Below are 144,179 nucleotides of genomic sequence, written 5' to 3' on the forward strand. Positions count from 1 at the left end.
GTGTGTGTGTGTGTGTGTGTGTGTATGTATGTGTATGTATACAGCCCTTATATGTCCAGCTTTTGGTGTACTAGACAGTAACAATGGAAGTTGGAGATCAATGCCCCACCCAGCTATGCAATACCCATTGTACCCGTGTTACAGTACCCGTGCCACCCATCGCTCATGCCCATATGGAAATGTCTGTATCTGTCTCGCTGTGTCCTTTATTCCTATATGGAGTTCTGTGTCAGGCATGCCCAAATATGGAGTGTTGTGATGTCAGAACAGGCCAGCTCCATATATGGAGCAGGGGCAGGGGCCCTGTCCAGAGCCCGGGCAGAGGTATTTTGTGGTGGTTCTGGACAACCGTGGGTTCGACCGTCTCGATATCGTGGTGCCACACCCCCTGTGTGGGTGTGGAAGGTGCGTGTCGAATTTGAAGTCGGTGGGGTGAACGGTTCTCGAGTTACGTGGATTACAGTTTGTTGGATTACAGTATGAAAACCTGCAAAACCCGTCCGTCGCTCCGTCACTCACGCCTCCATATATGGTTGTCAGTCCATCACGCCTCGTCACGCCTCGTGACACGCTCCATATATGGCTGTCTCCAATTATGAAGATCACAACGCCTCGCAACACGCTCCTGAAGGTTGTCATTGTCAGTCCATCACGCCTCGTGACGCACTCCATATATGGCCGTCTCCATATGTGAAGATCATGACGATATCGATCTGACATCATCAAACCCTCTGCACTCAAGACACGCTATGGCTATTGGCTAGTATGTCATGTTGACATATAGATCTGCATATATAGAGCTGTCCAGCAATACATCTGACCTCACTGACTGTCAGATTTATACTCCTGCTTCTCAACTGTGCCGAATCTCTGTTGCTTGCCCTTTAGGGTCAAGTAAAGTAAAAAAATAAATACAAATAAAAATATAGCCTACTTATCAGACTCAGTACAGTAATTTAGTAAATGTTCGTGTGTGTGTGCGTGTGTGTGCGTGCGTGCGTGCGTGTGTGTGTGTGTGTGTGTGTGTGTGTGTGAGTGCGTGCGTGTGTGTGTGTGCGTGTGTGTGTGTGTGTTTTTTATTTTATTGTGTGTGATACATCTGCGCCCTCTGGTGGCGGGCACGACTACAGGACACAGGTGCTCGAATTTGTACATTTTATTGTGAAATTCGCACCCGGAAGCCGTATCTTTGTCTGCAATGCACTTGACAGCAGTAACTTTGGCGTGTACTCTCTCTCTCATATAGATATGTGTACTCACTACTCATGCACTCACTCATGTGCATGAGCGTGCCAAAGTACAGTCTGCCACAGCACTGCATCCCACAGAGCCTGTAGTAACAAAGCAAAACGATAAGGAAGTTGACAGCTGACTGCTGTTTAGCCGGTGAGTCCAGCACATTTTCTCCCGTTTTGCTGTCGTCTTCCTTGCTTGTGTGTTTTGTTACTTAAAGTGACTTTCTCAGGACAAGAAGATGGTTTCAGTGTCAGAATAATCTTTGCCAGCCTATAGGGTATACCAGGCCGACGATTTTTACGTTTGAATTGTTTTGTTAGCTCTGTGGTCATGGGCGTAGTTGGCATGCACCCTTTTAAACAATCCGTTGTTGTGGCTTTACCATACATTGCCACACACGCTTTTGATGATGCCACCTGTAGATCTTATAGAAGAGCATGGACATTATTCAATGTACCATTGCAGTTCAATTTGTCGGCTTTTTTCATTCTAACGTGACAATACTTGTGTTAAACTCCCTATATCTACTGATTTGGATAACTACTGTAGAATGTTTATTCATTCTGTAATGGAAAACAAACAAAACCGTACAGCTCGTTCCCATCGTCTCACTGTAGATGAACGGTCAGTGCAGTGGTCAAACAAGCGTACCTTGTTCCTGTCACTCAGTGTGCTGTCACAATTTGTTCTGAATCTATAGATGTTACTTTATAATGTAACTTTTTTGTGCCAATTCTGCACGCATGGTGGGGCTTAGCATTTTGTCTCTGTCATGTTCTCTTCTTTATGTGGACAGACAGACAGACAGACAGACAGACAGACTGACAGAGGTATCTTCTCCATGACTCACGTTTCACTCGGTCACAGTCATGCAGTCAGTGTGATTTATGGTTTACTTTACTCTAGTAGTGTCCTCTTTGAAGGTGTCAGAATGTCTGAACAGCTGTGACCTGGCTGGGCCTGGGGAACTTTGCATGGTTCTCATCAGAACAGGCCAGTAAGTTATATACATACAGAGTACTCTTTACCTTATAAACCCCATTATGGTTGACCCTGGAGTCCCCCAGGGCTCTGTACTGGTGTGTTTTTATCATTTTATGTTATTGTGGGGAAAGCTTTCGCTGAAAACAACGCATTGACAAGCTCTCAACACAAGTTCACAATGCATATTGATCTACTATTTTCTGTGAAACCTTTCCCTACAATGAGGTGTGTGTGTGTGTGTGTGTGTGCTGTCCATACATTTGTGACTTCAAGTCTGCATTCTCTGCAATGTGTGTTGCATTCTTTTTTGCTAGAGGCTTATGATGTGCGAGACAGTGAGACCATGTTCAAATTCCTGTACTGTAAAATTCCAGGTCAAAGTGGATTCTTCTCTACTTAGCTTACCACTGTGGCACTGTGGGGTAAGGTACCCCATGCAGGTGAAATGTCAACATTATTGAAAATAAAGTCAGAGCAATGTCAGAATCATTTATCTATTGTATACGTATAATGTATAAAGTAGTTGCATCTGTGGTGAGCTTGCATTTAGTTATCCATTCATCGCTTAATAGAAAGTAGTAAAGCTGGCATTCTTGCATAGATCACCAACACTGTACACACTTCAGACAGTATTTATGTGTTTTAACTTGATAACAATTGACAGTTACAATTAGCAATACAATAAGCTGTTGCTCTTACACAGAGCAGTCAGTCAGTGAGTGGAATCATCTTCAACACCATAAACAATAACAACCAACCAAGTGTAAGTTCACTGTCATAGGCTTCTTTTATCCAGAAAGATGTACAATGAGAAGAACACGGTACAATTGCAGTAGTTTGATTAGATTATTTTAGTACACTGACATCATCATTGTCTTGATGTTTTACACTTGGAGTAGGATGCTCTAATAAATTCCGCAATATGCCTGGTCAAGCAGAGTGGTAGGGTCCGTCTGTACTCTGTACCACATAGCTCGGATGCCTCCAGCTGGGCTGAGTGGACCATTTGCTGCATGTCACTCCCAACTATCTCATTGTTTCCCGTCTCTCTCTTCACTACTATCAGTAGTTGTAGTTGTCAGTACTTGTTACCTAGATGTTGTACTGTCCATGCAAGTCAGACAGTAGAAGTATATTGAATTATACATACGGTACATGATCTATAGGTTGAGAAACGCACTGACTTTGTTACCGTTTCCAGAGAGAACTCTTCTGTTATCTCCTTGTCTTGGATCAGGGATAGGTGTACAGTATGTGTATTCCTGCTCTATAGGTTATTATTGAATCTAATTATTAACAGGTTTGTTAATGATTTGGCCTCATGGCTCCTCTCAAACGGCTTACATGGCTTTAAGATAAGTATGTCAGACCATGCAATTCTAATGACCTTAGATAATTTCACAATAAATGGCAAGGTGCTATATAAGTGTTATACCATGCCATGACTTTAGCAACATGGTGGATAAATCACTGACTACGGTACTGTGCGTGCAGCACGTAACGGCTCATTTATGACGACATAACCCCAGTGTCTTCAATGACAGCCATCCTAATTAATTATATGATATACTACATTTATGATATACTACATTTAATACCCCTTTTTTTTTTAGCGGTTTTCATTTTTATTTCTTCACAGAATCAAAGGAGTTATGGCCATGATTCACCAGGATCCTGGGTGGCTTGATTCTAGACTTAGAATAATTGATACAAATTTATTTTGTAAATCTCTATGGGAAAAATAAATGGTCAATTTTTCAGTGGGTCTATAAAACCACGCCCCCCTATGCTCCATTGTGATTGTCGCTATAGACGACAGCGATCAGGATAGAGGCATAGTTATGCGTATCCCCAGCTCCTCCCTTTTGGCCAAATATGGTCACTGACTCACTGCCGTCTTCAGAAATCCATGATTCAGTACAGATGTGACCAATCATCCGATTAGGGTTTTGCAGATTGATTATTCAACAGTATAATAAATTATATAGATTTTCTTTTAAATTATTGTCTCCACCAGACTATTATTATCATTATTATTGTAGGTGGTAACAGTCCATTTGCTCAGTACAATATTTCGGGGGCATATTTAGAATGTGTGCAGGCTTGAGTATGTTGGATCTAGTTTGCAATTAATGAGGATTTAGTTGACACAATGAAATAAAATGGCGATAGTATGCAGTGTGGGACAGACGGCCTGTCACAGCCAGATTTGGGAGAGCAGCAGCTTTGTTGTTGCGAGGAAAGCGGTAAAATTAGACTTTCGTGGTTGTTTTCGTCTCCAATTTAGTCCGACGGAGTGTCACAGCATAACTCTATGGGGACACAAAAGTAGGACCCGGAAGTATCTCTGTAGGGGCGCTCACGTCACGGCTAAAATACTGAATAGGAGTTGCACCACTCAATAACTCACCAACCCAACTATCTGTTATAAAATGTTCGTAGATGCAATAGTTTGTGAATAACAATCTTACTCAGAGGCTGACTTACCATTGGGCTAGGGTGGGCTGCAGACCGGGGGGGGCCAAAAAACCCAAAATATGATAAATATGATTTAAAATTGTTAAGTATTGCAAACCAATTCAAGAGAAATTTATGTTTAGTTATATTATTATGGTTAAAACATTGAGAGCTTCTGCTCTGCTGTCTGCACTGCAGACATGAGTGACGCTGTGTTGTGGGGTAGCTGTGGAAAGCCCTGGCCTCAAGCCTGCCATGCATACACAACTGTCTGTCTGTCTGTCTGTCTGTCTCTTTTGGAGGGCTGTGTACCTCAAAATTACTGGGAACTGCATTAGTACACTATTAGTGGCTTTACTCTTTCTTTATTGCTCATCTCTCTTACTGTGATTTTATAGAGCACATTGTGAAATATTTTGCTGTAAAACTGCATTTAAGTGCACTACTAGCTACTAGTGGCTGCATCCATTCAGCGACTAGTCTGTCTGTCTGCCTGCCTGCCTGCCTGCCTGCCTCTCTCTTTTGGGGGGGCTGGGTACTCTAGCCCGGGGGCCCTTGAGAGGGTTAATCCGGCCCTGACCTTACTGTATATCGTTTCATAAACCACAGTATATTAGTTATTATGTAGTTTTGACTGGAAGCTGTTTCACGCATCGACACTAATGACCTTTATTGTCAATACAAAGTCCTTATTGCAGCCTTACTTTTGTTACTTTACTTCATCTTGTCCTGTTTCTGCATCTACAGATTAAGATTACACACCCTAATGGATAGGCATTAGGCAAACTACCGGTATCTTATCATTTTCACAGCGCTCCACAGCAGTTCTCTCTTTATCAGTGATGCAGTGATAGTGCGAAAAAGGGCTAATGACCTCTGTCATACACCCAGCAGACTTCCTGCAGCAGACAGACGGTCTCAAAGGTTAAAAGCCTTTTATCGGAGCTGTCGTGTTGATCTGTTTGGCTTGCATTTGTGACAGAGAGATGACTCATTGAGGGCCGATGACATCTGAGGGGATGTTTTCAATCAGCTTCCTTTCATGTTATTTTAGGCAGTTGAGGAACTCCTTGTTGCTTGTGGATTGTTTGTTTGTGTGTTCTTGTTCTACTTTGTTCCACAGCTCGTTTTACATTTTGGCTTCGCCAAACTGATTTATAATGACCACACCAGCAGAATATTGGCATAGTGTTGAGACCCATGTATACAATATAGTGACTAATTGACTATGTAGTGACTATTGAGTATTGACATAGATATACTGTACAAGTAAGCACATCATACATGTACACGAGTAGTGCAAGACCTATGGTGATCATTAAATTCTAATTGTCTTCATGTTCACCATTGATAATGTTTCTCCCCAACAATCGTCATGCTGAACATGCACCTACCTATCAGTACTTTGGACTGACATGCACAAGGACACTTTGTGCACCATTGGGTGCGTGGAGTGACACACACATTGTTTATTATCAATAAAGAGGTCAAGGTCAGTGGAGGGAGAAGATTCTGAAAATCATAACAGGCCAGTCATTCATCATGACACTGTAACTTCCCCTGACACATTCTGATCTTTTTTAAGTGGTGTTACCACTTCATTAAGGAGCTATATGTGTCTGTCCCTGGCTGGGTCCCTGGGTCCCTAGGTCCCTACTCCCATGGTCCCTAGATCCCTGGCTGGGTCAGAGACTCAGAGCACGAAAATAGCGTTTGTTTTCCCAACCAAGTGTCACTGTTGCGCAGCCTAACACACATATTAACTCAAACTGTATGTGATGATTTCTTGTGTGACAGTACAGTGACAGTACAGTACATTAGAGGGACCACCTGGGGACGCCCACACGGTAACTCTGTAATTTCTCAACCGTTTCGGATGCAGGGCGGCTCGTTGGAACCGGCCCGGCCCCCCTGGGGTCCTTGGGGTCTGGATGTACCGGGGCCCCGGGGGGTCCACACGGTAACTGTCTCAAACTGTGGGGTTGCCATGGCAATCAATTGGCTGAGGCAGAGGCTGGAAATTGCACAGGTGAGGGGACTTTGGCTCATTAGTCCACTGGCGGAGCCTGACAAGAGCCTTTTGTGGTCTTTCTGGACAACGGTGTATATGTCACAGACTCAAGGCTGTGCAATGCAGTCTTGTGGTGGTTTGGAACGCGTGTGTCGAATTTGAAGTCGGTGGGCCAAATGGTCCTCGAGTTATGTGCATTACAACCGAGCACACAGTGCCCCACACACACACACACACACACACACACACACACACACGCATACAGAGACGTGGCACATTTATAGTTAGACTAGAACTGTACGTGCCCGTCGGCCTACTTGGGAACGATACAATGTCCGTTGCTATAGCACCCATTTTAACTGTGTGTCTGTGTCCCACATGGAGATCTCTGTATCTGTCTGTCTGCCTGAATGGTGCAAACTGACTGTGAAAGGTGGACTGGTTAAGTAAACAATTGGCAGGTGTGGGGTTGCCATGGCAATCAATTGGCTGAGGCAGAGGCTGGAAATTGCACAGGTGAGGGGAGTTGGGCTCAATAGGTCCACTGGGAGAGCCTGACCAGAGCCTTTTGTGGTGTTTCTGGACAACGGTGCGTGCCACTGACTCGAGGTCGGGCACTGCACTCCCTGTGGGGGTGTGGAACGCGTGTGTCAAATTTGTCAGTGGGGTAGGGAGCGCTGTGCTGTGTTCATTTGGACCGCACACAAGTGGTTTTTCCTACTAGTACTAAGTTAACGATAGAGATATAAAGGTAGACACCCCTTTTCGGCTCTAGAGCGTATGTGCTCAAGGGAGGGCAACAAATTCCCGAGATTCCTTGCGAAGCCCCACGGAAGCACGAGTGTGCCTCACAGAGCGCATGTTCGGGTCTGATAAGTCCCGGAAAATATGCGCTGTGATTGGCCAGTAGTCACTTGAGTGGCAGCGTGACGTGTACCGCTCCAACGAACTGCATATACCATATCTGTGGTACTAACCCTATCTCTAACTCTAACCTAAACATAAACGCAAGCAGGTGAGCAATGCATCCCTCACCAACCTTAATCCAGTCTTTTTAATGCACCCCTCACCAACCCTTTTCTACGGTCATATTCGCTTAGACTTAGCTGTTAGCGCCTCGTCTCTCCTAATCCAGGGCGCTCTCCGTGGTTTTGATCTGATGGATATACTACCGCTTCATTTCTGCTCCTCATCCGCCTCTCGTTCAAAATATGAATGAGAAATGGCGTGGCGCATTCATAGTTAGATTGTCCTTGTGGAAATTAATTTTGTTCAGCCATCATCAGGATACAAAAAAGCACAACACATATACACAGTACATAGACAAATCACGCAATACATTGACTATAATACACAGCGCCTTTCTTGCAGAGAGGAAAACACATTTAGCATTTTATGCACATAACTGAGATGGGCGTTTGTTCAGAAGTCCTATACTTGTGGTGACAAAAGTGATCTTGAAGCCATTGTCTGCAACCAAGGTGCTGTACACTGTGTACTGTCGTCCTGACTCCTGATGGTAGAATATATAATTTTATGTATAATGGGTGCGTTCTATCCATAGCAATAGCTTTCTCCTTCCTGAGTCTCAGACATTGCTGTCGTACAACTCCAGTACCCCAGCTATTTTGCTGGATACAGGGTTGTTACTCGTTTCATAACTGTTTGTTTACAGGTTTGTTTATCGGTGTGTGTGATACTGGACGATCCCCCCAAGCACTGAGAGAGTAGCTTCCTCTGGGTTGAATGAGGTCTGTCAACACCTGCAGGGCTCAAAGCTGATGAGTTATCACTCATTGGGTCACTGTATCCCCAGCAAATGATACCTGACACTCCTCCAACCCCTAGTACCCTGGCTATGGCGTGTGCACACACACACACACACACACACACACACACACACACACACACTCTCTCTTAGGTTCACTGTGGGGGTACTGCCACACAGGGCTATTCTAGGTTCCAAGATTACGTGAGGCCACATGTGAGAATGAGAGTTAAGATCTTAAGTTGCCAAGAAAGTGTCTGTGTTAATGGAATACATCAAAGACTGCACTTTCAGCTGTCCTTCTGAGACTGCGTAATATCGTACGACTATATATTTGTTTTAAGTTGCCGGTATGGAATTTCTTATAGTTTTTAGTTACTCCCCCCCTGTCTTTAGTTTTATTTATGTGTAGACATTCATTTAAATTACTACAGTAGGTTATCTGTAGGCGTACTCAAGGTGAAACATGATATATAATATGAATTATTGGATGTGTGAAGTGACTTCTGAGTTTCGTTCAATCCCAAAAGCCCTTTATTTGTTGAATAGGATCAGTAATGATGATAACTAAACAATGATTGTTGTGTTCGTAGTAAAGCTTACATTTCATATCATACGTCTTATGCCATATACACTCCTTCACCTGCAAAGATTTAATAAATAATCCGTAGGTTTAAAGATGACACTGCACTATAATATTGGCTATTCTTCTTCATTGGGATACCATTCACCATCATGACATTTTCGTTGATTAAATTGCAGTAATAACTTCAACCTTTGTGCGGTATGCATCACATGACTGTGGTAATGTGGTTGTTTTCTCAGCGACACAATCTTTTCTCTCTCTTTTCCACAATTAACAGTACGAATAGAATATTGGCAATGATGAACAGAATTTATTTTATAATGTAGTCCATGGTGAACCTACAGTAAGACTGAAATAAAAAATCAAGACGAATGCATTTATATTTTTGTTCATTGTGGCTAATAATCAACATTAATATAATAAAGTTAATGATATCATTCTGGTTTTTGCATGTCCTCATGCACTCCTAGCCATGTATGTTCTGTGTATACCAGAAGCGTTGATCTCCTGCCAACTTGTTCATTTAATGCCAGTGACACATGAGCCTATACACTAGTATACAGTATCACGCTACTTACTGTATGTCATAGTGGGCGAGGCCGCCTTCCCACAGGCATTCAAACACTGTATGGTGTTTGCATAGGGCTTGTATAGGAATAAACATTCGGTCGTGTGTGTGTGTGTGTGTGTGTGTGTGTGTGTGTGTGTGTGTGTGTGTGTCATTGTTAACATATCACTGTGATTCCTTTTTACTTTTATGGTACATAAGAAAACACAGACAGGACTGAACGTTACCAAGGAAAACAACCACAACTACGAAAACACTAACACAGGCCTATTTAATCAAATTAGCTGTAATTTATGTGGTTGTGGTTGATGACAGCAAACACATTGATAAAACATTCCAAAAGGTTAACACAGTAATCTTTTTTTTTTCTTTTTCTGGTGACTGATATTGTCCTAATACGTTTTATTACTTTTCATTTATTTTTTATAATTGTTTTGGAAAATAACCTCCTCCAGGAGGAGGACGGAGGAGACAAAAACAAATCAAAAATAATTATTAAAAAATAAATCAAAACACAAGGTTTCAACTGAAGCACAGAGCCACCCAGAATGTTGCCATGTCCGCTGATTATAAGCACATTCAAGCTATTTTTTTCTGTAAAGTTGCTTGTAAATATTCGTAGTTGTACCGTACTTGTAGATCAGCTATTATCAAATAGCCAGTTTATATAGTGATGTTGCCTATAGTCAGTTTACTTTGGGCTTGTATTCATAGACCCGGTTGCTTATTTCTCTCGCAAAATCTGGCAAGACATGCCCCAGAGTTTTGTAGTTGTGAAGCACCTCACGGACGTCTCTGGGGGGACGTGCTGTATCATGTTTAATCTGCAAACACACAATGTTTTCATGTCTTTTGTTTGTTTCTAAGTGTTTCTGATGTGCATAGGTTATATACAGTAATGAAATTAAAAGCACAGCCACACGGGTACTACTGGACCTTTATTTATTATAGTACAATGGAGGACAGTAAAAACCTGGATGCTTTTTCATATATAGAAGTTATAAGTTTGATCTACTGAACCTAAGAAATTCTCAGTTTAATTTGCCATGATTCTTTTAGTTTTTTATTTGAGACATTTCCAATATGCTGTCTGTAATATCTGATTATTTACAAAATGTTCCAATGTCTCAGACATTTCCACATCTGAAGGACATTCTTAAGTTAACTCGTCTCAGTCCCCCCTAATGTTCAACCCCAATCTGTGCCCTTGACCTAGAGATTGGGGACAGAAACACTGGTGCAGGGCCAGGCGTGAGGGTTCCAAACTAAGGCACTAGTGGTGTGTGTATGACAGAACACGGTCCTGTATGTGACTGCAGGGACAGTGGCTGTGCCATCAGACGGTTCAGACCATCATCATCATGTCCTGATGGCTTGTAGGACTGTCATATGAGCTGTTTGGATCAAGGATCAGGACACACTGCTGTGTGTGTGTGTGTGTGTGTGTGTGTGTGTGTGTACTATATGTGTGTATGTGACAGAGAGATTTGTGTCTGTTCATATGAGGATGTGAGAGAGAACCCGGCTGTGTACGTACGTACTGTATATGCATATGCACGCACACAAGTATATAGGCTTAGGCTGTGTGTGCGGCTGTGCAGTGTGTATGGATCTACGGCATGTATTTACTGTGTGTGTGTGTGTGTGTGTGTGTGTGTGTGTGTGTGTGTGTGTGTGTGTGTGTTTGCGTGCACTTAACATGTCTGTCTGTGTGTTCAACTTATTTATTGTCACGTCACATGTTTACACGTGTAAGAGGATCCATTTGCAGTTTTGGGCAATGAGAAAACGAATGCTTACACGTGTGCAATGCATGGTTACAAGAAATGGAATGCAATGGAATGAGGCAGTTAAAATAGCAGGTATACTACAGTATGGCCATTGACCTTTGCACTGTAGTCTCACATGCAGGTTAGACGTCATTTATTTAGCAGCATACATCATACTGTATATGTCAGTGAGTGTAAACCAGTTTGAGTGTCAATACATCTTACTGTCGATGTGTGTCACGTCTCAGACTGCACATTAGTCTGTGTTCTTTCACATCCGTAATTCCGTATTGCTTTGCGTGTGTGTGTGTGTGTGTGTGTACAGTACGTGTATGTGTCAGATTGTGTGTGTCCATGCTCTTTCACGTCCATGTTCTTTCGCTTTCATTTGTACTATACGTGCTGTATGTATTGTGGCCATATTGCATTGGTACTTGGAAAACAAGTGCCCTCTGAGCACCCTGCTAAGCAGTACCATGAGATGAGATACAGTATACTTTATTAATCCCCGGAGGGAAATTGAGACGTTACGGCAGCATAATTTGACACATAAATAAAACTAAAGCTACTGGACAATCCATCCTTTTATTCCTCCTGCCAGGCCAGCAAGGCTATACTCAACTGTTGTGTTTAGATGTGGTTAAAGCCAATCAAATGCTGAATAAATTATGGACCTTGATATGAAAACCACTGTGCTAGTGAGTATCCTGTGCTTTGTCTGCAGCTTATTCAGTCCCTGTATTGCTGTGTGCTGTGGCCTGGTCTGAGGGGGAGCAACATTGTTAACAGTGATGCTTAGGCTGTGTGCTTTTGTGGAAGCAGACCAAATTCAAGATTGCATTTTATTTGTCACATGCTCACAAGTGTATGTGCACTGCAGGCACAATGACTGTGCTGTCCAACATAATAGTACACAGGATATAGGCTAAAACAGGGTATTGACTTTAGAATATCCCTTCTAATGGGGGGGGGGGGGGGGGGGTGTCAGTATGGAAGTGGTAGGTTTTTGCACATTTTTATATAACTGTACACTGACATTAGTGTGCAACACTCTTCAAAACAAAGCATTGCCTACTATAGAAGAGACACACACACACACACACACCCCTACCTTTCAGGCATATCGTAAACCACCAGACACACCCCCCAGTGTATTGTTAAAGGATGTAATTATGGACACAAAGGAACAAGAAAACAATAATATTCCAAAATGAAAGGGAGCCACAAGATCGTGAGAAAGTTTAGAAAATCAACAGTGATTGTTACCTTTAAACACTCAATGTTTTGAGTAAATGTTCTGCAGTTCAACACTGCTGTAAGTACTTTCAGATGGCTTAAATCTGTGGACAAGGAGGATAAAAGTGTTTTGTTGTTATTATACAGCAAAAAAAATGTTTTTGTCAAGATTTATCAGCTTGAGTCAGAACAGTGGTTCACTAAATAGTTTCATGTCAAACACCTCCACATTGATATGTATTCATTTAGGCAGCAGACCCATTTTTGAAAACCTGTGCCAGGACCCACAAAGAGAAGACCTTGTATTTGGATTGGAATAGTTTTAGAATTAGATAATTCTGCAACTGTCTATCTACACTACAGTATACTGTGTGTTTGGAGATAATATAGTGAAGCATGTGAAACCTATGAACTTCAAGCAGATGAAATCAATGGTGAAATTAAACTGTTCCTCATTTTGCAAACCACTGAGATGGGACAGAGTGAGGAAGGCGCATGAACGTGGGACGTCATGGATAGGTCATGGGTCATGTGATCATTACATTTTTCCGAATTGAGTGGATAAAAAAAGCTACTATACATTTCTATAAAGCGTTCATCATTAGATTATTATTAAAATAATTGTATCATTCATAATCATTCTAAGTACCCAATTCTGATAGGAAAGAGGGTAAAATATTGTTTTTATTATCCATTTTCTACAGCATTGCCTGTCGTGTATTTTATCGATAATTTGACAAAATCGATTAAATATATCTACTGTATGATAGTCTTGATCCAAGGCTAGTGGGGGGTTTATGCTGGCATAAATGCATCACATGTATAAACTGTACATTCCTGCTGCAGCTAATCAATGAATTGCTGTGGTACAGATTAGAACATGGAAGACGCAGATCTGGCTCTAATTGTGACATTCTGGCTATCTTCTTATGGCCTGTAATATTATGGCATATATATATACCGGTATATGTATATGTGTGTGTGTGTGTGTGTGTATATATATATATATATATAGCTGTCCTTGTTTGTTCCTTGTTCTACGAGTGCAAATTTTACCATAATGTACTATACTTTTCGGGCCAGTGGGCTTGGCCTTTGGGCAAGTAGAACATGACTTGTACTTGCCCGACGGGGCAAGTGCCTCTGTGACGTTGGTGTCAACCCCTGTATCTTACTTGCAATCACTTTACCCCTTTTATCAACTGAATTAAAACCCTTTTTCTTTCTTTTTCAGGGTCTACATACTTTCGGGACAGATCCTGGCTTTGATTCTCCCCTCCGCTTGGACCATGTTGGCCTGTAGGACTAGAGAAACCCTACTCTGATACTGACAACTACCTCAAAACACTCACTCACACACACTTTCTCTCTAGAGGGAGTGTGTGGTCATTGCTATTCTACCTCTCAGGACATTATCATTATGTTGTGATACCTTTAGCGTGCGCGTGCATACACATACATACACTCACTCACTCACTCACTCAAGTGTCTACCCCCAACAGTGTAACCAAACAGCCTGATTCAGTCAGCTTAATTACTCTCTCCACCCACCACGAGCAGCCAGCCAGCCTAGCAGCGTCCAGTCAGTCAGTAGGCCAGCCACCTGACCAGTTAAGTGGTCCCTGGAGTGCCACACCATAGAGAGACTAGTCTGTGTTCCTCTGCACCACCTTGTTGGGAGGAGCCTGTCTGCAGCAGCCATGTGCCTGAGTGCCTGGTGATGTCAGAGGCAGGCGGGACACAGAGGCGAAACCCGAGGGACCTTCCAAGGTTTGTGATTGGCAGTGAGGAGGATGACCATCACAAAGGACCAATGGAGGAAATCATGAAGAACGAGGTGTTTCGAGAAGACGATGACGACTATGTGGACGATGACGACGATGACTCGGTGAGGGTCAAGATTTAAGTTAATCGTTTGATGATGTATTTAATCGTTTTTGTACTCAAGGTATTTACCAAGTACATTTGCATATACCAATTTGCATTGTGTGCCCTTTCAACATTTTCAAAATAGTGACCCAGGGTGCCCAATGTTATTTTTGACATATATATATTTTTTTATAAAAATCACAAAAAATAAAAATAAAAAATCACAGACTTCCACAGACGTCCTGGGCACCGCATAGCGGTAATTCCCAGGACGTCTGTGGACGTCTTGGGCACACAAATTGTTAAGATCCATTAATGTGAAGACGGGTGAATGAAGACCTCTGAATTTGAATCTACTAGATAAACATTCAGCTGATCATCTGACTGGATGGAATGAAGAGACAGAAGTGAGAGTCGAAAAGAGTTGAAGTGGGCGAAAAACAATTAAGAGGAAGATCAAAACATGCACGGAATGAGGAAAGTTGCTAAAGCATCCCTTCTCTGGTTGGGTCACAGTGTCTGTGCAATAAGGAAGTCATGTTTGAGGTTACACTTAAAGCCTGAGGCTGTCTTCAGGGTTTGTCTACATACTAAAGGGATCAGAGACGTGCAGATATTTCAATATAGATATACTGTAGGTATTCATAAAAAAAATGTCAGGAATGCAGTAAATCCACAGGCTAACAGAGGGAAGTTGTTGGTATGATGGTATGTATGATAGATTTATACGGTTCTGTAGAGCTACTACAGTCTTCCACAGTTGAAAGGATTAACCTGGTGTCTGGTTTAGAGTTAGTCTGTTTTTGTCTGCATTTCTTGACATTCATTCATGCCAACCTGACTTTGAACTTGGTTCTTGGTGGGTTTCTTGTCTGTTCATGTCGTGTTTTCTTTTCCAGACTGAGGTTTAGGAGCTGGGAAAAGAAGAATTTGTGTTTTTACATTGTAGCACTTACACGTTTCTATTCCTACAAACGGTAGGATAGTAGAGAGGCAGTCTAGGACATATTTTTTATTTATTTATATATATATAATTAAAAACAAAATGTTTATCCTACTGTAGTTTAAATCATCAGAGTTATCTTATGTACTGTATTTTCTTTTGGAGATGTTGCTGCTGGTGTTCATCACAGCAGCATACTGATACATACTATACATACGTACAGTATGCATGAACAATATGGGATCCCACTTTCTGCTGGACACAATAGACAATAGTCTAGCCTCTATAGCCTTCATACAAGGCTTTATTCATATTCATAAATAACTTTATGACATAACAACATGTCTTCTCTCTGTCTTCCAGACTGCCACCATAGTGGGAGTCCATATCATGAACCTTTTTTATGCATGAATAATCTTAATCCGTTTAATTTACAGAATTACACTACATGTAACAATAGGAGACTTCCTGCGTGACATTATTGTGAATGTGAACAGTGTAAACTTTTATTTTTGCTAGTTCAGGTAGTTAGTAGTAGTTACCGGTAGGTACTTCTCTGGTCATTAACCAATTTCAGATGTAATTCCTGGGACATAATTTTATATTGTCTAAATCACTGTTTTCCAAACACTGGGTCGGGACCCATTTGTGGGTCGTGGACACATTTTTATGGGTCACACGAGTAAACATCTCTTTATTTTTTGTTTCCTACATTTAGTTTTTAATTATTATTGTAAAAATCGACTGCCTACCTCTACTATCCTACTGTTTGTAGGAATAGAAGGAAGGTGTAAATGCTACTGTACAACTGTACAACAGACCTCATCTACACTGCCAGCGATGTCATGTGTGCGAGCGAACGATGAAATCATAAAATGCATGTTTTTCAGTGAGACTGTCTTCATGTCTCTATTTGAGTCTCTATTTGAGGGAGGTTTCGCGGCCCCCCAAACACTGTTTTATTGGTTGAAATGTACACGCTGTAACCCGGTGTAACCATGTCTTAATGACTTCCCACCCTGCAGCCGGCAGAGCATCAGATCGTGGTGGGGATCTGCTGCATGATGAAGAAGTCCAAGTCCAAGCCCATGACTCAGATCCTGGAGCGTCTGTGTCGCTTTGACTACATCGATGTGGTGATCTTCCCTGAGGAGACGGTCCTGGAGGAACCCGTGGAGAACTGGCCTCTCTGCGACTGCCTCATCTCCTTCCACTCCAAAGGTACTGTACATGCAGCAACATCCAGACGAAGGAAAAAATCTATAAGCATTAGAATCGCTTAGCAGACAACAGAATTGCATTATAACTGTAGAATTGCAATTGAACAACGTTGAAACAGATGCCGTCATTTGTTTGAACTGTGTGTACTGAATACATTAAAACATTGATGGTTGTATTTCAGGCTTTCCTCTGGATAAAGCTGCAGAGTATGTCAAATTAAGAAACCCTTTGCTTATCAACGACATCAACATGCAGTACTTCATACAGGACAGGTACGCAAACACACCCACACGCACGCACACACACACACACACACACACACACACACACACACACACACACACACACACACAAATAAATGCAACCTGCTATGCACAATTCATACAAAGCCTTTACATTTGCTTCATTGTAGGACATTTCTGCACAATTAAACTGGTCTTGTGTGTGTGTGTGTGTGTGTGTGTGTGTGTGTGTTTTGTGTGTGGGGGGTGTGCACGTTTTCTTGTCAGGAGGGAAGTGTATCGTATCCTGAAGGAAGAGGGCATTGACCTACCTCGTTACGGCATTTTGAACAGAGACCCTGATAGACCTGAAGGTCAGTTCTTCTGTCCTACTGTCTCCCTCTCAGATGTCGTCCTGTCTGTCTCCTACATTGTCTCCCTCTCAGATGTCCTACTGTCTGTCTCTACACTGTCTACCTCTCAAATGTCCTGCTGTCTGTCTCCCATGTGTCTCCCCACTTCCCGACCTTATCCAATAGCTCTACAAACTAGAGACAAAGAGACAACCGGGTACTCATCGACGATGTAAACGTCAAATAATGTAAAATAATTAAAAAAAAAGGGACCAACATGTTTGGACCTATACCGGTCTTCATCAGGACTGCCCTGATGAAGACCGTTATAGGTCAAAACATGTTGGTTAAATAAAGTATCTTCTCTTCCTTTTTAACTTTTTATCTGAAGCTCACCAAACTAGTTTGGCTTTGTGCCGAGTCTGTGAAGACGACAGCTACAACAGGTGCAACGCAGCCATGGTGGTGATATAATGGTGGTTGATGGAGAAAACAATGGCCGTGGTATTTTATGGAAGTAAAGGGTGAGAGTTTTTTGGTAAATGAACGCAGGAGGAGTCCTGTGTACATTTTCTCTCTGCTTTCATGTGCCTGCAAACAAAACGAGCCCCCGAGTCGTCTTTGAGTCAACACACCGCTTTGTATTCAGACATCAGACGTCTCACCTAGAAGGAGCTCAGGTCTGTGTAGGAGAGCCGACTGGTTGGAGGAGAAAAGCACACATAACATTTGGTGTGCGTCTGTGTTCATGTGACAGCTTCACTGTAAGCTTCATGGCTGCGGCCTGGTAGCTGATGTTTGTTTAATTTGGGCTTCTCACACTACTGGTTAGTGTCTGTCTACTCTGTATTAAATGTTTAATGAGTTATGTTCAAGAAGTGGTTATTGTGGGGATCTGTATCAGAGAAATAATTAATTTTGGTGGATGGTGGAAGGATGTTTTATGTGTACATGCATATTCGAGTCACATCAGAGCTGATGCATGCAACTTTATTGCCTAGCACTAGCAAGACCTCACTCTATTCTGCATCTCCTACACTGTCTCCCTCTCAGATGTCACTGTCAGCTGTCACTGTCTCCCTCTCAGCGTTTCAGCAAGACAAATTTCAGTGTGAACTGACAAAGTACTATATCATATCATAATATGATGACTGGCTTACCATATACTTTCACCAGCAAAACAAAATATATAATTTAATAATGTAATATATCGGTATTGGCCGATATAACCCTGCAAATAATCGGAGATCGGATATAGGTCATAATTTCAATATTGTGCACCTCCAGTTCTTTATTGTCATTTTCTGTCTTTATTGTCATTTGTACAGACTATACTGAAATTCGTACTTGCATGTTTCCCACAAACAAAGCAAAAACTAATGATAATAAAGGAATTCATCAGCCATTGACGATTACACATAAGTGAATAGACAAGCAAGAGACTATTTCAGTTGATGGTAATGTGTGTTGTAAATGCCATGGACGTATTAAAAATAGAATTCAGGTCGATCGTATAATGGTAAATGATGAAAGAAGTGTTTCACTGGCTGTCCCTGCTGTCACTCAGACTGTAGTCTGGTGGAAGGGGAGGACCATGTTGAGGTGAACGGGGTGGTGTTTCCCAAGCCGTTTGTGGAGAAACCTGTGTGCGCTGAAGACCACAACGTGTACATCTACTACCCAACCTCCGCTGGAGGAGGCAGCCAGAGACTCTTCAGGAAGGTAGGGTTCCCAAACTCTAAAGGTCTTGTTGATTATTAACCCATTTAGACGTAGATGCTGTTCCATTGACCCCCGCCCAGAAGCAATGACTTGAGTTAAACATTTTCACGATAAAAAAAAAAATAGCAGATCTACAAGCTAAATAATAGGGGTCAAAATAATTGGCTACCCAAATCCATTTCCCAAACACATTTCTGCATATAAACGGTCTCTCTCTCTCGCTCTCTGTCTCCTCTCCATATTTTCTTCTGTCTCTGCTGTAGATAGGAAGTCGTAGCAGTGTCTATTCTCCAGAGACCAGCGTGAGGAAGACTGGATCCTACATCTATGAGGAGTTCATGCCTACAGACGGTACTGACGTCAAGGTACTGTGTTCAGTTTCTAGTTGTTTAGTGCTTGTCTTTTATTGTCTCTCTCTGCCAAGCCGAACGGCCAAAGCCCGGGGACTATGTTTTTGCCCCATTCAGTCTGTCTGTTTGTCTACTGTATGTGTCTGTAAATCCCCAACACATCACAGAATAAATTGGTGTGAAATTTTAACACACACTCCTAGTAGGCCAAGGAATAACCGGGCCGCTTCACATTTGACATATCTTGAATCGTAGGTCGTACAGACTCCTTGGCTCATTACATTGATGCAACTCCCCATAGAGGCCAATACCATTTACACCTGACAAGTTTTTCGTTTCGTTTTCTTCACAACATACTGCTACTACTCGAAATTGACCAAAAGTCTCAAAAAACGATAAACATTATCTTTGGAGTCAGACTCAGTCAACATGTATCAGTCATATTTTTCATATTCCATTCTGATCAGCTACGATTGACTTCAGGGTGGTGCCCCGTTTTTTTGCAAAAGAAATGCAGCAACTAATCCGATCTCCCCCAATTTTGAGGGGTGCATTGCGGGGCCTCTGTTAAATAATGTGTGTGTCTGGTGGTTGGTGTCGGGGCTCCAGGTGTACACGGTGGGTCCAGATTATGCCCACGCCGAGGCACGGAAGTCCCCGGCTCTGGACGGGAAGGTGGAGCGGGACAGCGAGGGGAAGGAGATCCGCTACCCCGTCATGCTCACAGCCATGGAGAAACTGGTCGCTCGCAAGGTCTGCCTGGCGTTTAAGGTAACTTTGACAAGCACCGTTTGAACAGACCAAAAGCTCAGCCAGGAAACGTCGTATTGAAAACGACTCCACTATTAAAGGACCACTTTTCAACCTATCTTCATATAATAGGTCCTCACTAATAATCATGAAATAATTGCAAAGAAAAATTCTACTCTGTCTGTGTCTCATAGGAGGGCTGTGGGCAGTTCAGAAACCGTCTTCCAGTGACATCATCGATGGGGAATACAAGCTAATAAAAACTGCAGGCTTTCTAGTCCTGAAAAGTTGCAATGCGAAAATGGAAGCCATTGTTCTCACGTTAAAGAAAATCGAAACATCTGCCTAATGATGATATCACTGGAAGACGGTTTCTAAACTTCCCACAGACCTCCTATGAGACACAGACTGAGTAGAAAAAAATCGTGCCATTTTATCATGATTATTAGTGAGGATCTATATGAAGATAGGTTGAAAAGTGGTGAAGTGGTCCTTTAATGAATCCTTTCATTCTTTTCATGAAGCATTGATTTACACTTAGGTAAATATCATGAAGCATTGATTAACACTTCTCGTCCTCCTGCAGCAAACGGTGTGCGGCTTTGACCTTCTCAGAGCTAATGGACACTCGTACGTCTGTGACGTCAATGGCTTCTCCTTTGTCAAAAACTCCATGAAATACTATGACGACTGTGCCAAAGTACTAGGGTGGGTGTTATGAGTTTCCTCATACTTCATTAAGGTACAAAATGATAAGCAAGGATGAAATAGGACTGAATACAATTGTTTGTTTGTTCTCAATTGGCGCCTATAATGTATCACCTGTACCACAGAGTAACTGAACCTTTACAGCCTCAGCTCTCAGTCTCTACACACAAATGCAAACCAAGTGAAAACTTATAGCTGTTCCTGTGCATGCAGTAATGTATACTAGTAATAAACTACTGCATGATGACTTGTTGATAACATGCATGTGTTTCAAAATATACCAAGCATGGCCAAAACACGAATTAGATTTTTATTAGCAATTTCCTTTTGGGTTTATTTCCCCACCCATTTCTACAGACGACATTACAAACCCTTGTGTGTAACCTCGTCCATTATCACTGCTAATGCCACTCACAGACACAGTGCCACTGTCGGTCTATGGACGGTGTAGACCAGTGGTTCCCACTTCCCACACCTTTTAGCTTGAGACCCAAAAGAGAATTTTGACGTTTGCCCGGTACCCAAACTAGTGAAAATAGTACAATAGTAAGTACAAGCTCACAATATGTTGCTTCGTGCCGCATTGTGAGCTTGTAGATCTGCTATTCTTTTCTAATTTATGGATTTATTTTATATACACTAACTACACGCCTCCTCTGATATACAGAGTCACCAGCTGCTTTTTTTCACCTGACAATTTTTCATCAGAAGAGAGTAAAGACATGCACACTATTGTTCCCAGATCCCCTCCCTTCTAAACCGTTTCCCCAAGCAACGAAAATGTTATGATCCCTCGCTCCCTGGTCAAGCCAGAGGCACTAATGCTGGGAATTGAACCTTTTCTTTTTACGCCTCCCAGACTCCTTATTTTTCAGTATTTGCCTACCCGTCCAGTGAATCTCTCAAAATTATTTAAAATAATCCAAGCTGGGTAGCATTCCTTTTTGACTGTTCTAGTTAAAGGATTGTATGTTCTTTACTCTCCTACCAGGAACATGGTGATGAGAGAACTGGCTCCTCAGTTCCATATCCCCTGGTCCATCCCCATGGAGGCTGAAGATATCCCCATTGTCCCCACAACCTCAGGAACCATGTAAGTTCAGTACCTTTCCATCAGGAATGAATGTGCTGAGGCTAGTTTAAGTTGGCATAATACCGCATTGTAATAAGTAACGGGGTACAAACAGTTGAGTGGCATCGACATAGCAGTGATAACATACATTGTGCACAGAGATGACAGAGCCAAGAGATTTAGTGTCCTGGGAGAGAAAAGGAGGGACCAAGAACGAATCCCTGAAACCTGGTAAATCCGGTCTGTCAGATTGTGCGTGTTAAGTTGTGTTACGTTACGTTACCTTGCGGGGTGTTACACTGTGGTATGTTAAGTTACATTATGTTATGTTACGCTGTGCTGCGTTGCGTTACATTATGTTATTTCCCTGTTTCAGGATGGAGCTGCGTTGTGTCATCGCCGTCATGCGTCATGGTGACCGCACACCCAAGCAGAAAATGAAAATGGAAGTCAGACATCCTTTGTATGTCCAATCCCTTGTTACACTTTACGAATGTATACTTTATTATTATTATTTTTTTTGTTAGCTGTTGTTAATTGTTATTGATCTGCTGTCTTGCTACCATCTCGTTTTTTATGGATCTTTCATCTCAGCATAACGGGTGGTTTCAAGGAGGTTGTTACAGAGGATTGTCCCTCCTCAACCATCTTAGCCCAATAAGTTTAGCCACCGAGTGGCGCACTACGAGCTTGTAGGTCTGCTATTTTTGAAAAATTCAGAAAATATTTATTTCAGAAAACGAGGATTTAGAAGATTTTTTTTTAAATTTCGAGGTCAGGCCTAAATGGGTTAATGAACCTTTATGTCTTTAGATCTGTCCTTTTGAATTCTTAACGCTGTTGTGTCTCTGTCATATGTCTGTGTGTGTGTGTGTGTGTGTGTGTGTGTGTGTGTGTCTCCAGATTCTTTGAGTTGTTTGAGAGGTGTGGAGGCTACAAGTCAGGAAAGCTAAAGCTCAAAAAACCGAAACAACTGCAGGTCTGTTTTTGTCCGTTTCTCTCAGTATGTGTTTTTCAGTTTCATCTTCACTTTCGAATCTAAGTGATCATAGACTGTATCTGTTTACACTGTATAGTAAAGGGATTTTGATTATCTTCCATTTTTGACCTTCTGCTCTCATTATTAAATAGCTGCAGTCTAGGATCGGAGATAGTTCTATTACCAAGTAAGAGATCCATACAAGACTTGACACAGGATCACAGACTGAGACTGTGCAGCAGACATAGACTCAACTTGTCAGAGACAGCTTAACCACTTTACATATAATACTGTACTTTGTCGTATGATGAATAGCAAACATAGCTGGTGTGATGCGTTGTGAGCTTGTAGAGCTGCTACTTTTTATTTTATTATTTTTAAAGATTTGTTTTTGGCTTTTGTGCCTTTATTGATAGTTACAGTGAAGAAAGGTAGAGACATGCAGCAAAGGTCGTCATGAACGGGACTCGAACACACGACGCGCTGTCAGGCCAGAGCCTACAGTATACGTGGCATGTGCCTATACCTCTAGGCCAGTGGGCGCCCCAGAGCTGCTATTTTTGACGACGTTTGACAATTTTCTCCTATAGACAAACATTTGAACATTTTATCCAAATGTTCCTCAATAATTGAGTCAATGTAATTGACATCTGTATTTTGTTCATGAATATTTTTCAAACTAACCCACAGTCTAAAATGTGTTAAAATGCAACGCTAATTTAAATATCCTCACTGACATTGAGTGTACCTATCAAGCAAGTTTCACATCTCTGCAAGTTAATCATAGTGAGCTGAATGGAATGTAACGGCTTCCTCAGTATTGTAACATGTATACCGTGAGTCATAGACAAAATGGACTAAACATGACAGTGTGGTCCTTCAACATTCAAATGATGGTACCATGAACCGCTACCAGCCGTAAATATACTAATAACATACTAGTGCCAGTTAGTGGTGCCATGAGAGTAGTGAGATGTTGCAAGTAGATGAACAAAGATGGACAAATACAGTGTAATTATTCTGCTCATGCAGTTGCATGGTAACTCTGTTTGTTTCAGGAAGTGCTGGACATTGCCCGTCTGTTATTGGTGGAGCTGGGTCAACACAACGACTGTGAGATTGAGGAGAAGAAATCTAAACTGGAACAACTCAAGACTGTCTTGGAGATGTAAGACTGCACACACACACACACACACACACACACACACACACACACACACACACACACACACACACACACACACACACACACACACACACACACACATTTAACATCTTTATTTGCATTCACATTTTACAAGAAATTCTTGAACACAAACAATAGTGGATGCGCAAACTTGGAAAACGCTTCAGGATACAGATCTGTGTGCTTCAGGATACAGATCACAGGTACAGAAAGCATCGCCTTCTCCATATATGGCGACTGCCAATTATTGCAGACACTGAACAGAATTTTGCTGATGCCTTATCTCTCGGCTTGGGCATGCCTGCAATCTGCAGGCCCCTCACGACTGATTTATGGACATTACAGAGGCTTCCAAATATGAACACAAGTAGTTTACGTTTGTAGCCAAGCTGTATAATAGCATCCTTAAGAAACTGGTACTTAAGCATCATGGTAAGGAATGCCTCTTCCAGACTGTGGTCAAATGTACATGCCACTTCCAAAATGGTGACTTCTCTACTGTCCTCATCAACAACAACAATATCTGGTGTATTAGCTGTGACATCTGAAAAGGCATCATTTTCATTATTGTGCATGAACATGGCAGTTGAAACACGTGAGTGCTTATATATTTTGGCAGATGATGAACATATGAACTTATGAACTTATGTCCTTAGCTAATAGGTCAACAATTCTGTCGTGCCTAGCAATGTACATTCCCTTATATACATAGCAGCCATTAAGAATATGTGACCGTGTTTCTGAGTGTGGTCATGGTGCAGACAATGAGGAGGAAACGTGTTAGGGTACCACGCACGCACGCATGCAAACACACACACACACACACACACACACACACACACACACACACACACACACACACACACACACACACACACACACACACTCACACACACACACAACACACTTAAAACGCTGCTTTTCTCCGGAGTCTAACTGTCTGTTTTCTTTTCTGTTTTCTCTGTCCCTCTTTTCCTATTTCTTCCTCTCCATTCCTCTATATGTTTCTCTCCATCACACCTCCTTTCCTCCTCTGACTCTCTCTCTCTCTCTCTCTCTCTCTCTCCTTCGTTTGTTGTCTGTTCCCTCACACGTCTCTTTTGGCTCCACTCACACTAACTTTCTCTTCTACCTTCATCCATCTCTTACTTATCTCTCTCTCTCTCCCTTCTACCTTCATCCATCCATCTCTCTCTCTCTCCCTTCTACTTTCATCCATCTCTCTCTCTTTCTCTCTCTCTCTCTCTCTCTCTCTCTCTCTCTCTCTCTCTCTCTCTCTCTCTCTCTCTCTCTCTCTCTCTCTCTCTCTCTTAAGGGAGTCCAGTGTAAATGACACTCAGTGAGTCAGTGACTCAGTCGGTCTGTGTATATAAATAATGCGGTTACTCTCTGTACCAGACATTAGGAACCTTTCACTCACTTGTGACGTATGAGTGAGCAGGATTGAGGTCACAGTGTCTTGCTCAAGGACACTGACAGGATTCAAAGACTAGGGTTCAGACTTGGGAATGTTTTCCTTTTACCGAGCAGCCTCAATAGCCAGTAGACCACTATGAAACAAAAAGACCAGGTGAGAAGCGTTCAGTCATGAGGGAGGTACTTTATAACGTTTAATATGTATTTCATCATTTATTTAATATAAATTAGGTATAGAAATAGGTACCTACATGCATACCTAAAATAGGCTTAATGCCTATTTTTAAGTCAGTTGAGACACTAATTAGACTTGCAACAAAGGAAGTCAATGTTAGTAAAGTGTTCCTACTGTTTAGTACACAGTGTATTAGTCCCATTAACAACAGTAGTCATTGACCTAGCTGTACACACAGGGGAAAATGACTACACGACTTATGTCTCTACTGCGTGCGTGCGTGTGCGTGGCTGTTTTTGCCACTTTATAGCCATGATTACTCTGCATGTCATTCTTACCACTCAGTAACTGACTCTTTCCCACCTTACCTCCCTCTGTTGTTGTATTCCGTTCCCTCCACCTGTTACTGTAAGAACCAATAGACCAGGGGTTCTCAACGTTTTTGGCCGGGGACCACCGGAAATGCTTTGGCAATGTCTCGGGACCCCTGCCCCACCCCCTCCTGACCCCCAATATATATTTACTGCTACAATAACCAACAAAATAAATGAAACCAGATATAATCATTAGGGAAGGTGTATGCATGTACTACTGTATGTGTACTATTATGTAAACTCTTCATTTCCACTTTACAGCCAACTTTTCAGTTGATTTTTTTTTCTTTATAATTTGGGGACCCCGGGTCGTGACCCACGGGTTGAGAACCCCTGCAATAGACTACGGAAGAAATATAAAGAAGTTAGGATTGACCATCATTCTGGCTATAACCTAGAGACACTAGTGAGTGTTGTTGCCATCTAACTAGCACAGGGGAATGTCCAATTCCCTCAATATGTAAGATGCTATATTTCTTGTGTCAGACTGTGTCATTCACAAGTCTGAATCCACTCGATAAGCACAGAAACAGGTGTGGAGGTTCCAGCAGTAAATGCTATCTGGACATCCATATTTTTGGTGTTATCTCACACTCTTTTGTGAACACCTCGGGCAGTTTTTAAGTTGCTCGATTCAGTAATTGGATATTTGATATTCAGTTGATCAGACACGCCTCCGCCCTATATCCTATACAAACACATTGTAACTTAAACTCCATTTTAACCATGTTAGATTCATCGAAAACACCCGTTCTTGGTTCTGGTGACTGATATTCTTACGTGAGGAGATTGTGTTTTTTCACTTATTCTTTTTATTGTTTTCAATACTGTTTTGGGGGGAAAAAATACAATAAAACCATTGAATTAATAATCTTTTTGTAAAATGGTAGTAGTATTAAACCAACACTTTTCCTAATACCACATAGTGTCATGTAGCCAGACTACTATACCAAAATCTCCTAATGCTATATAGAGTCTGGAACTACACCTCCTGAAGTAAAGAAGCTGGCATTTCCGTTCACAGAAATAGAATTTAAAATATCTTTATTATTTATTAAATTTCCGTTTTGGCTTAGCAGCAAGCTACTTACTTAGATGATTTCGATTTACTGTATATTAGGATACACTTTGAAGATGGAATGGAAGTGGGGAGGAGGCTTTATATTTGACTCATGTTCAGACCTTCCGTGTCCCAGCTGTAGGGTCATGAACAGATATCTGTTCTATTACAGAATGCTATTTGGTCATTAAACGGAGGCATGTGACACATAATTACCATAGGGCTCTCAAAAGGCCCTTAGTGTTGTGTGTGTGTGCGTGCGCTGTGTGTGTGCACTTTGTGACATACCGTTGATGTCGTAACCTACAAAGTAAAGGGCAAGCTCTTGAACAATGGGCATTAACACACGCACACGCACACGCACACGCACACGCACACACACAAAGTCACATACACACAAAGTCACATACACACAAAGTCACATACACACACAAACACACAGAAAGCATACTTTGTGAACACTTGTTAGTTAACATACTGTAACTGAATGACTCCTAGACAAACACCTGTTATCCTGCACTTCTTTGTGTGAAACCTGCGTGTGTAATATATCTAGTTCCATTCTGCATATTGTCATGGACACAGAATGGAACAGAAGTTTGATGGTGTTGTCATGTTTGATTAATTGTTAGAAGACAACGATGATACATGTCTGGTGTGTGCACGGTGCAGGTACGGTCACTTCTCAGGCATCAACAGGAAGGTCCAGATGATCTACCGTCCCAACGTACAACTGAAAGCCTCCAGTGAAGAGGAAGGTACACACACACACACACACACACACACGAACGTGCGCTCACACACACAGCAGTACACGTATTGTAGGGCAAGGGTTTGCAACCAGGCACTCCAAAATAATCATATTTGAACTGGGGACCCCCCCTCCCCCCACCCTGACAGAGTTGAGGCATTACATTTAATTTGACTGGATCTTGTAGATTCAAATATGTTGCCTCTTTCGTATTTCACAATTTGACCAATGTTTGATCAGTGTTTAAAGTATTATAGTTTGATTAGTTTTGATGCAGTAATGGTCATATTTTCATTACATTTAATTCTTTCTCTTTTATTTAGTCTTAAAGGTCCTTAAATTAAAGGTCCTTAAGCGAGAGAGATCCGCCCAAACACTTTGGTCTCAAACAAGATCTCTCAAACACTACTGGATGGATTGCCATGAAACTTGCACTACACTAAAGCCATGGATTGGGATCAGATTAAACACGTTAATCGCCCGGGGTATTTAGGACCATTAAATCAGAACGCCCAGTGATTTACAGCAACGGAGCACATTTAGCGAAGCACCATGTTGCCCAACAGACGCTCCCAGGCTGTGGAATAAATCTCCGTCCTTTTATTAATCTCCGCCCTGAGCGCTGGACGGAGAACTGCGTTTATGCCGCTCAGGGTGTTAATGGCGGCCTAATTGAAAGTCTTGTGGAGGAGGACGTATTAAAAAATAGTTACTGACAGGTGCATGTATTTATACTGATCAGCTGTTCGTCCAGCCCACTGCTGTCCAAGTGCTGAAATAGTCACAGTCACAGACACTCAGCCTCTGCATTACTCTTAACTGAAAGTGACTGTTTCATTTCCATCCAAAGGCCCTTGAGGCATATGGAATATGATTAAGGATTACTGTGATTATGGTATTCTCACTTATCACACTATGTGATCATCACTAGCAAAAAATTAATCTGAATTATTTTGCGGACCCCCTGGCTTTTCGGACCCCACTTTAGGAACCGTGGCGCTAGACCCCTGGGAGATGGGTTGCTGAGGTGGAGCCCCACACCTACCATCAGCTCCCAGTACTTTCCGCATGACTTGCTTCACCCGGGATCGAACCCATGAACACGTGGTCCAGAGCTCTACCGACTGAGCTACCCGGACATTTTAAGGGCCATTTTATTTTACAGTTAACCTTTTTAGGTCAACAGGAACACGTCAATATACGGCAGGCTGGCAAATAAAAAATAGTGGCAACACTACTTTTGTATTGTACTAAAAATATAGAAATATGAAAATGTGTTTAACATGATTATGTTTTGTTTAAAAACAATGTAACGTAGCATTGTAATCTGGATGGTTTTGCAGTGTGAGGCGACTCATTTGTGATATTGCTTTGTGTTTACAGTACATTGTCTGAGGACAACCTACAGAAACACATTTATTACAGCTGCTTGTGGCTACAGTTGTACATCAAACGTGAAAACACAACATATCAGAGGAAGGGAATGACTGAGCCAACTGGGTAAAAGACGAGAGATTCCACGGACACCCAGTGCGTTATTTACGTCTTAAGTCTTAGATATGAAATAATTTGACCCCAGCAACTGCTGTTACTCGTCAAGGTTTCTCTGATCCAATGTCCGTACACTTTTCACTGTTAGTTAGGCATGTAATGATGCACTCGATTCATGATATGTATCACCATATGATTTTCACAATATTTTAAACACAAAATAATTTTCCAGACAAATGCCCGAAAAAAACGTTTTTTATGATTTATCTTCTAGCCTGAGCTTTTTTTTCACAATTTTTATTCAACTACATTGCAAAAGTAGCATTACTTTTCATGTAAAATTACTTATACATTATGAATTTGAAACCAAGAAAAGAGGTGAGCTGAAACCGTGGAAAGACTGAATGAAAAAAGACGCCCCTAGTAATCAAAAGTCGTAAGACAGGATTGGTTCAGTATTTGACCAATTAGTTTAGCTGAGGCAGCGGTCCGGTCACCTAGGCCACTACAGTGTAGCCTGACAGCGTGCTGCGGAGGTCGAGTCCTGATCCTGACGCATTTGCTGCGTGTCACTCCCCGTCACTCTCTCTCCCAATTCCTGTCAGCCTACTGTTCTATAAAAGAACAGTAGATTTGATAGGTGTGTGTGTGTGTATGTATGTGTGTGTGTGTGTGGCGTGTGTGTGTGTGTGTGTGTGTGTGTGTGTGTGTGTGTGTGTGTGTGTGTGTGTGTGTGTGCATGCAGACAGTCAGAGGGAGGGGCCTTCTCTGCTGCTGGTGTTGAAGTGGGGTGGAGAGCTGACACCAGCAGGCAGGGTTCAGGCAGAGGAGCTGGGGAGAGCCTTCCGATGCATGTACCCTGGAGGACAAGGTATCACCACACACACACACACACACACACACACACACACACACACACACACAGAAAAAATGCTGTACACTGGCAAACATGTTTATGTATACAGTACACACATGCTGACACACAAACACACACGTACGTACGTATGCATGTATGTATGTACGTATGTACATACGTATACACACACACACACACACACACACAGACACGTCTATACATGTGCACACACGCACACACATGCATCTATACATGTGAGCACACACACACACACACACACACACACACACCTTCGTCATCGTCAGTAACATTACAGCCAATCATTTAAATGTACAAATAACACATGTTGACTGTATGTACTGAATGTGGAGCAGAGGGTGGAGGTCTGCAACCACCTGTTTACTACAAACATCACCAGTCATGTATGTTTAAGGCACCGCGCACACTATTGAAACAGGTTCTGTGTCTGTGTCCTGGGGGGAGAGGAGGGCAGAGCAGCTCGCCATTCATTTTCAACGGGAGTCACATGGTGTTGACGGAACAGCTCTGCTCGATGAGGGGGAGGAGGGCAGGGCAGAGCAACAGAGCAAGGGTGTTTCAAATTTGATACTATAGTTTGAATAGTCCCTCTTTTGCGTGCGTGTGCTCATTTGCGTATGTCAAACTCCAAACCATCCTGTGAAATTAAGACTACAATATGGTTTTATCTCTGAGGTTAGAATGCTCAGAATGTTTTTGATACAGTGGTCCTGACCAAACGTGATGATCATCTGCCTGGTTATAGACTAATTCAGAAACGGGTCTCATGGTCGCAGCTTACGTATTTCCTGTAGGTGGAGCCGACATAGCTACATAGTTACTCTTTTACCTGCTTTTTACTAACACTAACATTACAAAGATGCCCAGAACATCGGGATGAACCTGTGTATTTTATGGCTGCTCCAACAGTAGTGGCAACATTCCAAAAAAAAATATCCACTGCTTGGCTGAGACCAGAGCCATAGAGTAATGGTTGAGACGAAGCAGTGAAAGGTCTTAAAAGATACATAACGTCAGTCTTACCCAATACCCAATCGTTCTGTTTTATGAACACAAGGCTGCTGTACTTTATATCTCATACTAAGCATTAAAGTATGAGGTATAAAGTACAGCCACCGCAGTGGATATTTTGACATTCCGTTTTTATTTTTATGTTGCCACTACTGTTGGAGCAGCCACACACTACACGATGTTCTGGGCATCTTTGTAATGTTAGTGTTAGTAAAAAGCAGGTAAAAGAGTAACGTACATCAGTCACTCTACCATTCACCGCCTACAGGAAATACATGAAATACATGAGACCCGTTTCTGAATTAGTCTATAGGCCTTTACTTAGTATGCGCCATACTCGTCTTTAGACGGGTTCAAAAGGTTATCACTTGACTGCCACGCCCGTAAATCGACGGGTTACGACCCCCGTTTACAGCAGGCCTCTTACTGCAGCTGCCTATGGCCTGAAACGGCATCCATCTTGCAACGAACGAGAGAAAACAAAAACAGTTGAAAAACAGTCATCCGATCTCCATATTGGCCGCGATCTTCAGCAGAGCATATCTCGGAATTATTCCTCATATTTGGTGACATGAGTTAAAGTATGATTTTTAGGATGCCAACAAAAGGCTGGCGCTTCGCTCCGGTTAGCATATTATCAGGCGCCCCAATGCTGGGGCGCCCACTGGCCTAGTGGTCCAGGGGCATGCCACCTATAGGTGCTGGCCTGACAGCGTGTTGCGCGTTCGAGTCCCGTTCATGACAACCTTTGCTGCATGTCTCTCCCCCTCTCTCCCTCCCTCTTTCCTGTCCGTCTTCATTGTAACACAAACACAAAAGCCAAAAACAAATCTTAAAAAAAGGGAATATGGATTCCAGGTCTACATGGGTTCAGGGAGTAATGTCAACTCCACACACAGACAAATGAAGAAGAAATGACACAGCCATATTTTAACAGCTTGTGTCAAGCTAAAACCCTGAACGTGACTCATGACTCTTGTGTATTACTAAAATTTAAATGGGTATCTTTCACATCTAAAGCTCTGTTGTGGATGTATTAATGCACTCTTACAGGCACAAACAATGCACTGTTTCTAATGATCTAATAATTTAACTACTGTAGGCTATTGTATCAGATTGATCACTGATGTCAGATGGGAGGATTATAGAGGCAGCTGCTGCACATTTCCCTCTTTATGTAGCGCTGGCAGTTGTGATGTGATGCCATAGCCTGAGAGGACGTTCGGGTGAATGTTGTGGCGACAGACTCAGTCACTAGCTTCGGTCCCAGCCTTACTAATCTGCAAAGAGAAAAGCCTGGTCACAACTAGGGATGTCCCTCATTCCCGATCCGATACACAATTTCTGTGTTAGCCGATACGAATAGCGATACCAGTGTTGTGATCTCGTGTTATGTTTATAGCTATCTAGCTATATATCTCATGTGCACTTGCAGTTTGGGCAACTCGAAAGCAAACTCCACATGCCCCAACATTTTATTTACCTGCCATAGTGTCAACTGTCAACCCCTTACCCCTGTGTCGGATCGGTGGTTAGACTGGCATATTCGCCGATACCGATATGACCCGATATGTCAAATAAGGGCCATTACCGATACTTTTCCCGATACTGATACAGTATCGGGACATCTCTAGTCACAACCTAAGGCAGAGAGTGCATCCGTCAGATGTATTTCCCTCGAATATGATATTTTTCAACCAATCACAACACTTATTTCATTCACGGAGAATGTAAACTGATTTATAAAGCGTCAATGTGAGTTCCGGTACTTCAGTCACTCAGTCAGTGACGGGCTGAACTATCACTACTATGTATCGCTTAAAAGATAAACTTCTAGAGCAATGCTTTATGCTTCATTTTTTAGTGCATGACATGCAAACAAACAATTTAAAACAACTGGATGTGCATTTTCTGAATATCTTCTACTCCTACTTACTTCTTCGTCCAAAAAGACAGATCTTCTCTCCAGCAACGGTTTTGTTCTATTAACTCTGCTCTTCTCTTCTTACCTGTTGTTGTTGTTGCTCTGTGTAAACTGCTATAGCAGCTAACCGGCGCAACCTGGGCTGTGAGTCTCCTATGGGTAAGAGAAGGACTTACGGGGTCAAACCAAGGAATCTTTTGAAGCAGGAAGGGACAGCAGGTCACTGTGCGGTACAGGAGAGCCCATGGGAGCTCTGTATAGAGCGTCGCAGTCCCGCCCCCTTTCATGACGACGCCAGGCCCAGGAAATGAATCCCTATGCATTTTTCCCATAGACATTTCGAAACGTATTTATATAAAGACCTTTTAAGCGTCGTACGAAGCCAACTCTTGTCGTGACAAATCATGACAACACACACAATATTTTGGACCAAACGTATAATTACAAAGAAGAAAAACAACAAAACAAGTGTTGTAACCTGCCTTTTTTTCTACTTTCTAATTCTTTGTTTGGCCCGAAAAATTGTGTTTGTCATGATTTGTCACGACAAGAGTTGGCTTTGTCCGTGGTGTAAACGACTTTAAATAAATACTTTCTGAAAAGTCTATGAGGAAAATGAACGGGAATTTCTTTTCCGGGTCTCTCGAGGGGGCGGGAATGCGACGCTCTATACAGCTAACATTGTGATCAAGTGTTGGAATTGATCACGACTTAGTCTTCCACGTGATCAGTCCAGCTAATGGCGTTCTGTTAAACATGTATGCCCATTATTGTTTCACGTATTTTCCGAATGCATTTCTTGACAGTTTAGGGGTTTAGAACAATGTACTGTGTGTACATTGGTTCCTTGACGTTATTTTGATGTGGCGTCATTCCTGACCAAAGCTTCGTTTGACATAACATAAAGCTTGTTGTAGAGGCCCACTCCTTGGCTTAAAAAGCATAACATTAAATCAAATTAATCCCAGATAACTATCCCATACAGAAATAACATATATTTCCGAAGTTTCAAAATGTACCAAACTACATGGCCATGCACACTTATATGAAATACATTTCAATACATGTTTATGGGAGGAAAATATATTTGGTCCCTCTAAAATATATTTTCACCATACAGTACACTTTAGCCAGTATTTGTAGATTTTGAAACATAAATATATGTGTAGTATTTACAGTTATGGGAATAGATGATAGACTGTGTGTCTCTCGTTTTGACTCACTTGTGATGTAAACTCCGATGCCTCACAGCGACATTCCTGACCCTTCCTTATAGGTTCCTTGGATGTCCTCACACCCCGACCTTCGCTTCCTTCATCTTCCTTCATCCTCCATTCAGCTTTCCATCTGCTAGCTAACTCTCCTCTCGTTGTCTAACGTTATTGTCATGTTGGGGACTGCACACAGTGGTCTCTATATCACGTTGCAGTGGGTTGTATGTATTGAGGTGTTCTCATTCAGAGACTCTTAGATTTACAATTTACACACGGGCTGAGCTGAGCGGTATAACATATACGCAATTACGCATAATAATAAATTCAGTTCACCAACGTACAAGGGTTAGAACCAGTTATCATGTACAGTACATGTATTTTTTATTATGTACTACAATTGTGAACGCCAAGCTTCAGAACAGGGAATGACAGGCAAAGGAGATTAGAATTATTTTATAAAGAGTAAAATGGTACAAACATTGAGTCGTTCTGCATAAGCTTACACACAGTAACACATTTCATCAGAGAGGTCAGCTGCAGTGCATTCGCACCCCTGAAGCATTTTTGGCATCCAGTGCTTTGCTCAAGGGCGCATTGGCATTCTGGAGTTGGCGGCCACTATAGATACATGTACTGTAGTATCACCCACCCAGCTTGAACCAGTTACTGGTTGGTCACTCTGCATTGTAGAGTCTACAGTACAGTACTGTATGTCAAGGCCTATAACCAACAAGTTAGCCGCTGGTAGTACAAGCAAGGTTCAAAGCCATAGTGTACTATAACAGTCCTGTGAACTAGGGACTGAAATGCAACAGACTGTATTCTCTGAGTGCTGACATTGCTGTACATGCAGCAAATAAGTTAAATGTATTTTGGCCACCTGCTCGAAGGAGCTATAGCGAGACTGTGTGAATCTGAGCTAACAGCGACCATCACACTAATTTTATAGCTGTTGTTTTCCAGTGCATTCTGTTTGAGAAGAGTAATGTTGTGTGGCAAACTTATACTCATGCTTGTCTGGGAATGGAGACTGCTTGTCTCAGTGTCAAAGCATGATAATCCAATATTATAGCAACAGTCTACCTACCTATAAGATATATAGTATTGTTATATAGAGATATACAGTTACCATTGATAGACATATGACAGACAGATTGATGTCCAGAGCATAACTGACTGAATACACCAAGGTTATTATAGTTAACTAAAAATAACAAAAACTAAAATCAAAAAAACATTTTTGTTAACTGACCTACCGGTAAATTAAACAGTTGGAGGTTCAACTGAATACATTTTTAAATGCTATCTTTAAGTTTTTATTACACAATACTTACCTTTTCAACCTTGCACCTGATAAATAATCCAAAGTATAAAAAACATACTAAACTAACTAAAACTATTAGAAATTTCTAAAAAATAAAAACTAGCACTAAGAAGCACTACAATTAACTGAATTAGAAAAAGAATATTCAAAACAAACTTAAAACTAAACAAAAATGAAAAATCCAAAACTTTTATACCGGTAACCTTGATTGACACATTAGAATACATTTCACTTTCTCTGAGACTAGGGCTGCTGGGCTCTTACATTATGTGTGATTTAACCCAATAACAAATGCATTACCTCACTTTCAATTCAGCCTGCTCATAAAACTGACCAAATTAGATTAATATGCGTTAAAACAAAGCAATTTTAACAGACCAAGAAACGCTCAATTTGAAAGAAAACACGCTTGGAATTGAAAGTGACTTTGTGCCACTTCTAGAATCAGAATCAGAATCTTATGTGGGTTCAGTCTTCCCTGACATATTTTCTTCCCAGTGAGGAGATGCTGTTGCTGTACTGCCCCATTGTGTCTTAACGTTGGTCCTGTGTCCCTCTGCTGTGCTGTAGGTGACTATGCAGGATTCCCAGGCTGTGGTCTCCTACGCCTCCACAGCACCTATAGACATGATCTGAAGATCTATGCCTCGGACGAGGGCAGAGTGCAGATGACTGCTGCTGCTTTTGCTAAGGTAACACAAGATGACACAAGACATCTGGTGTGTGTGTGGTCATACACTACACAGCCCTATTATGAATATCTTACCAATCTCTTTGCTCAATGTGTTTTCTTACCAATAACGTAGCCTGTAATGTGTTTTTCATAGTCATTTAAAGGATAAATCCATGCTAGAAGGCTTTTTTACCTTTCTTACCTTTCTTTGTAGTCGTTACGTCCCCACCAAAGAGGTCCAGGTGTTTTTTTGTGCAAAAACTCCTTATTGGCTATTTCCCCTATCATAAGCCCTCAATGAATTGCATTGAATTGAATGGGAATTGAATGGGGCTATGGGGTGTTGTGCTAATTTGCTTATTTCCATCTAAATAAGTAGTAAAGTGTGCCGCTTGGGATATTATTTACATTATGAAGAGAGGATATATACAAAAAGATTAATACATTGAGCGATGGAAATAAGCGAATTAGCACAACACCCCATAGCCCCATTCAATTCAATTTTGCACAAAATAACACCTGGACCTCTTTGGTGGGGATGTAACGACTACAAATAAAGGTAAGAAAGCCTTTCAGTATGGAATTCTCCTTTAACTTCCCATACATACCATATTCTATTAAGACGTAATCTTAACCATGTGTTTCTCCTCAGGGCCTTCTGGCTCTGGAAGGTGAGTTGACTCCCATCCTGGTTCAGATGGTAAAGAGTGCCAACATGAATGGCCTTCTAGACAGCGACAGTGACTCTCTGACCGACTGTCAGCAGAAAGTCAAAACCAGACTGCATGATATCATGCAGAAACCCCAGGACTTCACCCAGGAGGACTACCAGAAGGTAATGTCCCAATGGTGCTTCTGACTGGAGAGAGTCTGGGAATTCAAATGGAAAATATGGTGTATATGCACGCAAGTGTACAGGACGTGATGTAATGGTGACTTCTGTGTGCTTGTGGTTTCAGTTGGCCCCGACCAGCAGCCCATCACTGGTCAACTCCATGAAAGTCATTGAGAACCCAGTCAAGACCTGTGACAAGGTCTACACCCTGATCCAGTCTCTCACCTCTCAGATACGCAAGAGACTGGAGGACCCCAAGTCTGCAGGTACTGTAGGACCACCATGTTATATTGCACAGCATGTGACCTACAGTAGCGTCAGGAAAAGGGGGCCTTTTCATCATGGTGAAAAGTGAGTTTTATTTGTAATGTCTCTCTGAAAAAGATCGAAATAAACCATTCATTCATGAGTCAAACACAGGATTTATGAGAGAGAAAAAACATCCCCGAACCGAAATTGCGCTGCTCCTCAGATTTGTCAGTCTGAAGAAGAGCTTTGTGTTTGAAACAGATTATTTTCCGGGGGAGTGCAATAAAGCATCTGTCCCAATGCAGCCGTTTCTCTGCTTAAACATAGGATTTACAATCTTCAAAACTAAAAATTGTAACGCAAATATGAAAATAATTAAGGTCAAGCTATGTGACCATGCAGTATCTTGCATGTCAAATTAGCTGAGTTTGTAGGGTTGGTTCGAGTACATCTTGTTCTCTCTTAGTTGTAATCCAAACAGAAATGTGGAAGGTTATATTATCTCTCTTGTGGTGATGAGAGGCCAGCAAAATACACATTTGGTCCTGGCTTGATATCACAACATTTACAAATACCAACTCTACATCAGCAAGGACCCTGAGGATATCAGCTGTTATGTTTGGCATAATGATATCAGCAGTGTCTCTGTAACACAAGGTGAAGGCAATCCTGACCGAGTCCGAATCCCCCTGACTCTATAGTTTCAGCATGTGAATATTAGTAGGTATGTGTGTGTTAAAGAGCTGCTTTTATTTAACACAGACCTGCAGCTGTACCACAGTGAGACTCTGGAGTTGATGTTACAACGCTGGTCAAAGTTGGAAAGAGACTTCCGCATGAAAAATGGCCGCTATGACATCAGCAAGATCCCCGATATCTACGATTGTGTGAAATATGACACGCAGCATAACGCCTCGCTGGGTCTGGACAACACACTGGAGCTGTTTACAATGTCCCGTGCACTGGCTGACTTAGTCATACCACAGGTTAATACACACACACACACACACACACACACACCTACAGAAGGTATTCTGTATCCTAGTTTTGCTGATTCATTGTTACATAAATGTAAAAATGTGTTATTACAGAACAATAAATGACTAAGGGACAGAATAAATAGATGAATTTAATAAGATAGCATACATACATACCAGCTGAAAATGTTTGAGAACCACTGGGAAAAGCTGTGATAGATAACGCACTTTCTTTCCATCAGTGATTGTCAGGCAGCGAACAGAGAATGCAGTATTGTTGTTTTCAGCATCCCTCTCTGTCCCCCAGGAGTATGGCATCACTAAAGCATCCCTCTCTGTCCCCCAGGAGTATGGCATCACTAAAGCAGAGAAGCTGGACATCGCCCAGGCTTACTGTGTTCCTCTGATGAAGAAGATCCAACTGGATCTGCAGAGGACGCATGAAGATGAGGCTGTCAACAAACTGCATCCACTGTGAGTCTGAGAGCACGCACACACACACACACACACACACACACACACACACACACACACACACACACACACACACACACACACACACACACACACACACACGCTAGAAACATGTCTGGTCAGTCCGGCCCACCCTTCCCGGAGGTGAGAAACAGTCCTGTGTGTGTTGTGTTTCAGTTACTCTCGTGGTGTGATGTCTCCTGGTCGCCATGTCAGGACCCGCCTGTACTTCACTAGTGAGAGTCACGTCCATTCTCTGCTCAGCATCTTCAGATACGGAGGACTGTTAAACGTACGTAACGTACCTGTACATCATCTTATTTTTTCTTATTTTTAGGCATGACTCATGATCTGACATCCGTGAGCTCTCTGCTGTTCATTGACTGCCAGAATTAAATCAGCGTCTATCCTGTTGCCTGCCAGCTTTCTGAGAGTTTTTCACCAACCTTTCAAAAATCATAGAATATTTTGCGTCGCTCCTATTCCGCGCACGGGTGCCCTCTCAAGACGTGCACGGGTGTTCCAGAATCAGATAATATTCCTGCTCTGTACGCGACAATCCCTCCGGTCTATTGATAAAATCATAAATGTATGTATTCTCTGTGTTCATGTCAAGGTGCGAGGTTGTTCATATGTATTCTTCAAATACAATATCCATGTATTTGCCAGAGAATCACTGTTTACTTATTTACATCGACACACGTTTCACACAGATTTAATTTCTTTGCTAAATAGTTACTCTACCAATTTAAAATCATTGAATCGTTTCGACATAAATGAACCATTAACAAAGATGACATCAGAGTACTGAAATCAGGGCAGGGTTACGTTTGTGAGGTTGTCCGTCGACATCATTGGATAATATCATTGGAAAGTCTGACCATTTACTTTATACAGTTGTGTTATGATGAGCAGGTCTGCTAATTATGTGGAGGGAGGGTGACAAATGACTCTGCCAAAGTCAAAGAGGCTATTCTCCTGTTGGTATTCTCATGTTGTACGTGTTAGACTAGCTTAACAAGGGCATCCACGTTGGCTGACCTGCAATGAATCCTGCTTGGTCGAGGAATGGAATGTATACTGCTATGTCTGGTCAGACCTTGTTCAAGGTTGTACTTTCTTGTTAGATCTTGTGTACAGCCTGGTACATAAGAGTAAAAGTTATTTTGGTTTGGCTTCCTTCAATACGCACTGCGCGTACGGCAACACGCCAAGGGGGGCAACAAAATGTGCCCAAAAGTCCCAAGCCGACCCTCATAATAACAATAGAGGGTATGCGCGTGACATCATCATCATCATACCTGGAAGTTATCCAGGAATGCCTAATGAGTGGCAAAAAACTACTTCCTGGGCCTTGACAGCCCATACAGTCCAGTCCTATTTGATTGCATTAAATGACTTTAACACTCCGATTGCCCGGGGTTATTTAATCCATTAAATCATAGCGCCCGATATGTTATCCCGGATGTGGCGACGGGACCGCGGTGGGCCGTCTAACACATGATCTTTTCTTAGAATTGGACGGGATGATTTAGATCAAGAGTTATTAACGTTTTAAGATTTCCGGTCTCGTTGGCAAAACAGGGGGGATGACGTTGCCCACTGTTATGCAACATCGAATGTTGCGCAAAAGGCGCTCCTAGTCTGTGGCGCGATGCGATCGGCTTTGATATCAATAAACTTTGCCTTTTTGATAAAACTTCAACCTGAGTGCTGGGTGTTACTAATTAAAAGGACGGACGAACTTCGTCCTGGGCGATCGGGGTGTTAACAACATTAAATTCACTTTGTTACTCACTTTGCCACTCAATCTGCCATTCACTTTATGCATGCGCATGCCCTCTATTTAATAATAACAATTCAAACTTCCAAACTATCAAGTTAATATTGAAGGAAATAAACTGTCACAATCAGTCGGATGACATTAGGTCTGGAACACCATAGTATAATGAGAACAAATGGAGTCTACCAGCGTGCCTCTCAGCCTAATACGGCGTCACAGGAGCAGGGACGGGGATAGAGACTGGCTCGGACAGTTAAGCCTTTTATTCAGTATAGTACAAAAACGTACAATCTTTCGATCTTCATCAGAGTCATGAAAAGCTCTCCGAGCCGCTCCAGCGTCTATCCCTTCTGACACAATAGTATATGTTACAAGTGGAAGGACGTTGTGAATGCAAATGAGATCACTGAAGAAAGAGTCACAGCTTCCTTGTAATATTGGTTACACGGTTATGAGATGATGGTTGCATGGAGATGTTCCAGTTTCACCCTTAAGGTCCTTTCAAATGGGCAGAGATGAATGCACACGTTGTCGCCTGTATCATTGACAGGTCTGCTACAGGTCTGCTCAAGAGGGGCGCAACAACGCAAGTGTAAAAAAAAGAAAACTAAACAGAATCCAGGTCTGGTGAGTCGCTGGTGTGTGCACGAAACGGGCATGTGCGTGACAATTTCACGGGACCACGCCCAGGTAAATATGCTTGCGTTGTTGCCCCTCGATTTCTCTGCGGGTACAGAAACAAAACGCAGGTCTCATTGAAAATGAACTATAGGCGCGTTTAATCACTGCCCGTTTGAAAGGACCTTTAGGCGCAAACCTGTCGTCAATATTAGTTAGATTATGAATGTTTTGTGTGTGTGTGTGTGTGTGTGTGTGTGTGCGTGTGCGTGCGTCAGGAGGAGAAGGACCAGCAATGGCAACAGGCTATGGACTACCTGAGCGCCGTGTCTGAACTCAACTACATGACTCAGGTAGTCATCATGCTGTATGAAGACAACAACCAGGTAAACTGACCACTAATTGAAACAGTAGATCAGGGGTAGCAACCTTATATTAGACACTAGTGCCAACATTGGCACAGGGGAGGGTGATCACTGGCACACTGTAAGTAAGTGTTAGAGGATTTTTATGTAAAAGTGTGTGTGTGTGTGTGTGTGTGTGTGTGTGTGTGTGTGTGTGTGTGTTCTCAGGACCCCTTCTCGGAGGAACGTTTCCATGTCGAGCTTCACTTCAGTCCAGGGGTCAAAGTTTGCGAGGATGAGGAGAACGCTCCACTAGGCTTCGGCTTCAGACCTGCCTCCTCTGAGGTACGGGTGTGTGTGTGTGTGTGTGTGTGTGTGTGTGCGTGCGTATGCGTGCGCAGGTTGAGGATTAATTGTCTTGCTCAAGGAGAGTGGTGCCACTTGCCAGATACAGTGGCTGTTACGGGAATCAATACCGAGACTTCCTGGTCACAAGACCGGAGCCTCTACAATCACCAAGCCATGTATCATTTGGATACAAAAATATAATAATTTTTTCCTTTTTGACATGACTTCCATCTTGTGTCCTCTGGCCAATCAGAAAGACGCCAAGCAGACCAATCAGGGCAGTTGTGAGGATCTGTCCCAAGATCAGCTGGATCAGGCACTTCCTCTATCTGAGCCAATCACCATCCAGAAGAAATCTCCTATGATCCGCAACCGAAAGACTGGTTCCATGGAGGTACTGGACCCAGGGCACTGGTTCATGTGCTTCAGTCCACTCAGTCAGAACAGGATAGCAGGGTAGTGAAATGGCTTCTGGGTAATTTGTCAGATTCAGCACTGGTTCATATCATAGATAGAGAGCGGACACAGCCCCGCCCCCACTGTTCATTTCATTGGAAGTTAAGTAAAGGGGCTTAAAATTAACATTATAAACATGACTTACGACAAATCTTACAACTCTCGTTCTAAAAACATAGAACAAATCTATGGTGGCCTGTGCTGAACTATTGCTACTGCCATTTAGATGTAATCGTGTCCATAATATTGTGAGTAAAATCGCCAGGGTGATTTGTTCATATCTGGAACACAGTTGACTGATCTAAGATGGGAAATCTAATACAAAAAAACGCCATGACCTAGGGGGATCCACTCTAGTGGCAGTGATGTCAGACTTCGATGCTATGACAGCAGACTCTTTAATAAGTCCATTAATGTATGTAGTCAAATACTGTATAGTCATATTGCAAGGTGGTTTACAGGTGTCGGAAACAGTTGATGATATTGTTTGTCGTACAGGGTACGTCATTGCATTTCCAAGAAAGGAGAAAGAAGAAGTTCTTATAAAGACCCATACAGTATAACGAACATGGGTATTATTGTATGTGCAGTATGTACTGAGATCAGTGGTTCCTGATTTCCTGAGAATGTTCTCCTCAAGAATGTTTTAACTTTTTCATTGTTATTTCTTCTCCATATCTTTAGGTTACAAAGGACAAACGTTTCAGCTATCCAGCCTTCGTCAGTGTGCTGGATAGCTGAAAGGTTTGTCCTTCGTAGCCTAAAGTAAAGACATGGAGATGAATAACTCACTCTTGCCATTCTTCTGAGTGCGACCCATCACTTTTTGTAATATGATATTGGTCTAAGAGGAGTCAGAGCACGGCGGTAACACAACGTTTCTGTCTCCCCCCCCCCATACCCACCCCCTCCCTGGTCTCACTCAGGTCCTCTCTGAGACGTCTCCCACTCACTCCTCCAAGGGCTCCTCATGCTCCTCCACTTCCTCCTACAGACTCTTCACCACTTCCTGTTCCAGACAGTCGCCTGAGATCAAACCTGCCAGTGGCCTAGGTGTGTGTGTCTCATTATGTGTGTGTGCGTCTGTCCTCTACACACATTTATCATCGGCCATGATCAGTGAGCTGCCGCCTCTCTCCTTTCCTATCGTCTCTCTTTTTCTCGTCTTTTTCTTGCTTTCTCGCTCATGTCGTCCTTGTCATACCATAATAATAATGTCACATGTCATACAACAACAATAATAAGATGCCTCGTCCATCTTATTCCAAGAAATGAACAGGATTGATGCCAGCATTAAAGGGGAATTCCAGACCAACCGTTTTCTTACCTTAACGATGTGACGATGTTATATCCAAAAACGAGAGGTACAGGTGAATTATTATTATTATTATTTAGAGTTTAGAGTTATGAAAATATTCACCTGTACCACTCGTTCTTGGATATAATAACATCAGATTAAGAAAAGAAAGCGGCCTGTCCCGAATTATCCTTTATTCAACTATAATACAAACATTTTGCATCACACTGAAATGCACACTATCAGGGCTGTTATCTATAAAATATGTATATTTGTATACATATTTTTGTATGTTCCCGGCATGAGATGAATACATTGGATAAAAGACCAGGCTTCATTGGGTTCATTCGTCTTTGATTATCGAACTGCTTGACTTACAAACGGCCACAGAAACCTTGTAGAAATACATTATAATGCATAACGGATGGATCGAAGGGCAATTGTGTTGTTAGATAAGGTCAATATAGCGACATGCAGACAATAAATGCAGTCAGACCCCTGTGTTCTGTGTACCAAAGGCTAATATCCCCCAACACACACACTGTGCCCACTGCCCCCTCCCCCAGTCTAAATGGAAAATAGTGGAGCAGACAATAACATGGCTAATGTTAAGCCTGATTAATGCTCGGGTGCAGTTGCCGGTGCCCCAAAAATAGCCGATGTTTTTGGTGCGCAACAGGATGCACAACTAAGTATGACTCTGGATTTAGACTGGGAACAATCGTCATGCACTGACTGGAATAACTCTGTGGAAAGAATGTCCGACTTCTGAACTCCAGTCGGTAGTGTGTTAAGCTGTCACTATATTTGGCTGCACTAAAACCGCTCCGCAATACTAACACAGTATCACTTAGATTACTGTGTGGTCCAATTCAATATTGTAACCCAATATCCATCAACATAGAACGTAACTAACTTTTATTTTGCATTGACAGTTTTCATTGCAATAGATTTGATATTGTACATTTTCCATAATATGCAAACTGTTCTACCCATTTAGCCAAAGTACAGTAAGTTTCAGAACAGAGCCTTCAAACTATGGGAGAATATCTTCTCTGTGTGCTGACCAACACACTGCAGACCTCAAAACACATTTACTTATTGTCCTACGATATTATGACAATATACTGTATATACTTTTCTACTTAAGCAAAAGTATCAATACTGCTGCTGCTTAATCAAAATGTACTTGAGTAGAAGTACAAAAGTATTGGCATCAAAATATACTTAAAGTACCAAAATTAAAAGTACTCATTTTGCAGAATCTCCCGTTTCACAGGTTTTCAAATGTATAAAAATGCAAAAAGTATCTTTTGAAAATAGCCGATCACATTGTGGTTGAAGTGGTTATATGTTTTGTAATAACATACATTAAAATCTACAAAGACTAACTAAGGTTTTCAAATAATTGGAGTGGAGTAAAAGTGTAATGCCGTATTTGCCTCTAAGATGTATTGGAGTCGAAGTAAAAGTATTGAAAATTGGAAATACTCCAGTAAAGTAAAAGCACCAAGAAATTCAGTACAGTACTTGAGTAAATGTAATTAATTACTTTCCACCACTGCAATATTACTGTCAATAACTTGGAATGAGGGTGAAATGTGGGCATTTGCAACTTTAGCAGTGAGTTTACATGGTTTACGTCAGCCACATGCAGTGTTAAACACCCAGGGTCATTTTGACCTACTTGTTGTGCTGCCATTGTGTCACAGCATCACACTGGCCAGCATGTGACTCCATATATGAATGTGTTCAGTCCTTCAATCACAAGGGCTGTTTTCCTACAGCTTCAAAAGCTCTGAAGTGGCCGGTGTCCTCTTAAAGGAGCTTGGCAGGTGATACAGGACAGGGAGTGTAATATCGTCATAAACGGGTTGAGATACTGGCTCACCCACATTCACATGTTCACACAGCTGTTGCACCAGATACTTGACCGCTTTCACGCCTGGCCTGCCTATTTTGGGCATGTCATCGGGTGAAAATCGTCAGAAATCTTACACATTTGCACATTCTGATTTAGTCTTTTGAATAACACACCATTTAGTTTTAGTCCTAGTCATCTGAAATTGTTAGTGTGGTTGACCTAACAGGGCATAACTGAAGTGTGATTTGAAAACATATCAGACTCACTGGACCCCCAATAATTGTTACAAAGCTGTCTATGACGAGTTGAGGGCCCTTGGAACCTTTGACCACAGTTTGGTGTCAATGTTGGCAGTTGACTGAACCAACCAGTTATACTGAACCTGGATGGTTCATTCAGGGAAACGAGCAGTACAGATCAACATAGCTTGTATTTCTTTAAACAAGAGTTCAAGTTCACACCACCAAGCATGTACATTATGTTTGAGTGCTGTGCATAGCAGAAATGAATGGCACACATTCAACGCCTAATCTTGTAAACAAAACATAAGCGACAAAACAGATTAGATTACAACTAGCTGACAACCTGACGAGGCTGCGTTATATCCAGCTGGAAACTCGATGAAACTGTAATCCCAAAGGATTTACAGGAGATGAAAGTCATATAGTGTTACTGAACTACAGTAGCATTGTCACCAGCATAGTTTTCATGGACTTCTAATGCACGCATGCCATGTGCTTTCACTCTCATACTCTGGCATTCACGGAAACACACACACACACACACACACACACACACACACACACAACCATTAGGTGTATGCGTACAAAATTCCCATCCACACACACATGCATAGTAACAATGTGGTTTTGTTATTTATAATAACTGCATGGTGACAAAATAACTAATCCCTGCACTTAACACCCCTGCCCCACCTCCCTCCATTGTGCATGTGTCATCCCTCCACCTGCCCTCCCCTCCCCATCATTCCCCCTCTCATTCCTCTCCACACCATTCTCCTCTACCTCCATCACCCCCTCTCTCCCTCCCCCAACCCATCCTCCCCTCTACCTCCATCACCCCCCCTCTCTCTCTCTCTCCCTCCCCCAACCCATCCTCCCCTCCCATCCATCCATCCGACCGTCCCGTCCCTCCAATCCTTCCCCCTCTATATACACACACAGGCTCCTGTTCAGGTCTCTTCAGTGCCTCTGTGCTGGGCGTGTCCTCTAGCGCCCCCAACCTGCGGGACTACGTGCGCTCGCACCACCACCATCACCATGGTCACCACCGCAAGCCACCCTTGTCCCCCGGCAGTCTGCCCTGCCACATCGGCTCCTTCGGTACGTCTGCCCATCCTCCTCCTGTTCCTCTTGTTCCTCCTCGCTCTCCTCTTCTTCATCCTCAGACTCTGACCTGTCGTCTTTGGACTTTTCCTCCTTTTACTCGGTTCCGGAACACTCGGTGGTCGACACAGCTGTCTCCGAACTCAGTCCAGACTTGTTTGTTCTTGGTCCGTCATTTGTTCCTTTCTTGTATCGTTCTACAGTATGTTCTGTATTGTGTCTTCTTCTATGCCCTCTGACCTGCGTCTCCCTGCTCATGTGGGTTTGTTTCAAGGGATCCTTGAATACCCCCCCCCCCTCTCTTTCCTTGTTCTTCCTTTCTCTGCAATTTATTAAAGGAAATGATCACTTTCAGAGAAGCCTGGTGGCTGGACCAGGCACTGCGTGAGCCACGGAATGTCATGTTCATTATTGTCACCTCCTCTCCTTCGTCTCTCTCTTTATCTTATGATGAACCAATCAATCACACCTGTGTGTGTAATCTGCCTTCCCCAAAACCCGTTTGAATCACCTGTTGGAAACCAATGCCTGGTGTTTGTGGAGTGATTTGACTGAGTGCTGTGACACTGGAATGATTGTCTGTCTTCTTGTTTACGCTGAGCTCACATGCTTATGTTGGTTTGTGTGACGGATCAGGGCAATTCATGATCAATACTCTCACATCCTGCATGAATGGGCGTGACGTTTCAGATCCCACCGATGTCTGAATGTGTTTGTGCGTTTGTTTCCTCTGTGCCGTGTGCATGTTATTGCTGTGTGATTTATTCAATCACGTCTTTGAGAGCAAAGCAATTTGATAACCAATATTTTAAATTGGGTTGGCTGTCTGGCTGTCTCTTGTTTGTTTGTTAATCACAAATGAATCCTGAAGTTGAGAAATGTGTGTTCTGTGCAAGCAATCTTTCATTACACAATTATACACCTCTGTTTTTTTTTATACTCAGCAACCCCCCCCCTCCCCCTCCTATTTATTTCCTGGGTGTCACAATCCTCACTGTTAATGTAACTATTCTGGGGTGAACATTTGGTGAAAATAGCAGATCTACAAGATTGTGAGTTTACATATTGAATTGGCTATTTCTGGCAAAGAGATTTGGTGTAGACTGTACAAAATGTGCAGACCCATTTCAGGAAAAGATCAGGAAAAGTGAAGAGAATGTCATGTCGGTAGCCTACTTGTTTCTTCGGAAAAGGAGGTGATATATCTACAAATTGACGTCATTTGGAACTTCGGAAAATAGTTTAGCCTTCCTGATACCGATTTCCGATAACTAACTAATTTAAGTACTGATCCGATACCAGTGTGTAATTAAAAGATAATCCAGGACAGTGGTTCTCAAAGTGGGGTCCCGGGCAGGGACCCTCACCCCAGTGTTCCTTGAGAGGGTTCCAAATGCACCCTTATGGTCCATTTGTTTCCATTTGTACACTCAGTTATGGTGGTCCTTCAAATGATATAGTTTGAGATCCACAGATATAGGAATAAATTCCAAAATTCCATGAGTAATTGTGCAGCTGAAATTTAATAATGTAAATAGTACAGTAAGAGTATAAAACAGGCATGCACATCAGGCAATGAACATATGACTGTAAATATGTGATAAATGATATGGCATAGACTGGGATACTCGGCGAGTATCCCCGCCGAGTATTTTAGGCAGTATCGGCATATTTTCATCTATCACATGATGAGTAGTACTGTATGTAGATCAACTCCAACTCAGTCAAAGGTTTCTTTAAAGATGGTCATTGGGTCTTGACCACAATATGCCTTGTTCAATTCTCACTCGGCTTCTCTCTGCACCGGCTGTCTTGTCACTATACTCACTAATGCACATGTCATTTTGACTGAACTTGTACCTTTTTATTGACATGTCATGTGCTTCCATAGCCACTAGGGGGCTCTTAGAGAGCATGATCACAACCTCAACCTGCTCTCAAGTCTTAACAGTGTGACCCAAAACCTCCAAGTACACATTAGACACCAGTCAGTTTAAAGAGAGTATATCAAATTGCTGTGGTCTGACCAGATAATATTCATGAAAATAAACATGACGTAAACACACATACATAATCAGGTCAACCCTGGCTGTCATGTACAATAATGGAGTTGAGTTGAGACAGCGTAAGGACTATAGAATAGTGACTACAGATTTGGGGAGTTTAAACGGCCATCCTTTTGCAACTCCACAGAATCAGGCACCAATACATTTTCTGCTGAGGTTGATTCACCAAATAGTCAGTTTAGCATCTAACGGTACCAGTTAGCAAATTACTTAGTTAGTCTCTCGAGACAGACTGTTGACTCCATCAAATTCAAAGGAGAAGATGGCGCTGTTTTTCCTTTTATTTTTGACGAAGGGTTCTCAGATTGGTTAGTTAGTGACATTATATTACAGAAAAGGGCATCTTCTCTTCCACTGCATTAATTACATTTCACCACCAGGTGGCACTGTGGCTGCAAGACTAGACAACACACTCACTCTCTCTCTTTCTTCTCTCTCTCTTTCTTCTCTCTCTCTCTCTTCTCTCTCTCTCTCTCTCTCTCTGTGTGTGTGTGTGTGTGTGTGTGTGTGCAGTTACATCATGTTTTGTTCTGTAGTCTGGGAGACTGCCAGGTGTGGGTCTGAGCTGACGTCAACGCTGTTCATTTTAGAAAAGGCTTCGGTGAGGATCTCCATATCTCACTTTTAAAGGAAGCCTCTAGCTGGCTTAGTGCCGTGACATCAAGCATATATCTGTCTGTATAGGCTTCGAATTGCAAGGTTTTGCCCACATTTCATTCGTTCATTTTATTTGGTGAGATTCACATTGTTGGAATCTTTCCGTTTATTGAGCACATGGCAATAACTGGTGGCAAAACTCTAGACACAAGGTCATTAACTTTGTTCATCCCTGTCTTAACACTACTGAGGAATCGGAATCGTCTGACCCTTCACTTTCAAATTAAATTAAAACTAAATAATAAAACGTAAAAAAAAAAGTAATATAAAAAATAGATTAAAAGAGTAATGGAAAAATCCCGGCTCCTCACGCATTAGAATGTCCCTAATTCATGAGGGGGCCATGATTACTTTTTTATTTAATTTTTTTAATATATGTTTTAATGTTTATTTTATTTGAAAGTGAAATGTCCCTCTTTAAGAAGGAAGGGAGATGGGAAATAACCAGGGAAGAAAGAAAAAAGGATTGTGAGAAAAGGCGTGGGAATGAGGATAGAGGAAAAAGACAAAGTTTATAAGTGATGTTACAGTCTCTGTACATGACATCACCTCAGTGGCAGACAGACAGTCCTCTGCATGCGTGCCTCCATTCATCCAAACAAACTAAAACATATACTCTCCCTTTCCTTCTCTCTCTCTCTCTCTCCCTCTCTCTCTCTCTCTCTCTCTCTCTCTCTCTCTCTCTCTATCTCCTCTTTTCCTCCAGGCTGGCAAATAAACGAACACTGATGATCTGACAAAACTAGCTACTCTCTCTCTCTCTCTCTCTCTCCATGACTCCATCTGACACTCTGTTTTCATTTCATTCTCATTCTCCATCTCTCACGCACGCACACAGTGTGTGTGTGCGTGAGAGATGGAGAATGAGAATGACACACACAGTCGCACGCACACACCCACAGCTGATGTGTGTGTCAGGGATTTGTCCACCACCTGGTGATGGTTTGGCTATAAACCACATCACATCGACATTTTTCTGAAACAAAACTCACTGTAGTGTGCCATATTTGGAATTCTGTCACAAACGCACACGCACACACACGCCAGGCAGCATTTCTGTTTTATCATTTAACAGCTTCAGTAGTTTCAGCAACTAACTGATGCTAAAATAACTACCAGCTGATATCGGACAATAGTGTTGCCGCAGACCCAGTGATCGCGCGCGCGCGCACACACACACACACACACACACACACACACACACACGGTTCATGAAGCCCTGTGAAGCCTACCTGCCCAGTAACACCAGTTACCTGTCTTATCTCCTCAGAGCTGCTCTCTATGCCACCAGTAAAGAGATTTTCTGTGTCGTTTGCCAGGCATCCGACTAATGGTATGTCTGTCTTTATTCAAGTATTCATCACTCCTCCTCCTCCAGTTCTCCTCTCATCTTGCATGCTTCTCTTTTACTAGAGGGAACCAGGGACGTTCTGAGTGTACCGTCGCTTTGGGGGAGTTTGTTGTTTTTTTTGCGTAATTCCTTTGTTTGCGTAATTAAATGTTCCAGATCATGGTTTTAATCTCTCCAGAGTTTTTCCCCTACACGTCTTTTGTGTTTGAATGTTGTGCTGGTGTCAACACCCTCTAACACTGATCTGCCCGTTCTTTGATTCATACAGAAAAAAGAAATACATTTCGCCTAAAAATATATTCATATATATGTTTAAAAATACATTCATATGTGTATATGTTCTATATATATATGATTCCCAAGGTGCAAAATTTTAGTTAAAATATTTTGACATGGAGGCAAAACTATACCACAGATCTGTTATAGTAGTAGTAGTAGTAGTAGTAGCTAGAAAACAAATAGTCTACAGGTTTATTTGACCTGCTTCAGATACATTACTGTCTGAGTTGTATGTTTAGGAACATGTCTTTAAGAATATTCACAATATACAAGAAATGTGTTATTTTTCTGTATGGGAATGTGTCTGACTTTTGACTTAAGTCTCTCCACAGGATATGTTGTATGTATAAGAACTCCTTTAAAGGGATATTTCACTTTCAAATAAAATTAACATGAAACAAAAATATAAAAAATAAATGAAAACCGTAATGGTAACATCACAGCCCTCCCATGCGTTAGAATGTCCTAACGTGTGAGGGGGCCGTGTTTTTCTATTACTTTATTTTTGTTCATTTATAATATCCCTTTACTTATTCACACGTGTGGCTTTACAACATCACTTGTCCTTAAATCCAAATCCAACCCGTTCCCTGAAGTGATGCTTTCATTCTGTTGGGTTTGAAATGTGTAGTAAATGCTTAGTATCTCTGCCAGGCATAGATAGTGTGTGTGTGTGCGTGCAGCTAATCTCGCAAATGACTAGGCCGATCAGCGTCATATTTCTTATGCACGCTGCCGGCAAGCCAAGGGCCCGGGATCATTTTCAAAGCTGTCAATAACAACTGTCAATTTTGTGAATTAATAATTGCAGAGCGATCATCCTCCAGGCTATGGGATATGCATCTCATGAGGCCACGGACTGTAATTAGCCATTGGGGTGCAAGCTGTGTGTCCATCCGGCATACTGACTGAGTTCAGTCCTTTGCATTCCATAGCAGCCAGCATGTCCTTCTATGGACTGAAAATGGCACCGATCTACAAGCTCATAAGACGCTGCGCTACAACATGTTGTCAGCTTTTAGATCGGCTAATTTCGATTAGTTATTTTAGTTATATTAGTATTGTTTTTATATTTGAAGTAGTCAAACTAGCGATAGACATTTACACATTTAGAAACATCTTCCATAAACATGTCATAAAAGCAAAGGTCAAAGCCTCCATCTGTGATTTGTTCAACTGTTTGGCTGTATGTCAAGAGACTTTGTTTTTGCTTTATTTCATGAAGTTACATCTGGATGTTTGTCCTAGTTATCGCAACACGTCACACCACTTTTTGATGGGCTTCACTGTCCTTACAGCCTGTCACCATGGTTTGAATGATGTAATGATGTCAGTCCTGTATTATTATCAAGGCTGTCCTGCGCAGCCGTGCAGAATGAGTTGGTCTCACTTGGATTAAATCGTCAATACCAGTTTGTACGGTCTCTCTGAGAAAGAGGAAAGGAGCGGATGAGAGTTGAGCGGGGAGGCTTAAAGCACTTCTCCGTGGGTGTAGTCGTCGTGTCTCTTTATGAGTTCACTGTTTTTCATTGTAAACCTCACATCTTGCCCCTGAAATGTGACAGTCTGTTTAGAGCCAGGATGACTACATCTGGAATCTAATAGATTTTTGAGTGGCGCTATGTCCTGTATCTCATTGATGGTTGAGTAGTTCCACCTTGGACCTTCATATTGGAAGGGCCTTCATGGTTGAATCCCCTGTTTGAACATAGTATGGGTGGAATATAAGGTCGGAAAACAAGGAAGTGAGTTGATCAAATGGAATCAATTCTCGGGTACTGCATCATCTATTCCTCGCTCAAATGTTTTCAAAAACATTTTTGAGAGCAATGTTTAGCTGCAAATGTCATGGAGTGTGTGTTTACATGGCTGTCATGTTGGAAACAGCAGTAAATCAAGCGGGGCGCAGCTGGCACTCCGAGGGTTTGATTAGCCAGCGGTCTGTTATAGAGCGGAACGGTCTGTTATCAAGAAATAACACACTGCTGAATTCTGCGATTGACCAATCAGCATTCAACCAAGCCATGTAATAATGTCCGACATCAGCTGGTACTTTTTGCAGCAATTCGTTGCTGAAAGTAACTATTGAAGCTGTGTTAAATGATAAAAACAGCAATGCTGCCTGGCGTGTGCGTGTGTCCACGATGTATCAGATGGAGAAGCAGAAGTCTGTGTAAATGTGTTGTTCTACTGAGTACTGACAGATTTTAATGAATGACTGGTGTTTCACAGTCTGGATAACTAAATTGACTGCCAAGTACTTTTATAATAGATAGACAGAATGAGTCCTGTGTGTTGAAGCCATCGTAGCCATTAGGAGCAGTGGACAGCCTGGGAGCAGCTGTCACGGTCATGTACAGCACCTACAATGTACTGTCTGCAACATGCATGTCTTTTGGTGGTTGGACAACTCACAGACATAGGGAGAACATGCAAGCTGTACCCACCTGTTCATACAGCATTCATGTGACATTCACTGCATTCATCTAGCATTAATAGAGCCCCCGAAGTCTGACGTCAATATCTGTAGATGGCGGATTCATGTACTTTTCATTGGTATTGTAATCCTCATAGGGGTATTTTAGATCGCCTCATATAAGAACTGTGTTTGAAAAATAAACAAATCTGACTGAGAGAAAACGCAAATATTACATTTTCGCTGTATCAAATATGAGTCTGTCGTAAACGATACAGACACCTCCCCGACAATATTGCCGAGACAGTTTGTTTAGTTTGGACCACACGATTCTTAAATGAGACGATTTTAAGATGACCTTAAGTGATTCTACATATACTTCCGTGAACCATCGGATGAGCGAGTGACGTCAGGACTTCGGCACTCTATATACAGCCTTAATTCAGCCATTCAAACGTTAATACAGCATTCACACAGCCATTCATATCACAATTCATGCAGCCATTTGTGTACAACATTAATACAGTAGCAGTAGTGACCCAGAGCCTCTGCCTGATGACCAAAAAGTCGAATTCAGGCTAGTGGAAAAGATGTTGGCTTTCCACGCGGGAGATTCGTTAACAATAGCATTCAGCCATTCATACAGCATTTATAGGTTTCATATCATACAACAATTTACATAGCATTCAATCATTCATACAATCACATACTAAACATTCACATAACCATTTTGTACTGTATATTATTCATAAAAATCCATAAAAGATTCAAAGGTCACTTCCTGCAGCATTGATACACTATTCATAAAATATGCATGCAACTTCCGTACAACATTCAAAACATCATTCATACATTCATATTTCATAGTAAAACGCGCCCAGTGTGCAACCACCATTACCGTCCCAGTCACACAGCTGTAGAACAAATCATTGTCACACATTTATTATGATTAAAGAATTAATTGTGTTCTTTTGGCATTGAACATTGGATTGAATACAACTGTAATTTCTGTTTGGGTTATAGGCCTCTTAATAACAAATTGCACAGGGCAGGTGAACTTAAATATACAAATACATATACAATACAAATAAATGACTGACATAATTTTATACTTTCAATATTGTTTTAAGTAGCGGAAATAGCTATTTCTGTAAAATGTTCCAAAAATGTATGAAGATTGTTCAATATGGAAATGCTTATGACAATTTTGCAAAAAATAATTGCGATTAGGTGATTATGATGTAGTAATTGGGACTGGTCTGCAGTATGACTGGACCAGTGGTCAAGGTTCATTGTGTTTCAGAGAGGACAATGAGACAATTAGCAGCATGCCAGGTGAATGAGACATCATTACAGGCCGGCTGCCAGCTGGGCCCACCAGAGGGTTGATAACCACGCTGTTGCCTTGTTATCAGCCATTAAAGGGGCATACCACTCAAAATCATTAACATGGTTAATCACATCTTGATGACATCATCAAGATGTGATTCACCATGTTAATGATTTTTTTCCAGACCTCTAGTTCTAGGAAGCAAATTATTTCCACACAACAGCTCAAAGGTATATTAATTACATAGTAAAATGTTGAAAGTGAGTGGTATGCCCCTTTTAAGTTGCGGTTTCACCTCATGTATTATAATTAAGTGAACTATCGATGGTTCTATGATTTTATCATACAATTCAGACATCTACTGTAGCAGACACACCAGAGCAACTGAACCCATTAAATGGGAATGGGACTCCCAGAAGAGAAGAATTGTGTAAAAACAACAAACTATTCAAGAACTTGACGCAGATGCTTTCCCGGTTTTAATGGCTTAATTTACAAATGCCATCCTGGATTTTGAATATTCCTGTCAAAAAGCTGCAGGTTCATCATATCTTCACCTGTACTGTTACCAAATCAAACTTCACTGTTACAACATGTATGCACAGTGAAACTAAAATTTACGAGATTTATTAATGCCAACACTTAACATAATGAGCCCGGCATATGGTCTAACAACCCTGTTCATATAAACTAAAGCCCTAGGTATCAGGTAAAGGCTGAATTGTTGTTGCGTGTCTGATGGTATTGATGATTTTAAGACTAGCGCTTCACATGTTGATAAGTTGTTGGATTCATTGATTCCTTTTATTTGTACGAACTTGGCTTTGATGTCTCCTGCTGTTGTCTATTTGAACTGAAGGTCGTCCTTCGTTCACTTGGTTAGCTTATAGATCAAAAGGGAGTTACTTCTAAAAATGCAATAAATGAATGCTTTGATGCAATACGTGTAGTATAGTATAGATTCCTCGGTACATAACAACAATGGACCTCTTATACATGTTGTGCACGCCATCTCAAGTATTTATGTTCAATGCGGTATTCTATAGCTGTGTGTAGGAGAGTCCCAATGCACCAATTTCACGATATGCTGTTGGGCTCACAATAACAATATGACACAATGTTTTGTTTTTCCAATTATCATCAACATTGGCCATTTTCAGTTTGCTGTAGTGGAATCTGAGTTAGCAGTACATTTAATGGATTTTATTTGTAAAGCACTTTTCCATGATACCAGAGAAGGTGCTTGTGAATCCTTTGGTGCAGTCATGTCTACTTGATGGGGCAGAAATCGCCTCTTGCTGGACTAGTAGGTGTGACTAGTCCGTTTAATTTGATAACTGCAGTTAGTTAAGCAGTGTGTAATTGAATTAGGTTGAATCATTCACGTTGGCAGTAACGGAAATAAAGGCTGTGCTCGGCCTCCAAAAATACTGTTAAAATCCCAACGTACAGTATGTGATTTCATCAGAAACACCCCTTCCTATCTGACTTTCTTTCTCCTCTATACATTTATCTGGCATCCATCCATCTGTCATTCATTTCAACTGTCAGCACAGCTCCTCCCTATCATACCACCTCCTCTTCTCCCACTATGCCCTTCTACCTTTTCTCCTGTTCCTCTTCATCCCTTCTTCCCCATGCAGAGCCCGTAGAGGAGGAGCAGTCTGTGGTCCAGTTGTCCTCCTCTGAGCCAGCGTTCCCAGACTGCCCCTCTTTGTGTGTGGACACTACTAGGGTGCTGGCCCAGTACCCCCAGAGCTGCTGCCCGTACCACCTGCTACGCCTCGGAAGCCTGCCATCGCCCAGCCGGGAAGCTCCTGGGTGTCTCTACGGTCAGACGCTGTAGAACCTCCGCTGCTGCTGCCGCCCTCCTTCTCTTTCTTCTCTTTCGTCTGCTTTCTACCCCCCCTCCCCTCCCCGTCCCCTTCTACCCCCCCCCCCCCCCCCTCCCCGTCCCCTTTCTCTCCTGCTCCTCTAAGCTGTGTTCAGTCAGTGTGTTCAGACCTTCAGTGAACCCTGAGCGTTTCACTCAAAGCACCCTTTGCTTCTCCTCCTTCCATCATTCACTTGAATGCCAAGACTTTATCGCTCAGTTTCTCTGAATGTCGTTTGTTTTCTTCTGCTTGTCTCTTTGAATGCCTGTCACAGTGTCACAGTAAGCATGGGAATCATGACAAAGATCCCATTCTCTGTTTTTTCCGTTTAGCCTTAACTTGCACAACATTCAAGGTGCGAGTTAAAGGTGTAGTTTGTGACTTGTTTGCTAGTGGGTCATATACGCTCCCATTTGTTGTGAATGAGGATACTGTGTGTTCTGTAACACAGTAATCTGTACATTAGTGCAGAAGAGGAAAGCATGCAGCGTGAACAGAAGGTGCTGACCAACCACGCCTCTCCGCCAGAAGGGTTGGAAGCGTGCATGCAGTGTTCCATATGCATGCACTGTCTTCGGGACCCGATTCCCTAACTGCAGTATGGCGCCCCATGGTGAAACGGCATTGCTGCACTGCATAGTGATTCAGTGAATTGAAGATGTTTTTAAAATGTTTCTTTTAGATGCATGTTTGCATGCATACATCAGTGAAAAGACATTTTCCCGTCATTGAGTGTAACTGCCATCTGGAGCATAGTGCATACAGCTTGTCGAGGTCTTGGATCCAGAGATATTCTGGCATGAGTTGATGTAATAGATTTGGCTACAACTCTCTGAGAACCACTTTAAGCACATGGTTTCACACTGGTGTTGCGCACAAATCATTTAATAGCATATCCACAAGCTCACAGTGCATCGAGCACTGATGTGTGGTGAGCTTGTAGATCGGCTGTTTTTGGTGCGTGACACTGATATACAAGTATGAGCCTTTCTTGGCACACAGACATAGGTTTCTGTCTTCTTTTTTTAATGTTTTTTGTGGCTTTCGTCTTTATTTTTATTTGTTTATAGAAGGACAGACAGTAGGCTGACAGGAAATGGGGAGAGAGATGGGGGGGGGGTGACATGCAGTAAAGGCCATCGCTAGACTGGATTGCCTGGACCGCTGAGCCACGGTCCAGGCTGGTTTCTGTCTCTTTGACCATATATTGTAATTAAAATCTCATTCCTGTCATTAGCTTCATTACACGGCGGGCTGCTCATGAACTGCTGATGCTTATAGAGAATTGTTTATGGGACAAGTTTCGAGATTGCTTGTCAATCCTCACGTGCAGGAATTATGACTTACTTATTGTCTTTACTTGTGCTGGGTCTTGTATTTGGGCTTGTAAGAGTGTGAGATAAGTGTTGAGTGAATGGTGCAGTGTAGTATCACATAGTCCTGTGCTTTGCATGCATAAGCTGAATGTGAACGATATAGAGAGGACAGGGAGAGAGGAACAAGGTGGGGTAGATGGAGATAGAAAGAGAGGGAGTTGGAGACAGAGGAACAGCAGAGGAAGAGTCGATGCAAGACACTTTTAAGGAGGTTGTTTTTAAGGCTTTTTGCATTACTATTTAGGGCAGATGTAGTTCTGAATGAAACTCAAAAAATGAAATGTGATGAAATCACTGACATGTCATTATCATCAGTATCACAGGTAGGGATGTCACGATCATGTTCATTTGATTTTGAGACATTTTAATACTGTCCAATACATACTTAGATGGGGAATTGTGACAGGCAGTTTCTGCTGTCAAAATATGACCCCCCCCCCAGTCAAAAAAACACTTTAAATAGACACTAGTGCTTTCTAAGGTGTGATTTGGGGCCCTAAGGATGAATACAAAATGAATATCAACATCCTAATACTGTCCAATAATTAGATGGGGAGGGGGGTGAAATTATGACAGGCATTTTCTGCTGTCAAAATATGACCCCCTCCAGTCAAACACTTTCTGTTTGAAATATTCATGCTTTCTAAGGTGTGATTTGGGGCCCTAAAGATGAATACAAAATCAATATCAACATCTTAAAACCAAAAAGAAGATGTATGCCATTTTTTAATGAAATATTCTTTAAGGGCATGTCATGTGATCTACTTTGTGATCTACTGGTAGATCACGATCTACCCCTGCTTCAGATGATGTGGTAAAATTCACAGCTGAGAAAACACTGGAGTTTATATGAGTGCAATGGATCGGGTGAGCAGAAACCTGGTGACCTTCACCAGTGCATAGAATGTGGCTTCATAATGGCAAGACCGGCTGCCTGCAGCATCTGCTGGTAGTTAGTTGCTAACAGTAACTGTAATGTTCAATTAAAGTATAAATCAATGTTTTCTTTTTTTTCTCTTATATATATTTTTATCCCACGATTTTGTAACCCATTTTTCACCCCTGTGCCAATCATCTACTGTGATCCTGGGCTCTACACACCCTCCGCCAACCTGGGGAGAGCAACGGACTTAACTCATGCTTCCTTCATGCCTGAGTGTCCAAGTTGCTCCTTTACACCTGACAGGGGGGAGTTTCCCTGGTTGGACGTAGCGCGTGGAAGGAACACGTTATTACCAGTTCCTTTCCCCTCCATCAGGCGCCCCGGCTGGCCAGGGGGAGGCAGTTTAGAGACCAGGATGTTTTCTAGCCATTGGGTGTTGCATTTGTTGTTGGCCACCACACCACTGATCCAAGCCTGTGGAATGTTGTCCATCCATGAGATTATTTAAAATCCTACTGGTGCTTGCCTGTGACCTCGAAGTCTCTCACCTCTAGTACCCACTATTGGGCATTGATTATCACACCGTTGGATAAGCCGGTATAATATAAATATGGACAGATGATTACTTGTCATTTGGATTAATTAATTGATGGCATGTATCCAGTGTGGCCAGGTTTTCCGTGTTTTTGTGATGTGCTTCCTTTCTATTACTTGTTACTTGTTCATTTATAGCAACCGTGATCCTTTGAATGTAACTACTGTACACAAACGCCTGCCTTTTGTCCGGAGGAGATAATAATTATCTCGTGGTTAAACCCTGGGGAAGTGTCACGGCACCCACTTTGAGAAACCCTGCTGTAGATTACACTGATGTAGGACAGTAGGAATGCAAGGTTGATTGAGGCGGAACTGAAGCATCTTCTTTCCTCTCCATTCTGCTTTGCCACGATATATCGGTTTCATCATTTATTGTGTCCTTTGGTTGGACTACATTGAATGCCACTGGGTTGGCTGCACGTGTGTTTATATGTGTCGGCTTGCTGTAGTGTAGTTGCTGCAGTGGTTTTCATTTTACCAGTTTATGATGAAATGGTTGAAGCAAACATGGAAAAACTATTTTTATGAAAGAAAATAATCCTGCACAATGCTCTCGAGTAGTGTAGTTGCTGCAGTGGTTTTCATTTTACAGTGCACCAGTTTATGATGAAATGCTTGAAGCAAACATGGAAAAAACTATTTTCATGAAGAAAAATAAATCCTGCACAAATTGCTCTCGAGTGTCTTGAAGGTCCAGTGGGAGAAATGTCTGTCAATTTAAATGAAGGCAGAGGCTGCTGAGCAATACAAGAGCAGTGTGCAGGATTTCTTTGTGGAAATCATTAAAAAAAAAATCATGTTTGCTTCAGTTTTCACTGTCCAACACACCTGCATCGGAATGAAGTGGATGTGCGAATACTTCCTTTACAATGACGAAAGAGGGAACTAAAGACGTGGCTACTTTTGTGCCATCTACAGTTTAAACGGTTAAAATAATTGAATTCGGTATGGTCCTTAGTATGCTGTGTGCTTATGGGACACTGTGGAAGGAGGTAGGGCCCGCACACCATTATTTTGGTAAATAATTACTTTATTGAATAAACGACAACGTTTCGATCTTAGTAGATCTTCGTCAGGTCAGTATCTGTCTTATGGGACACCCCCATGTCTTTTATGGTGTATGTATCTACCTAATCATAATATTACAGGGCTGAGTCGAGTCATTATCTATTCAACGAGTTAAGGCAGTGGATTTTGGATGTGGCTTTTGGCACTTACAGATTCTCATACTTGTACAGAAACGGTATTAATCAATGTCTTCTTTTGTTTTGGTTTACGTTTGAATTGAAAGTGAGTTTAATTTTGACCCTATTCCTCATATACATTGCGGTCAGAAGAACTGCTCTGAACCCACATTGGTGATTAGACCGCATTGACTTCAGTTGGTTGGACCATTGTGCACACACACACACACACACACACACACACACACACACACACACACACACAGGACTGCAGTGTCTGTACAGCATACTGTAGTGCTGTTTGTGGTGTCAGTCAGGTCAGAGAGAAGTGAGCTTTGACTGGCTGGTCTGTCTCCACTGTATAGGCTTTGAAGGCTGTTCCATGGTGCCCTCCATATACCCCCTGGAGACCCTCCACAACTCCCTGTCTCTGAAGCAGGTGGACGAGTTCCTTGGCACCATGTGTGAGAGCAGCAGCGAGGCCCACGCCAAGACCATGAAGGGTACGTATGTCTGAAGAATAACAATAATAGCATGGGTACAAAAGTGTAAATATTATGTACATAATATACTATATGTACTCTATATATATGTGTATATATACTGTACATATATGTATTACTGAAGCATACAAGCAGAATGTGTGTGTAATAGTAATCCTATATTAAAATTGCCTAGATCGTGGGTGGACCGTCAGTGGTCGACACAAACGTAACATCCGGACTTGTGAGGCTTCGATCTGCACCACACTTGGCACAAATACTTCCCAGGGGAGAAAATAATGTATGCCTCATTGGCCGCTGCACTTCATTAGAGCCATGTGTGTATATCACGTTGTAAGGAGGAAGTCAAGCGGAAGTGTGGAAGGCACACTGCGTCACTCACTGCCACTCAAGTGACTACTGGCCAATCACAGCGCGTCTTTTCCGGGACTTATCAATTCAACCCAAAGGAGCTTTATTGGCATGAGAAAACAAACGTTTACATTGCCTCTGAAGCTTCCACTATGCTTCCGCGTGGCGTAAGCGTACGTCTTGCTCTCGAGGTCACACGCCCGAGAGCCGAAGGAGGCGTCTACTGTATCTTTCTGTCTATGTCTGTGGTCCGTACTGTTTGAATCCTTCCTGTGTGTGTCCTCCAGCGCTGTCCGCCCTGTTTGACTCCCAGAGCCAGTCGTCTCTCTACAGCCCTCCACAGCCACTGTCCTCCTCTGGGTCTGAGGCGTCCCTGCTTCCTCCCAGCAGACCTACTTGGTGTAAGTTAAACTCACTCTGTTGACTATTCCATTTATTAAACTTGTGCACCGGTAGCATTGTGAGCTTGTAGATCTGATATTTTCGGTTCACGGAGGAATAGATTGACATAATAGATGCATCTAGATCAGGGGTCTTCAAGAGGGGGTCTGGGGTTCCTCAGAGTTACTACTGTAGGGCTGCCAAAACGTTGTGCAATAGGAACTTTTTGTTTTGTTGTTTTTGTTTTGATTGGCTATTTTCGGCAAAGAGATTTCGTGTAGAGGGAAAAACGAGCAGACCGTCACAGAGCCAAAGTTCAAGTTCACCAAGTATAGAGGGTATGTGCATGCATGAAGTGAGTTTAACGTCCTTTAATGCAATCAGGCCAGAGAGTAGTTTTTTGTGGCTCCGTACTAGGCGTTCCCGTATAACTTCCGGGTATGATGATGATGTCACGCTCATATCGTCTGAAAATGCACATGAACAAAAAACAAGAATTTACACAACACTGATGATGGTGCAGTCAAACAAGTCTGTGAAGCTATCTATATCCATCTATTTTTTATTTATTTTTTTACAATTTGATATAAATGTAGTGGGGGTCCCTGCTTAATCTCTCTCTTTCAGCCACAGATTCCGTAGACCTTGAAGACTCCTGATCTCAGCACACTGGGGAAGAGGACTTTCTTTTTCTTCAGGGTGAACTACTTTTTAACAGCCCTAACTAGATAACAGGGTTTAGTGTGAACTGTGAAGCGCTGTGCCAGTCCTCATGGATAACAGTACCCCCACCCCCGCATCCTAACTGTCAGCTGAGCTTTAATTTAAACAAAACTTTCACACCCTGTGGAAGAAGATAACAATTAAGAGCAGCGAAAAGTAGGTCTGGGAGAGCAAAACGACGCCATTATACATTTACTGTCAACTCTCCCTCTCTTTTCCTTTCATCTCTTCTCCTGGCCTTGGCTTGTCTTCTCCTCTTGGTGAAGACACCATTAATGTGTGTTGTCAATTAGTGGAAGCGCTACTTTGACATGTCCCTATCTCTCTCTTACTGTTTTAATTCCTTTTGTATTCATATTTTCTCTGACATTTTACTTTCTTGCCTCAATCCCTTTCTCTCTTTCCCTTTTTGAGCGGTGCACACAGCTCCAATGACCGTGTGTGTCCCTATGTCCGTCTGTTTGGAGTAGGACCAGCTGCAATACTGCTGGGTGACCTACCTTCAAGTGGCGCTGTTGAGCTTCACACTGTGCACTATAACTATTAAAATAGCACAGAACAGTACAGTGAGTACAGTACTCTGAGTACAGTACACAGTAGAGAACACCGTATGGTACAGTACAGACTACAGTACAGTACAGTAACTACCACAATACAAGTATAGTTGCACCGCTCAGTTCACACGGGTGTGATTATTTTCTTGCATGCCAATGTAGGCTCAAATTTGATAAACAATTATCAGATCTACAAGCTCACAGCTTGTAGATCGTGTACAGTATGTACGCTTTGTGAGCTTGTGGATTGGCTATTTTAGAAAATAATGGGTATTCTGAATTAATACAGCTGTACATGGTCTGACTTTGCAAACGTGTGAGTGTGAGTGTGTGGGTGTAAGAGAGGGATTCTCATCTCTTGTCTATCTAAAAACAAGAATGGCAGTTAACTGGCAGTAATGACGTGAGTCCGAAGGCCCATTAAAGAACTGGAAGGCAGAAAAACCTCCTCCTGCGGCCCAGTGGATTCAAGAAGTCCTGTTTATGTTAATGTTGGAGAGAATTAGATACAATGTTCACGGTTCACGGGAGAAATTTGACATAACCTGGTCTACATTTATCTCATAATAACGGGCAGGAGAGGGAACCGGTGGCCAGACCCCGTGCTCCGTCCCCCTAGTGGGGATTGGAGATGATGGGGCTGGAATGCACCCCCCCCCCCCTCTCCCGATGCTATGATAGCTGCTGGCGGTTACTACTACTATTGAACAACATTATTTGCCCTTGTTAGATTTCTTTTTTCCTTTTTTATCTTTTCAGCCTTTCGTTTAGTTTAGTTTTCTTTGTGCTTTTCTGTGTTCTACTTTATTTTGTGTATTCATTCTGTCTATATATACTTGACCTTTGTATCTATGTTTGCTGTCTGGACAGGGGCAGGGTACTTTCCACTGAACTTTCTGAATTACTCTGCAAAAAGGAATAAAACAAAGTTAAACTATAACTGCCATTGGCTTAGAGGATACGGATTCATGTTGCAGAGTTCAGACTATGGTTGTGGAGTGGTGCAGCCACTCCATTGCGTAGCTATGTGTGCCCCTATGCATGTGTACGCGTCCAAGCACGGATACGTACGCGTCCAAGCACGGACACATGAAACACCTCGCTAATACCACTGGAGCGTCACACACACACAGGCCAGGGAGGCATATACAGTACAGTACAGTACAGTACGGTACAGTACGGTACGGTACGGTACGGTACGGTACGGTACAGTACAGTACAGTACAGCAGTGTTTCCCAACCTTTTTTGTCCCAGGGAACACTTTTCATAGCCCTAAAATATCGGGGAACACCTAGGGGGGGGGGGGTGTGTATATATATATATATATATATATATATATATATATTAAATATATAGTAAAACGTAAAAGTAAATATACTTTTAAAAACACACATGACAGCACTCATCAAATAACTTCAAAGAGAAAGAAAAGGACAGAGACAGAGCCTCAGTTTAAAAACAATTGCTCATATGAAATGTGAAATGCCACCTAATCCTTTTCCTTTCTTTATTATGAGCCAACTTGTGAATGCTGCATGCTTTTATTGTGAAGGGTTCTCACAGCCTGCTTATTTCCACGTGCTGAAAATAGCTGATCGACAAGCTCACAACGCGTTGCGTCCGCAACGCGCTGTGAGCTTGTAGATCAGCCATTTTCAGCATGCAAGCATAACACGTGTACGACGAAGAATAAATCAGGCATCGCTGCGCTTCTGTGAAGGGAGGGAGATATATTTTGTTGGCCGAACGAGGCGATCATGTTTGGACATTCTATGGACAGCTATTTTGGACAGCTATTTTTCGTGGCACATTATGTTTAATCACAACAACGTCACGTTTACTTTACCTCCTCAGTGTTTGGGTCGGGACATGTATGTGTCTGCTGTCTACGTCGAGGGTCGAGGGTCGTTAGAGTCTATTGTTCCGTGTTGTAGTTATCGCATGTCTAATGGTTAGACGTGTGACAACAACGACGCAACAATAGGAAGCCTGCAGCTCAATAGCTTTTGCTTTCGGGGGAGGGATAGTGTTAATTTAGTTAAAATCAGGCGGAACACTTGGAGACATCAAGAGGAGCACCATAGCTCCCCGTAGCACAGGTTGGGAAACACTGCAGTACAGTACAGCACCACTCACTTCAGACTGGTCTGATTTTTATCTCCCATTGGCTTAGAGGCAGCCAATCATCAAAAAGTGTCCACTAGGTCCTCACTAGTCTCAACATCGACGGTATAGCCAGGTTGCACCTGGCTAAAAAAGCTGAATGGAAAAGAGAAAGATTAACAAGTCATTCTCTAGGATCAAACTGTGGCTTTATTCACATCACATAATCGAGCGAGAGAGAGAGAGAGAGAGACGGATGGATGGACGGATATAGAGGACGGAAAGTATGAGTCAGCATTGGAGCCACATCATCTTAAGACAGAATACCAGACAGATGAATTTATACAGTATACTGTATATAGAGAGGGATGAACAGAGGGAAGAGTCAGCATTTCAGCCAGATATTGACCACCAGACGAAGCAGTGATGGAATAAATTACTCGCATTGGTTTACTTAAGTAAAAGTATCTATAGTGCAATGTAGAAATGCTCTGTCACAAGTAGGGGGGGGGGGGGGGGTTGCCATGGTGTTATACCCGTATGTTAATTGTATTCACATTCCCTGAATAGATAGAGTTCCTCTGCTGACATTTCTTTTCATTAGCAAAGCAGTAGAATTAGCAAGGCTAATCAGTCAATAAAACCTGCAGTGAAAACATGCATTTATAGAAAACAGGAAAGCGTGAAGATCAATACAATAACAACGAAACAAAATAAGTAAATGACCACCGAGAGAAAGTAATGTTCATTGTGTGTGTGTGTGTGTGTGTGTGTGTGTGTGTGTGTGTGTGTGTGTGTGTGTGTGTGTGTGTGTGTGTGTGTGTGTGTGTGTGTGTGTGTGTGTGTGTGTGTGTGTGTGTGTGTGTGTGTGTGTGTGTGTGTGTGTGTGTGTGTGTGTGTGTGTGTGTGTGTGCGTGCAGCCGTGCACGCAGACTGCAGTGTTTCCTCCAGTGTTGAGTCCAGTGCTGGCCCCTCCTCTCCCGTCGCAGAGAGTGCCAACATGCACTTCAACTTCAGTGACTGAACACCTGAACCTACACCTGGAAGCCTGAACTTCTACCTGAACTAAACTCATTCTGCACCCAGAGAGACACACGAGCATTTACTTTCATGAATTTACTCATCCATCCATCCATCCATCATCCATCAACCTTAGGCTACACTACATTACATTTGAGCACAGGCAAAGAATGTAAACCAAGGCTCTAATCTAAGCCAGGACAACAATGGGACATCCATTAAACCTGTCTGTCTGTCCATTCATTCTTACAGTGTTTTATTCTATGTACAGTACATGCGGTATGTCCTCACCGCGGAAACCCCAAAGACAGCCTACTCAGAGTGGGACCATCATTTAACATGTTGTAGCTACTGTACATGAACCTAAATATTACACATGACACTGGAATCCTGTTGGGATGGTGGTTGAATGAGTTTAATTTACAGGCCAGACTTCATTCTTGCTTACTGTTCATTTCTATTTTAGGCATTTAGCTGATGTTCTTCTAATCTACACACAGAGACTTGCACTGAGCGAGTCTCATTGTCTGCTCAAGGGCAATCCACTGGGGACTGTGAGTGCAGGTCTGGGTTTGGACCATCCACCACTGCCAAATCCCTTTGTTCTGTATACAGCTCATGTTTCTACAAATTATTTCTAGTGCTGTTTTTAAAATACCACACTGCCTCTGTTTTTTTCTGACTGTGATTGTTTTTGGAGATGCAGGGTCTAAAATGCTGAGCCACATGGATCAATCATCTCTCGGTTCACTTCACTCTGTGCTGTTGGTCTGGATTCATATTTACACACACGGGTGACTCGTGAGAGAAAGAAGCACCCACCAATGCATGCAACTCACTCATTACAATCATTTACACATAGTTGCAACAAAACGTCTCTCAAAGCTCCAGAGACTCAATGCTGTACTGTACTTGTTTCTTGTCTCTTGGGGTTACCACAGAATGGCTCCATACAGTACATACTGTACATGTAGTATTCATGAACTGTACCTATTGACCAGGCTGTACATTTGTGATGTCTGCTGTACATCTGCTCTCAAAACTTTGGTTGATGTGAAAACATCTCTGCTGATGTGTTTCTTATGGTGAAATGACTAACGATAGAGTATATCAGCACATGGCTGGCAAAGCGTCTTTGGATATAGATAGCCTACTGCTGTGTGTGGGTTCTCTGTCTCGTTGCTACAGTATGTGCCTTATTTCACACACTGTCTTGTGAGGTCTCGTGATAGTTCCAACCAAACGTACAGCTGAAAACAAGTGGGAAATATGTCGTCAACTTTAGAAAAGCTCATTTACATGTGTCTTATGATTATGTAAGAATTGAGTGTTGTTAAAATGTTGGTCAAAACTGTAACTGGGCATCAATACATTTTCATTTTCAACTGATTCAACAAATTGATGTTCAAAATAAACGGGTAAAGTAAAACATCTTTGATTTTCTATTTTGTGAAACTCCTCTGGGGCAAATAAAAAAAATTCTATAACATCAATATGACATCTTGTTTTGGGGCAAAATCTTCTAAATATTCAGCATATTTTCTACATGCAAGTGAATTAGTTAATTAGTGCTTTATCAATAAGCAACACATTGCAGTTGAACTTACTTCCTGAATCTTGTGTGTTTATGAATTCAAGGTTGATTGACCCCAGTTCCAGTTAAACCATAATGAATGTGTTTGATCTCGTCAGCTGTTGTGGAAGAAAACCTGCGTATTTTCATTGTAGAAAAGGAAGAGATTGAAGGTAATTGTTAATTCAATATTTGAAGATGCTTTGCTAATATAGGTGAATTTTAGGACTGTATTTATGTAATTATTTCATACTATTTAAAGAGACATGCATCTCTGTGAAGCTGAACTCAAATAAAACATGAAAAATGTACTTTAATAACTATGGTATGTGTGTCTGTATAGGTGGGTATTTGTACTGCTATTGTGAGAACCTAGTGTCCTTGGGAGGATATAAAGATTAGGATTATGTTGAGGTCAGGCATTCAGGGTGCTGGTTAGAACTACTGTAGGTATTGTAGGTTAACCCATTAAAACCAGGAAAGCATGTGTGTCATTTTAGATTTTAACCATCTTACACATCTGCTATATTAAAAAAAAATATATATACAAGATATACAACCTCATGGTGCTATGAGTTTGTAGGTCTATTTTTTTTTTAAATGGTGCAAATCTTTGAATATAAATGTTTAACTCAAGTCTTTGATTAAATGGGGGTCCCTGGAACAAAATATGTTGATGGGGATCAGCCGCAAAAAACATTATCATTTTAGGGGTCCTTGACATGAAAACGTTTTGGAACCACGAACCAATAATAGGTTTTTCAGAAAACTGTTGGGATGTTAGGAAGATGTGTTATAATCGGCCTCGTGTGTGTGTGTGTGTGTGTGTGTGCGCGCACGTCTGTGTGTCTGTTTTATTACATTGGTCCCGACACCTCATTGTTATGACCATCCGCTGTCTGTGTATCTGTCACCCCCCCCCCCTCCTGATTCTCCTATGCTCTGCTTTCTCATCACTGGAATGATGACTCATGCCTGTGCTCTGCTACTCCAAAGCGTTGCTATGACAACGCCCACAGATGCAATTGACTGGCCCGATGGAGGCTGAATGGAGCTGCGGCGATAGAGAAGGAAGGTGTGTGTGCGCCACTTTGGATTTCAAGGATTGATTGATTGATTAATTTATTAACAGTTTTGGAGAATTACAGTACATTTCAAGCACAACTCAATTACAATACAAGACTATTAACTGTGACGACACCATGAAGCAGGGGTCCTCAACTAGAAATGCTATATGCTAGAAATAAGACCATGGTCCAGTCTCATGCGCACGCAAATGAAATTGCGGGTCGCGAGCCACGTGGGCCCCACAGGGTGGGGCTGGCTCCCTCGCCCCCCCACCCCTTGAAACAACTATGCCTGTTTAGTACAGTCAAACCAAGCTATACAAACTGGGTCTCTTCCCGACCAACCAATACTGGGGTGGCAGTCTGGCAGAGTATGAAAATATATTTTTTCACTTTGACAAATATTCATTATTCACCTCCAAAAATCAAATTTTGTTCATTCAACTGAATGTGTAAATGTGTAATTGCTAGTGAGCCAGTCAGCGCAACATTGTCATCATGACATACACACACGCACTCCACATTCAGAGCGCTAATTGCGTTTCTCGGCATTGATCGAATTCAACAGAGAATTCAACTCACGGTTGCGGTGACTTTTTTTCTTCTCTTTATTTATTTTTTGTTTTGGCTTTCGCCTTTATTTTATATTTTTTATGGAGAGACAGACAGTAGGCTGACAGGAAATGGGGAGAGAGATGGGGGATGACATGCAGTAAAGGGCGTCGGGATCGGGAGTCGAACCCGCGGCACACCGCGGATTACCAGCCAAGGTGCCTGGACCGCTGAGCCACAGCCCAGGCCTTTTCTCTTTATTCTATCATTTATCCAGGGTCCGCAGAGAGGTGTGCCGCGGTCCGGTCGTGGACCGTATGGTCACACATCGTGACATCACGTCTCCATCCATATATGGTCACTCCATATATGGTCACTCACGCATCGTGACATCACGTCGTCTCCATACAGTATATGATCATGCATATGCCAGTCTGACATCATCAAACCCTCTACACTCAAGACACGCTATATACTGTATGGCCATACCCGTTTTTCATTGTGCATTTTTTGGTCAAAGTTGATCCCATGTCAAAGCGACAGCACTCGCCGGTGTGGTCCGCGACGTCTCCTTGGCCAATTGGGCCAGATTAATAGTTTAACTCCTGCTTCTCAACGGTGCCGTATTAAGAAGCTCTGTTGTTTCAGCGCAAGGGCGAGGTCGCTTCTCGCCCTCAGGCATCTTAGTGGTTTATGTAACATACCTGATAGTAACATAATCCAATGAAATGTATTTTCTATCAATTATTTGGGTTTATTTATTTGGGGTTTCAACCATATACTGGATTCATTGCAAACAGACCACTAGGGGGGTGAGCCCAACTCGTTTGCGATGGTTTTTGAAAACCTTATTCCCCTATACCTAACACCATGCCAAACATCGAAAACTTCTCACCAAGTGCATAATTGTTATAATTTTTTTCATCTCGAAAATGATGCCTTTCCAGAATTTAGATTTTCCTACATTTGTAGTACATGTTATTTAGCATACCCAATAGTAACAGAATCAATTGAAAAATTCTATCAATTATTTGGGGTTTCAACCAGCTGACTTATCTAATATTGGATTCATTGCAAACAGACCACTAGGGGGCTAGCCCAACTCATTTGCGACAATAACACCATGCCAAAAATCTAAAAGTGCACACAATCTTGATGATTTGGGCCGAATTCCCTCCCAGCTATATACTGTACGACCCTGTTTCCCAGTATGCCCCTCTCTCCACTCTCTTTCAAAAACATATGTTCACTTGTTTACACAATTAATTAAGCTGCCATTCATTCTGTCATTCACATGTTACTGTCAGTCAAATATTATATCATACACACACACACACGCACATTTGACACTTTTTGTTTCAGTTAGTCAAACAACGGTTGAGCCTGAGGGACACATTCATTTCCTTTAATTGGCATGAATGTTGATTTATGTCATCCTGATTATCATCTTCACTACACCTCAAACTCACAGTAGGGGAGACCACTGTCAAAAGTAACACATTTTTTGGTGCTTACTAGCGCTTACTATGGTGCTACCTGTTTTCTATGGTGCTACCGGTTTGTTTTCTATGGTGCTACCTGTTTTCTATGGTGCTTACTATGGCGCTACCTGTTTTCTATAGTGCTTAGTCCTTACTATGGTCCTTACTATGGTGCTTACTATGTTGCTACCTGTTTTCTATGGTGCTTACTGGTGCTTACTATGGTAATATATAAAATTAGCATATAACGTTGAAAGAAAAAGCACAGCCAGGACACACTTGGAGATTTCAAAGTTGTTTAATTGATCTCCAGGTTGTTTCCCTTTACAGAGGATCTGCAGTTCTACTGTTACATGGTAGACTTAAAGACAGAGAGAAGATTGAGAAAGAGAGAGAATACACACAATATTGCACTGAAGAAGGAGCACAACATAACTAAGATTTATTACAATGCCCAAATAAAAAACTGAACTACAAGTCGTATAGTGTCTTCTCACCAACTTCTTGTTAATAATAATAATAATTTGTTAATAATATAATAGGGCAAACAAAAACAAGTAAAATAAAAAGTAAAAGCACAGCCCAGTATTATATTATGTAATCTCAATACCAGTTAAGACAATTAGCTTTTCTTTTCATTTTTTTAACTTTTCCTTTTGCAAATATAGTATGTCTTCAAAATAGCTTGTTTTTCTTACAATAATTTCCATGTTAAACGATTACATTCAGGTTTATCAACTAAATCAATCACATGCAGAGAGATTAGATGGACGGAAACTGTATCATTGAGCAAATGATTAATTATTTTCAATGCAGGTAATGAGACTGGAAACAGAATGATCCCTTGGTTTAGTTTTATGTTGTTCGAAGTCGGTGGTTGTGTTGAGTTTATTGTTCATTGTCTGAAAAGACAATGTGTCGCTGTTAAGAAGGAATCATATCTTATAGTATTTATACATTTTTAAGATACGTTCACAAATTTGAGTCTACAGTACATCAATGTACATGTTTTTGTTTGCGTTTTGTTTTATATTTGTCTGCATGTGTTTTCAAGTCATATTCAGGAATTAAAATACAAAGTTGCAGCTGTGGTTAATACTGTTTTGTCTTAGTGTTGGTTTGAGTGGGACCTCTCTAGCTTTCTGAAACAATATGAACTTTCCACCCTCTCACTGGGACAGAACTGTAAAGGATTATTTATCCTACTTCGTCAAAGCATGAATTGGTCTTAAAGCGACGACAGGATCACAATACAGTGCGTTTGCCCACTTTCAATCTGTCCTTAAACTGATTTCTGGTTCTGTCGGTGTGAATGTATTTGTAGTTTTTATTCTATTAATCCAGCAGCATTCATAGTAAGTATAGGAACAACTCTACATTCAGAAAAATACATTACCATTTTTAGTGCATTCGGCTTCAGTACAATCACACAGACAGACGAGCACTCGATTCTCATGGACGCCATAACTTAAAATAATTTATCCAACCAACACATGAGAAACCATTCAGAAAAAGCCATTTCACACACATAGAAAGTTTCATTACTTTTTTTGGAAATCTGTGCAATTAGGATATTAATACATCATACACAGCCCAGATGGCATTGATGGGGTCGAGGACTAGACGTTTCAGCTTAAGAATAGTTGATTCAAAATAGCTTGGCTGTCATTTCCAATAGCTAATTCTTACGAAATGTCCTCGACATTTGTGCGCCTTCAAAAGAAGAATGCACTTCCTCCATACTAGGTTGTGAGCGTGTACTTGTGCGTACCCAGCAGTTTAAACAAGCGTCCTTTGCCTGAACCTCTCAAGACTTTCACAATGAGGAACAAAATCTACAGTTTCTACACCTGCCTCAGTAACGTATATGACTGTAGTCAGGTAAAAAGAATAAAAACAAACCCTTGAATTCAATATTTACATTCTCATTGATGTGTTGGGTTAAACTTGTCTCTGAAAGCATTCAAAGGAGCTTGAAAGAAAGGCAATGAAAGAATATCCAATACGTTTTCCATACCTTGCAGCAGGTATTGCAGGCACATTATAACAACTTCATTTCTTTTTTGTTAACCTGACAATAGTAGCAATAGACATACCATAGCAGGTCTACAGCCGAGCACAATACTGAGAAACATTAGCAGCCTTGTAACACATCTTATTATGGTGCTGATGGTGCAGAGGAGGGCTAGGCTGGGCTTAAAGAAAATGTGTGTGGGCTGGTGGTAGATACAGTATCGATTACAATACTGTCTGACTTCAGTTCTAGAGGATTCAGACAGTAGACGTACGTATTTAACCCCTTATGACTGCTCCAAATAGACAGGCCCGATGGAATTGACATCCTGTTTCTCATACTGGCACTTTGGCCCCCACATTGTACTGTAGGATATACAATTAAGCTTGTCAGTTAAATGTACATTTTGATATTTACTTCAAACCCGACTTTGTTCTTATTACAAGTGAACTTGGTAACTGTATTATTATTTTTTGTGTTTTGTGTTATTTGTGTTATTATTATTATTATGACAGACTGCCCCAGTCTGCTCTATACCTGCCCAGCCCAGCCCCTAGCTGCCTAGATTAATTAGCAAGTGAACAACAATCATCAAGAGAAACATTAACCATAACTTAATTCAGCACTAAATGGAAACTGTGTGTGTGTGTGTGTGTGTGTGTGTGTGTGTGTGTGTGTGTGTGTGTGTGTGTGTGTGTGTGTGTGTGTGTGTGCGACAAAGAAAAGGTTGTTAATGATTCATACACTGAACGGAAAACTGACAAGCACAATAGGCAATGAACTATGCTGCATCATCAAAACTTCTTATAGCTCTTATATCTTTGTATTACAAAAAAGTACTTGTAAGACATCCCAGATCTGTACCTGTCATTCATTCAGTAAATTATATTATTTGGGGGTTTCAATGGGGTTTAAAAAGTCAACTATTACAATAATAGTCCTTTAAAAACACGTACAGTGCTTTATTTGCTACCTAGATACTAGAAACACTGCCTCCTATCCTCTGGAAAGTGCATTCTGGTTTGGTGCAATACGTTGCTCTTTGACATTCAGACTGGTTTATTATAGTTTTCTCTGCATTATATTAGGTTTAGGGAAAGCGTATGCTATTTCAATACAGTACATCGCTCATTATCAATCATGGTTTCATACAGTAAGTTGTACCCATGACTGGGCGTAACAACTTCACTTCCATCTACCCTGGTTCCAAGCTTTATTTAAAAATGGCTGAGGTCTTCAAAATGTTTTCCTGCCTGACCGAATACCACAATCTAAAGGCACATGAGAACGGCCTACCGCAACACAATTAGTGAAAAGATTCATTTGGGGAAAATAAATGCAAGCCCTAATGAATAGGTTCCCCCGGTGGAAATCACACATTCACACGAGCACCGGACGTGCTCCCCATTGCTACGTTTGTCAAAAGTGTTTCCATCACTCAAAATCTACACGGAAAGTGCAATTTAACTGAAGAGGAGAAGAAAACAAAACACTGTGAACATGGGCTACAAATAAAAATACATTCCTGCAGAACCAAACAAACAGCATTCAACATAGTCATCATCATACTATCATGTATCATAATTCACGATCATCACAAAATAGATAATTTTGTTACAATATAACCTCTATGGTTTCATATAGAAATCGTTATCCTAGAAGTATACCTGACTACGTACAGCCAACAAAGACCATGACTTAAGATAATTAAAAAAGAACAACAACCAGTACATCCAGCAGATATGAATTATGGGTATAGGAATGTCATCCCTTTGCCTGGTGCCTACAGTATTTATTTACGTTCAATTTAGCATTTTTACACACAGCCATACCTATCTCAAACCTAGCTACACTACGACACATTCCCCACTGGCTAAGCCAAAGGATTGAATTTAATCCTATGCAAATTCTCTCTAAACTGTTGCAGAGAGGGAGAGAGCCCAAGCAAGAAAATGCAAGCATCATGCGCCAGCTAAGTTCATGAAAGCCAAGGGGAACAGGTCTGAGGAGAAGCTAGTTATTTGAAGAATAGCGGCGACTTCACACACCTTCTAAAACCTTACGACATCAAATGACAGGGTAGCATTAGTTGGAGTAGTTATCGAGTTTAAACCAGACAGTATTATACTTCAGTTAGTACTCTATAGTCAGCCCTGCTATACAGCAGTATCTTATGCAACAGAGAGATCATGTCTCTACGACGTGAAACCTCACGGAAAACAAAAGCCACGGCTAAAGAAATATAATGTACTAACAAATATCATCACACTGCGTATAAACAAGAGATCAATACATGGTTTATCCCGGAATCATTATTCTGCATGTTTTGTTTAGTTTAGTTGAGTGAGTGAATTAACATTGGGTCAGGGATGACTGTGTTTGGCGCTCGTTTTTGGCCCTTTGGATCAGAAGTTTTTACCATTCAAGGGTTTCATCATGTCTAGAGCCAATCTTAACAGTAACTTAAATGGAACTGTTAATGAAGTGCCAACACTGGTCCTGGAGACTTCAATTTGAGAAAGAGAAGTCTCTTCGCCTATATATGCCAGGGAATGTCTGCTTTCAAGTGTTCTGATTACTACGATCACAAAAAATGTTCATCAAATACAGTAGGGGTGTGTGCGTGTGTGTGTCTGTGTGAGAGAGAGAGAGAGTGAGTGTATATGTATGCGTCCGTGCGTGTGTGAGTGGTGGGAGGGAGAGAGGGTAGCAGAACTATAGCCAACCCATGGCTCATGCAGACTGGGTTCATTCAAAGCCAGAATCAAATTAACACCAACATTTACAACAACTTTTGTCACAGAAAGCATGGATCCTATACTGTGTGGTTACAACATGACTGAGTTTCCTGCTCATCAAGAGGTTAGAGAGAGAGAGAGAGAGAGAGAGGGGAGTGGACCAGTAGAGGAGATAAAAAGTATACAGAAGAACTCGAGGAGCAGGAGAGAGGGAGAGTTTAATTTTAGAACTCGATCTTGCAGGCGGGGAAGGACTCGTCCTGCATGACCACGGTACTGCTGGAGGCCAGCACCATGATATTCAGGTCCTGCTGCCTCTCATGGGTCTGCTGGTACCAGTCTCTGGTCACCTCAGTGTCATGTGTTGGAATCAGAGTTACCTGGAGGAGAAACATGGAGAAGGAGCGAGGTGTAGGGTGGGTGAAGAAGGAAAGGGGAAAAAACACAAACTAACTCATTGGGCGCCGAAATCGCCTTTTAACGCCTGTTTTGGCATTTGAAATGTTGATTTCCACAATGAAATATCTAGCAGTTAAGCAGAACAGTGGAGGAGTATTATTGAAACAGATACAAAAAAATTGTTTTGTCTTCCATTAAAAAAATTGGATACGCTTTGTTAACATGATTTCTGAAGTAGAAATATCACACAACTAGAACTGCACTCTGCCGAGTGCATACTTGCTTGTTGCACACTAGTAGGCCATAAATGGCCTACTAGTGCGCAAGCAGAGCGCGCAAGTACTTTCGACCGCTGGAAAGTATCACATCTCAGTATCTCTGTGGTATATACTGTGGTTACTTGGTTCCAAAAAGTGAAGCCAAGTTTTTTTCAACCGTAGGTTTGTGCCTGGTTTGCTGGGACCAGTTACAACATTACGTCATCGTTGTGAACTGGGACCAGAGTACATGGTGTGTATATGACGTAATGTTGTAACTTGTAACTTGTAACTAGTCCCAGCAAACCAGGCACAGACTGTATGTAGTTGTTCTAGTTACAACTACATACAGAGTATGTAGTTGTAATTTGATTAGCAGTATACTGTGGTTACTTGGTTCCAAAAAGTGAAGCCAAGTTTTCTTCAACGGTAAATCTGTGCCTGGTTTGCTGGGACTAGTTACAACATTACGTCATCCTTGAGAGAGTACATGGTGTGTATATGACGTAATGTTGTAACTTGTAACTTGTAACATTACGTCATATACACACCATGTACTCTCTCAAGGATGACGTAATGTTGTAACTAGTCCCAGCAAACCAGGCACAGATTTACCGTTGAAGAAAACTTGGCTTCACTTCGAAGAGACCAAGCAAAACGATTACTTGCGCGCTCTGCTTGCGCAAGTAAATATCACTATCTCTCCGGGCTCATGCTGAATCATCAATGATGTCTGGGGAAAATCGGCATCGGCACTTTGAATATTAACTATACAGTATAAACATCAAGCAATTATGATGAAATATTAGTGGTGGTAGTTTGCACATTATACATAGACCTATAAAACGCTTATATGGATTAATATTTTGTGAATTGGGCTATCTCAGTCAGTCCAAGAGTGCTAGATCAGACCTAACATCTTTATTAATCTTAGTTGACACCCTCTACTCTTGTACCTTTCATGTTTACTGCAGGTGGATCAAATGAAGGGCTATCTATGTATTATGAATATGAAATAGTTTAGTTCTAATCTATCTAAATTGCCAACATTCTATAACTGAACTCAAGAGGCAGCCAGATGTTACCGTAAATGTATCTATCTATAAATGCACCATGTCTCTGCCTGTCTCTGTGTAATCCAAGTAACTCGAGAACCGTTCGCCCTGCAGACTCAAATTCGACATGCACACCCCAGGGTTGTCCAGAAGCGCCCCAAAAAGGCCTCTGCCCGGGCTCTGGACAGGGCAGAGGGCACAGGGAGGGAGCTGGCCTGTTCTGACACAGTCATAATATCTGGGTGAGTGTAACGGACCCACAGTTCATACCTTTATTTTGTATGTGTATATTCATGGTGTTTACTGTTTAATGTGCAGACAGGAAGTCCTTTATTTTGACACACTTGTGGACCAGCTGTGGGTAATCTCTTGATTGAATCAGGCTCAGCTGTGGCAGGGGTTTAAACCTGAACCCTACCTGACTGCCTCAGATTCAAGGAATGACAGAACAAGGTAGCATGATGTAGGTTGCACAAATGTTTGTTTTGATATGTAACATGGTCACGGACGAATAAGGAAGGGACAGACAAAAGATGGACAAGGCATCAAACATGGAAAGATCAGAGCTTCAGAAGGTTTTAGCACCCAGCTGGAAAGGGGACAATTAAGGTACATTTGTGATCTAGTTGCTTGCACTGTTATATTGGTATTATTGTTGGCTTCACCCTTTTATGGCCAGCTGGGTCCGCTACAGTGGGGCATTCATTTCCAACTTGCATTATTCCAAGTAGGCCTGTGCCCAACGTGCACCGCTGTAGAGGCCCTACGGACACCACTCTAGTTTAAATATTATAGGGGGGAAAGAGTGCTTTAAAATGAAATGCTTCACTTTGGTTCAGCCTTAGTTAGTCTTAATTAATAAATAGTCCTACATAAATAATAGTCATTTACTGTGACAATTAGGTGACAAACTGATTTGACAGGCAGTCTCCATGGAGTCAGCAATCTGTTGAGTCATAAAAGATTGATCACAGCTTCCTTTACAAAAAAAAACATTAGCAGTTGCTCTAAAGGTCTTCGTCAAAACACCAGTGAACCAGGTGATGGATGTTTGTTACAGAAACGCACAGAAGACACCACGATGAAAATGTATTATGGATAAACACCATCTGGCTTCCCATAGCTGACCGACTATGGCTGCCAAGAGTCATAATTCATAATGTGTTTGAATTAGATTTAAAAAAAGAAAAATACTACATACTGGAATATGAGATGACGAGCTGGTAGAAATGTAGAATAGATAGACATTAGACACAATACTGTCTATGTTTTCTCATCTATTCACTTTATACTTTCAGCCATGAAACGTGTTCAGAACATATTGAATAGATTTGCCTGCAAAAAGAAAAGCCTAAATGGTCGGCCAAATTGACAGACATAAAGAAATTACCTGTAGATTGGATCCCCATTGAGCCTTGCCCTCCAGCAAGGCATCTAAGACTCCGCGGCTGGGCTCGCCGCTGCCCGGGTCATTGCCGCTCACCACATAGTATGAAGCCCGGATTCTCTTAAAGAACTCCTGGTCCACATTCTTGGCACTGCAGTGGTTGGGCACATAGGCCAGATCCACGTAGATGGGAGGTCCCGGTGGCACCGCTGAACCGGCCTTCAGGGCATTGTTACCTGGAGTACAATCGGGATGGAAGTCAGCATGAGTTTTTCAATTTATAACGTAACTAAGCAGTTTCTTTTTTCTTTTTTTTTTTTTGCTTTCCTGGAGTATTTCTAATTTTCTGTATTTTACTTCTACTCCACTACATCTCGGAGGCAAATATTGTACTTTTACTCCACTACAAAACTTTGTTTACTAGTCACTCTGTAGATTTAGATAATTTCAAAACATACATTACCCACTTCAACCCTATACATTTCAGCTATTTGAAAATAGCAGATCTGCTATCTTCTAAATATTAAGCAAACGGGGCATTGTGCATAATGACTTTTGTATAAACATTGCAGTATTGATACTAGATTTGTGTACTTTTTCCACCACTGGAGCTTGTGTTTTTTAAAATATACTACAGATGAAATGTTTCTATCTCAACATACAGTATTCCATGTTGTCTGTATTGCTAGATGTGCTTACTCACAGTCAGTCTCAATAAAGTAAAATAAGTGGAGTTTTTACAAAAGTGCTATGAGGCCATTGGGTATATTTTTAGTTGAACAGTATTTTTATAAAACATTCTGGCCTATTGCATAATGTTTTGTTTTTAAGTCGGGTTGGATTTGGAAGGGGAGATGAAGTTGGTGAGAAGGGGAACTCTTTACTTTAGTATAAAAACACAAGGCAAACGTAATATCACTGATATTAACACTACAGTGAGAAGTGTGATATAATTATGATAACAACCACTGATATCTGATTCTCTTGAGTTGTTTGCACACCTGAAGTGTTCTTGACCCCGTTCACTAGGCCTTTCCCAGGGCTGTGGAGTTCAGTCTTGGACCCCTGAGTCTCAGACATCTTGGCCAGTCTGGAACTCCTCTCCGAGTCTTTCCTCTTCAGTGAGAGTGAACGGGGCGAGGCTGATTCCTTGGAGCCCTGCTTCACTGGAGTGGATGACCTCCTCCTGACCTCTCCCTTCCGAGCAGGGGAAGCGGACTTGGTCTTGCCCTTCCTGAGGACCTTGGTGGTCTTGTGCTCCTTCTTCAGGAGTTTCTCCGTGCTGCTGAGAAGAGCCTCGGGGTCTACCATGCACACGTCTGGGTGGGGGGGTTCAGGGACAGGGTCCTTCATTGGGGCGGGTGGTGGGTCATGGGTTTTTTGGCTTGATTGTGGTGATGGTCCTCCGCCAGCACCAGATGTAGATAGCTTGTCTACAGGGAGATGTTCGGCATCTTCGTCTGAATCCAAGTTTCCTTCAGCTGTTATTGACGGACACTCCTCTGTCCCTGGAGGTACGTCAGAATCCGACTGCGAAGGCAAGGATTCGCTAGCTGATGTCGGCGGTGTCTCCTCTCCAGCTAACGTCACCACACCCATCCCAGGTGTCGTGGTGCCAGGCAACTGATGTGAGCCCTGACCTCCGTCGCCAGGGAGACTCTGGGCAGGGTGGGCGCGCCTCTGCTTGTGCGACCTCCTCTTCACCGAGTGTTGTTCGCGCTCATCCTCGTCCCCTTCGCCGGAGTGGTCACTTCGTTTGTCCTCCGTCTCGCCCTCATCACTGGACAGATGATGGGCGCTGGGGTTGATGAAGGATGGAGACAGCTCTCCTTTACGGTGTTTGTATTCACAGGAGGAGTATCCCGGAGGGGCGAACGAGGAGGAGGTGGCTCCCATCTGCAAGTCAGAGGGGCGATCTGCTTTGCTAGATGCTTCTGTGCGGTGTTCATCTGAAGTGCTGCGAGCGGTGGACATCCATTCCCCTTCCATGGCTTCTTCCTGTTCATCATCATCGCCATAACCTGGGGGAGGGGCACTCGGGTAGTCATCAGGTGTCTGGAGGAGCTCCCAGTCCGAGATGCTGCTCTTTCTCCTCACATCTAGTCTCCCCTGAGGAATCGCCAAGGTCTTCTGCTCCAGTCGTTCAGTCAATCCCTTCTCTTTGTCACTTTTCATTGGATCATATGCTACTTTCTTTTCATCCACTTTGCTGTCTTTCTGTGGCCCCTCTTCAGATTTATCCTTCGTTTTCCCCTTTTCTTCAGTTACGTTTGTCTTTTCATGTGTCTCTTTTTGTTCGCTTACCTTAGTGTCTTCTTTCAGGCTTTTAACCTCATCTTTACTCTGTTTTAAGCTCTCTGTTTGAGGCAGGTCTGGCGTGGTGTCACATGAGGCTTTAATAGCCCCACTCCCTTCTTGAGGTCTCACCCCTGACCCCTGTGTAGTCACTGTGGTAGTAGAGGTTGATTCAGTGGTACTATGTGTGACACTTTCTACCACACAGGACTCAGTCACAGATGAGACATGGTCTTTTTGCTGAGTTGTCGTGGCCTTTGAACATTCAATATGGAGTGTACTATCCTCGATTTTAACGCTGTCAGTTGACTCTTGGGATTCCCTGTCAGCGCTTTTCGGTGAAGACACTTCAAAGATAGCTCCCGATGGTTTTGCCTGTTCTGTACATTGGGATGTCGTAATGGATGTTGTGACCTTGGTTTCTACGGTATTAAAATCAATATCAGTGCTGCTCTGCTTCTTTTCTGTTTCAGGACCAGACGTGTCCTTCTGTTCTACTTTATCTTTGGCAGTGGCAGACGAGGCAGAAGGGGGTGATGTAGTCTCCTCAAACTGACCAGGTAAAGAGTCTTTTGAAACCCTGGACGTATCTGTTCCAGGCTTCTCCATGACTTCTAAGTACTCGTACTTCAGCAGCCCACCACAGCTCGACGTTGTGGACTTGTGTTCATCTTTGACCAAAGTGCTGTGAGATTGATGACTCAAAGTAGAACTTGATATCGTCTTTGAGGTCTCCTGCTGTTCTCCAAGTGGCTGGATAACAGGCACAGAGGTCGAGGAAGCTGAAGAGTAGCTGTACGATAGAGAGGAGCATGATGATGGAATGTATCCTGCAGTAGTGTGTGCATGGACAGATGATGTCGCTTCCTCCAGTTTTATGGTGCCACCAGGGGTTAGCCTCTCATCTGAACTTGGTGTTTTGGTTGCTTCAGCTTGCTTGGCACTCTTGTCCACACTGAGTTTGGTCAGTAGATAGCCACCTGAAACTTCAAGACTGTCCTCACTGACAGAATACTCGGACGACTCTGAAGGATATCCACCAGATTCGTTCTGTCCTATATCAGCATAAGCTAGGAGAGGGGAAGCACTCATTGTAGGACTAGATGAAGCTTCTGCTGTTTCTGGAGGCACGGGGCTGCTGGTCAAGGCTTTTGTTGTGATTGGCTGACAGAGGTCTGTCTTTGTCAGGATGCTTGGTTCAGGTGACACAGATATTTGCTCTGAGAGGACATGAGAGGAGGTAGCATGCTCAGATTCAGGTGCACAGCTTCCCTGATTTTCATCAGTTTTAGAGATGGTGGCTTCGGCTGATGTAGTTATGCAGGTTTCATCCTTTTCGACAGAGATTGGGTCAGGTCCTGAACTCTTTTGGTCTATATGATCCTCTTTCGTCAGTTGGGGAAGTTTAGAAGTGGTGCTGACGACTGATTTAGTTACACTCACTTCCTCCTTTTGGGGGGAACTTGGTTCGGATGCTGGAGTAGTTTTATGTACTTCTTCTTGCTTTGGTAGTATAGGGGTTGCGGCATCATCTGTTTGACATATTTCCTTTTTTGGGGGAGGAATCGTTTCAGAAGATTGTGCCTTTGGAAGTATGGAAGTGGATGGGTGATCAGCTGTAGCAGTAGATATTCTGTCATCTTTAAGAGGGACTGATTGAGATATTTTGTTGGAGTCATCCTTGTCCACTAACTGAGAGCTGGAACTCATGTCAGATGTACCTCTGCAGATCTCTTTTTCAGATTGCTCTCTGGCACCTTTCTCCATATCCACATCGCTGACCTCCTCTTCATCATCTTCTTCCTCCTCTTCCTCATCTTCTTCATCCTCATCATCATCAACAGTAAAATCTTCACCTTCAACAAGTAGCCTTTTATCGACGGGGCCAGCTAGAGTAGCATCCCTATCTGGAAAATCTAACATAGACTTAGAGGTGACTGAGGTTGCCACCTGACTGTTATCTGTAGCAAGAACATTGTCATCTATTTGACTCACTGAAAGTGCAGCAGCAGACGTTGAAACACTGCCTTTGTCTTCCTTCTCCACAGAGGGTAGGATATCTTTCTCTGCTGGCGAGTACCGACCGGAGGGAGATCCTTCTCTTTCACTATCAGAAGTTTCCCTCTTGTCTTTCATTGACTCAGAGCCCATTTCTCTATCTTTATCTTTCTCTGTTGTCTTTCTCTCAGGGTAATCACCCAATTGTATGGAAGCAGCAGAGGCTTGGTCACCGAGGTGTGAGGGTGTTTCCTGTCTTGGTGAGGGATCTGGTAATTGTGTACTTATGCTGATTGAAACCTTGTCTCCTGCAGATGGTTGAGGAGAAATCTCCATCTTCTCTTCTTTGTCCTTCTCTGTTCTTTCTGGTTTGTCCTCTTTCGGACCAGCAGCATAGGAGCAGGACTCTGCAGCTTGGCTCATTTTGTTGTCTGGCACATCTGAAACGGCACAGCTCTTTTCCACATAAGGTGTGTCTGGTCTTTCCTCTCTTTCTCTCTCTTCTTCTTGGCCTTTCTCTCTGTCTTCATATTCAGGGGTGGCACTTGGACTGTGATGGCTGCTTCGTTCGCTCTCTGTGAGGGATGTGGGGCTATAGTCAACCCTACTGAAGGACAATGGTTCTTCTTTGTAATGCTCATCCAAGAGATACATGGCCTCTCCAGACTCTGTGGGGCTCGCTCTCCTGTTATCATCAGAGCCAATATCAGAGACGTGATCAGACCCTACAGACATTTCACTTCCTTCTCTCGAGTCTGAATCTTGGTCTTTCAGGATAGGTTTCTCGTATGGATCGTATTTGGACGCTCCAACAAGCTGCATCTCTTCGTCTAGGCTTCCACTGATCATCTCCTTCTCTGAAGCTATTTTCTCAGTGCCCTCTGCTTTTGAAACAGAACTGTCTGATTTTGCACCGTCAACATCACTTGATGGTGCATCTCTAGAAATGTTATCAGAATCTTTATCCAACATAAAATATGAACATGGTTGTTGTAACCCTGGAGAAGCTACCTCTCGCTCGCCTTCCATTTCCCTCTCTGCTTCCTTGCGTGGTTTCTGAGCTTCTTTCTGAGGTGCCTGTATTGTTTTGTCATCTGTAGTGATTGCTGGGCTCGTCAAAGCTGTTGTTTTGTCAAGTTGGGACGGCTCCTCCACACTGCTTGAAAGTGTCGAACTCATGTGTTGACTGTCTGTGCAGGGTATTGTGGAAACCATAGGTTGTATTTCTGCAGAGATGGATTCTGGTACTGGTTCCTCTTCGGCCCTCTCAGAAATAGGTTGTTCCTTAGAAATTAATGTGCTAGACATTGGTTCCTCCTTTGATGAAGTTAATGTAGTTGTTGAAGGTGCTTCAGATTTGATTTCCATTTTCCTATCATCCATTTCAGGCAAGATAGTAGGTGTGTCTTTCCCCAGCTCTTTTGTATCGTCATCAATAGAAGGTCCCTGCATTGTAAGAGTGGGAATGCTCACTTTTTTTCCCTCCTTAACTTCCTTAGTTTGGTCACCAGACACCTGCTGTGGTGCTTGAGATGAGACAAGGTCTGTCGAGGTAATATCATGTTCTGAGTGACAGGGTTCAATTGACAGCGGTCTGGAGCCTGCCCCACCCATGCACATGTCCTCTTCCTCTTCGTCCTCCCGGTCTTCATCAGAAGAATGAACCAAAAAGGCTGGTTTTAAATCAGATGTTGATGCTGGCAGTAGTTCTCCTGATGCTGTTGCTGCAGTTTGCATGGCAGCCTTCTCCTGGAGCTCCTCTTTCTCCCATTTCTCTTCTTTGGTGTGGTCAGCCTCTAGTGAATCCTCCTGGTCTGTCTTTGTCTCTGTGATATCATTGTCCTTCTCTTTTACCTTAACCTCACACACATCATCTGACTTTTTCTTTGTCTTCTCGCCTACGATGTCGTCCGTCTCAGCGCATTCTTTTTCCTTTTCCTGTTCTTTCTCCATTTTCTGTTCTTTACTCACTTCGGCAATGTGCGTGTCATCTTTCTCTCTGTCCGTCCTCTCCTCCTGACTGCAGATGACTTGATCTTGTTCTTGTTCTTTCTTCTTTGTGTCATGGACGGAGGTAGAAGCTTCACCTTCCTCTCTTTCCTCCTTGTTTTCACTTGATGGAGCTGCAATTGTGTCCTTACAGCTTTGCCCCTCTTTTATTGGAGTAGCATCAGAATCATCCTTTTCTTTCTGTGTTTTTTGGATCTTATCGTGAGAAGTATCTTCTGCTAGCTTGCTAACTGCTGCAACCTCGCTAATCATCTCAATTTCAGTCAAATTAAGCTGTTTCTCTGTGCTCGGTTCGGGCATAGGACGATCTTCGCTTTCTGTCAGTTTCTGCTCTTCCTCCTGTTTTTCTTTCTCTCTCCTCTCGCCCTTCAGACACTCAGCTTTGTTTTCTGCTGTTTTCACCTCCTCAACATCAACTGTATCCTTGTCTGTTTCTCTCGACTCCTCTTCCATCTCAATTTTCTTATCTTTCTTTTCATCTGTAATAGGTTTAAAATCATCTATTTCTGTGTTATCATCCATCTTGAGAGGTTCAATGTCACCTTTTCCTTCCTGTCTCTCCTTTTGCATGTCTTCTTTTTTTGTTGATTTGATAACTGATGTGTCCTCCTTTACTGGCTCTCTTTCCTCCTTCACACCTGGGACAGAAATATCACCCTTATCCATTACTTTTTCCTTTTGGTCCTTTGGTCCTTCATCTTTGGTGGTTGTGATACTCTCATCCAATGATGTTTCCATTTCTTCTTTGATAGGCTTCACATCAGAAGTCTCCATGCCGAGTTTTACACCAGATGTTTCATCCTTACTCGTAACTGTGATATGTTCTTCTAATCCGATGTCTTTTCCAGCAGCTTCCTTTGTGTCTTTAGCCATTTCCTCTTCTTCGGATGGTTTGATGGTATGACAGTCATGTTTACTGAACGTTTCTTCTATGGTGGGTTTAGTGGCAGATGTATCATCCTTACTAATATCTTTCTCTTCTGCTGTTTCCTTGGTTGGCTTGGCAACAGAAGAATCCTCTTTGCTTGGTTTGTCTTCCTTGGTAGTTGTAAAATAAGTATCCTCTGTAATATCTTGTGTTACTTCTTTGTTAGTAAGTGTAACAGCAGAAATATCAGCTGTCTTCAATGTTTTCTCATCTTCCCCCTCCTTGGTGAGCTTGTCTTTATCACTCGCTTTATCTGTTTTCCTGTCTGATTGGACAGTGGGACTATCCTCTTCATCTACAATTTGTTTATCAGTGGGTGTTTTCTTTTCCGTTAATTCTTCCACAGTGGCTTCAGTGACAGTAGAAGTATCTTTTTTTGTTCCTTCCTCTGTTTCTTCTTCTGTGGTAGATTTTACAACAGAGGCATCAACTTTACTTGAGTCTTTCTCTAGCTCTTCACTGGTGGACTTCAGAGAGGGAATTATATCATCTTTCTTCACCTTGTTTTCCTGGTCTTCGATGGAGGGTTTGAATACACTAGTATCTTCTTTACTTGTGTCTCGCTGGAGTTCTTCCTTGGCAAGAGTCACAGGAAGGCTATCCTCCTTACTCTTTTCCTCTACCTCTGTCTTGGATGGTTTACCAGCGGTAGTATCATCTTTACTTAGATCTTTCTGCTTTTCTTCTATGGAGGGTTTAGAAGCAAACGTATCATCTGGACTACTCTTTTTCTCAGTTTCCTGTGTCATGATGGGCTTAATATCAATCGTTTCCTTTGTCACATCTTTCTGCTCTTCCTCAGATGATAGGAAAGTAGAAGTAGCATCTATGCTCACTGCTAGCTCATTGTCTTCATTGATGGTGGTTTTGACAGCAGAAAAATCATCTTCACTTGTATATTTGTCTTTCCCTTCTTCTATGGTTGGTTTGAGCATAAGAGTATCATCTTTACCTGCCTTGCTGTCCCTTTCTTCTTTTTCCATGATGATTTTAGCAGCAGAAGTATCTTCCTTGCTTGTTATTACTTCTCCTGTGGTTGGTTTGATTGAGGATGCATCAATTGTTGTCTGTTGATCCTTTACAAACGTGTCGTCCCCCTCTGTATCAGGTCTAAGATCAGATGTAATGTCCATTTTTATTTCTTCTTCTATTATTACATCTTTTGGGGGTTTCATATCACGTGAATGGTCGTGTTTGATTGTCTGCTGTTCATCTCTCTCTGTTTCAGTGACCTTTTGTTCATCTTTAATGGAAGGAATCTCAGAGGTATCAGCCTTTTCTGTCTCTTTCTCCATCTTCTCTTCTTTGATAGGTTTGACATCCGAGGCATCTTCCCTTCCTGTGACTTTCTGCTCCGGCTCATCTTTGACTTGTGCCCCAACAGCAGTGGCATCTGTGTCTTTCTCTTTATCTGGTTCCTCCTTGACTTGTGCCCCAACAGCAGTGGCATCTGTGTCTTTCTCTTTATCTGGTTCCTCCTTGATAGCTTTAACCACCAAGGCATCTTCATCTGTGTCGTCTCCCTTGTCCTCTTGGTCAACATCCAGGAAGCGTCTCTTCATGGGGGCTTTTGGTGCTTTTTCTTGCTGGTCCTCAAGCTCTTTATCGTCATGCCCAGGTGCCGTCTCACCACTGAGTGAGTCTTTCCCTAACATTGGAGCCTCAACTTCCTCTGCTATTGAGCCAGTAATGTGAGGCACTGTCGTTTTCTGTTGGCTCATCAGTGGTGAAGTGTCGCTCACCGTCTCCTGGCTGTCTTTTTCTAAAGGCTCATCCAAAGATGGAGTATCTGCTTGGTAAAAATTACCATTCTGCATGTCATCAACTGCTTTTTGAGTCATATCGTCCAATTCTGTTTGGTATTTATCTGCAGCTTTGATGGCTACCTGTACATCTGGGACATTTGCTTGCATCTTATCTCCTACATCTGTATCCTCTTTAACGTCTTTAACTTCATTTTTAGTAGCTACAGAAGTGACATGTGGCTTTTCCTCTACTTGTACTTCATCTTTCTTTACCTCTTTATCTTCTGGTGGGGTGAGAGGTATGTCAGTGAGCTTTTCTTGTTGTTGAGGTGACAGTTCAGGGAAACCCTTTGCTTTAGCCTCTGCCGGAGACTGTGGAGCAGGTGAATGTGCTGCACTAGGAGGTCCAGAATGTGTGGGCGAGGCCATTTTCATAGTGCTGTCATCTGGACTAAAGCAACGTTCTTCACTCTCTGACGTGATTGAGCCAGATCCAAAAGGTTTTGTTGTTGGTGTAACAGATGACATTTCTTTAGGAGGGATTGTAAGGAGAGGCTCACCTTCAGCTGATGGTTGGGCTGATTCAGTTTCCTGGACACACTGTGACAAAGGTGATACTGGACCAGAGATCCTTTCTCTCTCCCCTTTATCTTGGAGGATTTGTAGTGAAACATAGGCCTCCTGAAGTTTTTCAAGAGAAATATCAACATTTGGAGTTTGGTCTTCCTCTTCCTCATCTTCCTCATCCTCATCATCATGAGCGTCAGGGGCCTTGACAGCAGACTTGACCTCAGGGAGCTGTGAGTCATCAGATGACTTAAAACACTTGTCGTCCTCTAAAGAAGAACTAGGTGAGATGGTCCCAGCAGAATGTGGGTACTCTTTGCCATGGGTGGATTCCATTAACAAAGAGCTTTTAACTGTCTCTTCAGTTTGAGGTGCTGTGACAGATGTTGCAGACTGGTCTTCAGCAATAGAGGTGGGGAGCGAGGATAGTTTGTCGTATTCTGTGATGGATGTTGCAGAAGACACGTGTTCTTCCTCTGCCAATGGAGCAGCAATAATGTTAGTGAACACTGACACTTGCTCCTGCACGCCTGGTATAAAGCCTTTATCGATCATCAGGGCTGCCGCCTGCATCTCCCTCATGCCGTGAATGTTTACAAAGGAGCCTGTCTGGTCTGGAACTGAGATGTCATAGGTACCAACGTCATACTGGAGGTGTGGGATCCTGTCCTCCGCCTCTTCGTGAATTTCCTCGTCAGAGATGGTCTGCTCTGTTTCAGAGTAGCCAGGAATGGTCTCATCCTGGATATAAGATATTGGTTCTGCTGCTACAGCGCCATGGGCAACCGAGGTAATGGGAACTGTAGCTCCTCCCACATGTGACAAGTATCCCTCTTCCTCTTCCTCATCTTTGACTGTAGCTTCAGGTTCCACTGCTTTGCATTCCATGACTTGGTCCGTTTGTTGTTTCTCAGCATCCTCAGGTTTGACTTTGATTTCCTCATCTGCAATCACATCCAAATCCTCGACTTCCTCCAGCTCAGCTTTCTCAACAGCTTCATCTTCCTCCTCCATCTCTTCCTCTCCTTCTGGATCCTTGGATAGAGTCATTTGGAGCTCCTCCTTTGTTTCCAGCTTAGCTGCATGTTTGTCAGGTTTTTCCATTTTCTCCTCCTCATGCTTCCCATCAAGCCCATCATCTTCTTCCTCTCCTATTCCCATGTCCTCTTCCTCCTCTGCCATTTCCCTCTGAATGGCTTGGGCCTTTTCTGGCTCTTCCTCTTCCTCCTCTTCATCCTCAATGGCTGCTCCCTCGTCCTCAAACTTCTCTGCATCTAATTCTTCCTCAGACACTTTTACTTCTGTGGCTGCTGCTTCCTTTTCAGGAGACTTCAGTCCTGGTGGTATTTCAGAGACTGTTTCTTGTGTGGTTGCCTCTGATGGGGCTTCAACCACTTCAACTTCCTCTGATGATACTGCCACATCTTCTGCATGTTTTAGTTCTTCAAAGTCCTTGGTGAGGTCCTCCGGAGTGGAGGTAGTTGACACCCCCATTACAGCACCACTCTCCACTGGTTCAGGTTCAATGGTTTTGGTTGTTATTTCCTCTGGCTTAGGGGCAGCAACCTCTGGCTTGGCTGCTTTGACTTTGCTGGTCTTGGCTTTATTTGACACTTTAGCTTTGTGTAGTGTCTTTCTGACCTCTGGTGTTAGAGGCTTTAGGTCAGGCTTGGTAATCTTTCTGAGCTCAAGTTTGGATCCATCCTTCTTCTTGTCTTCCTTGGATTTTCCATCTTTTTTCACATCTTTTTTAGCGGAGTCATCTTTCTTTACTTTCTTGATCTCTTTCTTTTCTTTGTCCTTTTTCTCATCCATTTTCAATGCTCTCTCCTTAGAAAGCTTTTTTACGAGTTTCTTCTTTTCAGGTACGTCAGTCTTAGATTTGAGTATTTTAGTTGTCTTTTTCTCCTCCTTTTTCTCTACCTTATTTTCTTTCACAGAGTCACTCTTTGCCTCTGTAGTGACTGATATGTCATCTTGTCCCTCACTTTCTTTCTTTGGGGTCTTTGCAGTGGTCTTAGGGGATGATTTGAGGCTCTCCTTACTGTCTGTTCTTTGTTTCAGCTTTGTCTGCTTTATGACAGAGGGTGGCGCCCCAGAGGCAATATCCTTCTGTGTGGCTACTGGATAGCGCAAGAAGTCAAGGTGCTTTAACTTTTCAAGCCCGTCCAGGATCTTGTTCTGTGGTGCGTTCCCTGGGAACAACACTCTGACAATCTTCTCTGAAGGATTGGCTGGCAGCCAAACGACTAAAGCTGTAACTGAGGTCAGATAGGGCACGGATATTTCTCCTTCTTTCCCATTGGGGAGAATGATACCAGTCTTGGCCTTGCTGTTGCCGGACCACTTCTGCATTAGGAACTGCATCTCTTTACTCTCCTTGACGGGGTTCAGCACATACATGTCCAGCTTGCCCACTCCCATCTTGTGGAACAGCGTGATGGGCTCAATAGTGTTGCCGACCACACGTAAGAGGGGCTCTGGCGTGACTCCCAGTTTGTTCAGGTACTGCAGTGTGAGAGAGGCCTCTTCGATGCTGCGCTTGACTTTGAGATTTGACTCTGGCATGCGCAGCTTCTCCGGTACATTAAAGAACACTACGCCGAGCTCTGGCGAGATCAGGTTCTTCATCCATTCACTGTAATTAGTGGATCCTTGTGACTGTTCCTCCTCCTGCTCGGCTATCTTCCTCTGGAGGAGCCCGTTGATGCCGGGGAGATTGTCGGCGCCGATGTGCGTGAGCAGGATGGAATCGATGCGGTCCAGGTGTCGCACCAGCTTCCAGAAGCAGGAACTCCGGTCGGAGCCTCCGTCCACCAGGATGTTGAAGCCGTTCACTGCAAAAAGAGCGGAGTCACCCCTCCCGCCGGGGAAGATGTAGCAGCAAGGTTTGGAGAGCTTCAAGAAGCCTCCAGAGGTGGGCGGCTCCAGGAGGTCGAACGGCGAGGGCACGTCGACCGTCTCGGAGATGTACTCTGTGAACTCGGTGACGCCCTCCATCTTGGGGAGCGTGGGGTCCGAGTTCAGTCTGTACTCCAATATATCCCGTAAGTGATGCTGCTCGTGTCCCAGAGAGCTCCAGCCCACGTCCCCGCGGCAGGACACAGTGAGTGTTGCCTGCTGCTTCGGGGCCGCTGTTCCCAGTAAAGCACTGACCTGAAGAACACACAATATGACACAAGCAGACACAACAAGGTCAGGAATGATGTATGAAAGACTCACACAGCAGAAATAATGTCCCTACTTTCAGACAAGAAAATGACGGAAGAGAAAGGGTGGGTGCATTTGTGTGCATCTAATTTGTGGCCTAAAGGCAGAAAATACCATTCTGGACCACAAACCTGTAAATAATCCAAAGAAGGAAATTATTTGGTTCTACTGGAAAAAGGAGAGGGTGATGTCAGAGAACTATTTTTTCGCCTGTACAGTATACTCAAAGGAATTTATTTCAGTACAGGCCCTCAAAAGGCTTCAAATGATGAGTGCGTTATGCCGTTGCAGCTAAAATGGAGTCTTCTGCAGCATCGCTGAATTTCACAGTATGAAGCATATTGTTGCTGTCGGGTAGGAACCTTGTATGTCCAAAACCATACATTTTCAGGAACTGGGAAAAATAACGAGTTCCAATGGATCCAATGTAATTAGAATATATAGTCACAAGCTCTTGTTAAAGATTTGTTTTTGGCTTTTCTGCCTTTTATTGATAGTATCAAGTGAAGAGAGACAGGAAAGAGGGAGAGAGAGAAGGAGAGAAACATGCAGCAAAGGTCGTCATGAACGGTCAGATCTGCGGTGCAACGTGGGTGTGAGGGCGCATAGAGGCCTGGGCCTCTAGTCTATAAAACCCACAGACACACACTGACTGTAAGTACTTTTCAATTTGAAAGATTTTCAGAAATTGCAAAAAATAGCAGATCTACAAGCTCACAACACATCACGATGCGTTGTGTGCTAATAGATTAGCTTCGAGCTTGTAGATGTTCCTGACTTTTCATGACACGTTGTATGAGTAAGTTAATTGAATTATATGGAGATACAAGCTTTCTGCCCAACAGCAGCAATGTGTACAGTAGATGTGTGTGAGTCTCCTTTTATAATAACATATAAACACCAGGCCTGTTTATAATTTGTAATTTCTCACTTTCATTATGGTATATTTAGCATGATGATATGACTCACCGCAGGATCCTGGAAAACTCGTGAAAAGGTCTGGTAGGTGAAAACCCCAGTTTGGAGAAGAAGGTCACCGTGATCTGAGCTCTGGCCACTCAGGACCAAGAGCTTCTGGCCCGCAGAATCTGTGACCAAAGCCTGGACCTGGGACAGAGAGAGAGAGACCAGTGAGACACCCTAGATGTGTTGACCCAGGTACGTGACCTTCATCAGATCAGAAGATAATTCAATGGACTACTGAGAAAAGGGACCAGTCCAATAATCCAAATACAAGTCATTACAATCTAAGCAAGGAATGGGAGTCACATGCAAAGGCACCAGATGTCGTTCCCCACATGAGCATACAAGCGTTACCAGAATTAATTAATTCTGTTTGTGTTTTGATGGCTGGTGATTTGTTTTTGTTGTGTTTAATAGAGGGATGCTGATGAATTGAATTGTAAGAAACATCATAATTCATATTGTAATGCAATTTTGGCAATTGCACAACAATATGCATTATGATGTTTCTTACATTACATTATAATCACTCAATTCGATTTCGCTCAGTTCAGTCTAGTTGTTTGTTTTATCATATAGGACATTAAGGTTACAGAAATAAAAAGTAAAACAATAATTGAGTAAACAAAGAAATAATTAACAAAAGTTAAAAGCACCAAAGACAATAAAATAAAACATCTCATAAAGTATTACCTCTGCCAATTATGTTTTCTGATAATGCTCAATTAATGATGCTTCATCATACAACACGGTATACATATTTAAAGTCTATATAAACAATCAAGGCACGTAGAAAGACAGCAGCGGTGTCATCTCATCAACTAGGGAAATTGCATCGCAATCCTGTCAATACAAACAAATTTAAGAACCAATTTCAAGAGTAAATTGTAGGAAATTCTAATTGAGAATCGACAAAACGTCTTTGGCTCTTAGGTTTGAACAGCAGCCAGCCAAATAAGTCACAGCTAGGGACTAATAAATTATCAATGTGATGGAGAGAAGTGAAAGATCTGTATCTGTACGTAATCTCTATAATCACTAAATTCGATTTCGCTCAGTCTAGTTGTTTGTTTTCTCATATAGGACATTAAGGTTACAGAAAAGTTTTAATTAATAAAAAAGTAAAAGAATAATTGAGTAAACAAAAAAATAATTAACAAAAGTTAACGGCACCAAAGACAATACAATAAAACGTCTCATGAAGTATTAGTACCTCTGATAAAACGGTGTCCTCTGAGGGGTTGACAAGGACAACTGTCTCCAGGACATCACTTCTGTGATGAAGAGTCCTCTGTCCTGTGGGACACAATTCACAGAACAACATGAGTGGAAGGGACAATTTGCATGTTCTCCCCGTGTCCCATATACGTACTGTAGGGTAGGCACAGTGCCTCCCCCTGGTCAGCCTGGGCACCTGATGGAGGGGAAAGGTTGAAATGACGTGTTCCATCAGGTGATACGAAGCGACCTGCTCACTGCTCATGCATGCTCAGTGTCCTGAGCATAACGTTAAACTGCTCCGTTGTAACTACCATCGTTAAATGTAGTGGGTGCAGATCTAAGTTGAGAGAGATGAGGCACTGCTCACTGATGGAGTATACCAACAGCTGGTGCTGCTTGGTGGACCTTCCCATCAGCAGCTACTGGGAAGAGAGGCGTTGGACCTGGCCTTCTAGCGGTGTGTCCGTCCGCTGTCGGAACAACAGTGGGTGGATTTTGGGCCCATGGGATTAGCCACGCTACCGGGAACGATATGACACCGGGCGACAATGCAGGAGTGGACTGGGAAATTGTTTCCTCTGGTGGTCCAGCCTGAGACATACCCGCGCACTGGTTGTTGGTGGCCGGGGGTTTCCAACTTAGGATGCATGCCTACACTACTTGTGCCCATGGAATGCTGGGTGACATGACATTCTTGTTGAATCGCGACATATTCCGTGATTTTGTGGATGTAAATTTGCTGCACCTGAACTACTTATGTCCTATGCAATTTTCTCTGTGTGGACATAAATAGATTGTTAAAGTGTGCGTGTGTGCGTGCGTGCATGCATGTGGGGGGACTTATTTTTCTGCAGTGGTTAACATTATAACGTATACCTTATGCTTGAGCGGAGTCCCTCAGGGATCTGTACTACTGTATTTTCTGCTACAGTATGTATGTTTCACTCTACATTAAATACCTTCGCTGAAAATAGCCGATCGGCAAGCTCAAAACGCATCTGCTGTGACCCGAGTACAGTGAAACTCAGGTCAGTTTTACTAAGTATAGAACTGAGGTCAAAGAGTGGTTAAACGGAAGTGACATTGATGAATTGCAAATATTATCAAAGTATTGCCCTCGACTTGCGTCACGACGCACAGTATATCCAGAGCAGATGGGAGTTGTGTGAGGACCTCTTTGTGTCAGGTCGGTTTACAGCACCATACTGTTGGTTTACAGCACCATACTGCATCCTGTCTAATAATGTGGGACAAACACGAGTACAGAGAGACAGGCAGCCCACTGGAGCATGAGCATCAAGACAAGAACAAAAAGTTGGAAGAGGAAATGGGTCAGAGACGTCTGCTGGCAGCACCATAGAAATATCTGACTGGCCCTGCAAGCACTGGGAATATACATTACAATGTACTTTATAAATGGATGCACTGTGATGCACTGGGAACTTAAGGATCAGATTCTGATCTGACAGCAAAGTTTTAATTTTGTAGGCCTATCTGTTTTCCTCATGGACAATGCATCATGATCAGAAGAGACATAGGTTAAAATAAGCACCAAACAAGAGGTTAACAATGGTTCAGTCAGGACAACTCAAGGAGGATGTAATATATTATTGAATATAAGATGAGCAATACAATATATTTATTATGGTTTGGCGATGTATTGGATCTGATTTTTTAGGTACTCAGATCAAGCGCATCAGTCCCGACCATAGGGACTCCGAATCCCCCGTACCTAAACAGTAGATCCAAAACGACAGGTGGTAGCTGGGGTGGAGGTGGGTGAGCAGCAGGTTGTATACAGCAGAGCGCAGGTATACTAGCAGCAGCAAGCAAACAAGCAGGAGGAGGAATGCAAACCTCCGGTTAAAGTAGCCGGTATGAAGATGGAGTGAGTGTGTGATTGGCTGAGTGAATCATGTGGATGAGAGCATGATGCTGAGGCGGCCCAATTAACGGCCAGCAGCGGCTGCACTGAGGTTCCCTGACTGAACTTGCTCTGCGCATGTCTACGACAGGCACAAATGCTCATTTATACCTAATTGAAATAACGTCTTGACTCTTGAAGTAATCCTTTATGCACATTATTGGCAGTGTTTTAGTGATTGATATCAGCTGCAGCATAGTGAATTGTGTAATATACAGTAGATTAGTCTCAGTTGTGGCTGTGCTCTGCCATTCTGCCATTTTTTGTCATGATATCGGTCTGTTGCATACTTTTATTATGTAGTGTTGCCCTAGTGTTTCCTGTTCTGCCTAGTGGTGTTTGCCTGTCTTGTCTCACTTCACTGTGATTACTAGTTTTCTCCACCTGTGTCCTGTTAGTCTCCCAGTCAATCCCAGTGTTGATTGTAGTTCTGTTGAGCCTGTGTCTAGTCTATATAAACCTCCCTCTGTTCAGTGTTCCCTTGTCAGATTATAAATCAATGTTACTGTGAGTTTTATGTTAATAAATACATATATTGGACTGCATCAGTTTGCCTGCCTGCCAGTGCCTGGTTCTGCTTCTGGGTGCTCACTTGACAGGCTGACATTTAATGCATTAGTGTAGGCGGAAGGCTCAGCAGAATAATAACTGAACAAATATGAAGATGTAACGAAATAATGTATTATCCTATCCACCATGTCAATTTCATTTCTATACTGTAGTAATGAATGTCCTATTCCAAATGTTACTTGAAACGTCAAGCGTCAACCTTGCACACAAACAGCCTATTATAGAAAATACTGAGACAAAGACAACATGGTGACCATCATTATGAGAAGGGAATAAAAATGAATTGATTTTGCATTCTGAAGAGAACAGGACAACATGACACCAACTGCCCTTCACTGGACACAGTGTCATGATGCTCATCATCAGGTCGGAACCTGTCTGTAAGCGAAAAAGAGGCTGACACAAGAACACCTGACATAGGACAGTGGAGAGAGATATATGGGCAATTCCCAGCCTGCCAGACTAATCTCACTGCGTAGATATTAGTCTGGAACTTTGCTGTGGAAGATTTATTTCCAGATTCCAACGTTGCAGCAAAAACAGTTTCACTTTGAATAGTGGGCTCTGATTGGTCACCCATAACTCTGGGGTGAGCGAAATGTAATTCAAGTGCCAGACCAATCTCTGGGATTTGTTTAATTTCCTGCGGCAGATTCGTCTGGTTTCCAGTCTAATCGCACGCAGTATTATAAAGACACTATCCCAGCATGACAGAGCATTTTGTTGTCACCCTACATAAAGGGCAGTAAGTAAGTTTGATTTAATAACTCTTTAGTGGAGACTAAGATCAGAACATCCGATCCCACAGACATTAATAGAACACCTGTTATTAGTGAGCTATGTTATTAGTGGTAAAGCGTTCTTAGTTTCAGAGTGAGGCAAGCAGGGTAACAGCTAGACCAGATTTGAGGTAAAACAATACAATTGTTTACTAAGAAACTACAGAGTACCAATCCAGCAGATGGCTGATGGCTGAAGCCAACAATACAATGCCAAACATCTCTATAGATGTTGTAATATTCACTACAACCATGTGTCAGCACTTTCATCCATTTAGATGTGATGCCGATCTTTTAATTCCCTGTTGTTTCAGCACCAAAGCAGCCTCTAATTATAGAGGAGTCTAATAATAGGGGAGATCTCAGTGACTGTGCTACATCCCCTGAGTTTGCAGAGCAGCCTACAGTATAGCCTATGACATGGTTTTGGAGGGATCTGCAAGACACTTGCTTTGAAATAAGTAACCAGTGAGTTCTTAAACCGAGTTGCTGATCACCGTCTCCAACCAAACAGAGATTTATTATGGATTAACGTGACAGCCGGAATGGAAATATGTTAGTTTGAGCTGTTCTCTGTTTTCCTAGACTCAGCGTTTGGATATTGCACACTGAGTGCACCGTGCAATACAAACTATACAAACAGATATTTGGGTTGGACCACTGTTAGGGGAAATACCAATAATACAAAAGTAATCCTTTATGCACATTATTGGCAGTGTTTTAGTGATTGATATCAGCTGCAGCATCGTGATTTGTGTAATATACAGTAGATTAGTCTCAGTTGTGGCTGTGCTCTGCCATTTTTTGTCACAATATCTGTCTTTTGTATGCTTATATTATGTAGTGTTGCCCTAGTGTTTCCTGTTCTGCCTAGTGGTGTTTGCCTGTCTTGTCTCAACTCTCTGTGATTACTAGTTTTCTCCACCTGTGTCCTGTTAGTCTCCCAGCCAATCCCAGTGTTGATTGTAGTTATGTTGCACCTGTGTCTAGTCTATATAAACCTCCCTGTGTTCAGTGTGCCCTTGTCAGATTCAAATCAATGTTACTGTCCTGCTACTAGGGATGTGCCCATGAGACAATTTGGCCGATATCAATATCCGATATAATTAATTGCCATTATGGCTGATAACTGATGTCGATATGATCTCATTCTGTATTTAAAATATATAATTATTTTGGGCCATTCTGGAAAAAGGCTGAATTAGAAAAAAGAAAATGACTCTATATTCCAAAACTAGAGATGCACAGTTATTGAAGTGTTGGCTCATATCCCAACATAAACAGCTTGAATGTAGTATATATTTTTAAATGTTCCAACTATTGACTCTTTCGAAAGCTTCCCCAGAAAACACGGATATAATTTGCAGCCTTCACCTTCTGCCTGGTTCTGCTTCTGGGTCCTCACCTGACACACCGTGACATTTTTTTAAATGCAGTAGTGTAGGCGGAAGGCTCAGCAGAAGAATAACTGAACAAATACACTATGAAGATGTAACGAAAGAAAGCATCTTCACCAAAAAATGCTAAACTAGTTGTATCTCTGATGTTGTCTTAACGCCTGTCCTAAAATACAATATAAAACTGCCAATGGGTAGTGTACCCTATACTGTCTGACTCAGTTTCTGTCTCAGGAATGTTAAAAATACAACGGGGGAGAATGGAGCAGCCATTCTAATCTATCTAAGCTGTTGTTCTGCAGTGCTGCATTGATCGGTGCACTGGCATGATAATGTAATGCTTGGTTTTTATCTAATCCTACAACCAAAGTTTGCAGTGAGACAGCAAGTAACAGCGTTACAGTGTTGGAGGACAGATGTCACAGCATCAAGGACAGAGGACATGTCAGTGAGGAGAGATAGCTCCATCCATGTGTCCCTTGCAGCAGTGCGTTGATTTTGTCGACTATGACAAAGAAATTCACAAACAAAAACGAAATAAAAATGAAGCTATGGTGACAAAAATTACAAGACTAAATATATTCACAATTCATCAACAAATAAAAACTAGACTAAAATGTTAGGGAGGGACTAGAGGAGAAGAGAGATCCAGTAGAACTAAAAGACAAGTAATTCTATGCTTGGATTTGTGCAGATGTCATGCTCCAAAAATAGCCAATCTACAAGTAGATCTGCTATTTTTGGCACACAGCTGAGTATAAATCAGGCATTTCAATGCCATCAAGGCCTGCCAAAATACATTTTAGTCGACTAAATCAACTGTAGATTTATAGTCAACTAAAATCTTGTGGTAACTTTTCATCCAATCCATCCAACTATGCATAATACAAAATAAACAGTACTGTGAATGATTGATTGTTATTTAGATACAAAAGTGACAGGAGGCTGCTGGGGTCAGAAAGAGGGAAGGACATGGAGTTGCCCTGCTTCGTGGGGGAATTAATGCACAGCATGTTCATCCCTTGTCCCTCGTCCCACATATTGAGACGATGTCCCGCATTTTGATTGGCTCTTAGCTGTCGCCATCTTTGCTGCGTACATTATGCCCAGCAGGGAAAAATGCAAGTCACCACAAAGTCACAGGCTATGCAGGTTTAGGCAGAATGATGAAAACTATACCACAAAGAAAATGAAATGCAGCTACAGCAAAGATTATTATTATTATTATTATTATTATTATTATTATTATTATTATTATTTAGAACCGAATGAAGCCAGGTTAGTTTCAGTTTTTCTTTATGAAATATACCAGTTCATTTTGTGAAGTGACACAGTTTGTGAGAGTCTCATAAGTAAGGTGTGGATCAAAAAGACCGGCTGGCAATCAACAGTGAAATCCTCAGTGTTAACTCTGAGAATGTACAATTAAACTGTAACCAAATAATTTAAGTGTTTGTAATACTTTGTATGTCATATACTGTATATTCATGAAACCTTCCAATATAAGTGTTCATATACTCTCTATGCGAAAGAGGAGAAAAAACATCTGCACACTAGTTTCTAGAGTTCTGAGACTTACTTTATTAAGAGGCAACAATTGCAACGTTTCGACCTACAAGGTCTTCATCAGGCAAATATTGATTTGGCCTAAATATAGGCTTTGAGATGTGCACACAATCTTCTCTGCGAACACTTTTAATGGAAGGTTCCATGAAATAAATGTATTTATTTATGTTCTTATTGGGATAATGTAATGTTGAATTCAAATATGGTAAAACAAACTTAAGTCCATCACACCCTAGAGACCAAACCTGCAAAGTCTATTGTGCTACTGAATCAACCACAGGCCAAAGCATGTTAAGAAGCAGAATACCAAATGTGTATTTATTACTGTAGAGAAAGAGACCACATCATCTGCTGTTAGTGTTCCCAATTCCCATGCAGCCCTTGGGTTGACCGTGTCTGACCCAGCAGGGTGGTACACAATGATACGAGTGACAACAAAGACATAAAGTGTCTGAATGGTTGCTGTCCACAAAGAGACTCCGCCACACTGACAAGTCCATCTGGACACTTATACTGTCGGACATCACACCTAGAAGCTCACATTGCAGAGCGACGCGTCAGATTAGTTAGACCAGACAGATAGTTGAGTTAAATATGACTAAAACTAAATTATACACTATACCTACAGTCTTCCCGTCTCCCTCATTGTTGTTAAAATGATGGCAAAAGCTAAATGTTCAACTTCTGACACACATCGTCTTCACAGGCTGTAAAGAAGACATCTGAAGATGAAGGTTATAAGTCCTTCATCTTCAATACTGCATTCTTTCGTTCTTCCTTTTATCACACTTCTATAACTGAACACAACCGTCAAACAATCTTGACCCCAAGCAGAGAATCTATAATAAGAATAACAAGACATCACATTTAAAGCTGAGAACATTTTCCAAAATCTGCAGTCTTTTCCAGTATTAACAACAGTGAGCCTTGGCTATACTGTGATGGTTGTGAATTAGAATGAGATCAATGTCAGCCACCCCCGCGCCTAATTATCAGGCAGAACAATTCAGCCCACAACCCCCACACACAACCAGGAGTTATTCCAGCTAATGCCTCGCACACACACCCTGCACGGCTTTAAAAGTCGTCAGATAGTCGACGTCAGATCGCTGTGCAGTTCACAAAATGCAATTCTGTGTGTCTAGAAATCACAAATCACAGACAGACAGACAGACAGACAGGCAGGCAGGCAGGCAGGCATCACACTGCTAGCACATCTCTGGTCACAACACACTTCACGCGGCATGATTTCCAATCGGCAACAACATGCACAGAGGACCACTGGTGGGAAGACATGTGCAAGGACTGAGATCATGCTCAGCTCCCGGTCTTTGAACCGTGTGTGCAACACACAGTGAACCAAACCTCTCGCTCTTTGAACCGTGCAACAGACAGTGTTCACCTCGGGTGACAACCTCGAGTAAGCACCGATTCGCCTCTGATCTGGCACGAGCGCTGAACTGTATAATGTACTACTATGTTTTCATGTCAGGCTGTTACAGTGCCACAGAGAGGCAGACTTTTTTCTTTCTTTTTTTTTTGCAAAACACACTTCTGCTGATTTTGTCCAATACTCACCTAAACTGGTACACCTTATCTCTTTACGGCTCGAGCTACACCAGGCTTTTCACACGCGTTTACGTGCACACGCGAGCCCCGCATACGAGCACTTAAATTAGGACTGGACCTATAAGTACGTGTGTGCATATACTGTACGCGTAAACTTGCGCTGAAATGCCTGGTGTAGCGCCTCGGTCGTCAGTCGCAACGGAGCTCTCCCTGGGTAGGCAACCTGGCCTGGCCGGGATCTGCTCAGTGATCTACAGTATATTATTATAGTGTTCTAGAATGTGGTGATGTTTGTCTAGTACAGCGGCATAACCGTGTTCTAAAACAAGGGTTCCAAAACATTTCAGGCCATGACCCCCGGCCCAAAATGATCATATTTGAACATGCAGGGGACCCCCATCCTGACAAGCACTTGGAATTGTAGGAGTTGAGACATTTCATTTAGTTTGACTCACAAATAAATATTGTGAAGATCGAACTACAAGCTCACAATGGCTCTGCATTAAGACTAATGCTACTATGAATAATACTACTGTACTAATATTAATACAATCAACTCTCTATCGTTCTCTATCAGGAATGATTGAGACTCAGATTGAGTTTTCATTTGTGATAAATTTGCTCTCATTTTCCCCATTATCATAATCCGAAGACTAAAACATGAAGAACAATGTTTGTTGAGTTGGGGTATTATTTAATTTAAAGAAAGTCTACTGACCAAATAATACAGTACTACACAATGTTATTGCACGGCATCAAGATATTGACTCCCACTCATATCAATAGGTAAACAGAAGTTGTTCTCTTTCATGCCCTAGTTATATTCATGATGTCAAACACACTTGACTGAAGGACTTTTGATTAACCTGTCATCATGACTGGAATAATAGAATTCCTTTATCTTTAACTGTACATTATGAAGCAAGCGTAACGCCTTAATAAAACAGATATCCACCTCTGTATTTTACTATAATACTTTTCAAATGTACAACAGCTCATGTAGACTGTCCCCCGTGAGTCGTGACAGAGCTGTTGCAGTGCACTGCACAGCAAACAATTAAGAAAAAGTATACGTGGCCTTGTGGTTACCGTATCCACCCTGAGAGCAGATGTGACTGGGAAGGTGGGGTTCAATCCCCGGTCGGGTCATACATAACCCATTGCCTCCTAGCCTGGGGTCCACCTATGCTCTATGGCATAGGCAGCTCCCAGCAGGATCTGCCGGGAGAATCTAGACGCAGCTGCGCGACATGAGACTAATTAATTAGAGAGACAGACAGAGAGAGAGAGAGAGAGAGAGAGTGTGTGTGTGTGTGTGTGTGTGTGTGTGTGTGTGTGTGTGTGTGTGTGTGTGTGTGTGTGTGTGTGTGTGTGTGTGTGTGTGTGTGTGTGTGTGTGTGTGTGTGTGTGTGTGTGTGTGTGTGTCAATTTGCAGAGGTGCAGACGATCAGGAATCAGCAGAGAGTGGTCGACGTTTGCGCTACTCTATGCCGAATTGAAGTGGGCTCGGCCCAGACTTTTTTTTCTCTCCCTGGAAATAAAAGCGTCTGGGTTTCCGAGGCTAATTGCCTCCCTGCTTGGAGGGTTGGATTTGGCGTAAGTCTCTGCGACATACTAGCGTCATGTCCAGGGGGTGTACGTGTACATGAAACTGCCTAGCTCACACTAAGGAAACAGGAGACGGGCTCCTGCTCTGTGGGCCTCAGGGCTCGGCAAGCCTTACCTTCATTATTGCTGATTCTACTGTGATTCTTAGAACAGGAAACATAGGGTGACAGAGTGAGACAATGTGGTGGACGAAGAAAAGTAAAGAAAGCTGTAGGGGGGTTCCATATACAAGCCACTATATCAACATTTGAGTGCCACGATTTTTTTCCACCCTAAAACATGATCACCAGGTATTCTTAGAATATAAGGAGGAAGAACTTTTTCCAAAAAGTGTACAGTATTTGTTAAAATCATGCTTTTATGTGGACACGCCCACCAGTTAATAAGATAATCAAGTGGAGTGACCTTCAGTGTAAACCCCTGCATTCAGCTGAAGTCTGCTTCTCCCTGTGCACACCCTGAAGTCTGTATGGTGGTCATGCATAGAAAAGCAGATTAAGCAGCCGTGTATTGAATGGGTCCCACTAGTGAGGCTGAAGCAGAGGCAGTGTGAAAGGCTCGTTCAGCATTACTTTCAGCTCTAATCCACAGATCAGGCTTAGCGCCAGGATGATGTGACTGCATGAGGCGGCAGCTAAAAATGGAGAGGGGCAAATCTTTTTATGTTTAGTAAAACAGTAGGCTATCCTCCTGCTGCATTTCCGCATTTTTGTCCCATCCTGTGAGAGTGGCAATATAATATTACAGTGGCTATTTGAATAGAACAATTCCTCCTGCTATGTTTTTGTAGCTACAATGAATTTTATTCTCCATGTCTATTTTTTTTTGCTAAACTGTTTACATCTTATATTAATTATACTGATGTTCATTCATTTTCCCTGTCCCTATATATAGCAAAATCATTTTCATTGTATTTATACTCTGTATCTATACACATGACAAATAAACCTGAACCTGATATAAAGCAAAGCAAAACAACAAACAAACAAAAAACCCTGAATTGCTATAGGACGGGTTATCAATAAGAAAAAATGGCCTGGTGATAGGTTTAATGAAATGTAGTGATTTAACCAGCCTCTGTAAAGTAAACAAGAACAAATGACATAAATTCAATTAAGATTTTGATAAACAGTCTGAAAACAGACTATAGGCCAGATTATATGATAGCACACTAGCATGGCATCACTTGCTAGCGTCTACACTAAATCTGCAACCTCTAAATCCCCAACCTCTAGTAGGATACAGTTGTTATAGTTTTGTCTACCCCAAACTCACAGTTCATCTCAATGACAAGGACTCTTAATTTAACACTTGACAGTACATTCTTACACTCAATTGCACAATTAACCCTGCATGAGGATCTTGCTGTAAACAAACAGACATGGAAGGAAGGTCATGCATCAGCAAGAAAAGAGGAAGAGAAGGTTATTCATGAGAGTCCTCTCCTCTCCTCTCCTCTCCTCTCCTCTCCTCTCCTCTCCTCTCCTCTCCTCTCCTCTCCCCTCCCCTCCTCTCCTCCCCTCCCCTCCCCTCCCCTCCCCTCCCCTCCCCTCCCCTCCCCTCCTCTCCTCCTCTCCTCTCCTCTCCTCTCCCCTCCCCTCCCCTCCCCTCCTCTCCTCTCCTCTCCTCTCCTCTCCTCTCCTCTCCTCTCCTCTCCCCTCCCCTCCCCTCCCCTCCTCTCCTCTCCTCTCCTCTCCTCCAGCTCTCTGCCTCGGCTGACCTGCTTGATATAAATACTGTGTCTGAACTCCCGAAACGGGAACGCTCTGTTAAAAGATGGCTAAAACAGAGCAAGTGATCGACCGCGGCCTCAGCCACTGCACTGCTCCAGATAGCTCGTTCTACATTTTGTTGTGTGGCGTGAGAGGAGCGCTCAAGGAATTTAAAGAAAAGCAGTATAAAGGTGGTTGCTATAGGTTACTGCAGTGGTTGGTTGCAATAATCACTCAATCGTCCAATCCAGACTCAAAATTATGACATCCAATCGCATAGTATTAGTGACATGAAAGTCTGTCGGACTCTAAACCCTTGTTCAAGCCATGCGCGCACGCACGCACGCACGCACGCACGCACGCACGCACGCACGCACGCATGCGCACACACACACACACACACACACACACACACACACACACACACACACACACACACACACACACACACACACACACACACAAATTAACAATTTATTCATGTCCACACAAAATAAATTGCATACAAGGACAAACTGAAACTGAAAAACTGAAGAAAAATAACTGAAAAACTGACCCCGAACAGTTTATGGCACTCACTGTAAAAGGGGGCTAGTTGTAGCACCACCACGAGGAATATGACAGACAGAGCCACCATAATCAAAGGACGCTGCTAGAACAGGATGATGTTATTTCTATTGGGGGTCAGAGGTCTTTCCTTGGCCGTGTGCAATATAGCTTCACACAGATCTGTCCAACTACTCAACAAACTCTTAGGGGCAAAAGTGGCGCTGTTGTGCCAGAAACAGAGAGAGAGAGAGAGAGAGAGAGATAGTGTTGCACTGTTGCCTAGTGCTAATTACAGAGAAAGAGAGAGAGAGAGGCAGGGGGAGAGGGGAGAGGGGAGTTGCACCACTCAGTTCACACAGGTGTGATTTGTTCTAGAAAAAAAGGGCTTAGAATTGGTGGGAAATGGTAGTGGTGTGTTGTTCTTGTCAAGTGTGTCTGCTTCCAGCGCCAGTTTGATTGACCAATGCAGAACAACAGCACTGCTAGTTCTTTCATGGGTTCCTAGAACTCAGGGTTAGTAGGCCTACTAGCTCCCGAGCAGGGCCCAAATGATGTTCTGAGAACCTTATCTGAAACCCAGCATATAGGCCTATTTGGAAACAAAATGAATACAAGTGCAGCTGTGTCTGATCTGATTCTAGACTGCAAAGTGTGTGGCTGTTCAAACGTCTGCAGCGGCACAAAGGCACCACTGCAACTTGAGTGACAGGTACCTTGGACACGCCCTAGGTTTCTTCTTCTTCTCTGAACAGGCCGTATACTATAGGGCTTATAGTCTCCCATTGGCTATAGAGACCAGCCAATCATGAACCACTATCGCCACTGCATCACTCGTACTCCTCCGGGTGTTTGACAGCTGGCGTTTCAAAGCCGCCTGTGAAAAACAACAGCTATGAATGTTTGAAGCAGAGCGGGGGATAGGTGGTGTGATACACATAATGCTGAGTCACTGATGCAGTCTGCAGTGCAGAGCAAGCATCCCAGCAGCAGCTCCTAGCCCATTTTGGGCGGGAACGCCCTTTTGGTGTTAGCATAATGTTATGCTTTAGCTATTGAAAAATAGCAGATCTACAAGCTCATAGCGCACCACCGAGTGTCGCGCTACGAGCTTGTAGGTCTGCTATTTTTGAAAAATCGAAGAACGACTGACATAGAAACATAGCTTTTTCAGAAAACTGTCAGGATGTAGAAGACATTTTTTTAATCTGATCTCAGGTCAAAATAGGCTAGAGTCCTGTGTACTGCACTCCTCATTGTACTGTATCTCTGTCGGGGTTATTCAGCATGCACCATATTTTCACACTGACACAGATATACTGTATAATATATACTGTATGTGCATGGCTAACTTTATTCCACATTGTGAGCCCTACATGAGGAAGCTCTAATTAGCTTCTGATGCTAATCCTATAGTCCAGTGATACTACCTCCCGCGGGCCTGATGTGGCCCGCGGGACCATTATGACTGGCCCACCAATGAAAATCTAAAAAAAAGAAGAAAAAAAAATCTGGAAAATGAAATAAAAATAAATTAATCTGAATGAAGTTATCTTTAATTACATTATTATAAGTAATACTATTAGAGTTGTACTATTACTCGAACGAAAATAAAAGCTTCGGGGGGGGGGGGGGGGAGATGCAATGCAAATGAAAGACATATACTGTGTATCCCTATTCCCTGACATAATTTTATAGCTAAACGGACAGAATTCTATTTTATTTGAATGATGAAACCCAGCTGCCATTAATAGTTGGAAATGGAAATGGAAATTGCGGAAATTGCGGAAATGGAAATTGCGGAAATTGTAATTGCGGAAATTGCGGAAATGGTGGAAATGGAAATTGCGGAAATTGCGGAAATTGTGGAAATGCGGAAATGGAAATTGCGGAAATTGCGGAAATGGTAATTGCGGAAATTGCGGAAATGGTGGAAATGGAAATTGCGGAAATTGCGGAAATGGAAATTGCGGAAATGGAAATTGCGGAAATGGTAATTGCGGAAATTGCTCTTCACTTATAGCTATCTATTTTCAGGTAGATTGTTTTATTTTACTCAGTCAGCCATATAACTACTATTTTTTTTTCATGAAAAAGGTCATAGCTGGGTAATCTATTTTCAGGCAAATTGTGTTTATTGTATTTTATTTTACTCAGCCATAACAATTTATTTTCTGTTAACCAACTTGCTGGCTGGCAGGCAGGCAGACAGCTACTCATAGACAGGCAGACAGACAGACAGCTACTCATGGAGAATTGGACAGGCAGGCAGTCAGACAGCTACTCATAGACAGGCAGACAGACAGCTACTCATGGAGAATTGGACAGGCAGGCAGACAGCTACTCATGGACAATTGGACAGGCAGGAAGGCAGACAGCTACTCATAGACAGACAGACAGCTACTCATGGACAATTGGACAGGCAGGAAGGCAGACAGCTACTCATAGACAGACAGACAGCTACTCATAGACAATTGGGCAGGCAGGCAGACAGCTACTCATAGACAGACAGACAGCTACTCATGGACAATTGGACAGGCAGGAAGGCAGACAGCTACTCATAGACAGGCAGACAGACAGCTACTCATGGACAATTAGGCAGGCAGGCAGACAGCTACTCATAGACAGGCAGACAGACAGCTACTCATGGACAATTAGGCAGGCAGGCAGACAGCTACTCAGACAGGCAGACAGACAGCTACTCATGGACAATTGGACAGGCAGGCAGACAGACAACTACTCATAGACAGGCAGGCAGACAGCTACTCATAGACAGGCAGACAGTAAGACAGCTACTCATTGACAGACAGACAAATAACTACTCATGGACAGACAGACAGACAGACAGACAGACAGACAGACAGACAGACAGACAGACAGACAGGCAGGCAGGCAGGCAGGCAAAGAGCTACTCATGTTATGTTATTATGTTATTATAACAGCTACTCATGTTATGTGCAATAATTTGTGCAGTTATGGAAACAGCTCTTTGTGTTTATGCAAGAAAATGTAACACATTTATTTATTTACATATTGTGTGCATGCACATTGTACTTTGATACATTTTGCAATTGAAAGAGAGAAGTTATCAAGTATCATTAATGTCGTAATTTTATCTACTGGCCCCTGGCCCATTGCCATTTTTGTAATGTGGCCCACAGGTAAATCTATTTGAGTATCCCTGCTTTAGTCCATGGTGACTTGGCAGCATTGAATGACAATTAAGGGAGGGGAGATTAAACCAACTAAAGAATAAATGCCAATTGCTATCATATAGTCTTCAACATCTAGTGGCAGGCAGAGAGATGGGTGATCTACTGGTTATATAATTCATATTTTTCTTTTTCATTGCAATAGGCTACACTTGTGATGCACACATGATTCATGCATGGGGCACAATATGTCAGTATTAATAAGTCACTAGATGACAAAAGCTCTGGTGTCAAAGTCTCATGTTTAATTGTGTCTTTAGTTTGTCTCATTAGAAATATGCTGTAAAATAAATCGCACTGGACATGCCATACAGGCAGGTGGGCGGGCGGGCGGGCGAGCGGACAGACAGACAGGCCCCTGAGAGAATGACAGTAGAGAAATGACTTGGCAGTTGAAGACAGACCCAGTAAAAGGGCAGCAGCAGGATATTGGCAACCTGTCATGGTCTCTTAGTAGCCGACCCTCTCACTCTGCCAAAATGGTGACATCACATTTAACCTTACTTACACCCACCACCACCACTTGTGACTACCAGCGGCCAGCGCGCTCACACAGTCGCACGCACGCACGCACGCACACACGCACACACACACACACACACACACACACACACACACACACACACACACACACACACACACACACACACACACACACACACAGATAGAGTGGGTTGAATGTATACGGGTGTGAGGAAGGGAATAAATTAAGGCGGTGGGTGGACGAGGGATGGATGAGAGGGGAAGAGGTTCATGAATGTTAGGAGGAAGTGTGTGGAGGTGGAGTGAGGAGGGGGAGGGGGAGGGGGAGGGAGAGATGGACGGAAGCAGAGAAATGATAAATGACTTGCCATGGTGACCTTCGTCAGCAGAGAGACAAAGCCTCCTCTCCCTCAAGGTGAAGGGGAATAATAAGTCTCCCTCTCTAACTCTAAGAGAGAGAGAAAAATAAATGTTCTTCTAAAATTCTCACGTCATCCTGACTGTGTGTGTGTGTGTGTGTGCGTGCGTGCGTGCGTGCGTGCGTGCGTGCGTGCGTGCGTGCGTGCGATTGGAATAGCCAGGGCAGCAGTATTGTTTACAGCCTGGCTGGAACCATCCGTCAGAAACACAACAACTGATCCAGGAACACACACAACTGCTCCGATGTCAAACAGGGACAGCAGTCCTTCTCTCAACCCAAAGGCACCAGGCAGGGATCAATGAGATGAATCAATAATATTAATCAACACAACATTCCAAGGCTAGATGGAAGTTGTTCTTCATGTGTGTCAAAACGTCACGATGGTGGCCCAAGGCTCTTGCACGGAGCTTAACTCCTTTAGTGCTATAGAGGCTAAGGGAGGTTACCATGACAACATCATCAAATATTACTTTGTTCAAATATCCTCCTAAATAGACCTATACTCTTTTCAGCGGAATGAAGGAGAAAAACAGACGGACGGATGGATTGATGGATGTATGGATCAATGGATGGATCAGTGGAGGTGTAGGGAGGAAGAAAAAAAGATTGAGTGTGTTGGTAAAGTGGATGGAAGAGAGAGAGGGAAGTCAGGACCGAGAGGGGCCTCCCAGTCCAACTAAAACGAAAAGATCAAATTCACAGCTGTTGCATCAGATATAGATTGATTAAATTGCACAGATTGCATTACTCCTAAACTAAACTTAGTCAAATGGATCCGTTTCCCTATGTGTGATAGATGTGGTAATGCGGAGGGTTCTCTGTCACATTGATTCTGGCAGTCTCCAGTAAGAACACATTTTTGGGGAGATACTGTATATATAATTGGTTCTCCAGACAATTGAGTGATATTCAGCCAGATTGCTGTTTAGCAATATTTGGTTGCAGCTCTGATGAGACAAGGGCCCTTCCCTCCCACTTTCTGCCCCAAATTATAGTGTTATACTGTAATACTGTATCCAACTTCTCAATGTTTCAAAAGATGGCTCAAAGAAATAATCTCCATTGTTAAGTTGGAACAAATCGATCATGACAGACAGAATACACAAGCTAAGTAAAAAAAAAATGTGGATGCCATTCCTGGAATTGCACGATAGTAATAGTTGAGTCTATAGGATCTGGATATCTGGCTGCCATGGTGCAAACGTGCATCTTTCACTAATGGACTCTTAACTGTCCCTGCTTTCTGATGGTCATCGATCCCACCCATGTGGTCTTTGCGTCTCTTGTGTCTTGGGTTCCTTTTTGTCTACTTGACCTTTTTCTGTATGTGTTGTTAAGCCTGTTCTTTTTGTTTTGTTTTATGTTTTAGTGGTATTCTATGAACGATGCACCTGGTAAAGAGACTGTTGTTTGAGACGAGCGCTCGCTCTCCTTTAGAAGATGTCAGGACTGAAGGGGTGCCTGGGGTGTGGAGTGAGAGGCCATTCAAGGGAGAATGACAGAGGAAGAGTGTAGCAGAACAGAGGGATCAATGTTTACTTCTGTTGTATGTTAGAGAGAAGAAAGGAAATGAGCCGGTCCAATATGGCGCCATCAGCTCTATAAATGACCGTCTGGACTGAGAGTGAGACTGTCTCTGTCTGTCTCAGACTGTCTCTGTCTGTCTCAGACAATGTCAGAGACACAATGGCAGACATATAAACAGTGTCGTCTGGCTAGCTGTTGTCTCTTTGTTCATGTCCATCATCCTCGTCAGGTTGATGTAGGCCTATGCATTGCATGTGGCTGCCAAACTGTTCAACAACTGTCTACAATCATTTGTACAACGTTTTGAGAATTGGAAAGACAAGAGACAGCTGTCCCATCCCACCCTGCAACCCCCGCAGGACAGACCAAGACACCGAACAAACACAACAAGACAGACCAAGACACCCAAAAAACACAACAAGACAGACCAAGACACCCAAAAAACACAACAAGACAGACAAGGCCTCATTCACACCTGAGACACAATGCATTTCCAATGGGAATCACATGGTTTGAAGACACAACCTTAATTGTTGCATGGGGGGAGGGCAGAAGACAGCCATGCAACAGCCATGCAACAATGTTGTGTCTTCAAACCATGTGACTCCCATTGGAAATGCATAGAGGCGGCCATGACACTCCCAACATGCAGGACACAATGTGTCTTGCTTGTGTCTCAGGTGTGAATGAGGCTCAAGACACCCAACAAACACAACAAGACAGACCAAGACACCCAACAAACACAACAAGACAGACCAAGACACCCAACACACACAACAAGACAGACCAAGACACCCAACACACACACAAACCATACAGAAAAGCAAAAAGACAAACCGAATAGATCCAACAAGAAAATAATGAATAGTAAGTAAGAAAGGCACTCAAGTATGGCTGCCTATAACGTTTAGAATTGATCATTGAGTTTCTAACTCGACAAACTCTACGTGTAAATAATGTGGTGTTTGTTCAGGAGCGTCAAGCAGAATGACGCGACACAACAAACAACACCGATCCACCTTTTTACTCCATCTCCCCTTTCATCTCCTCCCTCCTGCTCATGCTGAATGGAACGGTTGAGCAGACACAATCACTGCAGCACAACCTCCCCTCCTCTCTTCATCTCGTCCCCAAGTCTTCTCTCCTCTCCTCTCCAACTCCTCTCTTCATCTCCTCTCCTCTCTGACTCCCTTCTCCTCATCTCCTCTCTGTTCATTTCAGCTCTCTCTCTTCATCTCCTCTCCTCTCTGACTCCCTTCTCCTCATCTCCTCTCTGTTCATTTCAGCTCTCTCTCTTCATCTCCTCTCTTTCCCTCCTCGTTTCATCTCCTCTCCTCCCCTCCTCTTCACTCACCCGCCTCCTCTCTCCTCAACTTGTGAGAATAGCTTTTCCACTATCTTGTATCTCAATGGAAAAGAAAGGTTACATAACATAACATTTAAGCCATGATTTTATAATTCATCACAGTGAAAATGGCATGTCTACAAGCTCACGATATGTGTTGTGATGATCTGCTATTCTCGGTCTCTCGCTTTAGAAAATGAGAGGGAAGCGATTATAGGATTTGTCAGCTGTGGTTTGTAACAACATTCAGTGCATACTAACATAAGTGACAACTGTATTCAAACAGAAATGGGCGTAGGCAGTGGAACCACCCAATGACCCAAACACAGCACTTTGACAGCAGGTAGGTTCATGCTGATTTCAGCGCTATTCTGCAATTTTTACATAAACGGCGAGTGGCTAATTAGAAATCTCTAAACCTGCATGAGAACAATAGCATGGAGTGCTCAGAGAGTGACAGGAACATTCTAACTTTAATAGAATTGAATGAGGTGCAGCACTGCAGCCAAGAGTTTTCAGGTTGACGCATAATGGTCAATAATGATTCATGAATGCAAATTTAGGATACTGTATTGGCCCCTATGTGTGTGTGTGTGTGTGTGTGTGTGTGTGTGTGTGTGTGTGTGTGTGTGTGTGTGTGTGTGTGTGTGTGTGTGTGTGTGTGTGTGTGTGTGTGTGTGTGTGTGCGTGCGTGCGTGCGTGCGTGCGTGCGTGCGTGCGTGCGTGCGTGCGTGCGTGCGTGCGTGCGTGCGTGCGTGTGTACACTATGAATTCATGAATCTGCTGCAAGCAAATTATTTAGTTAGTGTAATGTTCTACAACAGTGGTTTTCAACCCTTTTCATGTCAAGGTCCATTATTTATTTTGCATTTGAACCACTGACCACCATTTGATAAGATTTATAGGCTCTAGGGCCGTTTGCGATTAAACGATTAAATAAAGCTTAGACCCACAAATGTTGTTAATGTTCAATAACATGTTGATGTGGTGCCATAGGAGAGATAACAGGCAAACATTGATCAAAATAACAATTATTCTGCCTTCTCTAATTGTATAGACATCTTGTAAATTAAGTAATACAGATGTTTAACAATAATTTAACTCTTGAGAATGTAAAATGTAAAATGTTAGACTCTCAAGAAATGTCCATTTGGTTACCAACTCGTCCATCATTTAGCTGGGGACCACCTGGAACCTCCTCAAGGACCACTGGTGGTCCCCGGACAACCTTCACACACAACTTGATCTAGGTAAAGATTTCCAGCAGTTCCAGAGGTCTTAAACACTATTCACCACAGTTTACAGGTTGTTATCCTGATGTGGCCTGGTTTATTACATCTCTCTCTCTTTGTTACACTACTAAACAAAGCAGTAGCTAATCTACAGTGGAGAATGATTCATTGCCTCCAAAGCAGACTGCTTGTAGCAAATTATACATGTTTAATGACTTTGTAATGCACCGGTCTGCCAGCCTCTAATGACTCAGGGACAGATGGTAGGACTGCTTTCAAACGGATAATCACATTCACCACATTGATTTCAACATGATCACATTGACCACATTGATTTCAACAGGATAATCACATTGAGCACATTGATATTCATTCAGATCCTAACCAGGGTGACTTAATGTCAATTAATCTCACTGAAGGATGTTTTAATACTTTGTTGCTGTGGGGATCTGACCAATGACCGCTCCTTAAAACATCACTGGACATTTAGGTGGTCAAAACTCAAAAGATGATTACGTTTAATTCGCTTCAGCGACTATTTTCAGCTATGCTATATAGTCTACTTTAAAATGCATAAAAACGCAACAATAACATACTTTGTTATCGTGCAGTGAATTGCCCTGTTTCATTAGCTATCTCAGACGAGTGTTCATTTTCATACTGTACTGAATAATGGAATCCTTCCTCAAACACATATGCTTTGAAAGATGGTCAGCAGTGATGTACATTGAGCTAAATGTAAACAAATGAGTAGCCCTATTACCACAAATAAATGTTTCAAAGATGGCCTATAACAATTATTGTACTGTATAAATGTTCTAAAATGTCATTGCATGTTTGTTTGTTTGTTTTCAATGTTGGAACCCAGCGCTGTCTGGGAACTCCTTTGAACCAGCGTCAGCATGTAGAGATCGGATCATGTCGGCCCATTCACTCTCTTTCAGCCCTCCTCTTCTGGTGGTGCATCTTTGTTTACATTTCTACTAACAAAAAACTCTACACGTTGTAACGGGAGTTGCCGGCAGATTCAGCTGCGGAGCTCTGATTCTGCCTTGAGAGATTTGTTTATTAACCAAAAACATGCCATTTCAGTGCCTCATCATCATCAAGTTGCTCGTTGATGTTTAATATGTTGTCTGTTGAAAATACAATTATCAAATGAACTGTTCTCATGGTCTTTACTTCCAGGTATGATGACATCATCAGTCTCAAAGGTTCATGAACAGTACAGGCGGACTGACATGAAGTACCATAGCACTAAAACCACAACCAAAGCAGTCCAGTAGAGCTAGCCCTGTGTGTAGAACATAACCTGCTCTGTAGAAATGTTCTGTCTAGAAGAATCAAACCAGTCCTGTAAAATAGTGGTTCTCAACACAAACTCTTCTCATAATGTCCTTTAAGACCTTTTTTTACACCTAAAGAAAAAATAAATGCAAAAAAGACAATAACTGGATCAACAAGTATAGGGGTGGCGTGCACGATTATTATTAAATTATGACCGATTATTTGCAGGGTCATATCTGCCGATTCCGATATTACAGAGGACCACAATGGGAACAAGTCTAGGCCCTATAGGGGCTTAGCCCAAAGCCTGTTAATAAAGTATGAAATCAATCAATAAATAGCCTATACTCTTTTCCAAGTGTCTGTTTTCACAACTGAATGACTACTGTACTGAATGAGATGAGTACACAAATTAAATGTAGAAAAATAAAAGTTTATTTTCACTTAAGATTACATAAGATTTTACATCATAATTGATTTGGCTTTTGTTCTAGACTAGAGGTACAAGACACTTTTATATTGAACTCATTGATGATTTTTTACATTTTTCATTTTAACACATTCTGGACTCCTTTAGCTATTGTAGGTCTGCTATTTTTGAAAAATCGTGAAAATCTTCAAACAAAAATGTTTGGTCAAACCATGTGACTCCCATTGGAAAAGCATTGTGGCGGCCCAAAAGAACTACCAAACATTTGCTTGATTGGTGTATGGTACGTGTGAATGAGGCCTAAGAACCACTGCTGTAAAGTTAGTGTAAACCAGCTGATAGATGTACATTGAACTATAGCCGAAGAGGGAGAAGCAGTCTGTCACTTGACCTTCACGTCTGTTCAGGAACAAATACTGCAAGTTAATATGAATATCCCATTCACTGTTAAAGTTTCTTATGGTTCTTATGATTTTGGGGTCATTTGTACTTAATTAGACACAACACTGATGAAAGATTATTGAAGCTGTCATGAAGTGGATTCAAACTCACTAGTTTGCAACTAGGTCAGTGCCTGTGTGGGCTCTTTGTCCCTGAGCTGCATCATGAATTACATGAAATGTGCTACAAATAATGCATTATTGTTATTAAGTGTGCTAAATGGCTGAGGCAGCAGACCCCCAAATGACTGAGACCAAACTCTATTTATCAAATCATGCATGTGTACATGCAGTTACGAGGCTAACCGGGACGCTTGCCTGTCTCAAAACAAGTATTGCGTTGTGTTACTGAGGTTAAAAAGGTTAGGTTTATGGAATAGTTTTACTGATGTTACGTTTAGGAATAAGGTTAGGTTTAAGTTGTGGGTGAGCGTTCAGTGTTCTTGTATCCGTTTTAAGTAAACACACGCATGCACGCACGCGCACACGCACACGCACACACACACACACACACACACACACACACACACACACACACACACACACACACACACACACACACACACACACACATGGTAATGAAAATCAGAACAGCTCTATTGATCGTTCTCCTTCTAAACTGCAGCTCTTCTTCCCACCAGCCAGGCAGTGTGAAACAAACAACTCCTCCAGTGTGGTGCTGCACAATAAGACCAATAGCTTGGAAACAATCTTTTGTTGCACTGAAACTGCAAATGCTCCACATAGTGACACTTCATTTCTCATTTGTGCCGCTGAGACATTGTTTTGCATGTGGGTCGCTATAGCTATGGGCACAAATTCAAGAAGGTATCACTGATTCCCCACACGAAACAACACGCACATCAGTTGTTCCATTCTTCACCACACACACACACACACACACACACACACACACACTCACACGCTCACACGCTCACACGCACACACACACACACACACACACGCGCGCGCGCGCACACGCAGAAACGCGCACACACACACACACACACACACACACACACACACACACACACACAAATAATCAGCCAGCCTTCTGCTGAGTCACTGTAAAGTCTATTCCCAGGAGACAGGAGTGCTGGGAATCAGAGCAGCTCTTTAAGTCTGATATTAATCCGCAGATTGTTGTCAGGAAAAAATAAAAATCATACAATAACAGGCAAAAAGTACGCGCGCACACACACGCACGCACACCCACGCGCGTACAGCCTCCACGCGGCAATGTAAATGTCTGGGAGGAATGAATCATCAGCTCTGCCTCTGAGTGTCGACAAACGGTGTTTCAGTATTCACTATTCAGACAGTCACACCACACCGCACCGCACCACCACGCTGCGCATGCACACGCACACACGCACACAGCCGCTCTCCTCCTCGATCGCGTCGCTGCTCCACCAGCCAGCCTGCATGTGATGTCCTCGTCTGAACCCGAGAGGCACACAGACAGACATCATCACAGCAGGGGCCAGCGCTGCCCAGCAGCCAGCTGAGACATCAAGGTCGACTTGACGACTATTATACCTGCGTCTGAACTCATCGACAACAAATTTAAGGTGTCCTAAGAGGGTGTGTGAATATTTATTCCACCCGATTACTTTGATTTGTTTCACTGTCGCAGTTAATTGTATTCATTCCAATCGCCGCAGGGGTTTGTTTTCACTTATACAGCCAGGTCTACGCCACTGTTATTTATGTCAGTTATATAGCTACTTCTATAACAAGCTCAGCCGACTATAGGCTACTGTTATTTAAACCAGTTATTGATCAGATATATCGGGTTATCCGCCATATGGATAGCTAGCTAGGGCCTGTATATTGATCAATATATTAAAGGAATACGCTGAAATCTTGAGGGAATAATTGTCCGCTAAAGATTCTGCTATAAATGAAAACAGTCGGCTGAAAATGCCGAACTTAACTTGTCCTTTAATTGTTTCAAGACTTTGTCACAATTCCACCTCTTATATCCCAGAGATGACGTTATTTAGGCTGCTACTGGAGTAGACTACTGCGCATCAAGTAGAACGCCTAGAATGTTCTTCTTTGGAGGCATAACGCCTTAAAAGTAGCTGGAAACGGATCGTTTAATCTGATGAAACCACTTGAAATCCGTGAACGTCACCGTCTGAGCTTCTGACAGAGAAACTGCTGGGAAAAAAATGAAAAACAAAAATAAAATGAAAAACAAAGCAAATACGCCACAGTGTGGGGCTGCACTGCACACGCACAGCAGTAAAACTCAACTCTAACAGAAAAACATTCACATGAATGAGGCAACACTTCATAGTCTACATACCGTTAACGGGAGCCGAAGCACTTTATCGGAGAGTTGTCTGTTGTCTGGGAGTCGGAGAATAGAGGAGAGATGGCACTGATGAATGTGAACGCGTCCGGGTAGTAGAGAGAGAGAGAGAGAGAGAGAGAGAGAGGAGGGAGAGAGAGAGAGAGAGAGAGAGAGAGAGAGAGAGAGAGAGAGAGAGGGGGGGGGGGGGTAGGGAGAGAGAGAGGGAGGTGGAGTGGAGAGACACACACACACAGAGAGAGAGAGAGGGGTAGAGACAGACAGAGAGAGAGAAAGAGACAGAGGGAGGTGGAGTGGGGGGGGAGGGAGAGAGAGAGGGGGGGGGGTATGGAGAGAGGAGAGAGAGAGAGGGAGAGAGAGGGGGAGATAGGGAGAGAGAGAGGAGAGAGAGAGGGAGGTGGAGTGGAGAGACAGACAGACAGAGAGAGAGAGAGAGAGAGAGAGAGAGAGAGAGAGATAGGGAGAGAGAAGAGAGAGGGGAGGTGGAGGGGAGAGACAGACAGAGAGAGAAAGAGACAGAGGGAGGTGGAGTGGGGGGAGAGAGAGAGAGAGAGAGAGAGAGAGAGTGAGTGTGTGTGTGTGTGTGTGTGTGTGTGTGTAGGCTAACATCTATTTTTGAGTGGTGCGACCACTCACAATGTCCGTGTGTCTGTGTCTATGTGAACCGGGGCCGTGTGTCTGTGTTCACCTATCTATGTGACGTTAATGCGCACCAGTATACTGAGTACCAGTAGGGGCGCTGTTTTCCAGAAACAGAGAGAGAGAGACAGTGCTGCACTGTTGCCTGCCAGTGCTAATGAGAGAGAGAGAGAGAGAGAGAGAGAGAGAGAGAGGAGGGGGGGGGGAGAGAGGGGAGTTGCACCACTCGGTTCACACAGGTGGCAATACACTTTAACGGGAGCCCAGGTGTGGAGTGACAGTTTGATCAGCCAATCACATTTGGAGCTGTAGTCAATGGGCGTAGTCTTTTAGATGCCAAGGTATGCTAGAGGGATCTTGCCCCTCGGCTACCGTAGCGAACTATCAACACAAGCAAGCATACCCGTAGTAAACAAACCAATGAAACATGGCAGAAGCAAATGATACCGTCGATGTTGCTGCGGATTTATTAACAGTTCCCTTTTCAAGAAGAACATTTAATGAAAAGATGGACATTATCAAAAAAGGCCGCCCAACCCCAGAAGTTGGATCAGCTGTGTGGTTTTCCTAGGGAAACAGGAGATGGCTTTCAGGGAGCATGATGAGAGTGCAACATCTTTGAACCGGGGGAATTACCTGGAGCTTTTGTCATTTTTAGCATAATGTGATCCAGCTTTGCACTACCGACCACTTCCAAGGTATTTATTGGAACCTCAAGTCAAATACAGAACGATTTGATAAGTGCTGTTGCTGATGTGATGAATGACGAAATTAAAGAAGAAGTAAGGAACGCGTCATGTGTAGCTCTAATGCTGGATGAAACGTCAGATGTGAGCAATGCTGCACAGCTGTCGATTGTTCTTCGTTATGTAACAGACAGTGGCGTAAAAGAGAGGTTCATTAAATATGTGGATGTGTCGGGGGGCAAAACAGCAGCAGAGGTTGCAACCCTGGCTCTTAATTTCTTGGAGGAATATGCATGCACAGATAAACTTGTAGCGCAGTGTTACGATGGTGCACCCGTTATGGCCTCGGGAATAAACGGTGTCCAAGCCAAAGTGAAGGAAAGGGTCCCCGATGCGCTTTTCATACACTGTTAGTGTTATGCACATGTCCTTAATTTAGTTTTATCTCAAGGTGTAAAAAAAATTCAAGAATGCAAAATTCCTTCCTCTCACCTGTCTTCCATGGCTGCGTTCTTTACTAAATCACCCAAACGTACGCAAGTGATTGACCAGTTTTGTCAAAAGCGAGTGCCACGAGTTGCACCAACTAGGTGGTATTTCGCATCAAGATTGGTTTCCACTGTATTTGAACAGAAAGATGCTCTTAAGGACGTGTTCCAGTGCATAGTTGACCACCATGAGGAATTTGACGATATACTGCTACAGCCGGGTGCTGATGGTCATTTATCATACTTGAGCACCTTTGAATTTAGCTTTTTTATTTCAACATTTTACGAAATGTTTTCCCACGCAGATGTTCTTTTCGACATTTTGCAGAGCAAGTCATTTGACATGCAGTTTTGTTTGGCTCGGGTGGACGAGTTTTGCATTCGCGTTGAGGAGCAGAGGCCACGTTTTGATCAACTCTATGACGAGACAGTGAACACCAGCGGTGTGCCACCTGGGCGCAGGGCGTGCGGAGATCCACGTAGTCCTACATACCAGTGCCGGTTCTAGGCCTTTTGAGGCCCTAGGCAACATATTATACAGAGCCCCCCCCCCCCCTCCTGCTTTGCCACGCCAAAAATTGTAAATTTGCCATGAAAATGCTTCAATCTGGTGCACTTTGAGATCAAAATTAAGAAGCTAGGTGGGGGCCACATATGTTTATAAACAAATCCCAAATGTTTATAAACAAATCCCAAATGTTTATAAACAAATCCCAAATGTTTATAAACAAATCCCAAATGTTTATAAACAAATACCAAAATGTTTATAAACAAATCCCAAATCCCATGAGACTTGGTCCTACCCCCCCGACCATGAGACTTACTACAGGTCAACTGGTAGTGGTCCTACCCCCCCCCCCCCCCCCATGAGACTTACAAATCCCAAATGTTTATAAACAAATCCCAAATGTTTGTAAACAAATCCCAAATGTTTATAAACAAATCCCAAAATGTTTATAAACAAATCACAAATGTTTATAAACAAATCACAAATGTTTATAAACAAATACCAAAATGTTTATAAACAAATCCCAAATCCCTTGGTCCTACCCCCCCGACCATGAGACTTACTACAGGTCAACTGGTAGTGGTCCTACCCCCCCCATGAGACTTACAAATCCCAAATGTTTATAAACAAATCCCAAATGTTTGTAAACAAATCCCAAATGTTTATAAATAAATCACAAATGTTTATAAACAAATCACAAATGTTTATAAACAAATACCCAAATGTTTATAAACAAATCCCAAATCCCTTGGTCCTACCCCCCCGACCAGTACATACTACAAGAAAGTGCACGATGGCATTATTGACAATATTCTAGATCAAATGACAACTCGTTTTAAAGATCACGAAAAGCTTTCATTCCTTTCCCTTCTGGATCCCACGCAGTTCACCATCTATAAGAAAACGTTCCCTGAAACTGCTTTCACAAGCCTGACTGACAGCTACGGGCCGCGTTTTGACTTGCCACGGCTGAAAACTGAACTCGGTGTCATGTATTCTATGGCAGATTTTCAGGGAAAGGACCCATCTGACCTTCTATTTCTTCAACAAAAAAAACTCAGTGAAAGCATGAAGCAGCTATATAAACTGACGTGTGTAGTTGTAACTATCCCTGTCACCACTTCAACCGTGGAAAGGACATTTTCTGCCCTCAAGCGAATTAAAACATATGCGAGGAATACAACCGGACAATCCCGACTCTCTGCATTATCCTCTATGTCAATTGAAAAACAAATTCTCCTGGATCTGAAAAGGACTGATCAGTTTTATGACCGGGCCATTGAAAAGTTCACCCAAACGGACAGGAGGATGGATTTTGTCTTCAGGTGAACCACGTCAAAATGGTGAGTGAAACAAATTAATTTATATTGATGGATCTGCCGCTGCGCATTTTATTTCCACACAAATATCTTGAAATATTGTCTGGGCTGCTGTGCGTTTAATTTGGTCATTCTTGACTTGATATTTCTTTGCATACCGTAACTGCTGTTACGAGGTTGATTGTGTGGCACAATGCTGTGCCACACAGCTTGGCTGGGCTGCTGTGCGTTTAATTTGGTAATTCTTGACTTGATCTTTCTTTGCATACCGTAACTGCTGTTACGAGTTTGATTGGGTGGCACCAGTGGCAGCTGGCATCGATTTAGGCCGATGTGCCGTAATTGTGAATGAAGTTATTAGCGCAAATATTAATTTAGCAATGGCATTGGTATTGGTTTCTCACTCAGTAGGATATAGGCAGGGGGCACGGGGAGCTCACACTGTGTGTGTGTGTGTGTGTGTGTGTGTGTGTGTCCAGCCTGCTCGTGCACTGTCTGCAGCTCATTATGTGGCCGTTATGTGATAAAAAAATAAAATCAAAATTCAAATCCGCCTCTTAAATAGCACAGTAAAGATGATAATAATCTAATAGTTCTTTATAGATTTCTTTATAGATTTTGCTCTCAAAGTGCACCAAATTGAAGCATTTCCATCGCAAAAAAAAAGACAACATTATGAAGGCCCAGTTAACTATGGTACGCATCGCCTATGTATATGTAACTATGTATGTATGTATGTATGTATGTACAGCATGTGTGTGTGCGTGCGTGCGTGCATGTGTCTATCTTGAATGGCAGCCACTCCCGACTACACTATTGTATTTGTTGACAGGGTTGTATTACTCTCCGATACGAGTGTGTTCCCCAATGTTAGACCCCCGAAATAGCCTAGAATCACTGCTCAAAAGAGACAAGTTTAGTGTTTACTGTCACAAATGTCCATCATCACAGTATGAGTCTCTGGCTGTCATCAATGTCCATACAGGCTTTATTATAGGGATCACACATACTGTATGTCAACAACCAAACTTGCTCCCACATCCTCTTCTCGCATCATATATACTTACTTACCAAGCATAGTTAATCTACCTTCCTTATAGTTCCCTTTATTGCTATATTTTAATCATGCACCATAATGCAATTTATATTGGACGTTGTATCGTTTTGACTCTATGCCTTCCGGTAATGTGTCTTGTTCTTTCTTCTCTGATCTCGACTGCGGTCTAAAAATGATGATGATGAACTCTTCCTATGACTGCAAATGTTGAGAGCTTTGCACAAAAAATAACTTCATCCACTATTTTACATCCAAGTTTATTTTGACTCTGATCTGCTTTCCATGAAACCAAACTGGACCCTTACACACCTGCTGCATCTGTCAAGTTACATCAGGTGCAAAATCTGCACCATTGTATGCTTTTAGACAGTTCCTCGTTGTCAGTTATTCTCGAACACACCTCGGCTTTCAGATATCTCAGTAGAGTCAGTACATTTCTTACAGTTATCCATATTTGCTCTTCCATTGGCTCAGCAAAGTACTGTGACAGTACAGCTTACGAGTAGATGGAGTATTGTACATGTAGTTGTAATGCCTGGTGCCTCCCTAACTGTAATTTCTATCATCAATCATTCCTACCACCATCAGTTTAGTTAAATCATTGGACACAAGGCGTCGCCCTAGGTTTACAATTCTGTTGATGCAGTTGATTAAGAGCGAAACAAGAGACTGGCTTGCGAGACAACAAATGGCTGCTTGCCAAACCTCTCCAGTATTTTCAATACAAACCTCTTCTGAGACACTTCCACTGGTCGCCCAGAGGCCCTTGGCTCTCAGGGGCCTTTGAGGCACTGAAATTGGCCATTGGTTTTGTTAAATTTAGGTAAAAAAAGATGACAAAAAACACGACAATTTTGCATATAGGGGCCCCAAAAACATTACCGACCCAGGTGCTCTCGTGGGGGTTAATCCGTCCCTGCTGTGAGAATATATATTTCACAACCTTTAGTGCTTTTTCAGCACCGGCAGCAATAATTAATTCATCAACCCATATTTTCTGTTTCCCTGGGCTTGTGTAAACACAATAATCAGCGGGGTTGAGTTATGTCTAGGCAGCTCCAGCACTCATGCATTTTGCTCACTGTAACGCGGCATCTGCCTCAAAGTCTTCCACCTACATAACATCTCTAAAATAAAACCACTCCTCTCCACTCAAGAATATATTCATGCTTTCATCTCTTCCCGACTCGACTACTGTAATGGACTATATACTTCCCTCACCAGGTCATCTATTCATCAACTACAATTAATTCAGAACACAGCCGCCAGGATTCTTACAAACACTAATCGCAGATCACATATCACACCGGTGCGCGCTTCACTTCACTGGTTACCCATCAAATCCAGAATCAACTTCTAAATTATTTTAACCACTTATAAGGCGTTACATGGGCTGGCCCCACCCTACATCGCAGACCTTTTGCTTCCAAAACATAATGCAAGATCACTCCGGTCTTCAGACAAGGGCCTACTGAAAATTCCGGCGACTAAACGGTTAACTAAGGGCGACCGGGCATTTGCCGTAGCTGTGGAATGCCTCCCCCTTTCCCCCCTTTCTATAAAGAATGCAGAGTCTGTTGACATTTTTAAGAAGTTGCTGAAAACATATTTATTTCGTTTGTATTTTGAGCTGTGATTTTTCTACCTGACCTTTTTGTCTTTTTTATTTTGCTTTTCTTCTCGTCGTGTTATTAATCTTGTGTTTTAAATTGATTGTTTTTTACCTTGTTGTACAGCACTTTGTAACTGTTGTTTTGATAAGTGCTTGTGAGATGGAGGGTGACTGATTTAAGCAGTCACACCTGGCCTGAGTCAAACTAGAACTGGACTCAGAGCTGGGTGTGGCTGCGCACCTGTTGTGCATGGACTTGATCAAGGCACAACAGGATAAATCTGTCATCTCCACAAACACTCAAGAGATAGCCTCTGTCCGGACAGTGGAGAGATCGCCTCTCCTGTGTAATGATATTATTGTGTATAATTCCCTGCCACATGAAGGAATAAAAAGACAAACTCAAACTTGAATTACTCATATGATCATCATCAGTGAGTGATAACGCAAACCTACAGTAGAACCATCTTAGGACTCCAGGTCTATTTGTCCTGCTGTAGATCTATGGATGCCAACTCATCAGGCATCAGGCAGCCGTTTTGTTTCAAGGAGGGACAAACCTTCCCTTTGTGCAGTACAACTACATACACACACCATCACAAGGGTAGACTTTACCCTTGTTTGCTAAACCATCAACAAAACATTCTGTAATGTTGTATCATACAGCAATTCAAGTTCCCTAGAATCCCTGGTCCATCATTTATTGTGTGTAAGACTATACTATGAATGCATAATGCAGTCTGTCTGTCTGCCTGCCTGCCTGTCTCAGTCCGTGTGTGTGTGTGTGTGTGTGTGTGTGTGTGTGTGTGTGTGTGTGCGTGTGTGTGTGTGTGTGTGTGCTCGGCTGTTTGGTGCAAAGTGAATACTGCAGCAGCACCTCTCCTGTCTCAGCCCTGCCTCTTAATAGAAGCTCCCCAAAACACAGCAGCGCTGTCTAATATACAGATCGAACTACTATAATAAACCATCTTATATTAAAAAAAAGAAAAAGTCCTTTATAAACCATCTGATATACAGTGGCTACTGCTGTTAATAATCCATCTGATGTACAGTACTGCTGTTAGTAATCCACATACAGTAGAAACAGAACAGGTGATGGTAAGGGGTCAACCCGACCCATACACAATAATGTCTACAATGATTAGGCATAATATAGGAGTTTACCATAAAAACCTGACATACTGTAGACAGCACAGTTCAACATCTTATTTGCAACACTGTGTCACGGATCATTACTGCAGAATAGAGAAAGACTTCTGCCCTGAGCTTCTCAAAGGTTGAAGTCACTATTTGTAGTACAAAGAGGCTAGCTTGCAGCTCTTTCTTCACCTTCAATGGATTGAGTGGAGCTCTACGGTACACTGCAGCCCGGTCCTGAGCTAGGTACAGACCGTAAAGTACATCCAGTTTGTCCCTCCAGGGACACCATTATCCATGAATGTATTGGCCCCTCCTAAGGTCAATAAGATGATGTTCGCCTTCATAATTCTTGTTGATGATGCCGTTGTGTATTGTTGATAAGAATGAAAGTGAGCTCATGAACACCAAATCAGTTATAGCAGGTGTTCTCAAACTTTTTCATGTCAACACTGACCCCCAAATAGCCTTTTGGAAACCACTGAGATATATGGCTCTTTAGTGTAAGCCCTTCATCCCCGCTATCTCCTGCTTCCCTTTTGGCTCTTTCTTCTTTAGATGTATTTTGTTTGCCCTTACACCTTATTATCAGACTTCCTGCTCTTCACTCAGTGGAGTGGGTTGGGTCTATGGGCTGGAAACCAGGCTACTTACACATCCGCCATTCAGTCAGTCAGTCAGTCCGTCCGTCCGTCCGTCTCTCTCTCTCTCTCTCTCTCTCTCTCTTGATTAATATAATCTTTACATAATTAATCAGCTGTTTGAGACAACAACAAGACTACAACCACACAACACAACACAACAGAGCAATGTCTGCTCCTATACCGTGTGTAACTTTTTGGCCCACAGGGGCAGTAAACGACACAACAACCGAGATTGACCAAAGTGCTGTACTAAATAAAAACAAACAAAGCATAAGCACACAATAAATAAGTTGGGCTCAGATGTGGTTAGAACTAGAAGCCATAGAAGATATACGAGTCATAATTTCGTAAATGAGATGGACTGAGCGGATCTAGGGGCAGGCTGTTCCAGAGCAGCCGCAAAGGCCCATAACTTGCTAGTTATGGGCATGAAGATCAACAACTTGTCCGCAGATCTCAGAGCTCTGGCTGAGGTGTAGGAATAAGAGCTCAGAGAGATACAGAGAGGCCAGCCCATTTAGAGATTTTAAAACAAATCTAAAATGAACAGGGAGCCAAGACAGGGGTAATGTTGTCATGTTTCTTTTGTGCCACTCAGCTGCATTTTGGAACAATTGCAAGCACCTACAGTAAGTGACGAATGCACAATGCCGGTACATAGGGAATTACAGTAGTCAAGTCTTGACGAGATAAAAGCATGAATTGCAATCTCTAATTGTGTTGGGGGAGTACTGGGGGGGTGTTAGGATGTTCTCTGTGTTTAAGCTACCTCAGATGAATGGCAACACAAATAAATCAAAAGTTTTCTCTCAGAATCCTGTTAGCATGTTTAATATTAGCTGTCCACACTGGACTATGGAAGGTTTACTGTGGCAAGTAAACTATAAACATTTCTTACTCCTTCTGGGCAGTCAGGCAGGAATATATTAAACTTCAATCGATTTAAGCAACAATGGATAAAACACTATACAGCCCATAGAAAGCAGATGGGCTGAGCTGGTATAGTGTGGTGTGCATGCCAAAGGGATTGGGAACACAGTCCACCATGACACAGCTATTCAGTGCTATTGGATTAGCACTAGCAGGCTATCCGCTGCAGATTATCAGTGGCTCATTGACAGTATCATATCTGTTGAAATCTCAAAAGCCAAATGTGATGTCTCTTCTCTCTAACCATCTATCTCTATGCATGCATGCACGCATCCATGCATCCATCCATCCATCGAAGAAAGGTGAAATAAAGCTACGATCTAATGATTACTAAATGAATACATTTCATTCACAGTGGATAAGATGGAAAATAAAGAGAGGTATTGCATGTATTAAAACTTGTGTGTGTAAAAGCAAACACAAACCATATTAAAATGTCTACAGTGTACTGTAAATACATCTACAGTGTCTATCCATCCATCCGTCCATCAGTCCATCCGTGCATCAGTCCATCAGTCCATCCGGTCCAGGTGTGGAGCTGAGCCAAGCAGTAAAGACTCACCCTTGACCTACTTTGTACACATTTTCCTTTCGACATTCTACTCTTTTTTTCTTCTTTTATTGTTATTGCTCAAATTGCATAACAGTAGCAGGCACTTTAGAGATGAAAATACTGGGGAGAACAACAACAGTAAAATAAGCAAAGTCGGTGAGGAGTGCAAAACGAGGTGGCCAATAAGCAACACAATCTTGTTTGTCACGTTAGACACAGATACTTGAAGTAGAAACATATACTAAGAACAAACAAGAACAACCAGGTCCTCACAGGAGGTATCAGAGCCCTGATGAAGACCTTTCATGCATGGTCAAAACATGTTGGGAGTTGCCTAAAGGCTGTTCTCTATGTTTTACTCCTGAATCTGTTGAAACAACTTGTACTAGTTGCATCAAAATACCTAGCTATGTGTGCATACAATAATACAGTCTGCTGCCTGTACAGCCTGAGTGTTTGTTGTGTCATTGGTGCACTGCCTCTACACATGGGTCCTGTATAACCTCTCAGTGTTGTTTATTATTTTTCCGAACACAACAGATTTATATTAATTTAATCAGCCGTGCTCTTAGGTTCAGGAAGAGCAGACCACATGCTGTGTGCATGAAGCAGAGTGGATGGGATACATGTTTTGTTCAGCTCTGGGTGACATATACACAAACACACACAAGCATGCACGCACGCACGCACGGCACGCACAAACACACGCAAACATCTTCCAGCAGAGGATGATGAGGGCATTCCCCCATTTGGCAGGGAGGTCAGAGAGTAGAAGTGCAGAGTCACTGAACCATATGACACAGCACAATGTAATACCTGCGTTAGCTTCAGGAAGTCTGTTGTGTTCAAACCTTTGCTACTGTGAGGATTGAGAATCTGCTTCATAAACAAAGGTGCGTGCGTGTGAGTGTGTGTATGTGTGCGTGTGTGTGTGTGTGTATCTTAGAGTTGTTACGCTGTTTATACTCTAACTTGTCCATTCCACCGCGGGCCGTCAGAATTATGCTTCTATTGTAGCCTTGCAGTGCGTTGACTGTCGGAGATATCAAATAATTAAATAAACGCTGTATGGTTTCTTTGATTTGGGTGTCACTGTCAGCTGACAAAACAACATTCCCAAAACACATGTATGCTTTGCTCTCTATACCCGTCCTCAAACGAGCATGACAGTGTAATCAAAATAATAATGGTAAGATCGCACACAGACAGATTCTTTATTTACCCGGGAGAGAACCATAGACTGTAAAGATATGGACAAAGCGTTCTCCGGGTCTAACATGAACGTAAAATGAAGCCTGTGAGTCCTTGTATTGTAAGTCGCCATCTTTCTAGATCCGTTTTGGCCCAGCTGGCCATTGGCTGGCCCAGACAACGAGGCGGGACTTCCCCCCCCCCTTCTTCTCCGTTGGTTTTTATTTTGACTAGAATGGGAGGGGAATCCCGATCATAGACTGTAACGGTAGCCACGCCCCTCAGATTTTTTTATTTAGAAATTAGACTTTAAACTAGTGACTGGAAGCAGAAAGTATTCATGACCATGTTTATTAAGGTAATACAGTCTAGGTGAAGTTGGGCCCAAATACATGGACTTCTATGGGGCTATGGGTTTTTCTGGGTCCAATGACAGCGCCACAACAGGCCATTATATGAACTTTCAGGAAATCCCGATTTCCTCAGTGGCTTCACAAAATATCTGTCTGACTGCCCCCCTGGAGAGAACACATGTTTGACTCATCACTCGTCACTCTCGTGGTGTTTTTCCCCCTCTCCCTGGTTCCCTAAGGATATGTCCACATGTCTTCTCGTCAAGTATAAGAAAGATGTAAACGCTGAGAACTGTTTTGACGTGAGGGGATGGGAAGCGGATATCAGAACACCGAACATTTTCTAACGGCAAATAATAATAATACCACCGTCAATCCAGAGCCATGGAGTAGAAGAGTTCTGACATCTCAAAGATAGGAGAGAGATGGAAGATGGTGTACTGCAGTGACAGTATACACACCAGCGTCACTGCCAAGCAAACTTACAAACTAGAGACTGGCAGCCCAGTAGCCTAGCATCCTACTAGCCTACATGTAGGCAGGAAGATGGCGCCCAAATAAGCCAAAATCCTACCAAACGCATCACTATGCCCTCCCCCTAAAGGATTTACCAGCTAGCGCCCCTCAAAAACAAAAGCTAGTGGCTAGCACCCAGCTTCCCCTCAAAAACAATGTTTTATTGCTTAATATTTTGTAGTCACTATTCATTGATTCACTAGCATACCAAAAAACAATCTCACTGTTATATTGAATATTGATATGCGATTAAAATGTGATTAATTGAGATTCATTAATTATAAGGCCTCTAATTAGATTAACATTTTTAGTCGAGTCCCAGCCCTATTATTTACTTTTTATTTTATTTAGTTACTTAGAGTAGAGCTTAACAATAATGTCATCTACAATCTCATCATCTTAAAGAAACCCAAAGTTTATATTGTTGCTATTCTCATTAGTTTTTAGTCAAATAAAAGTGACTTATTGCAGAGAAACAAGTGTTTTTCTTTACAAATCAAAACATAAGCCTAAATTTGTCACAGTCTCTGTCAGTGTCTGTGTTTGTCTATGGCCCAATCCCAATTGCCTCCCTCAAGCCCTGAGCCCTGGACCCTCATTGACTTTAATGACATCAGCTGTAAGTGCTTGAGGGTGAGAGGCTGCAAGGGCTCCAAATTGTTGTGAAAGAAATGGGACAGCACTTTGAAGATGAGTCCGCCACTCATGACACTTTATAAAAACTGTCCTTATTGCTTGGGCTATTTATACATGTCTATCACGTCTATTTTAGTATTTAAGCTGATCGTTTTATTATTAGTTTCATAAATACACTTTCCTGTGTGATAGGGGTTGTAATAATTCATATATAATAATTTTTATTATAAATTGCATTTCTATATTCTTTTACTTTGCTCATTAGTCATTTCTCATCATGTTTCCCTTTTTATTATTATTATTGTTATTAAATATATAGCCTATCCTTCCATTCCGTCTCCCTTTGAGAACAATGAGAAAGCACTATTGTGTTTGTTGACATTCTAACCGCGATACATAACTAATTTGCATACTTAAATGATTGACGTTCGGAGGATCCCCCTCATTCCCCTGGTAACGCTATGAACTGTGGGTAATTTATTTGCCAAAGTCAGCCAAAGTCAGCATCGATGCTGACTTTGGCAAACTAGGGCACATAAAGGGGCGGGGCTGAGCCCTCACTGACTTACCGATTTCAAATGGGACATCCCTCAAGCCCTTGCAGACTTCACATGAACGCGCAGCTAAATCAGTGAGGGCTCATTGAGTCAGCAAGGTAGTGGATTGGGATTGGTCCTGTGTGTGTGTGTGTGTGTCTTTGTGAGTGGGCGTGTGTTTTGGGCGTAGGCTTGGTTCCAGCTCCCAGTTTGGCACACCTGGTTCCAGTTCCCTAATCTCCCTCACCTGCCTGGCATCAGCTAATCATCCTCCAGTCTATAAATGTTTGGTCTTCTCCCCGCACCGATGCCAGATCGTTTCACAACCTCAGTGCGTGGTAACGCTTCTAGTCAATTTGTCCTTGTGAATCCTTAGTGTTAGTATTTTTGCAACCTTGATTTTTTGCTTCTCGTGATTTTTGATCCTTGCTCTTCTCCTTTTTTCTCAGTGATATTCTGACCAGCTTCTTTGCCTTGCCTGCCTGCCACCAGCCTGAGCCTGCTCGACCACACCGAATATAGCAGATCTACAAGCTCCTTTTTTCCTCCTGTGTTTTTTCAATAAACAGTAAAACACCCTTGGACTTTGACTTTGTTGTGTTCTGCTTTTGGGTCTGCCAGTTTTTACAAATCGTGACAAAATTAATGATCATACAGCGCTCTGTGCTGAAAATAGGAGATTTGAATTTCTCCTATTTGAATGGAATCGTGGATTAGGCGAGTCGTGACAGCCCTGATAGATAATGAGTTGAAAACAGCACTCGTCTGTGAGAAGCTCCGTTTGAGATATACAGTAGGCCTAGTCAGAGCCATAGAGTAAGACAGAGTTACGACAACTCCGTTCACTTCATTGGGCCAGGCTCTTCTACATAGACTTCTTTCTATTGGTTTGTCCCTTTAATCGGAGGTTTATGGAATGCATTGGAAGTCTGGGCTCGCGTGAGTATACATGAACCACGTGACCAGGCTGATTTCTGCCCCCTCAATGACGTATAACTCTCTTACCCTATGGCTCTGGGCCTTTCATTCCTAACCCGACTCTGCCAGATGGCAGCAGCAGTGAGTTCCTCCTCCTGCTCCCATCTGGTCCCTCTCGGGGAGAGACGATGTTCTCAGATCAAATGCTGATCGGAGCGATATGCGGCCGTATGCCGCCGCTAGAGGCGGGATCAACGTGAGACTGATGACGTATTGAAGCGCTGCCACAGCGCAAATGTAAACACAACCTAACAAGACAAAACCTAACCTAACAACCTAACAAAAATAAATTATTATGGAGATATCAGATTTTGTCCCGCTGCTTACGGTTCTCTCTGCTTGAGAGACCAGATGCAGGCAGGCAGGAGGAGGGAACTTGTGAACTCAACACTGCCGCAATCTGGTGGAGTCAGGTTATTTCATTCCTTGCTAGAGTTGAAAATATAACACATACTGTATGCCTCTCTGCACCATCCATCACAGTATGCCTTGCGGCGCACAGAACAGAAGTGCAGAGTCACCGAGTGGATCAGGGCACCATTACACAGCACAATATAATATGTCTGTTACCTTCAGGCACTGGGGTTGTGTTTAAAACAGCTAGTAATGTGTGTGTGTGTGTGTGTGTGTGTGTGTGTGTGTGTGTGTGTGTGCGGCATGTGTGTTAAAAGTACATAATACCATGCAGGGGACTACTACTACAGATCTGCTAAGGATGAATTTGGGAGTGTGGAGAGGATGGATCCCACTCTTGTGGGATCAGCTTGGGTATGCTGTATGTGCTAGACTAGTGACCAACAGAACGCTGGCTGACTTTGTCGAAGAAATGTAGATGTAAACATTTAATAATACCCCTTTATAAAAGAGTATCTCCTCTAAGTTACAGTAAAGCCATTTCCATCTGTCACACCCCCGTGGTGCATTTGTTTCACTCTGTTACTGTCCCATTTGTTGAACTGATAGGCTCAAGTCTTGACGCTATGTTGGGGGCTGGCTGTTGTGGGAGTGAAAGCTATAAAGGCTGTGATCCTATGTTACTCTGAGAGTCAGACTGGGGTTTCCATACATGAACAGGTCATCTTGGCTCTTTACTCGAGTAAAATTCTCATACTTCCAAACTCTAAATTCTTGTGTTGCCTCATTATTATATGTATTGTCTTTCTGAGCATGTGCCCTATAGACTGCCTTAACAACTTGCAAAAATCCTAGCACGCACACACGCATGCACGCACATGGATGGGAACAATAGCAAGATACAAACTAACAAACAATTGAATGCAAGCACACAACATTTCTGTGAGGAGACTGCACACGATCCCCTTCAAAACTTTAACTGTCTCAACGATACAACCACCAGCACATCGACAGCACTCAACACCGTAGCTCCACTAAAAGTCATGCGTCCATGGCTAAATTACATTACTCGCGCTGCAGGCGAGAAGGCCGGAGAGCGCAAGTGGAAGAAAGATAGGTTGCAGGTGTCATTTGTGACTCTGAGCCTGGATGCTTCACCAGAAATGTGTGAACAATTTTTACACTTCTTTGTTGACAAGGTTGCCTCTATTAGAGCTCAGATTGTAGGCCTAATGCCCACTTATGATCCTTCTATAACTGTCACCTGCTCTTCTACTTTCAAGTAGAAGAGCTTTTGCGCCTGTGTCACCTCAAAATCATGTATAAGCTTAATATAATTATGGTTGATGTAAATGTTATGCGACTGCACTGGGTACTGGGATTGGTTGGACGTTGTTTCGACACGGACAGGGGTTGGTGTTACAACCACGGACACTATAAATGTGACACCAGTTTTTGTGTGCAGTATACAACGCTGACGAAGGCTTCTGCCGCAACGCGTTCGTTGTGTGCTGCTTGTCTGCAGCATGCCATATACCTAACCTAGCTATACCTACAGTATGGTGAAATAAATAAGTGCCTTAAAAGCTATTGCTGTGAGTGCTGGTTTTCTTCTTTGTTCAAAATGTCTGTCTGACCGTGCACCTGGTAAAATGATTAAAGTGAGTGAGACGAGATGGAGTCGTGCATGCTGCCTTCTATTCGAAATACGCCTGTGTCACCTTCCCACCTTGAAAAAAATGTTACTCAATTAAAACCTGCATCTTGTCCTACCACGCCTTTTCAAGGAAGTTTGGCAGACTATTGGACCTAATGTCCAACTGATATTAAATCACAGTCTTGCCTCAGGTGTAGTACGTTCCGACTTATTTCAAATTGGAGTGGTGGATTAAAAAACCGAACCTTGACACCTCTGTATTTTCTATTTTTAGACCCATCTCAAAACTTCCTTTTATCTCCACATTTTTTGAAAAAGCTGTACTTGCACAACTCGTGCAAGTACTCGTTTTTAATTGCACAAAATCTCCTTGAGTTCTTCCAATCGGGTTTTAAGGCATTTCTCAGCACAGAGTCCACGCTTTTACAAGTTTTAAATTACCTTTTAAGAACCACTGACTCTGGTGACCCTGCTTTAGACCTCACAGCTGCATTCAATTGCATACCTAACACGGGCACGGAAGTATGACCACATCTCCCCGATTCTCGCTGCCCTACAGCTTACACTGGCTCCCTGTGTGCTACAGGATCCAGTTTAAGATTTTAATGTTTGTGTTTAAGCCTGTAAATGGGTTGACACCAGTCTACATTATCGGAATTAGTAACTCCCAAAGAATCGACAAGGGCCCTGAGGTCAACTGATCAGTCACTTCTCAAGATCCCTAAATCAAAGCTGAAATCCCGGGGGGATAGGTCATTTTCCGTTGTAGCGCCCACACTGTGGAATGAACTTCCACCTCATGTTAGAGCTTCTCAAACCTTGCCTGTGTTTATCTGAAAACTCACTCCTTGGCGTTTGAACATACTGATTAAGAGTTGCTGCTTCCACTGCATTATGTCATTGTGTTGCCCTGTTTATATATCGTTTGCTTTCCCCTGGTATTTTTGTGTTCTGTTGTGTTAAATGTGCTTTATAAATAAAGTGGATTGGTGTTTACACAAACCCGGAAAGCTGGGCATTTTGATTGCCCCTCAAAAATAAAAAGATATTTGCTGCCTCCTTCGGTCAGCCGAAACATCTTCGCCAGAGCAGTAAAATATTCAAATTTGATTTAGATACATTTTTGGCATCGCTACCCCAGGTAGACACACTCTGCCCATGCTCATCTGACCTTTCACCTTGGACTCATCCATGTCACCCCATTTAGTTTCCATGACCTGGTCACTATGACCTTCCATGATGAGGCAGCTGAACAAATGAGCTACTTCATTGATCTTGACATGCACCTATAATCACACAAACGCTAACTAACACTCGCGCGTGTGCGCACACGTGACACCTGCACGCAGGCGTGCGCGTGCACGCACGCAGGCGTGCGCGTGCACACACACACGCGCATGCACACACACGAGCGCGCGCAGTCGCGCACACACACACACGCACGCGGGCGTGCACACGATGAGTCGATGATGCAGCATGTGAAGAGCACTGTATCAACGTCACCAAAAATATTTACTCTATCTAGGGATGATGTGTCTTGCATGGAGCATTTTGGTGATGAGAGCATACGCCAGACATTTACATAACTCGTCAACAGATTAGCCAGCAGTCTGAGTCATTAGATGGAGTGAATCGTGTTTCAGAATCCTTGCTCTGCAAATGGAGGCCATGGATTTTGGATCCACAGTAAAATGTTATTTCAACTCCGAGTATACTTTCCATTTGTTCCATTTGTACACTCTCATTGTTAACATTTGACAGTATAGGCTAACTAAAACTGTGACCATTAGGTGAAATTCTAAGAAATGAGTATGCGTCATGTTGAGAATATTAAGAATAATGCCTAGCGTATTCTTCCTGCCTGCATGTACTGTACAAAAGGATGAAGCTATATTCAGCATTCCATTGGCAGTGGCCTTGTGGCTCCTATCTTGGATGGAGCTACGTTATCATCCACTGAATGAGTGGTGCACTTTCACAAGTTTTATCAGTATATATATCATTTGACTATAGCCTATGACAGTCAATTGGACAATGACATTTAAAATGTGATTTATGTGTTATTACTGTAAATGTTACACGGCTAAACTACAGCTTAACTGTGTGTGTGTGTGTGTGTGTGTGTGTGTGTGTGTGTGTGTGTGCCATTTGCAGATAAACAATATTGAATTCATGAAAAAGGAGGCAGCCTTCTTGACAAGACCACCATTTCTCTCTCTTACACACAAACACACGCACACATACGCGCAGTCACGCGCACACACACACACACACACACACACACACACACACACACACGCACACACACACACACACACACACACACACACACACACACACACACGTGTGTGTTTAAACAGGGACCATGTTTGACACCAGATACTGTATAGGTGAGGTTTCAATCATGGCACCTAGCTGTTGATCAAAGTGTCTGTGGATGATCCGTCAGGAGGAGCTGACCGCTGGAAGCCGGCGACATGTGATCCCTTCTCTATTTCTGCTGTGCAGGCACTCAATGGCTCACTGCTGAAGAGCTATTGATCGTCTCCTCTGTATATGGTTTACTGATCAATACTCACAAAGCCTCCAAGCCTTCACCGAGCTCCCAAACACAATGAGTCATTCACCTGCTTTGTCTCCGCACTGGAAACAACAGATAAGAGTTGTTTTTCGAATACCACACATTATGAGTAATCATTTGGAGAATGAATAAGCAATGATGAGTTCACTGCATGGTATCAAAGAAAACTAACCAATGTGACCAAGGCCAACACATGTACAGTTCTGTCTCCATATGTCTCTCCAGCCCACTTGGGAAGTAAACTCTGACAAGAGATCTTGTACAGTCCATCTGGACGCTTTGACCAGAGGTGGCAACTATCCAAGCAATTGGTTACTATTCAATGCATAAACATGCTGCTTAATCTAGCATTCACGTGCTTTCTTGGGAAATCATCGGCGGATTATTTGATCAGACAGCTCCTAAATTAATGATTAATGGGGCCTGGAACAATTGAACCACCACTGCTATGCCCTATACTCCTTAATTGCATCTCTGGGGTTGACCATGATGTCACAATGTCATGTCCAACTGCGTGTACACACTGTACTGTGCTCTGTAGCAGAAACACCTTAAACACATGAAATGTGCTGTGTCATCAAACTGTTTTACTGATGTAAAACTGCAGAGTAAGTTCTACTTCTGCTTAGCATACTGTCAGCACACAGCTAATGTATACTATACAGTATTACTGTGTGTGTGTGTGTGTGTGTGTGTGTGTGTGTGTGTGTGTGTGTGTGTGTGTGTGTGTGTGTGTGTGTGTGTGTGTGTGTGTGCGTGTGCGTGTGTGTGTGTGAGTGCGGGATATTATCATTCATCTGTCAGGAAAAGGTCTGATGGAATCTCTCTCTTTCTCTCGATGGTAATTTTGCACACGCACGCACGCATGCACACATGCACGCACACACACACACACACACACACACACACACACACACAGCCGGATGTCGCAGCTCTCTTTGATAGTTGCCATGGTGATTTCACAAACTGTAGGCTACTGTCTGCAGGAGAGACAGGGGAAATGAAACCTCGCCATAACAACCCCTGTCAGTCATCGTGGTCACCATAACAATGCCCATCAACTATCCCGGTTGGCCTTGCTCAGGGCAGGGGAGATATTGAATTCTTACCTTCGGGCAGTATGTATACCACCTGTCTCCCAATAGAGGCAAATGTCTCAGTAGAAGAGCAGGTAGATCAAATACAACCACCATAGTTGTGTTAGTCACATACTCTGATTTCCATATAGATTGGTTAAAATAAAAGTTACATAATATGTAGCTTTAAGTACCATCATGTGACTGTTCCAGTATGTACTTGCGTGAGAGCTGTCTAAAAGAATGCAAGGGGGAAGATAAAATATGTATTTGGGACAAACATACTGTCAATAATAGCATGCATCTGCAGACTCACAGACTGGCTCATTTAATTGTCTGCGCCGGTCGCAGCTCTATCTCTCTCTTTGTCCCACTCCCTAGGCGCACAATGTGCTGAAAGGAGTTTTGTATTAATTTTGTAGAACCCCCATCATAGTTGGCAGCACCCTCACCGCCACACCACCACACATGCACGCACACAAAAACCCACCTTCTCTCGGTCTACACCATCACATAGTTTTTACGAAGCAATTATTTTTCATAATTTGCTCATAGAACTAATGTCTCTTAATTATGTAGGCACTGTCCTGACGCCAAACTTTTCATTCCCACTACAGCTGTGGGAGACCATAGTGGTAACTATAGACAATATATAGGGAGTTGTGAGATTGGGGGATCCGACATATATAGCAGCATTCAAAATCAGCACCTATTCCCATAGGACGCCAAATACCAGTGGATTAGTGATTGGGAAAGGGCTCAATAAGTAAATCATCATCAACGGATAATGGTGTGTGTGTGCGTGCGTGTGTCCATGTGTCCGTGTGCGTGAGTGCGTGCGTGCATGGGTGTTGATCATTCATTGTTTTTCATTATGGACTGACCTCTGACCTCTGTGGAGAAGTGTGCGGAGTGTCGTGTTATGAACAACTGTAGTTCCTGGTCCAGGTCACATGACCTGAGGTCCACGTCCCAGGAACGAATCCCTGCACGAGGATAGAGAAAAGATAAGAAAAATGTTATTAATTCATCCCCTTTTTGCAACAAATATGTAAATAAATAAATAATGGTCATAATATATATATATATATATATATATATATTTTTTTTTTTAAGTATTTAGGTTCTCAAATATAAACTTGTGCTGACACCGTCTCCATCAACCTAGGAATAATTGTTAATTGTTATCTTACTATCCATCAAGTGGGAGAAGTCGTACTGTAATAACAACCTATAGAAGCCATTATACAGAGTCAGTCAGTCAGCAATTAGTTCCATGTGGAAGTCTGGAAGTCTGGAACTACACCTCCCGAAATCAGATGCAGGAAGCTGCCTCTGATCTGTTATTCATTTCCGTTCACGAACATATATTCAAAATTATTTCCTTTTTTCTGCTAAGCAGCAAGCTATGTATGCTTAGATTATTTTTGATACATTTGCACGACTGTAAAGACGAACGGAAGCGGGGAGGAGGCGTCGTATCCGCTTTATAGCTTGATCATTTTCACATTTCACATTTTCCGTTGCTCCAGAATGTATGACCGGAAGCACTCCAAAATTGTGGGAGGCAACAGTGTCTTCACATTTTTTAAACATGCGCATGCACGTACATAAGCACGCACCCCACACACACACACACACACACACACACACACACACACACACACACACACACGCATGGTGGTTCACATCCACAGTTTTCCACACAACACATTTTTCAGCATTATTCTGAAATCCTGTGCTGCACGTATTGTCCTTCAGAAGAGCCTGTTGGACTGCAGGCTGTCTACTTAGCCTGCATGCTGAGTCACAGGCCAGATTCATGTACACGTTTAACATTTAACCATACAAAACCATAACCATTTCAATTGATTGCACAATGAGCATAAACACTAAATTCATATCAGACATTTGGGCAGAGACATTATGTAAAAATGAAGTCAATTGTAAATATACATTCATACAATGGAGGGTTTGCATAAAGTGAGTGGCACATTGAGTGGCAAAGTGAGTTCAATGTCGTTTAACGTTTAATGCAATCAGATTGAAGAACACCAGAAAGTAGTTTTTTGCCACTCAGTAGGCGTTCCCGCATAACGTCCAGGCATGATGATGATGTCACGCACATACCCACATAGTTGTAAGAGTTCAAATGTTTAGAGACGTAAATTCTTGTTATTTTGAATAATACAGTAGGCTACAGTAAATGTAAAAAGGTAAATCATTGTGATTCTTCTATCACATCAACTATTATGTTCTTAATCTTAGTTGTATTCATGCTGAAGGAAGTCAAGGACTTCAAGTACCTATGCTACGTAGGCTCATGGGTCAACTCAACCGAGCAAGACCTGAACGTGAGGAAGGCACTTGCATGGAGGGCCCTGAATGGCATGACCAGTGTATGGAACTCCAATCTCCCCCGTCCAAAATACCTCAGCTTCTTCTACGCAACGGTGGAGACTGTTCTCCTATACGGCAGTATACAGTGAATGCTGGACCCTGAAGCCAACCGTGCAGAAGCAAGAGTGTACGGGGTACGGGGTACAGGGTGAGCCAGAAAATAGCAGCCAGGAGAATGAGACTATAGCAGGACACTGCCAAAGACATCAAGAACTGCCAGCCAGCAAACTGGTGCTCTGGGAACCAACACACGGGCATCGATCACGAGGACGTCCCAGGAGCGCAAAGTACCAAAGAACTGGCCAGATATATGGAGAACTGGGATGACTGGAAGCAACGATGTAGGGCTCGTCTGACGACAACCTAGAGAGATTCATAACTCAGATGTATGGCATTGCGCCCAGATTTGCTTTACTTAAAGAAAAAAAACCTAAACCTTAAAGAAAAGCAAAAACAATAAAAAGATGAGTGCTAGATTAAAACCGATAAAAGGTTAGGGCTGTATTTTGCGTGTCTTAAGTACCAGGTCTTATTCCCTAACTTGAGTAAACTAAAGACCTGGAGGCGTGGTCAATGCTCTTTGGCCACTCAGAATAGCCAAATGGCATTGATCACGCCTCCAGGTCTTTAGTTTACTCAAGTTAGGGAATAAGACCTGGTACTTAAGACACGCAAAATACAGCCCTTAAGCGTGCTGAAGAGACATCTTAAACCTCAGCTGAGAAAAGCTACCCGGAAGCGGGCAATATTCTTGAGGTGAAAAGGGGGAAATTTTGATCGATTCTGACATCAATCTACGAGAGTCGCCCCATGGTGGTGAACGCTGGCACCTGGTGCCTCCAAATAGCTCTATGTACTTACTTAATAGGTGCTTACGCTGCTGCCCCAACTGTTTGATTTCTTTGTGGAAAGCGTTTGAAACCTGTAGGTCTGTAGTTTTCAATAAGAGTGTTTTTAATCCATTCTGTCTCTCAATCTCTATTGTTTTTCCTGTTTTCAACTGCGAAACAGCATCCCCTTTGGCTGTCTGTCTATTAGCTTAAACTTCTATTCAAACAGATGGAGGCTAGAGCCCTCGGACACAGAGGTTACGGACGTGGGTGGAGGTTGTCTCAGTGCATGGAGACATCAAAGGTTACAGATGTGGGTGGAGGTTGTCTCAGTGCATGGAGACATCAAAGGTTACAGATGTGGGTGGAGGTTGTCTCAGTGCATGGAGACATCAAAGGTTACAGATGTGGGTGGAGGTTGTCTCAGTGCATGGAGACATCAAAGGTTACAGATGTGGGTGGAGGTTGTCTCAGTGCATGGAGACATCAAAGGTTACAGATGTGGGTGGAGGTTGTCTCAGTGCATGGAGACATCAAAGGTTACAGATGTGGGTGGAGGTTGTCTCAGTGCATGGAGACATCAAAGGTTACAGATGTGGGTGGAGGTTGTCTCAGTGCATGCAGGAGACATCCATGTTGAGCATGGTCTGGGCCAATGATTAAGATGTCCACTTTATTGAGTAATGAGTGGGTGACCAGAGAACAGAGGGGAGGCAGGGTCGGGGTCAGAGGAGGCGGTGGAAGAGAAAATGTGCATTTTTTAACGAATGAATGAAAAACGTAAATGCGTATTAGGACACTATCAGTCACCAGATCCAAGGACGGGTGTTTTCGATTAATCTAACATGGGTAAAATGGAGTTTGAAGTTACAATGGGTTGGTAACTTGGTATAGGAAGGGGGCGGGGCAGCTAAAATGAATAGAACACCAAATAGAGCACCAAAGTCTGACGTCAATATCGCTAATTCCACAGGTTCGTGTATGTATTATAATCCCCATAGTGGGATCTTAGATCGCCTCATAATTATAAGAACTGTGTTTGAACAATAAACAAATCATCCCGGCAGTTTCATGAAGAATCAACTGACTGCGAGAAAACGCTAATGTTACTGCTGCCAAATTAGTTACATTTTCGCTAAAATTTATGTAAACGATACCTCCTCGACAATATCGCTGAGACAGTTTGTTTATTTTTGGACCACAATTCTTATTATGAGACGATTCTAAGATGACACAAAGTTATTCTCCCGATAAATGACTTCCGCAAACCAGGGGATGAACGATGAGCATCAGGACTTTGATGCTCTATATCTAAATACTGAATGGAGCTTAAAAACTGTCTGGGATGTTTACATAAGTCTGAGTAGATGATAAAATAACCTAATGTTTATTTTATTTTAAGTGAAATATCCCTTTAATTATATTGTTTTGAAAATGGGAAGAGCAATTGGTATTTCAGAGTCAAAATGACACTGTAATAAAGTTATAAAACAGAAACCAGTAGTATTTTGGTTTTGGTATTAAAATAGCTGGTGCAACAATATGTGTGTCAACAGGAGGTGCATGTTTGGGTTTGGCTCAGAGAAGCAAGGCTGGCATCATGACTCTATACTGCTGACCAGCACAACTGCTGCCTCCACAAAATATTAACACTGTCACACAGCTCAGACTCCGAGCAAGCTCTGAAACTGATGGAGGGAGGGGGGGACTTTTAATGTTAGTAGAATAGGCTGAGAATGAGAGTTTACTCTCATATCACATCAACAAGAAACCAAGAGGCTATACTACAAGAGATTCATTGGGCAAAATGCCATTGTTGTTTTCTAATGTAATTGTTTTCTTCTGTGGCTTGTTGTTTTCACACACACACACACACACACACACACACACACGTGTGCATCGGAGCTTGCAGACACATAGCCTAGCCCTATAGCCTATAGTCTAACTTCTCTTTAGGCATATAAGGAAAACAAACCGTGTGACTTTAACAGTGAACTTGATGGCCTCGACCACCCCATACACGTCCAATGCGGCAAAACTCTCTCCTCAGATAACCCGGGCCGGTGGTCTGTGTTTCAAAATAAATGCACGTGACTTGGTATTGGCTTCCTACATCAATATAACGTGCAGGCTAAATCTTAAAAACACGGACAAAGAATAATAATACATAAATAAAGTTATGCTGTTGTGTTAACTCGTCAGTCGACACACATACAACACGCACTTCTGTCCGGTAAAGGTACCCTTCTCCAGCGGTCAGCTAGTGTTCGGTATAGTCACAGAAATCATCAATAAAAAGAGTATAGTTTTGTCCGGTATAACTGCAGTTTGGTCCTGTGTGAAAGTCACTCACGACTCGGACTCACCCCTCTCTATGTGCTGCTTGGCGGCGTGCAGCTGGTGCTCTGTGGCGATCTCTCCGATCACCACCAGCATGTAGCAGCTCTTCTGGCTGAACGGTGGTGGCGGCCCGTGCAGGCTCGTCCTGGGCCGGCGAGGGAACGGGAGCTCTCCGCGGTGCTGAAGGGGGAACTCTTCCTCCCCCGACCCCTCGTCCTCTGCCACCGCCGCCAGCGCACCTCCGCGGACGGGCATCTCCATCTCCATGGCAACAGTCCCGGCACGGGCTACGGCGAACGACGACGAAGTCGGGGCTGACGATTTCATCATCGCCATGACAACTTCCAGGTGTGTGCGTGTGCGGGCGAGGTGGGGGTACGGTGGTGGTGCGGTGGTACCATGGATGGAGTGGAGCCTGGAGGTGTGAAATAGGCACAGCAGAGGGGAGGGGGGGGGGGGGGGGGGATTCTTTCAACTTGTTCTCTGGGATGTCATTGACTCGGAGCCCTCCCCACCCCTCCTCCTGAGTCCTACACGTCACGTTACGTGCACGTATATCAGGTCTGGTCTTCAAGTTTTGGAACAACAATTAATCCAACTGTTTTGTTTGTTAGTTTGTGTTTTATTCCGAACCCTTTAAAGTCTTATAGTCTACCACCACAGAGAAGCCAAAAGCAAATGTGTGCACCAACATTTTAACTAAAATAGATTTTAACATTACTGTTATATAATACTATATGCTACCCTCTCAGTCTCTCAACCTCAACATGCCGCCTGTTTCTTATCTCTTATC

The 144,179-nt window shown here is 42.6% G+C and overlaps 2 protein-coding genes across 11 annotated transcripts; one reads left to right on the forward strand and one right to left on the reverse strand.

Annotated features, from left to right (window-relative positions):
* The first annotated feature begins 1,251 nt into the window (after window positions 1-1,251).
* ppip5k1b (diphosphoinositol pentakisphosphate kinase 1b) lies at window positions 1,252-68,415 on the forward strand. 10 transcript variants are annotated; one of them, XM_080762478.1, is made up of 33 exons: window positions 1,252-1,386; window positions 13,850-14,503; window positions 16,453-16,648; window positions 16,830-16,920; window positions 17,158-17,243; window positions 18,790-18,944; window positions 19,208-19,309; window positions 19,904-20,065; window positions 20,631-20,752; window positions 21,744-21,845; window positions 22,201-22,287; window positions 22,728-22,803; window positions 23,862-23,971; window positions 25,305-25,328; window positions 27,687-27,772; window positions 30,002-30,127; window positions 33,207-33,245; window positions 36,195-36,316; window positions 36,950-37,132; window positions 37,257-37,398; window positions 38,144-38,367; window positions 38,705-38,832; window positions 39,010-39,124; window positions 41,512-41,619; window positions 41,806-41,922; window positions 42,179-42,319; window positions 43,308-43,434; window positions 46,727-46,885; window positions 50,882-50,944; window positions 61,267-61,404; window positions 62,043-62,156; window positions 62,764-62,835; window positions 66,438-68,415. In XM_080762478.1, exons 2-32 carry the CDS (start codon window positions 14,336-14,338, stop codon window positions 62,793-62,795), a joined length of 3,645 nt encoding a protein of 1,214 aa, XP_080618604.1. In that variant the 5' UTR covers window positions 1,252-1,386; window positions 13,850-14,335; the 3' UTR covers window positions 62,796-62,835; window positions 66,438-68,415. The 10 variants fall into 10 exon arrangements, with proteins under 10 accessions (XP_080618604.1, XP_080618603.1, XP_080618605.1 ...); XM_080762477.1 differs by lacking the exons at window positions 50,882-50,944; window positions 62,764-62,835; XM_080762479.1 differs by lacking the exons at window positions 46,727-46,885; window positions 62,764-62,835.
* A 3,074-nt stretch (window positions 68,416-71,489) lies between these two features.
* On the reverse strand, window positions 71,490-92,908 carry map1ab (microtubule-associated protein 1Ab). The gene is made up of 4 exons (XM_080762588.1): window positions 92,783-92,908; window positions 80,062-91,759; window positions 79,064-79,296; window positions 71,490-76,342 (listed from the first exon to the last, which is right to left on the reverse strand). Exons 2-4 carry the CDS (start codon window positions 91,601-91,603, stop codon window positions 76,187-76,189), a joined length of 11,931 nt encoding a protein of 3,976 aa, XP_080618714.1. The 5' UTR covers window positions 91,604-91,759; window positions 92,783-92,908; the 3' UTR covers window positions 71,490-76,186.
* Window positions 92,909-144,179: the final 51,271 nt, after the last annotated feature.

This window comes from Protomyctophum bolini (assembly GCF_963924005.1).
Source record: "Protomyctophum bolini genome assembly, chromosome: 4".
In the NCBI taxonomy this organism is placed as follows: Eukaryota; Metazoa; Chordata; class Actinopteri; order Myctophiformes; family Myctophidae; genus Protomyctophum; species Protomyctophum bolini.

Excerpts from the sequence above, each read along its gene's own strand:
- ppip5k1b (XM_080762474.1), top strand. The coding sequence starts at position 14,336 with ATGTCAGAGGCAGGCGGGACACAGAGGCGAAACCCGAGGGACCTTCCA. Across the intron at positions 41,923-42,178 it reads TCAGACCTGCCTCCTCTGAG|AAAGACGCCAAGCAGACCAA; the intron begins GTACGGGTGTGT and ends CTGGCCAATCAG. Across the intron at positions 46,886-50,881 it reads CTGCCACATCGGCTCCTTCG|AGCTGCTCTCTATGCCACCA; the intron begins GTACGTCTGCCC and ends TTATCTCCTCAG.
- map1ab (XM_080762588.1), bottom strand. The coding sequence starts at position 91,603 with ATGGAGGGCGTCACCGAGTTCACAGAGTACATCTCCGAGACGGTCGAC. Across the intron at positions 79,297-80,061 it reads CGGGGTCAAGAACACTTCAG|GTAACAATGCCCTGAAGGCC; the intron begins GTGTGCAAACAA and ends ATTGTACTCCAG. Across the intron at positions 76,343-79,063 it reads AATGGGGATCCAATCTACAG|GTAACTCTGATTCCAACACA; the intron begins GTAATTTCTTTA and ends TTTCTCCTCCAG.